Source organism: Arabidopsis lyrata, assembly GCF_000004255.2.
Source record: "Arabidopsis lyrata subsp. lyrata unplaced genomic scaffold ARALYscaffold_7, whole genome shotgun sequence".
NCBI classification, from domain to species: domain Eukaryota; kingdom Viridiplantae; phylum Streptophyta; class Magnoliopsida; order Brassicales; family Brassicaceae; genus Arabidopsis; species Arabidopsis lyrata.
The window spans coordinates 4,293,472-4,423,860 of record NW_003302549.1 but is presented as its reverse complement, the minus strand read 5'-3'; the positions used below and the strand labels follow the sequence as shown (position 1 = coordinate 4,423,860).

The 130,389-nt window shown below is 35.6% G+C and overlaps 31 protein-coding genes, 1 non-coding gene and 1 pseudogene across 41 annotated transcripts in view; 19 read left to right on the top strand and 14 right to left on the bottom strand.

The window, feature by feature from the left end:
• Positions 1–55, top strand: part of TRNAR-ACG — a 73-nt gene extending 18 nt beyond the window's left edge. The window contains exon 1 of the tRNA in view: positions 1–55. This exon is cut by the window's left edge and continues 18 nt beyond it. This is a non-coding gene — a tRNA (tRNA-Arg).
• A 50-nt stretch (positions 56–105) lies between these two features.
• LOC9305410 (trihelix transcription factor ASR3) lies at positions 106–1,890 on the bottom strand. 2 transcript variants are annotated; one of them, XM_002867260.2, is made up of 3 exons: positions 1,782–1,890; positions 1,012–1,480; positions 106–672 (listed from the first exon to the last, which is right to left on the bottom strand). In XM_002867260.2, the coding sequence occupies exons 2-3, from the start codon at positions 1,463–1,465 to the stop codon at positions 233–235; spliced, it is 894 nt and encodes a 297-aa protein (XP_002867306.1). In that variant the 5' UTR covers positions 1,466–1,480; positions 1,782–1,890; the 3' UTR covers positions 106–232. The 2 variants fall into 2 exon arrangements, with proteins under 2 accessions (XP_002867306.1, XP_020873035.1); XM_021017376.1 differs by having other exon boundaries at positions 106–663.
• A 1,903-nt stretch (positions 1,891–3,793) lies between these two features.
• LOC110226144 lies at positions 3,794–4,582 on the bottom strand. The gene is made up of 3 exons (XM_021016801.1): positions 4,555–4,582; positions 3,958–4,114; positions 3,794–3,908 (listed from the first exon to the last, which is right to left on the bottom strand). The coding sequence occupies exons 1-3, from the start codon at positions 4,580–4,582 to the stop codon at positions 3,809–3,811; spliced, it is 285 nt and encodes a 94-aa protein (XP_020872460.1). The 3' UTR covers positions 3,794–3,808.
• On the top strand, positions 3,805–6,601 carry LOC9305409 (gamma-glutamylcyclotransferase 2-2). Its single transcript, XM_021018350.1, has 9 exons — positions 3,805–4,287; positions 4,812–4,936; positions 5,056–5,132; positions 5,255–5,311; positions 5,388–5,444; positions 5,536–5,576; positions 5,716–5,787; positions 5,884–5,963; positions 6,209–6,601. The coding sequence occupies exons 2-9, from the start codon at positions 4,828–4,830 to the stop codon at positions 6,397–6,399; spliced, it is 684 nt and encodes a 227-aa protein (XP_020874009.1). The 5' UTR covers positions 3,805–4,287; positions 4,812–4,827; the 3' UTR covers positions 6,400–6,601.
• Positions 6,602–6,856: 255 nt separating this feature from the next.
• On the top strand, positions 6,857–9,196 carry LOC9305408 (proteasome subunit beta type-6). Its single transcript, XM_021018349.1, has 8 exons — positions 6,857–7,129; positions 7,293–7,369; positions 7,572–7,627; positions 7,721–7,793; positions 8,291–8,402; positions 8,541–8,614; positions 8,722–8,796; positions 8,895–9,196. The coding sequence occupies exons 1-8, from the start codon at positions 7,027–7,029 to the stop codon at positions 9,024–9,026; spliced, it is 702 nt and encodes a 233-aa protein (XP_020874008.1). The 5' UTR covers positions 6,857–7,026; the 3' UTR covers positions 9,027–9,196.
• A 155-nt stretch (positions 9,197–9,351) lies between these two features.
• On the top strand, positions 9,352–10,658 carry LOC9303378 (AIG2-like protein C). The gene is made up of 5 exons (XM_021018351.1): positions 9,352–9,503; positions 9,596–9,668; positions 9,869–9,961; positions 10,063–10,146; positions 10,220–10,658. The coding sequence occupies exons 1-5, from the start codon at positions 9,385–9,387 to the stop codon at positions 10,367–10,369; spliced, it is 519 nt and encodes a 172-aa protein (XP_020874010.1). The 5' UTR covers positions 9,352–9,384; the 3' UTR covers positions 10,370–10,658.
• Positions 10,659–11,942: 1,284 nt separating this feature from the next.
• Positions 11,943–13,003, bottom strand: LOC9305407 (auxin-responsive protein SAUR63). The gene has a single exon (XM_002867259.2). The coding sequence runs from the start codon at positions 12,685–12,687 to the stop codon at positions 12,118–12,120; it is 570 nt and encodes a 189-aa protein (XP_002867305.1). The 5' UTR covers positions 12,688–13,003; the 3' UTR covers positions 11,943–12,117.
• Positions 13,004–22,239: 9,236 nt separating this feature from the next.
• LOC9305406 lies at positions 22,240–23,377 on the top strand. The gene is made up of 2 exons (XM_021019983.1): positions 22,240–22,486; positions 22,561–23,377. Exons 1-2 carry the CDS (start codon positions 22,319–22,321, stop codon positions 23,110–23,112), a joined length of 720 nt encoding a protein of 239 aa, XP_020875642.1. The 5' UTR covers positions 22,240–22,318; the 3' UTR covers positions 23,113–23,377.
• A 2,554-nt stretch (positions 23,378–25,931) lies between these two features.
• LOC9305405 lies at positions 25,932–30,084 on the top strand. The gene is made up of 15 exons (XM_021018813.1): positions 25,932–26,325; positions 26,699–26,826; positions 26,933–27,004; positions 27,099–27,212; positions 27,667–27,735; positions 27,819–27,875; positions 28,014–28,067; positions 28,152–28,214; positions 28,311–28,373; positions 28,501–28,656; positions 28,758–28,913; positions 29,032–29,112; positions 29,206–29,267; positions 29,350–29,461; positions 29,772–30,084. The coding sequence occupies exons 1-14, from the start codon at positions 26,166–26,168 to the stop codon at positions 29,426–29,428; spliced, it is 1,314 nt and encodes a 437-aa protein (XP_020874472.1). The 5' UTR covers positions 25,932–26,165; the 3' UTR covers positions 29,429–29,461; positions 29,772–30,084.
• A 2,342-nt stretch (positions 30,085–32,426) lies between these two features.
• LOC9305403 lies at positions 32,427–35,982 on the top strand. The gene is made up of 11 exons (XM_002869286.2): positions 32,427–32,710; positions 33,067–33,481; positions 33,605–33,703; positions 33,801–33,901; positions 34,002–34,073; positions 34,192–34,282; positions 34,546–34,626; positions 35,028–35,087; positions 35,179–35,301; positions 35,387–35,425; positions 35,504–35,982. Exons 2-11 carry the CDS (start codon positions 33,149–33,151, stop codon positions 35,633–35,635), a joined length of 1,131 nt encoding a protein of 376 aa, XP_002869332.1. The 5' UTR covers positions 32,427–32,710; positions 33,067–33,148; the 3' UTR covers positions 35,636–35,982.
• A 1,178-nt stretch (positions 35,983–37,160) lies between these two features.
• On the top strand, positions 37,161–38,580 carry LOC110226704 (annotated as a pseudogene). Its single transcript, XR_002330637.1, has one exon. The product of XR_002330637.1 is annotated as an uncharacterized LOC110226704 (transcript).
• Positions 38,581–38,654: 74 nt separating this feature from the next.
• On the top strand, positions 38,655–39,479 carry LOC110226705. The gene is given in 2 exon segments (XM_021019201.1): positions 38,655–39,137; positions 39,139–39,479. Coding segments are annotated over 2 exon segments (141 nt in total). The 5' UTR covers positions 38,655–39,087; the 3' UTR covers positions 39,230–39,479.
• A 3,552-nt stretch (positions 39,480–43,031) lies between these two features.
• On the top strand, positions 43,032–44,997 carry LOC9303377 (selenoprotein H). Its single transcript, XM_002869285.2, has 4 exons — positions 43,032–43,482; positions 43,964–44,060; positions 44,211–44,270; positions 44,654–44,997. Exons 1-4 carry the CDS (start codon positions 43,181–43,183, stop codon positions 44,732–44,734), a joined length of 540 nt encoding a protein of 179 aa, XP_002869331.1. The 5' UTR covers positions 43,032–43,180; the 3' UTR covers positions 44,735–44,997.
• A 63-nt stretch (positions 44,998–45,060) lies between these two features.
• On the bottom strand, positions 45,061–46,582 carry LOC9305402 (fasciclin-like arabinogalactan protein 5). The gene has a single exon (XM_021019100.1). It carries the CDS (start codon positions 46,176–46,178, stop codon positions 45,309–45,311), a length of 870 nt encoding a protein of 289 aa, XP_020874759.1. The 5' UTR covers positions 46,179–46,582; the 3' UTR covers positions 45,061–45,308.
• Positions 46,583–58,834: 12,252 nt separating this feature from the next.
• LOC9305401 (flowering-promoting factor 1-like protein 1) lies at positions 58,835–59,564 on the top strand. Its single transcript, XM_021016581.1, has one exon. It carries the CDS (start codon positions 58,921–58,923, stop codon positions 59,293–59,295), a length of 375 nt encoding a protein of 124 aa, XP_020872240.1. The 5' UTR covers positions 58,835–58,920; the 3' UTR covers positions 59,296–59,564.
• A 4,290-nt stretch (positions 59,565–63,854) lies between these two features.
• Positions 63,855–67,879, top strand: LOC9305400 (uncharacterized aarF domain-containing protein kinase At4g31390, chloroplastic). The gene is made up of 14 exons (XM_021017495.1): positions 63,855–64,285; positions 64,488–64,694; positions 64,784–64,873; positions 64,974–65,120; positions 65,229–65,393; positions 65,500–65,640; positions 65,743–65,922; positions 66,060–66,255; positions 66,350–66,477; positions 66,618–66,689; positions 66,785–66,897; positions 67,001–67,124; positions 67,222–67,291; positions 67,548–67,879. Exons 1-14 carry the CDS (start codon positions 63,935–63,937, stop codon positions 67,610–67,612), a joined length of 2,049 nt encoding a protein of 682 aa, XP_020873154.1. The 5' UTR covers positions 63,855–63,934; the 3' UTR covers positions 67,613–67,879.
• A 74-nt stretch (positions 67,880–67,953) lies between these two features.
• Positions 67,954–70,183, top strand: LOC9305399 (protein CHROMOSOME TRANSMISSION FIDELITY 7). Its single transcript, XM_002869282.2, has 6 exons — positions 67,954–68,335; positions 68,533–68,767; positions 68,863–68,958; positions 69,048–69,116; positions 69,474–69,802; positions 69,889–70,183. The coding sequence occupies exons 1-6, from the start codon at positions 68,184–68,186 to the stop codon at positions 70,040–70,042; spliced, it is 1,035 nt and encodes a 344-aa protein (XP_002869328.1). The 5' UTR covers positions 67,954–68,183; the 3' UTR covers positions 70,043–70,183.
• A 2,946-nt stretch (positions 70,184–73,129) lies between these two features.
• Positions 73,130–74,831, top strand: LOC110226325. Its single transcript, XM_021017496.1, is given in 1 exon segment — positions 73,130–74,831. A coding segment is annotated over 1 exon segment (162 nt). The 5' UTR covers positions 73,130–73,597; the 3' UTR covers positions 73,760–74,831.
• A 1,275-nt stretch (positions 74,832–76,106) lies between these two features.
• Positions 76,107–78,196, top strand: LOC9303376. 3 transcript variants are annotated; one of them, XM_002869281.2, is made up of 4 exons: positions 76,107–76,225; positions 76,531–77,531; positions 77,800–77,836; positions 77,910–78,196. In XM_002869281.2, exons 2-3 carry the CDS (start codon positions 76,645–76,647, stop codon positions 77,834–77,836), a joined length of 924 nt encoding a protein of 307 aa, XP_002869327.1. In that variant the 5' UTR covers positions 76,107–76,225; positions 76,531–76,644; the 3' UTR covers positions 77,910–78,196. The 3 variants fall into 3 exon arrangements, with proteins under 3 accessions (XP_002869327.1, XP_020873144.1, XP_020873143.1); XM_021017485.1 differs by having other exon boundaries at positions 76,322–77,531; XM_021017484.1 differs by lacking the exon at positions 76,107–76,225 and having other exon boundaries at positions 76,232–77,531.
• On the bottom strand, positions 78,183–80,233 carry LOC9305398 (cytoplasmic 60S subunit biogenesis factor REI1 homolog 1). The gene is made up of 5 exons (XM_021017483.1): positions 79,951–80,233; positions 79,159–79,725; positions 78,898–79,067; positions 78,579–78,794; positions 78,183–78,482 (listed from the first exon to the last, which is right to left on the bottom strand). Exons 1-5 carry the CDS (start codon positions 80,053–80,055, stop codon positions 78,326–78,328), a joined length of 1,215 nt encoding a protein of 404 aa, XP_020873142.1. The 5' UTR covers positions 80,056–80,233; the 3' UTR covers positions 78,183–78,325.
• Positions 80,234–80,660: 427 nt separating this feature from the next.
• LOC9305397 (protein KAKU4) lies at positions 80,661–85,156 on the top strand. Of its 3 annotated transcripts, none has more exons than XM_002869280.2 (13): positions 80,661–81,060; positions 81,459–81,511; positions 81,828–81,916; positions 82,090–82,196; positions 82,273–82,364; positions 82,810–82,968; positions 83,225–83,414; positions 83,533–83,597; positions 83,702–83,756; positions 83,847–83,925; positions 84,036–84,115; positions 84,200–84,341; positions 84,498–85,156. In XM_002869280.2, the coding sequence occupies exons 1-13, from the start codon at positions 80,790–80,792 to the stop codon at positions 84,829–84,831; spliced, it is 1,716 nt and encodes a 571-aa protein (XP_002869326.1). In that variant the 5' UTR covers positions 80,661–80,789; the 3' UTR covers positions 84,832–85,156. The 3 variants fall into 3 exon arrangements, with proteins under 3 accessions (XP_002869326.1, XP_020872387.1, XP_020872386.1); XM_021016728.1 differs by having other exon boundaries at positions 80,726–81,060; positions 84,506–84,569; XM_021016727.1 differs by having other exon boundaries at positions 80,730–81,060; positions 84,036–84,124.
• Positions 85,157–85,221: 65 nt separating this feature from the next.
• Positions 85,222–88,174, top strand: LOC9303375. The gene has a single exon (XM_002869279.2). It carries the CDS (start codon positions 86,485–86,487, stop codon positions 87,667–87,669), a length of 1,185 nt encoding a protein of 394 aa, XP_002869325.1. The 5' UTR covers positions 85,222–86,484; the 3' UTR covers positions 87,670–88,174.
• Positions 88,175–88,538: 364 nt separating this feature from the next.
• Positions 88,539–91,800, bottom strand: LOC9303374. 2 transcript variants are annotated; one of them, XM_002867256.2, is made up of 6 exons: positions 91,646–91,800; positions 89,846–90,910; positions 89,672–89,722; positions 89,490–89,588; positions 89,232–89,402; positions 88,539–88,959 (listed from the first exon to the last, which is right to left on the bottom strand). In XM_002867256.2, the coding sequence occupies exons 2-6, from the start codon at positions 90,884–90,886 to the stop codon at positions 88,822–88,824; spliced, it is 1,500 nt and encodes a 499-aa protein (XP_002867302.1). In that variant the 5' UTR covers positions 90,887–90,910; positions 91,646–91,800; the 3' UTR covers positions 88,539–88,821. The 2 variants fall into 2 exon arrangements, with proteins under 2 accessions (XP_002867302.1, XP_020872388.1); XM_021016729.1 differs by lacking the exon at positions 91,646–91,800 and adding an exon at positions 91,455–91,622.
• A 701-nt stretch (positions 91,801–92,501) lies between these two features.
• LOC9303373 lies at positions 92,502–94,310 on the bottom strand. Of its 2 annotated transcripts, XM_002867255.2 has the most exons (3): positions 94,063–94,310; positions 93,608–93,875; positions 92,502–93,149 (listed from the first exon to the last, which is right to left on the bottom strand). In XM_002867255.2, exons 2-3 carry the CDS (start codon positions 93,802–93,804, stop codon positions 92,708–92,710), a joined length of 639 nt encoding a protein of 212 aa, XP_002867301.1. In that variant the 5' UTR covers positions 93,805–93,875; positions 94,063–94,310; the 3' UTR covers positions 92,502–92,707. The 2 variants fall into 2 exon arrangements, with proteins under 2 accessions (XP_002867301.1, XP_020875290.1); XM_021019631.1 differs by lacking the exon at positions 94,063–94,310 and having other exon boundaries at positions 93,608–94,038.
• A 331-nt stretch (positions 94,311–94,641) lies between these two features.
• LOC9305396 (pathogenesis-related protein PRB1-3) lies at positions 94,642–95,484 on the bottom strand. Its single transcript, XM_002867254.2, has one exon. The coding sequence runs from the start codon at positions 95,283–95,285 to the stop codon at positions 94,725–94,727; it is 561 nt and encodes a 186-aa protein (XP_002867300.1). The 5' UTR covers positions 95,286–95,484; the 3' UTR covers positions 94,642–94,724.
• A 1,895-nt stretch (positions 95,485–97,379) lies between these two features.
• LOC9303372 (coatomer subunit beta-1) lies at positions 97,380–102,026 on the top strand. Its single transcript, XM_021019147.1, is given in 7 exon segments — positions 97,380–97,515; positions 98,317–99,912; positions 99,915–100,378; positions 100,611–101,120; positions 101,215–101,300; positions 101,375–101,580; positions 101,693–102,026. Coding segments are annotated over 5 exon segments (2,844 nt in total). The 5' UTR covers positions 97,380–97,515; positions 98,317–98,333; the 3' UTR covers position 101,580; positions 101,693–102,026.
• Positions 102,027–102,455: 429 nt separating this feature from the next.
• LOC9303371 (cytochrome P450 83B1) lies at positions 102,456–104,380 on the bottom strand. The gene is made up of 2 exons (XM_002867253.2): positions 103,363–104,380; positions 102,456–103,268 (listed from the first exon to the last, which is right to left on the bottom strand). Exons 1-2 carry the CDS (start codon positions 104,242–104,244, stop codon positions 102,651–102,653), a joined length of 1,500 nt encoding a protein of 499 aa, XP_002867299.1. The 5' UTR covers positions 104,245–104,380; the 3' UTR covers positions 102,456–102,650.
• A 718-nt stretch (positions 104,381–105,098) lies between these two features.
• Positions 105,099–106,367, bottom strand: LOC9305395. Its single transcript, XM_002867252.2, has 2 exons — positions 105,916–106,367; positions 105,099–105,630 (listed from the first exon to the last, which is right to left on the bottom strand). The coding sequence occupies exons 1-2, from the start codon at positions 106,158–106,160 to the stop codon at positions 105,267–105,269; spliced, it is 609 nt and encodes a 202-aa protein (XP_002867298.1). The 5' UTR covers positions 106,161–106,367; the 3' UTR covers positions 105,099–105,266.
• Positions 106,368–109,187: 2,820 nt separating this feature from the next.
• Positions 109,188–110,539, bottom strand: LOC9303369 (MATH domain and coiled-coil domain-containing protein At3g58200). The gene is made up of 2 exons (XM_002867251.2): positions 110,190–110,539; positions 109,188–110,114 (listed from the first exon to the last, which is right to left on the bottom strand). Exons 1-2 carry the CDS (start codon positions 110,294–110,296, stop codon positions 109,364–109,366), a joined length of 858 nt encoding a protein of 285 aa, XP_002867297.1. The 5' UTR covers positions 110,297–110,539; the 3' UTR covers positions 109,188–109,363.
• A 135-nt stretch (positions 110,540–110,674) lies between these two features.
• Positions 110,675–115,003, bottom strand: LOC9305394 (protein SDA1 homolog). The gene is made up of 15 exons (XM_021018220.1): positions 114,512–115,003; positions 114,235–114,402; positions 114,012–114,145; positions 113,793–113,931; positions 113,491–113,637; positions 113,208–113,405; positions 113,033–113,128; positions 112,898–112,957; positions 112,744–112,818; positions 112,592–112,645; positions 112,339–112,455; positions 111,479–112,255; positions 111,296–111,394; positions 111,103–111,210; positions 110,675–111,003 (listed from the first exon to the last, which is right to left on the bottom strand). The coding sequence occupies exons 1-15, from the start codon at positions 114,905–114,907 to the stop codon at positions 110,854–110,856; spliced, it is 2,718 nt and encodes a 905-aa protein (XP_020873879.1). The 5' UTR covers positions 114,908–115,003; the 3' UTR covers positions 110,675–110,853.
• A 3,237-nt stretch (positions 115,004–118,240) lies between these two features.
• Positions 118,241–120,266, top strand: LOC9303368 (uncharacterized protein At5g02240). The gene is made up of 9 exons (XM_002869276.2): positions 118,241–118,542; positions 118,667–118,779; positions 118,858–118,911; positions 118,988–119,072; positions 119,195–119,300; positions 119,388–119,474; positions 119,577–119,674; positions 119,756–119,865; positions 120,032–120,266. The coding sequence occupies exons 1-9, from the start codon at positions 118,287–118,289 to the stop codon at positions 120,095–120,097; spliced, it is 975 nt and encodes a 324-aa protein (XP_002869322.1). The 5' UTR covers positions 118,241–118,286; the 3' UTR covers positions 120,098–120,266.
• A 181-nt stretch (positions 120,267–120,447) lies between these two features.
• On the bottom strand, positions 120,448–123,547 carry LOC9303367 (exocyst complex component EXO70A1). Its single transcript, XM_021018233.1, has one exon. The coding sequence runs from the start codon at positions 122,872–122,874 to the stop codon at positions 120,814–120,816; it is 2,061 nt and encodes a 686-aa protein (XP_020873892.1). The 5' UTR covers positions 122,875–123,547; the 3' UTR covers positions 120,448–120,813.
• A 2,745-nt stretch (positions 123,548–126,292) lies between these two features.
• On the bottom strand, positions 126,293–128,081 carry LOC9305393 (probable WRKY transcription factor 11). Of its 2 annotated transcripts, none has more exons than XM_002867248.2 (3): positions 127,268–128,081; positions 126,839–126,967; positions 126,293–126,745 (listed from the first exon to the last, which is right to left on the bottom strand). In XM_002867248.2, exons 1-3 carry the CDS (start codon positions 127,963–127,965, stop codon positions 126,565–126,567), a joined length of 1,008 nt encoding a protein of 335 aa, XP_002867294.1. In that variant the 5' UTR covers positions 127,966–128,081; the 3' UTR covers positions 126,293–126,564. The 2 variants fall into 2 exon arrangements, with proteins under 2 accessions (XP_002867294.1, XP_020874689.1); XM_021019030.1 differs by having other exon boundaries at positions 126,839–126,964; positions 127,268–127,970.
• Between the last annotated feature and the right edge of the window lie 2,308 nt (positions 128,082–130,389).

Here is a 130,389-nt window from a genome sequence, read left to right as displayed (position 1 = left end):
ATAAGGCGCTGGTCTACGAAACCAGAGATTCTGGGTTCGATCCCCAGTGAAGTCGATATTTTACTACTATTTACCATTTTTGAATGTATACTACACAGAGTACAGTTTTTATATTTAAACATCTAATTAGCGCCAGCTTATTGAAACACTACAAGTCTATTATTACGATTCCAAAGAAGCAAATGGCTAAACATTTACAGCTGAAAGTTATTCACCTTGTAAATCACTCGATTTATTGTGGAACTTCACGAAGCCTATTAAGGGTACTAACAATTTCACTCAGACAACCGATGAGCTCGTCTCCTTGCTGTCTCACGAACTTCAACTTGTCGTCCGTATTAATACCATCCCTTGTTTCATTATCTTTTGCTAGATTTCTCCCAACTATCGCATGTATCAAGTCAATTTTATAACTTAGCTTCGCTTCCATCACTTCTACCTCCTCTTCTATGTTCATTGTTTCCTCTTCTTCTTCTTCATCCGTAGAGATTTCTTCCATCGGCCTCTTCTCTTCCATGGTTTTTTTCTGATGGGTTGCTTTTGCAGTTATAGGTTTCTCTCGAGTGTTTACTTGAACTCGACTTATCTGTGGTTCTTCTTTCTTTGTCTTCTGTGGGGGGTTCTCCTTCATGACAATTGTTCGCTGTCTTGATCTTTTTGATCCTACAAAAGCTGAATTTAAGACCAAAGTGATTCGAGTGGTTAGCACCAAATGGAGTGTCAGTGATTCTGGACTGATCCAAGTAACTCCAAATGGAGCAGTTCACATTTATGCACCTCTATTTAGTATTTACCTAAAGATGGTAACTACGAAAAGAGCAATATAAGCATATGCTAGCTCACGATAGAGCCTCACGGGAAACCCCAAAGGAAAGTGTTCTACATAAATTTCAACTATACCGACAAATTCATCATTCTGTATCTTGAAGTACTGAATAAGTCTGTCTGTGCGGCTATGCACTATTTGTTCTTAAGATTCCTAAGGGGCAAGAAAAGGATAGTGTAGTGTACCTAATTCAGCAGTGATATCAACAACGTCTTGCGCTTCCGGGTCACTATCAGATTCAGTCCCAGCTTTTTCATCTTGGATCATCACAACAGCACTGATGGCTTCAAAAAGCTCGATATCGATATTCCCCGGGAGATTCAGTAACTTCCTCTTGTCACTACTCAGGGACCAATAGGAACGACCAGTGCCTCGGTACTGGGATTCCCACTGCTTGATCTGATTGTAATCAGACATCAACGAATCCCATTTCCTCCTGCATTGGTTTAGATTTCTGCGTACATCCAAAGCGTTACAGTTCTCTAAGATCATTGTCCATTTCTGGAAGCTAGATAAAGCATTCGAACAGTCCGCTTCGACAGCAGCGATCTCATTCACAAGTATCAGACAGTCTTTGACTGCCCACTCCGGAGCAACTTGAGACCGTGTTCTCCGTGAACCCGAAGTTCCTTCCTCCATCCAAAAAAGCTCAAACTGCAATTTGGTTCATTAACCTCGTTAATATCATCATCATCATCATCAGCAACACATTACAACATAACTGTGATTTGAAACTCTAAAGCCTATTGTCAATGAACAATAACCAAGAGGTGCATCTGCATGTTTTTATCCAGAATTTTGAGTAAATCTGAGAATGGGAAACGATTTTCAAATTCAGGAACTAAACACGGATAAAATCCACAAAAATGCAGCTAGATTTTTCAAAATTGAAGAATAACTTGGAACCACAAAAGTTCCAGCTAGATTCAGGAACTAAACACGGATCAAAAATTACCAGATCGTCGGAAACTGCTTCTGGATAACGACGACACGTCGATGTCAGCAAGTCACTCTGAAGTTTGATCCAAGACGATGAGGAACCGAGTGAAGCCGAAGCAAATATTATTGTTTAACAGGCCCAAACGTTTTTATTGAATTCGGCCCAAACTTTTCTTTTTGTTTAAATGGCCCTAACAATTTTGATAGATTGATTTATTTTATTTTCCATCTTTTGATAGATTGATTTTGAAGAGAAAAATAACTAAAACAATTTGTTTTTTTTTTCTTTGTCAAAATTAAATGTATACATTTGTAGACTAAAATCTTCACTATGATTCAAGCGAACCACTTAAGGTTATAAACAACTAATCATCTTTAACATGTATTTTACTGAACATATCCCCAATTACAAGACCTCATTATCCAATATAGGAAACACTCGCCGATGAGTGGTCCAATCCTCAAAAAGCCTAACAATTATATAAGAATACATTTATTCCAATTTAATATTTGGAAAAACAAAGATAATTTTGTGGAGATCTAGTTTTTGCTTTCTAGAAATATTTTATGGTATAATTCGAGAAGAAGCAATAGTCGTGGGAAACATTTTTTAGTTTAGTCTTATTTACGTTAACCTAAGCCCAAAAAGATGTTATTATTTCTTTTATGTATCAGTGACGTCGGTAATGGCAATGTATGTATATGGCTTTGTGTAACACATACATTCTGACGCTTGTGTTTTGTGACTGTGTTTTTGTTTGCCTCAAAGATCAAGTTTTAACACTTTTTAAATTAGCCAATTATCATTTATTAGGGAAATTAAATAAGTGTAGATTTTGGATATATGAGTTTCCATAAAAAAAAAAAATCATTTCACTTTATGAATTAGATTTTTTGTTGAGAATTCTAACAAATGTGCCATATGATGTAGTAAAACTTAAAAATAAAAGTAAAAAGTAAAATATATGTATAATATTTTTTCCAACTCGTTTGTAGACAATGAAGCCGAAGATGAAGAATGAGGCCAGAATTCGATGCGGGAGAATCGGATGCATCTAAAGAGGATTCAAATGTTCTTTAAATTAAGACTATTTTTTTTTTTTTTTTGGTTTTATGGTTCTTTGGATTTGTGGTTTTAAGATTTTAGGATGCTTTTCTATTTTAATATCTAGATTTTTTAATTTATTATTTAAAAACTTTTGTTGGTTTACAATTTTATGTTATTTTTTTGGATTTTTATTATTTATATATTTTATTATACATATATATGGGTACCCATATAACCCATTAAGCCAATGAATTTCTACAATAATGGGTTTGGGTATGTAAATTCAACCCATATAAATATATGGGTCGGGTCAAACTCGTCCATTAAACATTCGAACCCATATGGGTTTGGATCGGGTCGGGTCGGGTTACCCATTTTGACACTCCTAGAGAACAACAATATTTGTCTACCAAAATTCTTCAAGTCTGTTATTTCAAAATCTTGTCCGCCAAATATCTTTGAACTCTATTGTTTCAAATGTAGACAAGTTTTTTCGTCTACCAAAAATCTTTCCAGTCTGTTGTTTCGAACGTGGATAACAATACTTGTCTACCAAAATTCTTCAAGTCTGTTAATTCAAAATCTTGTCCGCCAAATATCTTCGAAATTGTTGTTTCAAATATGGACAAGGATTTTAGATTTTGTCCACGAATATTAGATGTGGACAATAATAGTAGTTGTTCACGATAAATGACATCTTTATTGCATCTGCATAAATTATTTAAATACCAAATATCTGACATTTAAATAAATATAAATTAATTAAAACCACAAATAAAAACAAAAAGGTACGTGGGTATTGTGTACTCAACACATTCTCATCTCTTTCCCACTTGTTTAGTCAAGGGGCATTTTCGCCTTCTTTATTATTTCATAAAGTTCATTTGTGGCATATTTGAAAAAGTTTATGTTTTGTGGCATTTTTGATAAGTTTTGCTATAGTGAATGACACTTCCAACCAAATTCCTTTTTTTTTTCTTTTCTTCTTCTTAACATTAGATTCCTTGTTTTGAGAACCAGAGATTTTTTTTAGAAAGGCCAGAAACAAGCGTCTTCACCGGCCAGTCACGTGACGAACGGAACAGACAAAAAAATCTGCAGAACACAAAAAAAAAAAAAAAAAAAACATGCGTGGCATGATCACACGGTTCGGTCTCCATCTCTCTCTCTATAAATGCACTGCTTCCCACACATCGCCTCCTCCTCATTAAAAAATACATCTCGAGAAGCAGAGCAGAGAGAAAGAGATTTCGATTGAGAGAGAGAGAGAGAGGGAGGGAGGGAGAAAGGAGCTAAGTGGTCTCATTATCATTCCCAGCTCCATACGAACCGAGACGACGTCGTTCCCTCAACCCTTTCTCTGCAATCTCTCCTCCCACGAGTTTCTCAGCTTTTCTCGGATTATCTAATTTAAAGAGGAGATCTTGTCTCACGGTGGGATTGTTTCTTCTCTTCGAAAAGATCGTGTTCCAGGGTAAAGTTTTGATTTTTATTCTTCTTCCGCATTTTGGTTAAAGTAGCTTCTGTTGCATCTTCTTAGTGATTTTCTCTGTCTGTTTATTGTCATCCAGGAAATGTTCTAACTGTTCTGTTTGATTATTGATTATTGCACCAAATCTGGATAGAAAAAGTCTATACCTTTTTTTTTCCCTTCTTTCTAGATTTTGGGAACACTGTTTACTAGTAGATTTTTTTGTCTTTGTTCCAAAAGTTTGATCATTCATGTCCTTTATGGTTATACCTGCACCACCACTGCCCTGGAAACGCATAAGCTACCTAGAAAATCTTCCTTGCTTTTCAAATTGAAAAAAAGAGAGAAGATTTGTGTCTTTTATGAATTGAATTCTGAGCTGTCCTGAAGAGAACCCAAAATTTGTCTTACTTGTTAGGCTCTTGTCTTGTCTTTACTACATGGTGCCTTTTTTTTGGCATTTACCATCCACAGAATCATGATTTGTGTCTAAATCTTAGATTTTGTTTTTTTGTGTGTATCTACAGCAAATAACTGCAGAAAATGGTGATGTGGGTCTTTGGCTATGGCTCTCTTGTGTGGAACCCAGGATTTCACTACGATGAGAAAGTGTTAGGTTTCATCAAGGGATATAAACGTGTCTTTGATCTTGGTAACACGTTTTTTTTTTTGTGAAGATAACAATTTGGTTCCTTTGCTTATTTGATTGATGCATCTTTTCTTCCAAACTATTGGTGATTGATTGTTTTGTGTTTTCATTTGACTTGGTAGCTTGCATTGATCATAGAGGTACACCAGAACACCCTGCAAGAACTTGCACCCTCGAGAAAGCTGAAGAAGCCATATGCGTAAGTAGCTATTCTTAATATGTGTATATGATTTTAAGGATCTTAGAGTCTGTTCATGTGGTCTACTTAGTTTACTCACACATTATTCTTTTCTTACTAACATTCCAATACTTTCTTGACAGTGGGGTACTGCATTCTGTGTCCGTGGAGGACCAGAAAAAGAACGTCTGGCTATGGAGGTATGTCCTTGCATCTGAAACCTAAATCGATGTCTCATGTTCAAGCCTTTGTTTTGATCATTCTATTTGTGCACAGTACTTGGAACGTCGAGAGTGTGAATATGATCTCAAGACATGTGTAGATTTTTACAAGGTGAGTCACAACTCGCCCGATATTATTGATTAATCCTGTTATTCTCTTATGCTACTAAAAATTGACCTCAAAAGTTTCTTCTCTTACACAGGAAGATGATCCTCTGAAGCCAGCTGTAACTGGAGTGATAGTGTAAGTTGTTTTATATGACACGGGTCCTTTAGAAGCTGTTCTCACATCGATTATTCGAATAATTGCTGTATCTTTTGCTTTTCTTCTACAATTCTTTGTGTTGTGATTTGTGATGGATGCATTTCTTTACAATCTTCAGATTCACTTCTACTCCAGACAAGGTCTCCAACAAGTATTACCTTGGACCTGCGCCATTAGAAGACATGGCAAGGTAAACACTTAGCGTCCAGACCAAATTCTTCTGTTCCTATAATTTATATGCCAGATTATTGTCCTCACACTAGCTTGTTGTTTTGTGTATTCAAAGACAAATTGCGACAGCCAATGGACCATGTGGTAACAACAGAGATTATCTCTTCTTGCTCGAGAAGGCAATGCACGACATCGGTTAGTCCAAGCTCCCTTTTTCTATAACATGATTAGGAATTACTGGTTTGGGGTTTTAATTTGCAAAAAAATTGAAGTCTTTATGCGAATAGCACACATTGACTTCAAATTTTTGCAAATTAAAACCCCAAACCAAATCACTCTTGAAAAACATCTGCTCAGGCTTTGTAGTCAAAAGGTTCTGAGCTTGATGGTTAAAAGATAGACATTGTTTTTGATGTGTTAAGCCATTTTGTTTCACACAGGGCATGAGGAGGACTATGTTATAGAGCTGGCAAACGAGGTGAGGAAGGTTCTCGCAGAGTCCACGACAAAGAAGGTGACACCGGTGAAGGAATCAAGAGCAAGCCGTGTAGCTAACAAGTCGAAGAACAATGTCCCCACGGCTCATCAGATACTTCCTCATCATCCAGAAGCTGTTGCCACTACAATATAGCTCTTGTAGTTTTCTTCTTAATTGGCTTTAGAGACGAGTGCAATCAAGTCTATTTTTTTTTTTTTTTTAATAATAACAAAGTTTGATTTCTTAATAGAGAAGTGTAATCTTTGTGTGTTTGGAACTCTCGTCTTGTGTGTTGTCCTAACGAGTGCCTAGTTTTGTGCACCTTTTGAAGAAAATTAAATATGTTAAAACAAAATTTAGATCATATTATTAAAAGATAAAACAACATCAAAATTTAGATCATATTATTAAAAGACCAAACAATTCATCAGTCACATTTCAACAAGAAGCAAAACCTTGATAAGATCACGTCCTTTAGAGCACCATTATTGGTTGGAAGATCCATGAGGACAAATAGATATTGGGCTTGTATTTGGAAGGTCCATGAGGACAAATAGACATGGGGCTTTTACGTTTCTATCTTTGCTTAATATAATGTACTTAATAAAAATAATGTAAAACCAAAAAGAAAAAAAGGAAAGAGGCCGACTTGGGGTATAAGCCAGAGTTGTTCTTATATTTCAAGCTTCCTTCTTCTCATCAGTCATCACCGGAATCTAATTTTTACTCGCAAAACTGAGCGTTTCTTTTCGTTTCTCAGAAGTTTCCAATTCTACAGCGATGGATCTCAATCTCGATGCGCCTCACTCCATGGGAACGACCATCATCGGCGTCACTTACAATGGAGGTGTCGTCCTCGGAGCCGACTCGCGTACCAGCACCGGTGAGATTTCCCCCCTTCTCTACTCTTCTAGGGTTTCGTTGGGTTTGTCTTTGAGCTTTGTTTCGTTTCAATCGGAACGGAGAATAAGCCTAATCGATTGTTCTCTTTGGGAAATTTTGAGAAAGCTGATGAATTTGGGATCTGTTGTGAATTACTCGCGCAGGGATGTACGTAGCGAATCGAGCTTCTGATAAGATCACACAACTCACAGACAATGTCTACGTCTGCCGCTCTGGATCGGTAATAATCTCCCTTAGGGATTTCATTATTGTTTTTGTTTGACCTGTTCTGTGGAAACTATATACCTTGCTAGACTTCGTTTTGAATCTCTTTTGCTTACTGGGTTTCTTACTCGGATGTTTGCTGTTCTTATTTTACTTGCAATTCGGTTTCTCGGATGTATTTTACTGATTACAATAAGCTCTTCTTGTTTCTTTTGCAGGCTGCTGATTCTCAGGTTGTCTCTGACTACGTCCGTTACTTCCTTCACCAGCATACGTGAGTGTCTTGATTCGACGAAAGTACATGACTTGATACTTATGCTATCTTATATATCCGATTAATAATAATTTGTTTTATTATGATTTGCAGAATTCAGCTCGGACAACCTGCAACTGTAAAGGTTTCTGCCAACCTTATTAGGATGCTCGCATATAATAACAAGGTACAGGTTTGCTATTAAGCTTGCTCTTTGGTTTGGTTGTTTTACCAGCAACTTAAACTAATAGTGGGGAATGTGGATGTTGTTCCATTATCCACCAGGGTCCTTTCTTGTATATGAGAACATGCTCTACTCAATCACTGATAACTGTTGTTTTGGAGTTTTGACAATTTGCTTGTGTTTTTTATTGCTTTATTATGACTAAAGCTGAAAATTTTGGGGGCATAGAGATTGATGTTACATGTCAAACCTAGCATGCTAGTATTTATGATTCTCTTTTTATTCGTGGTGTTGTTGTAATGGTTGTTCTCTAGTCTGAAGAACGGCCATTATTAGTGGAAAATGTAGAAAGTGTCTGTTCTATAGCTACTGTATGCAGTGCTCAAGAAGTATCTCAGTTTTCTATACTCCGAATCATATCCAGTGTGTTATTGTATGGTCATTCCTTATTTTGATTACATGGATTGTTGACTGAAGCATTGTCTGTCTTTGTTGAGCAGAACATGCTCCAAACTGGTCTCATCGTTGGAGGATGGGATAAGTATGAGGGTGGGAAGATCTACGGGATCCCACTTGGTGGAACTGTAGTCGAGCAACCGTTTGCCATTGGAGGTAAAAAACCATATTGTTATGAGTCTTATGATCTTTAGGTTTTAACATAGCTTTATTTGATTAAGTGATCTTTGCTATTTACTTGCATGATACCTTAGCTTCGGTTAAGAACTAATGGATTTGTGTGTGCTTGTGTAGGCTCTGGTTCGAGCTATCTTTACGGGTTCTTCGATCAGGCCTGGAAAGAAAACATGACCAAAGAAGAAGCCGAGGTAAGGCAGTTCAGATCTTTGTATCTGCATATGCATAAATCTCACAAAACCCATTTACTATAACTGGTCTTTGCTGTTGTATTTATGCTTTTGTATGTATATTGCAGCAACTTGTTGTGAAGGCGGTTTCACTAGCCATCGCCCGTGATGGAGCCAGTGGTGGTGTCGTACGGACTGTCATAGTAAGATATCTCTCTGACCAATAGCTCACTAAAACGAGACTTATGTAACCTCCTTAATGGAACTTAATTGACAAACTGCTTTTGATGCTTTTGAACAGATCAACTCAGAGGGAGTCACGAGAAACTTTTACCCTGGCGATAAGTTGCAGCTTTGGCACGAGGAATTGGAGCCCCAAAACTCACTCTTAGACATCCTAAACGCCGCTGGTCCTGAACCAATGGCCATGTGATCGGCAAACAACAATCAATTATCTTACTCTGTTGGGCAAACATTTTAGATATTTCATTACATTTTGCAGTGTCTTCAAGACTTTAAACTCTGTTTGTAATGACCCGATCTATCTTTTTAAAATGGATATCGTGTTTGTTATGGCTATGGTTATAATTCCTCTGTTCTCGAGTTGATTTGCCATCTTGTTTAAGTTTATTGAACCACAAAACATTTCCAAGAAATGTATGTTGAATAAAAAACATGAACCAGTAGTAATCACAACCGTCAATGTGCTTTACACGTGGCCGGACAATGGACACTCGAACTTCTTCTATGTGTAGTACAGTAGTAGTAGGCGAGAGACAGAGTGAGAGAGTATGTTGTCAAGGAAAGCTGGTCATGATCTCTTTGTCTATGGCAGTCTCCAGGAGCCCGAAGTCGTTTACGTGCTTCTTAATCGCGTCCCTGACCGTGTCTCCGCCGTCCTCTCCGGCTTGTGCGTTTCTCTCTCACTCAATCTGTCTTGTTTTCATTCGATTTTTTTGATCCAATTGATGATATGATTAATGGAGATTCTGGGATTTTCAGTCACAGGTTTAAACTCAAAGGTCGTGTTTATCCAACAATTCTACCAGACGGTACCGGAGAAGTCACCGGAAAGGTTCTTTAATTATCCCTGATTCCCTTTTTTTGTCACAAATGGAAAACTAGGACAATTATTTTGATCCATAGAGAAACGTTAAGGCCATTGTTCTTTGTGTAGTGTTGTTATTGTGTAGAGATCATTTTGCTTCCCAACTTGTTTTGTGTACTTGATTTTTGAGGTTTCTCAGAGTTTTGAAAACTTTGTTGTTCTTGAAGGTGCTTAAGGGAATAACAGATAATGAACTGAAAATGTTAGATGAGTTTGAGGATGTTGAATATGACAGAAAGGCTGTTGAAGTGGTGCTGACGGTAATTACTTTTTGATCGGAACAGTTAATTCCTACATCTTGGATTAGGTTTTTGTTAGATCAGATTTTGATATAAACCTCTTGATGCTTTGTCATCTGCAGGATACTTCAGAGAAGCTGCAAGTCGAAACATATGTATGGAAGAACAAAGATGATCCGGATCTTTATGGAGAATGGGATTTCGAGGTTTGAAATCTTCTATTATATTCTTGCTTATTGTTTTTAGGTTCAAATCTTTATACATGTTAAACTATGTTAGGAATGGAAACGACATGACAAGGAAGATTTCGTAACAGCGACCAAGAAATTTCTGGAAGATAGGAGATTACCAGAAGCTAAGACGAGGATCGACACATTCAAAACATTCTTTAAGCAGGATCTTGAGAATGGAAAACCTCTGGATTCTTGATGATTCACTCTCTGATATACTTGATTGCTGTGACTTTTGGGTACTTGCACAGTTGCACTTATTTAAAATGATTGCCATTGCTTCCCCTTTTTTTTTTCATAATAAAAGACATTGCTTCACTTGAAATAAGACTTGTGGAACAATGCTTCTTGGGAAATTATAAAGAAACAGAATGATCATGCTTTTGTGAAACTAATAGCGAGACATGAATTGGGCTTTGCATGATCATGTAATCAGACGACCTCTTATGCTTTGTAATTTCACTGAAGAGTTACTGTTTATTTTTTTACTTGAAAGGGCTTGCAAATGATGAGTGTCTTAGAAAATAGGCATTTCCCCTGTTTCTCTATTCTTTGAATACCAATCTTCTTAAAAGCAGGAAAATATATGAGTCATAGGAATGATATGTCCTCTCTCACCCTGGTTGTTCATGTTAGATCTCTTGCTGGATCTTGCTGTCGTTGATATATAATGCACTTCTTTCAAGTTGCTCATATCACTACTATCCTCGAGATCAGGTTCAGGAGATGTTACACTTACACATGCATTATTGAGTGATTGCTTTAGATGGTTGCACGTCTCAGGGTGCGGATGTCATGTGGCCTTTCCGTTTTATCAGATCTCATTGCTTAAGCTTTGACTTTGACCACCTCTTAAACCAGGTGAGAGAGGACATATCATTCCATGAATACCTCCTCTCTCTCTCTCTCTCTCTCTCTCTCTCTTGAATCTTGATTGATTTTGGGAGGATACCAAGATCATTCCTTCTCGATTTTGCCGTACGCTAATTAGGGATTAATGGTTAAGTGCATGTTACTTCAATAATGAGGGGTACTTAGTTTAGAGAAAATGTGACTTTGATGATGTGACTAGTTATTATATTCATTGTACTTATTGTAGCATTAGTTTCGGTTGTAAAAGCATAGGATACTGTACGTTGTTTATCAAAATTGATTAACAACCAGAGTCTCCACTTGATGATTTACAAGTACGTTTCCGTAGGTACTCATCTTTTTACACTATTTTAAATTGATGTTAATTACTCTATTACTTTATGTTAGCTCTCTGATTACTTGGCATAACTGCAACATCATGGCTAGTTCCCGGAAAAAGTGTAGGATGCATAACATGAACCTTTTGCTTTAGTTTTTGTAACAAAGTCCCCTAAGCCTAACCCTGGAACATAAAACTGCCATATGAATAGCACATTGGTCAAGTGTAAGTTCAGCGGGTATCGAACTTTTGAGATGCCCGAGTTTACGCTCTAGCCACTAGAGTATAGTACCTGCTTATCATTGCACCACCACCTCTTGGTTCAGTCTTTTCAATTAACATGGAAATTTGGGATGTTGTGGGTCTGATTTCTACTAAGAGTTAAAAGGACAAATGAAGATGTTGGAAAAAGGAAACTGTAACCTGTTACACTAGCTATGTAATACATTCACTTCCAGAGTTGTTTCATGATGGATTGACTTTTATGATATTTGAAAACAATAGAGATCTAGGTATTGTGGTTTTCATTTACTTCCTTGATTCAGGGCAGAGAAAAAAAGCAGTGGTATTCATTGTTTGGTTTGTTTCAAATGATCCGTTTGTACATTCCATTATTCAAAAATCTCTCTATCTCTCTCTTTTTCTCATTGAAGTTGCGTAGTACACAAAGTCCAAATCCCCAAGGGAAAAAGTGGGAACGTGGGGAAGAGGAAGAAGAATGGTTCAAAGCAACAAGCAAATCAAAACAAAAAAAGCTATCTGCACATTGGGCTGTGAGGTTGATGAGATGGTGTCCTCGGGCAATCCGAAGGATGGCGATAACTCATCACTTCCTCACTCGTGGCATTGAATCTGCACTCCTGAGTGCTCAGGTACGCATCACTCTTGTTGTCCTCCATTATCTTCAAAATGCTCTCGAACACGGCAACTTCACAAGGAATCCTCAAGATACCAGCTTGTTCAAACCCAAACTCTTCTTCTGCTTCACGCAACAGCACGTGGAAAGCTTGGTGGCTAAGGTACTCTGTTGGTATCTTGTATCTTTTCTCCTCCTTCCCCACCGAGACAGCTAAGTAGCCTTTAGGAACAGCTGTTGTGTCTGTGAAGGATAGTGTCCTCTTCAGAAACTTGATGCTCTTGCTTCCACTTCCACTTCCACTTCCACTTCCATTGTTGTTCATGTTGATGTTGTTGTTGTTGTCATCTACGCTGTCGATCTTGTTGTTGTTGGCTTGTTTTGATGCGTGTGCAACTTTTCGCCATTTCTTGAGGATCTGTTGAAGCTTAACGATCTCTCTGATTTTGTTTGACTTCTTGGCTTCCATGGCGGAAACTAAATAAGAAGAAATGGCTCTGTTCTTGGTGTTTGTCTATCTATCTCTGTTAGTTGTGTTATGGAGACATGGTGGCTTTTGGAGATTAGGGAGATATATAGAGGTGTTGATGACATTTTGGAATCTTGTTTTAATTAATTTATAGATTAGTTTTGAAATTAAATGTCTAAAATATTCGGCTAATCATATGCTTTTGATTTTCTTATTAACCAACTTGGAAACCTCTAGTTAATGGTATCACATCTTGTTTGACCTTCTCTTAACTTAAGTCGTTATTAAGGCCATGTTTGTTTATGCTTTTGGGATTGCGTTTCAAATTCGCAATTAGTAAACACTTTTGTTATTGATAACAGTACACCACAATTATTTTATAAAATTTAGATTTAGTTTACTCTTTCAGCCATTTATCTTCATAAGAAATTGTAAAATAAATATTGAATGCAAAATATGATTTTAAATTTTCCATTAATAAATTGATATTACGGTAGATGTCTTCATATTTTTATTGATTTCCGTTCATTCATTTCGTTCATTCATTTCGAACAAGTTCCTACTTTGGACTGTAATAATTTATTAGTAGCTTTTAACTTAGACTTAATTGGTAGTGAGTGATTAGTATATTTCTTTTACATATTAATTAATGTTGGTACATACCTAATACTTTTCATACTATTATACGTACGTACACTTGAATTATTACATCCGTGTTTCAAAATACAGATCGTATCGACATTTTCCACATGAATAAAAAAAGGTTAAAGTTTCTATTTATACATATATCTTTGAAACAAACAACCTATGTAGACTTATAGGTTCTTTCTTTACAATATTTAATTTCAAATAGAGATAAACTACATATGGTCTACCTAAAATGTACATTGAATCTTGAAACGATAATTGTTTACTTATACTCCCTCCGTTTCGTTTTAGTTGTCGTTTAAGATTTTTTTACACAAGTTAAGAAAAACATTAAATTTTTTGTTTTACCTTTTACTAATATATTTTATAAAAAAATTCATTTGCCAAAATATTAAAACAGTAGGAATAAAATTGGAATTTTCACCAAACATTTGCATTGAAAACCTAAAACGGAAACAAAATTTAAATCATAAAACGATAACTAAACTGAAACGGATGGAGTAGTATAATAGAAAGAATAATTTTAAAATATTCTTACTGTCATACGAACTGTATGAATAGAAGCTAAAAGAAATACTAACTTCGAATGTAAGGAAGAAAGAAAGTGAAGTGGTAGTGTTGTGGTCAGAAAAAACAAAAAGGAACACGAAACATGGGGAAGGCTTCAGTTTCCAAAGCAAACAAACGGCTTCACACAGTTTCAGTTCACATGAATCTAAGCATTTGGATCTCCCTCACTCTTTTCCTTTTCCAAAAATATATACTACCCTTTTCCTAATTTTAGTATTAACGACAAAAAGGAGAATTTAATACTAGTATTATTGGTAATTTACTACTTTTAACGACTCATCTCAATTCGAACATGGAGGACCGTGCCGGTAATAGAGCTTCAGTTTACACGTCACTGTTAGTGCGGTTTCGGGTTTTAATTGAACCACCCCATGTGAACTTTTTTTACTTCTCAGATTTTAATTTTTTATATAGAGTGACCTTTATTTCTCCAGATCCGATCATTTTATTTTCAAATTAAGAACAGCTTTGCTTTAATCGATCGGTATTAATGAATCAGTGATTATAAGACGACATGATAAAACTAGAGGTTTAAGAAAGATAGTTTTCTAAGTAAATCAACAAAGAAAATTAGATAATACTCGGACTAAATCATGATCGGTTACAACGACTAAATCATATGTTTTGATTTATATTCGAATTGGTTTAATTTTCTTATGATATCAACAATTAAGTCGGCTTATTATTACATAAAATGCATAATAATAAAAAGTTGACGCCGATTTTATAAACTGAGAAAACTTATTTTTAATGCATGCCTATTCAATATTATAGGAGCATTGACGTTTTCAGACTGGCGATCGTTGCATGTGCTGTTGATGAACTAGCGGGGAAGCAATGAATATATCAGCAAAGATTACGCATAAAGCATATATTATTTTATACACGTAAATAATAATATTAGTTATATATTTAGTAACGAGTTTAATTTGGGCTATATTATATAACTGGAACTGTAAATAAAGAATCATTAAACTCCAACTCTAAATTTGTGATTCGGCGACTAACGTTATAATGCACCAGAAATAACATTATTGAAATATCTTACTATTTATCAGTAGTTTGGTTATTGTCAATCTGGTCTTATGTTGTTGTTAATTATTTGATTATCATTAGAAAACAATACAAGTCGTAGGCACATAAGACTACGTTTAGTGCTGTAAAAGATGTAGTTGAATATGATGGGTGTAGCAACCACTATTTTAAAAGTAAACATATTCGAGTTTTCGGTATTCAAAAATAAAATTAAAACATACTCCCGAGTTTTAACTTGGATTAAAAGTACGTACTAGACACATTTTGTTCAAAGAAAACAACAACACATTTTGACAATAACACATAGTAATATATTTCATATTACGAGATTTAAATTTTTTTAAATGAATGAATAAGTTTAATAATAATAAAAAAAAAAAAAAAAGAATAAGTTTAATCATCAATACCGGTGGGTCAACTGCCAGAGAAAGCATCGTCCACCGATTTTTGTCTACCCTCGTCGTCGTAACTGCTATCCACGAGACCATTAGGCCACCAATCCACCATATACTTTTAACATTAAACAATTCAATCTCCAAATGATTCATACGTAGTAGTGGCCCGTACAACATGGCCTATATCACAATACACGTTCTTCCTTTTTTTGTACGCATTAGTAAATTAGTTTTTAATTACATATGCTACGAGTTTAGTTGCTCCAAATTCAAATGATTAGTTACTTACTTCGTCACTCGAGAAAAACAATCACTGTTATATATCTTGAGGGGGTTAGTAGGTTTATATTCCGTACTTATTTCATGATATTAAAAATGTGAATATATATAATTCAATGAAAATTTGAGTTTATGTTGTAAAGTGGTACTAACCACCATGAAGAAACAAAAATAAATGATTGAGCACCTATGAATAATTGAGAAAATGTACCTTAATTAAAATCGGAAAAACTAGCTGGCTTTTATTCCCTGATCTTTCTACGTGCCATAAATCAATAATGATTTTCATGATTGTTATTGGTTTAAGATGATTGATTATTTGTAAATAGTAGTATATAAAATCTCTTTATTATATGATACACATTCCAATTTGCCGATTTATTTTAACATGATCCTGTATGCATTTGCCTTTGCTTATCTGATTTCCAATGTCTTCGAGATTTGATTTGCTGCTTTACAAAATGGATCAATATAATAACATATCATCGGCATATATAGACCGTTATTGCATATGCTTTTTTTGGATATTCTGTAAATGAATAGAATGGCCTTTTAAAACGTTGCATTATTTTTTCTTCCAATACTATTCGCAGATACTTTTTGAAAATATCAAACGTTGCATTATAACAAAACAAGTTTTTTTTTAGACGATGATAATAATTTAGTTTTTCGTACTAACTTAATTCGATTAATTCTGTTACCGGAGTTTTTACCCACAAAAATAGATAAATTAAATAAGACATTGAGTTTTGCCCAAAAAAAAAAAAAAAAAAGAAGAAGACATTGAGTATACCTCAGGTCCTCAACAAAGACATTGTTGCCCAACAATTTTAGCTTTTATCATATTCTTTAGCTACCTCAACAAAGACATTGTTGATCAAAGAAATAAAGCTACCTCAATCAAAAAGGAAAACAAGCAAATCCTTTTTTCTTCATAAATTTTGAAAACCCGAATTTGACAACTCCAAGCCCAAATCATTTTGTAATTTATATTGGGCTGTGTAATATACGGATATCATCAACACACGTTTCTCAAATAATTTCTTGAAAGTGGTACCCAATGATCTGCAGCTAAAATTGTCACCAAAAGAAATGATTAAATACGTTACTATAAGCTGTCCATTTGGACTTTGATAGCCCAATTGACATCTCTATCTATATATGATGACACCAAAAGTATGGACTGAGCCGTATAAAATAGATGACCTTAGAGCATAAACAGTGGAAGTCTCTCACCAATTCTCTCACCAATATTAAAAAATAAAATAGAAAAGAAGAGTGAGAAAAGAGAATCGATTCTCACATGAGAACGTATGAAAACTCTCTAGAGCCTCCTTTGACACATGTAAGATTTGATTGGCTTTACTTTTTCTTTTTAATTATTAATTTAAAATAACAAATAAATTATATTAAAAACATTAAAATAATATTTTTTGGGAGACTATATAAGTCTTTACCACAGCTCATGCTCTTAAAACCATAACCGAATTACCTTTTATTAGAAAACTGTCCTATATCATCAGTGAGGTTTATCTTCAGTTTCCATCTCTTTCATCTTTCTTAAATACGGTGACGTTTTTTTGTCTTTGCATATGACCAAAGTTTTTTTTTTTTCTTTTGTTAAAAGCATATCACAAAATTTTCTAACTACACAATCCTACTATTACTACTGCATGATCTTCTATAGTTTGGTGTCTTGTGATTCAAAATATGAAGAAGTTTTATGTAGAACTATTTGTTTTCTTTTTCTTTTATACCAAATTATTCTATGATATTGCGCTGATACTTGACTCGATTTGAGGTTTTTTTCTTTTCTTTTTGGCCATACATTTTTCAAAAACAAAAAATGGTCCACAGAGTTTCAGAATTTAAGGTAAAATTATTTCACCTAATGATAAAAAAAATTCCCGTTTCCTTTCACTTGTAAGAAATTAAGTTGCCCAATACAGTGTATTATTACTGAATCAACAGCATTACTTTTTAAATTGGGTTCCACAAATGAGAGCATATCCCTTATGTGGGAAACAGGATTCGAACATCAACGCCTAATATACATGATGTCGGATCTGTGGCGAATGACTAAGCCAAAAACAATGACATGGACACATTATCATTTAGTCGATCTCAAAGCTAGCTAGTAACGATGCATACCGTCTATGCAAGAATGTTTATGTAATTTGTCAGATGAGCAATCGACGCTAAAACAAGTTTTTGAATCAACTTGTTTTAATTTGTCTTTTTTTTTTTTTTTCTGCTGGAATGTATAGTATTTGATGATCTTTAAGATAAGCACTCTCCAATGCGCAAACCAATCACTTCGTTGGTATATAGAGATACTTAAGAGCACATTGCTTATGGGGCGAGGCAGCAAAGGAATTTGTCTAGTGAGGGACAAGTATCTAAAAAAAAGTATACAACGACACATATTTTAGCTTAGTAAGCAAATCTTCAGATTTATAATTCTTCATTCACGATTTTATGCTGCATATCTTTAAATCTGACACGCATTAAAGAATTATAGACATGTGCTATAATTAATCCTTGTGTTCTAAATATTTGTCTCTTTAACAAAAAAAAAACTTACTTGTATATATCACATAAGCGGTGAAATTGTCTATAATACGTTTATATTTGCTAGAATATTTTTACTTTTACTTTTTTTTTTTTGTATTGTTTTTTACAATTCCGGTATTGTTTATCACTTTTTATATCCGTTAAAAAAATTATATCGTTCTGTGTCATCAATCATATCATATATATGTCATGATAATAGTTTTTATTGTTCATTGTGTGATGCATAAAATTCACGTCACGTAGAATTTGACAAGATGAAACAGTTCTAGTGAAAAACACCCATTAACCTTTTCTAATAATTATGTCAAACATCCTAAACGTGTTCAATCACGCAAACATCGATATGAACAAACTACGTCCAATTAATAACTACAGAACAAGAACAACGCAGCCAACTTGCCTCTTCAAGAAACTATAATGCTCTATATTTAATACATTTTGAAATTATTAAAGAACCTAATATATTACTCGATGATTGATCTAGCTTTTTAAGTTTCCTTTAGTTCTAACTAATGAGGATATAAAGAAGGAGCACTATCAAGTTTGAATTACAAAGGACTCAAATTACGAACCAAGCCGCATTTCCCGTCCAAGAACGTCACAACCAAATTAAGCTTGATACTCTTAAACAATTATTGCATCTCTATTTTTACTTTATTCTCATTTTGATTCGTCAAATATAGCAATGACAGATTCAAAAAATCAGTCCATCTTCTATATATACAGCAAAAATACTACAAGCATGGGTAAAACAGAACCAAAGTAAAACAGAATAATCAAATCGACTAAACTGGCCTCTTTTTCATTGAAACCGGAACAATTTTTTTTTTTTTTTTAAACTAACCGGAACAATTTTTGTTATTCATTTAGGAGTTAATTCGTAGTTTTGTAAGAAAATGTAATTTATTAGATGAATATTGTCATTCGTTTTAATAGGAGTTTTCATTGCAATGCTATCAGAAATGAAATAAATATTCCTATTCATTTTTCTGCGTTTGGAAAGTGGAATAATTTTTCAAGAGGATCGGTTATTCATGTAATGGAATAAGAATAACCAAACATTCGATCGAAATACTTAAATACCTAAACGCTGCTTGTCTTAAAATATATCTAAGATATAGGATCCAAGATATTCGAATATCATATATGAAAAATTCAACATACAGTGAATATTCGAATTTTTAATAAAGAGACGGACTCTGCATAATATAAACTTTGGAAAAGTATTTTGGGATAGTCCGATTGGTAAAGTACCATAATCAGAGTAAGTTTTTAAAATTTTGCTAATGTATGAGTTTTGGCTTATAACCTTTTAGTTACAATAGAAAAGATGTTATTAGGTACTGAATTTTTCATCTGATATCGGTGATTTGCTATACATCTGATCTAGATAGTAAAAAAAAAGTTATACTTTGAGATGAATCCAAAACCCTATGCTATTAGTCTATAAATGTTATTAGTTACCGTCTCTTTGTAGCTCTTCCTCCATAAAGAATTTTATTATTAAAAAATAAAAAAAATAGAGAGATAATTAGTTAGGGGAAAAATGTCGTTAAAATCCCCAACTTATTCAAAACGTTGATTTAAATCCTCAACTCATGACGAAACAAAATAAATATCAAACTTATGTTGACTTTCCAAATAAATATTAAACTTTTGTTGACTTTCCAAATAAACACCAAACTTTCATTGACTTTCCAAATAAATATCAAACTTCCGTTGACCTGATCATATTAGGTACGACGTTAAGTGGGTTACTAAATTCTCAACTCATGACAAAACGAAATAAATATCAAACTTATGTTGACTTTCCAAATAAATATCAAACTTATGTTGACTTTCCAAATAAATATCAAACTTCCGTTGACCTGACCATATTAGGTACGACGTTAAGTGAGTTAATAGATCTCATAAACGGAGGTAATTTTCTGTTAACATATATGTTAATTGATAACGACATTGTTTCATATAACAACAAAACGACGTCGTTTTGTCGTAACGATTGAATTAAATCCCTAAAGTCAATCTTAGATCCCCAAATCGAGCAAAATCCCTAACCCTAAATATAGTATGATTTGAAACTCGGGATTTTATTGAACAGTTAATACAAAACAACGTCGTTTTATGTTTAGAAGGAATACTTGTTAGTGTTTTGATCAACAAACGAACTCTGTTTTAACAGAGTATGAAGAACAAAACCAAAATGAAAAATAGAATATGAAGAAACTTGATTTTTATTGATAAGAGAAAATGTATTACAAACAATGATGTTATTGAGTTTGACTCGATCTACTTATACAACACGAAACAGCGTATACGTACATGTGTTAATCGAAAAGACACAACTTTACGAACAGACACAACTATACGTACGTACATTCGTGACTCTTACGTAAATAACTAACTTATAGGAATACGATTTTAGGTTATATGACTTAGATGAGATTTGATTATAGTTCAACAATATTGTCATTTTTAATTAGCGGATCTGTTAATAGAAAATTAATCCCGTTAACATTGTCTGTTAACTCACTTAACGTCATGCCTAATATGGCCAAGTCAATGAAAGTTTGGTGTTTATTTGGAAAGTCAACATAAGTTTAATATTTATTTGGAAAGTCAACATAAGTTTGATATTTATTTCGTTTCGTCGTGAGTTGAGGATTTAAATCAACGTTTTGAATAAGTTGGGGATTTTAATGACATTTTTCCCAATTAGTTAGTGTGAATTGTGGATGTAATTAACAGCTAGAATTCCAACGTGTAGGAAGATAGTGAATGAAACACACAAAAACCAATTAAACTTAGTCATGATGAGAGGGAAGCATGAAACTAATCGGCGATGGATAAAGGTCGGCCTCATCTCGTGCCTATGTCTTATCTTGCTCATATACTAATCACCCACAATATCTGTATATGGTCCTCGTCAGATTTCACTCATTTTGTATCATCGAGACATTATGCAGTACTAGTTATTGGCAGGTTTTTTATTGCTCCATTTCCATAGTCTATTATAATTTAATAATTTAATTTGTAAGATATATTTGTCAGATTCACCAGGTATGAGGAAAGCAATCCGACTATTGGTTTCGAAACTTTATTGTATGTAACATACGTGTCAACGTGATGCATGTATTAATGTATAGATACATATATACATCAAATCATATCGATATCCTTTCAAGAATATATAGATCAGAAATTAAAATAATGTTTTTACAACTAATGCAACGTGTATTTGGAAAATAAATAACCATCTGATAAAATATAAACACACACATCTATTTTAATAAGTTGTATACTTTGTAAACATCCTTTTTTTCATCACTTTGTAAGTATCCATCTACTAAAACATAAACACACAACATCTATTTTGTGGAATAACATAAACTTTACTTGACGGCTACATATACACGAAACATGCATGATTAACATAGCTCCTTTAAAAAAAAGAAGTATATATGACTAGAAGAAGAAAGAAAAAGAAATGATAGAAGATAGAAATCAAATTAAAAGCGTGCAAGAATTATACTCCCTCTGTTTTACAAAGAGTGTCATTTTAGAGTTTTGCACACAGATTAAGAAAACATTAAATTTTTTGTTTTTTCTAAACAAAAACATCATTAACTATATACCTAAACATAATCTGCCCAATAGTAAAACAATATGCAGAATACTAATAGTCATAAAACATAAAAAAATCATTAAATTTTGCATTGAAAACCTAAAACGACACTCTTTGTGAAACAAAAATAAAACCTTAAAACGACATTCTTTATGAAACGGAGAGAGTATATACTATGATATGGGCTCCAACTAGAGATCACTTGTTGAAAAAGAAGGAAGAAAAAAAGAGAGAGAGATCACTTTGGAAACAACAATGGCGAACAAAAGGACAAATATATGCCACGTCATCCCCTCCATCCACCCCACGTACCTTTATGTCATTTCTCAAAGAAAAAATCAGGTTCATTATGAATTTTCCTTTTTGTTAATTAATTATCAATTATTTGGTTATCGTTTCATTATCATTTTTCTTATAAATAGGGTCTTTAAACCTTCCAATAAGTCACATATAAAACGGCGTCACAAAAAAGAAGATAGAAACTTCGATAAGTTTTGAAGAAGAAATGGAATGGAGAGAATGTTATTTAGATGTGATCTTGGTGCCGCTAGGGCTTATGGTGTATGCATCTTACCATGTTTACTTGTGGCATAAGTTACGTACACAGCCTCTCACCACTATCATCGGCACTAACGCTAGAGCTCGCCGTTTCTGGGTCGCTTCCATCATCAAGGTAACTTCAATTTTCTTATATAAACATCTTCGCACACATAAATATATGATCCTATATGTATTTGATTAAATTAGGACAACGAGAAGAAGAACATCTTGGCCGTTCAAACGCTGAGAAACTGCATAATGGGGTCGACTTTGATGGCAACAACATCGATCCTCCTCTGCGCTGGTCTAGCTGCGGTTTTAAGCAGCACATACGCAGTGAAGAAGCCTCTAAACGACGCCGTTTTTGGAGCTCGCGGAGAGTTCATGGTGGCTCTCAAGTACGTCACGATCCTCACCATCTTCCTCTTCTCCTTCTTCTCCCACTCTCTCTCAATTCGTTTCATCAACCAAGTCAACATCCTCATCAACACTCCTTTTTCTCCTGAGGAATTGGAGGATGAGATGATGATGACGGCAGAGGAGTACGTGGCGGAATTGCTAGAGAGAGGGTTTGTTTTGAATACTGTGGGGAATCGGTTGTTCTATGCGGCGTTGCCTTTGATGCTTTGGATATTTGGACCGGTGCTTGTGTTTTTGTGCTCGGTCGTGATGGTTCCTCTTCTTTATAACCTCGATTTCTTCTTCTTCGGTAAAGAAAGAAAAAAACTCGATCAAAAGTCTAGTTTTGGATCTGTGTAGAATCGAGTTTTCGTCAGTAGAACAAGTGCTTGTAATTAAGTGATATTATCGTCCTATTGGTTACGGCCAGGACAACTGAACGCATGAAGAATTTACATGGAAGTTGAAAAGTTTCGAAGATTATAGTTTAGCTTTCAATTTTAGATCTTTCGATTAAGAAAAGAAAAAAAATCTTATTAAATTATGCGTTATAATTATCATAGATTAGGGTTTTTCGGCCGTATGTATTTTGTGTGTGTAATATAATATGTCACGTTTTGGTTTATTGAGCGTTATTATTGGCATTTCCATGTGGGTGACTTTATAACGTATCAGCATATCGCACAGCTCTCTTGGTATGTACGTTTTTTTTTTTTTTTTTTTTTTTCTGTTAGCTGGTGTTTATAGTGCATGTGGCTTACGTTGGGCAAGAAACGGGACAAAAAATGTGATGTTCACATTTATTCCGTGCATTAGTATCTGTCTTAGTTAGTTTTTTTTTTTTTTTAGTTAGTTAAGTTGTTATGTTATGTGTTAGGAACCAGTCGTCACGAGCCTATGTATATAACTCCTCCCTAAGACAATGTAGAAATATACCTACACGATTATTTTCTCTGCGTAGTATGAAATCAAAATGTTTAGAACTCGTTTAGAGATGTCAATTCATATATGATGCTATATAGCTAATTATATCCGAATCTAGTTCAGAAGACTATGTTCGCCTAAATTAAAATTATTTGTTAACTAACTCTTATTTTCATAGATATTTTCAATTTTTGTTAGATTAGGTATAGAAAAAGCTACTTCACGCTACAAATAATTACAATTTTACAGATGGAAATTTTCGTATTTAAAAATTTATGGATCCGTTGCAAACTAGCTTTGGATTGGTAATAGACAAATTTCATGGATAATATATAATAGCCACTAATTTGTAGTTACTGACCATTTAACCACGAGATAGCCAATTATTAATGCTCGCAAAAATACTATATATGGGCTGTCCTTAAATGGGCCTAAATTATTGAAATATACACTGTGGCCTATTAGGCATGTAATGTTTTTCTCTTTTTCTTCATTTTTATTGAAAGCCTTTCATCAAAAAAAAAAAAAATGTCAAGAGAATATGACGAAAGGCATTTGAAGAATTAAAGTAGAAGCTCAAAGCCAAGGATAAGATGATTTTTTTTTTTTATAAACCCTATCGGCTATCCGGTCGGCCCTGGTAGGAACGCACCGAGGTGCTACATAGTGGATTGGTCCACCGTGTTAACGGTTAGGCCCTTACGGGCTACCACTCTGCCTATCCCGAGTTTGGAATGCCTTCCGACTAAGTGCCAGGGGGTAGTCAGGCCGTCTGCATTTCTAGCTACCAGGTAAACCAATTGGGCCAAAGTCCAACTGACAGACTTCCCAAACAAATGTGTTTTTGTTTCCAGGGAGAATCGAACTCAGGTTTGGGAGTTTCACCCTTTTCCAAAGCTTCTTCTGCCACTAGACCACAGATGCTTGGGCTAAGATGATATATTACCTCGAAAGCAACTAAGGAAGCAGACTGTCTCTGTAATGATTTAACAAAACGCAACCACAACATAAAGTTTGGAAGGTCACTGCACTGTTTTGTGTTTGATCAGCATCATACCTTACTCACTTGGATATTTGTTTTACTAATTAATAAGTTAAAAGAAATCATAAAACTATAGTTTTTTTTGTTTTAATGTGAATCATATATAGACTATAATCTTCTTCCCAGTTTTATTTTTTGGGAAACTTAGAGAAGAACAAAGAATTGTGAGGCTGATGAGTGATGATTCGATATGAGACCGCAACTTTGGAATATATTACCAATAATTCGATTCATTTCAATTAGGCTTTGCTTCATATACGGGAGATTATAACTAGTTATTAATGAAAGGATAAATTACGTTAATGTCATTGCTTCTGGTCTGAGTTGGCGTACTCCACGTACCACGTATATATTATTGAGTAGTTGCTAATTAATTTATTCTTTGTTTTGTTAAAACTATTATAATTTGGTTAATGTCATAAAGCAAATGATAGACCAGACACATCTCTGATAATCCAGCGGTACTTATTGTCATGACTAAGGGATCCTAATCAATCGTATAGATTTAGCTATCGCGAATCGTGATTCCAACCTTTACATAAATTCTTTTAAAATTAGGGTAAACTGTGTTGGATCAAGCAAAATAATAAGATATACTTATAAAAAGGCCGCTGTTGCTTGGAGAGAAAAACAAAGATTCTTAAGCTCTCAGGCAATGTTATACATTGCAAATTTCGTTGAATAAATAAACAAACGAGTATCGAAAAATTCAGAATAGAAGTTTGCTTAATTTAACGAGAAATTAAATGGCACACGCACTGCTGGACCATACATATCCCACAAAGTATGGTGTGCATTGATGATAGATGATAAATACACATTTCCTACATACATATATACTTGTATACATATATATATATAAATATATATAAGAAAATCTTGAAAATATAGAGCACATCTTCGTTTTTCATACAGTATAAGAATATGTATTGAAAGTTTGTAACACATTCGGATTAATTTTTTGTTTGTTTTTCTGAAGTTAAGCCGGACGTAGTAAAATTATTACTACACTCATTAGCAATTTAGCAGGCAAGTAGATGAATATCATAAATTGGAGATCTGATTGAATTGCTTCCGAAAAAGGACAATAATATCGACTGGTAAATGGTTACCGAAAAATAAATAAAAAGGATCAACCATTGGATTTACGCCACGTCATTAATGTGAAATCCGATGGATGCCGCGTGTCATCGTCGGTCACGACAAACCCACGAAGCCATTAACCTCACGTTGTCAACACATAAGTACTTTTCTCTCGTCTTTGCACGCTTTTTTTCTCTGTCTAAAACACAACAAAACAAAGTTAAGAAATTTCTACGGTCCATGGTCAAAAAAACACCTTCATAAAAATATATATAGAGAGATCGTGAGTGCAGAGAAGGAAACGTTTCTCTTGTTTGTTGGAATCTCCGTCCCTTTTCGTTGATCGACGGTGGTGAATCTAGACATGGCGGCTGCGAAGCTCGTCGCTTTGTTACTTCTTGCCTTGCTTTTCACCACCAGCGTCTTCGCCGATGCTGATGAGCCGGAGATTTCTGAGGCTGCCGGATCCGATGGCTCTTCCAAGATCCAACTGGATCAGCTTACTGCCAAGATCCGTGCCCTAGGTTAGTTAGCGACTTGCATTGTTCAGACTCTTCCCTCTGATCGATTGATTGCAAAGTTTTGATTTTTATTTTACTTTAATTCGTATTGAGATCGGAATCTGCATAGTTCGCATGTTTTTAGTTGGACGCTGATAGAATTACTGTTTCAGCTACTTGATGTGTTTCTTTTCTTATAGCATTGACTTAAATTAGTATCTTTTGGATCGATTTCAGATGTGAATCGTGTTTACTTGTCCCCAATCTCGAATTGCTTGCTATGGTTTTGTGGCATTTGCATAATCCGTCCTGTTTCGAGCTTGTTATAGCCTTTTTATTTGGTGAATGCAAATTTTGGTTTTTGAGCTTTATGTTTTCTTTTTGTTTCGTTTTGAAGAATCCCAAATCGATGAGAAAACCCGGGAAGTTCAGGGCAAAGATGAGGTAGTAGCAGAGAAGGAGAAACTTCTCAAAGAAAAGGAAGACAAGATTTCTTCCTTGCAGACTGAAGTCTCATCACTACAAGTATGGATCTTATATGGTTTCAGTTTCATCTACTTGTTTGAAACGTGTCGTAAATTGTTTTCATCTTTGGCTTACACCTGATCTGTGTGCTTTCACTCCTCTCCAGAAAAAGGGATCATCAGATTCTGCAAAACATTTGGGAAAGGCTCAAGCGCGAGCTGCTGAATTGGAGAAGCAGGTGAGACTTTATGTTCAAGAACCCAATCTGTTTATATTGCTAGAATTTGCAAACGGATATCTGATTTTTTTATGATGCTACTTCTGCCATTCAGGTAGAGGTACTCAAAAACTTCTTGGAGCAAAAAAACAAGGAGAAAGATTCCACTGAAGCTCGGACTAATGAAGCTGAGAAAAAACTAAGTGAACTAAACTCAAGCCTTGACAAAGTATGTTTCTTTACATCTCTCGTTTCATTTTTCCATTACACTGTTCCATTTGTTTTTTCTCTAAGGGACATGGTAAATGCTTAGTTACTTTTTTAATCTCAGCTTTAGCTAGTCTTTGTTTAAGGTTGATGTCAAAATATCTTCATGTTCTAAGCCTCGTCATTTATGCTATGTTATTACCATTGCAGTTTCCATTCTCAGCTATATTAGATCTCATTAGGACAGCTCCTTGCATGATTTGATACTCGTGTTTGATCTAAATTCGGGCTTGAGTTGTATGGGAATTCTTTTGAACAGGTTTCATTATGCAATCTGATTAGACCATCAGAACTTTTTTACTTCCCTCCTTTGAACTATACCGTCGACAATGCTTCTTTGGATATGTACTTTTGGTTGAGCCAATTCTTATAGTAATGTCCTGAAGATTTTAATTATGGTATCTGATGTCTTGCAGCTTCAGAAGACAAATGAAGAGCAGAAGAACAAAATAGGAAAACTTGAACGTGCTATTAAGATAGCTGAGGTACAGTAACCTCTTATTAAATTAGATTTCTATGCCTTTGGTTTCTGCCTCACATAGCTTTTTTTCCAAATTTTAAATTTCAGGAAGAAATGTTGAGGACAAAGCTTGAGGCAACCACAAAGGCTAAGGAACTGCTGGAGGTATTGGTTTGACACAGTTTTACATTTGGCTGTCTCTGAAGCTATTATAGCAGTAGATATTTCACTGTGTGGGAAATTAGCAGAGCCTGGAATCTGGAATTCAGCAGAAAGCTAATATCAATTGTTTTATTTACTCAGGCTCATGGTTCGTGGCTTCCCCCTTGGCTTGCTCTTCACTGGTTTAAATTTCAGGCAAGTTTTATGCTGGCCTTTTTACAGTTTTGTAATATAGCAGTTTTTCCCCCAATTAACATAGGGAATTTCATGTACCCGTAGACTTATACCGAGACACATTGGGAGGCCCATGGGAAACCTGCTGTGGAGACAGTAATTCTAAAGGTACTGTTTAAATTTTGTCCTATACTCCTATTGAGATTTATGCCTCTAAACAGTATGAGAGCGTCTGGCTAATGAAGTTTACTTTTTATTGAGTAGGTGACGGAAGCAAAAGCTCAAGTTGAAAAGTGGGCTGAACCACATGTTGAAAACGTTAAAACTGTAAGCATCTTATTGGCAATTTTTTTTTTGTTGTAAATTTCTTTGACATTAATCGAATGCCTGCATTTTTGATGAGTCACCAATTTCTAGAGTTATAATTCGCTATGTTTTATGACACTACTTGCAGAAATATATTCCAGCCATCAAGGAAACCGTTACTACACATGTTGAGCCACACGTCCGAACACTATCCATCAAAGCTAAAGAGGCTTACCATGCATCAAAGAGTGCTGTTTCCCCTCACATTGCCACGGTTCAAGAATTTGTAGACCCCTATTATCAGGTATAGTGTCTTTATCAGTTTATTCTTTCACTGATAGGTTTGGTACACAATAATCAGCTAATATTTACGGATGTAAACTTAATGCTTGTTACAATTTCCAGGAGGCCAAAAAGTTCAGCAAGCCATATGTCGACCAAGTGGCCACGACCACGAAACCACATGTTGATAAAATGAAGGTTGCGATGAAACCTTACACAACCAAGGTGATCATCGTCTATACAGAGTTCCTTGAATCCGCCACAACTTATCACCATCAGGTCTGAAACCAAAACCATTCTTATGTATACTAAAAATAAATCTGAGTTATTCCACTTCTTGGACTCATCAAAAAAAATGCTCGACTTTTAAAGCTAAAATCTGTGTTCATCTGTGAAGGTCCAAGCCCATATCGAACGAAAACTGAAAGACCATGAGCTGACAGAGCCTTTTGCTACCAATGAGTTTGTTTGGTTTGCGGTATTTGCCTAACTTTCTTATAGAATGTATTCTGAGACTGCATCCTTTATGTGTTTCCTCTCTAACATCAAATCTAAAATCTATCCACTGTAGGCCTCTGCATTGTTGGTATTTCCCATCTTCGTTGCTTACAAAGTGCTCTGTTCTCTCTTCTGGCAAGTCTTTTAATTAATCCATTTAGTCATTTTATGTAATATTCTTAATCATAGAAATATCTCATATGATTTTTTATCGCAGCACAAAGACAAAGAAACCTGTTAAACACCCTCATCACCATGGTCGTCGTAAGGCCAAAAGGGGTCACACTGACAAGTGATATTCATTGTTCCACGCTCTCAAAATAGTCGAGGTACACTCTCACGTTTAACTTTGCTTGACATTAGCGACATTGAGTAGGTTATCTGAGGAACATCTTCTCTCTTAAAAGTATTCTAGTTATGAGTTTTCTAGCTTCCATCCTCAGAGGAAATCATGTAGTCTAGTTAGTGTGAAATTAAACAAATATGTAGTGTTAGTAACAGCCAAACTCAGATTATCGATTGTCGCTTATCTGGCTGGAATGTGGTTTTGAGTATCTGATGCCACATAACAGTAGGTGATTATGTGTCGCTTCCATGCTCATCGTTGTATCTTATTCCGTTGCTTCTTAATCGCTCCAGGTCACGAGGTTAAAACGCCATTGTCGTTGGACTGTTCTAAGGTCAGGTCACCGGACAGATTGCTTGTTGAATGAAGGGAAAGTCTCGAGTTGGTGTCTGATGGGTGTTTAGAGGCTCTTTGTGCACAAGTATTGACTTCTTTCCTTTACTATATTGTATTGTTTTGGACAATTTATTTCAGTATTTTTACACAGAAGGTTAGACATTACTAGAGAAATTCTAGCAACTTGGTTGTATTTTAGTGTATTTTTCTATTTCACGTGGATATATATTGCGATATCTTTAATTTCATTCGTAGTCTTTTCTTTCTCAACTTAACTTTATGCTTATTTCATTCATATTCCATTAAACTCTAGCATGGTTCTTTCTCTTCCTCAAATTATTTTCTTACAAAATGAACTCTTGGTCCCTTCATAAATTCATCAAAAAGTTTTAGCCAACCTTGAAAAACGCAAAACGTGGAAGAGATAATGAAGAGAGATATTATTCATCATAACTATAGTAGTCGAGAGGCCAACAACAAGTCTTGGGACTCGATTTGAGTCAAGAAAGAAGCATGTATCTATCTTAAAGGCACTTTACCGTTTCCACTTACACTCGATTTCTTGTTTATAAACATCGCCACTTCCACTTCCTCTAACACCCCAAAGTCACAGACTCACAGTAACTTGGTACAAAAAAAATGTCGAATACCAACGAGCAAGAAAACGCCACCAGGACAAATGTGAAAAGGAAGAGATTCACTGAGATGGAAGTAGATATGATTATGCCTGATCCATCTCCAAAAGGTAACAACTATTACTCAGCCTTCGAGATGAATCTTGAGTGTGCAAAGAAAGTGCCCTCCACCAATAGAGACCAAAGGGCGGCAACCTTTGACCTCGGAGGGATCTGTTGCTTATTTCCGGGAAACGCAGAAGAGCTTCAAGCCGCTGTTCGTTCGATGGGTAGGAGATTGACAATCATAAAGATTCCTTCAGATGCCGCAAGAAATGGTTTTACTGTCCCACCAAAGATTATGGATGTCCCAAAGGCAAGAGCTATCTTTGGTTACTTAGTGATCATGCTTTACAAGAATGTCAACGAATCAAACTTTAGAGAATTTTCTAACAAGCGTTTCAAAGCACTTCGTGCTGTTGCTAGCTGTATTGAAGAAGGATATATCTCAGTGTTCAATGATGTGGAAGATGCTATCTGCTGTCGAAACTCGTATGGTCAGAACCATCAGATCCGTAAAGCTGTTCTGAGTGCTGTCCTTGATACCATCAATGACCACAGACCACTGTCGTCATTTCTCTAGTGTTTGTCTTTATGTTAAAAATTTCCTCTCTTTGACAGACATGGCAGGATATTGTGTTGTCGAAGAATGTCTTGTTTATCCCGATTCCCCTGTTCTCAAAGCTCCTGAGTTAGCAACTGAAGTAAGCAATTGGAAAAAAGCAGATCAAGCAATAAAGGAAACTGACTCACCTGAGTATTACAGGATCTTGCATGAGGACCCTGCGAGCTGCTCTATACTTAGAAGAGCAAACTTTCCGACGCTCATTGAAGAATAGAGTGCTTGGTGGCAGCAACAAGGTAGTGAATGACTACTATTTTGATATTCATGTCAAGTACTACGCTTCTGGCGGAGTGTGTGAAGCCACCAAGCGTATTATCGACTACTTTGATGCAAATTCTGAGTCAATAGCGAAGCATCTGTTTGTTTGGGGATGATAATGTTTCATAAATTGTTTCTACGTACTCCTTGTCCCACATTCCATAGTTTTCTATCTCTTTCCTTTTGGCTTTTAGGGTCTGATTTCATTCTACATGTCGTCCTGTTTAATTAGTATGTTGCTTCTTTTGAGTTTCCTCTTTTAGATTTATAATGCTGGGACAATTCTTGTTAAGAGCATGTGTTACTTCTGGGATGTCCCTGAGATTGAAGACAATTGGGGATATTCAGATTCTTCAAGAACCGATTTAGGATCGAAAATACTAAGCAGCAGATCCCTCCAAGGTAATAGGTCGCTCTCTGGTCCCTATGGGTCAGATATTCATTCTTTGCGCACTCAAGACTCAGCTGAAACGCCGCATAATTACGATTGGCATCTATTGTAGCAGATGCATCACCAAGAATCATATCTACTTCCATGCTCATGCTTTTGAATGAGAAATTTGAAATCGAAACAGAACTACTTCTGTTTGTTGGCTTTAGAAGATCTCTATAATTTTAGGGTTACAGCGGAGACGTTTTATAAATTACGGAGTAGAAGATGGAACGTCGATTCTTGATTGAGAGACGCGGCTCTTCGTTACTTGTATTGGGGTAGGTACGTGCATCGGGTCCCATTATTGCTGACTTGTCTTTCCAGTTTCCTTCTACTGCAAACGTCTTGCCGTTTATCTATTCGGCGGAGTGGTGTGTGTGTGGTTCTCACAATACGACATCGTTCTGTCACTAGTTTTAAAACTTTTGCATGATACTAAATTGGAAATAAATCTCCAGAACAATCTAATTTATTTCTTTAGATTTTCTGATTTTACAAATCTACTAACTCACCAAAGTAAATTCTTATTGAAAAAAATATGAGTTGTTCAAAGGTTTTTTCCACCAAATAATATAGTGGGATTAATTACCAAAAGAAACAAAAATTAATAATAGGGATTATGAGTTAAAAAATACTTTGTTGAAAATTGAAAAAGAGAAGTCCGTTCGTTCCTCATTTGGAGCTACAGTGACCGTTTCTAGTGCTCAGGAAAAGAGAAAAAAAAAAAGGAGAGAGGCGCTTTGGATTTGTGGGACATCAGAGGATTCTTCGATCTCCAGATTCTTACTCGAGGGATTCTTATTCGCTTTCACCTGCTTTTGTTCTTATCCTCCGCTTATTCCGCCGAGTGCCGTGGCGGCGGCTCTGCGCCACTGGTTATTTTGATGGTTCGATCGATCTTTTGATGTTCGTCTTCTTCCTTACGCTCTGAATCCATTTTCTGTGTTCTTTTATTTATATACCTGTTTCATTGAGCTCGATTATGATTATCTCAACGCTTTACCAGTTTCTATCTTGTCTACGGTAATTTTTACGATGACGACACTGATGATCTTTGCCACGCGCATCGAAATTTTGAATTACATTTTCCGATTATAGGAATTGAGTCTTTTGGATGTGGTTCAAATGATATTTGGTGGTTTTGTTCTTCAATCTCATATTTTCATTGCTTGATGTTCTGTTTTTGACAAATTGAATCTGGATTCAATTTTCAATTTGCACATTGCAAGCTCTCAGTGATTAATGGCTCTCTTTATGTTCAGGGATTCTGAAGAGTGAGACTGTTAAAGAAGACTATAAGATGGATTTGATACTTCAAACAGTAGCTTAAGAGATATTGCGGTTATGTCAGAGTCTCGTCAAAGGCCTCCTTTTAAGGGCCCCAGATGGATTATCACTTTGGTTGTTCTGGTTACGGTTGTTGTCATCACCGCATTCATATATCCTCCGCGGAATTCTGTGGCTTGCTATATGTTTTCTCGTCCTGGATGTCCTTTATACCAACAGTTTTTGTTTGTACCGTCGAGGGAATTGACTGACTCTGAAGCTGCAGCTCAAGTTGTCATGAATGAAATCATGAACCTACCTCAATCTAAGACAGCAAATCCCAAGATAGCCTTTATGTTCTTAACACCAGGGACGCTACCTTTTGAGCCTCTGTGGGAAATGTTCTTCCGTGTAAGAATTTCTCATTACAGTGTCCTTTAATCAGTTGGAGTTTCTTAGAGATGTGACTTCTTTGTCAAACGTATTTCTTATCCTACTTGACAAAATGGTGGTGGTTCCTTTTTGTTGATTCAGGGTCATGAGAACAAATTTTCAGTTTATGTGCACGCGTCAAAGAAAAGTCCTGTACATACAAGCAGCTATTTTGTTGGTCGAGATATTCACAGTCACAAGGTAAATGAGTTTGGTTACATCATTCAGCCGGTTTTATGCATAAAATTTGATTAGTAGTGACTCCTATAGGTAGCTTTAGTATGATAATCTTGTGCAGGTTGCTTGGGGTCAGATATCCATGGTTGACGCAGAAAGAAGGCTATTAGCTCATGCTCTCGTTGATCCTGATAATCAACACTTTGTGTTACTTTCAGATAGGTGATTGAATTATTGTTTCTTTCATATCAAATGTCCTAAGGTCTTGATGTTATGCTTTACTAATCCTACCCTTACCATCTTCTTCCTTGTTATTTGGCAGTTGTGTACCGCTATTCGACTTTAACTATATCTATAATCACTTGATCTTCGCGAATCTCAGCTTCATTGATTGGTAAGTTGTATGATTGTGCCTACAGTTTACTCATGCGGTTGAACCTCTTTTAAGTTTTATGTCTCGCTGTCATCCTGTCTTCTCTGGTATTAAGTATCTTCATCTTGCATTTTTCCAGTTTTGAGGATCCTGGACCACATGGATCTGGTCGGTATTCACAACATATGCTGCCTGAGGTTGAAAAGAAGGATTTTCGGAAGGGCTCACAGGTATACGTTAATGTGTTATGTGATAAGATATCATATTTTCCCCTTTCTTCTTCCTGCAAAATGTTTGTTGGAGGGATTTTTACAGTTCAGACAAAAACAATAGTCATGTTTTTATTGTAGTCATGGATGTTACCTTTCTTCTCTCCATGCTTTTATCATCCCTCCCTTGGTTCTCATTCCTGATAATGATGGTTGCATTTCTTATCCAGTTAGTTCTATTTAAGCTTGACATTTTCCTGTGTCTTTATAATCATCTTTTCCAGTGGTTTTCAATGAAGAGGAGACATGCTATAGTCGTCATGGCGGACAGCCTTTACTACACAAAATTCAAGCTTTATTGTAGGGTAAGCAAGCCTTCAATTTCATGCGTTTTCACATTCACATGATAGTTGATAATAACCAGCCATACCATATCTTGTAGTATGTCCTTAAATTCTATCTGGTGACACGTATTTCTCCAAATCTCCCTTAATATGGTGTTCTGCATATTTGGTGATCAGCTAAGTCATCTAGTCAAGTTAGACAGTGATCCGCCCATTGAGATTGTAGCTTATTACATAGTGGTCATGCTGTGTGATGTTCAAACAAAACTCATGTGTTTTCCTTTCTTTATAGCATAGAGGCGATATGTTGGAATACTGAGACATGTTTTGATGTCATGGAATTTCACTATTAATGTCTTATCGTAAGCATTTGTATAATCAAGCGGAATTTTCCTTAACGGCCTATACATATTTTGTCACAGCCGAATATGGAAGGACGCAACTGCTATGCGGACGAGCATTATTTCCCAACTCTTTTCAATGTCAGTGTACTGCTTGCTTGCGTCTTCCTCTTATTACTCATTTTCCTCTAACTTCATCATAATCTCTCCGCTCATGATCTCTTTCTTTCAGATGATTGATCCAGATGGAATAGCAAACTGGTCAGTGACACATGTTGATTGGTCAGAAGGCAAATGGCATCCGAAACTATACAATGCAAGAGACATCACTCCTTACCTCATCAGGAAAATCAAGGTTCCTCTTGTTCTTCTCTTTCTCAAAGCTCAGTTAGATTTTTCTTTTCTGCTATCTTAGTTTGTGGTTTTTATCTGATATGCAGTCCATCCAACTTGCTTACCATGTCACAAGCGATTTAAAGGTAAAACACCGGAGCCTTCTTCTTATTACCATGATTCTTGGAATTCCTGTTACTGATCCATAACCATCCTCTATGCAGAAAGTGACGACAGTAAAGCCGTGTCTATGGAAAGGAGAGCAACGTCCATGTTACCTATTTGCTCGGAAGTTTAATCCTGAAACTCTGGACCGATTGATGTATCTCTTCCCTAACTACACCTCGCTGGTTTGAAAGGCTTATCAGATTCTGGATTGTCTGGTTTGGTCTGTGTTAAGCTCTTACCAAAGCATACACCTTGTGTGATAAATATTAGGACCATTCATATTGCTTTGATTCAAAGTTGGGTTTGAGCCTGGCACAGACAAGAACAAGAACTGCCCTGGTGTTTTTTTTGGTTTATGCTTAACAAACATTAGCGTGCTAGCATGCGAGGTCCATGACAATTGTTTTAGGTGGTTTTCTATAGTCCTTTACCTAGTGGTATCAAATAACCACGTGGCTATGCCTTTTCTTCTGTTAGAAGGTGAGACCCAAGTCGCTCTAATCCCACAAACATCTGGTTTAGCTTCTTCTTCACATATAATTGCTTTGTTATCTAATCTATCATCTGATGCTCGACATCTTTTCAATACTTCTCTTTGTAACACTGTCTCCAAACTGAATGGAAGTTGAAGGCGAGGAGGAGCTCTCTTTTTTTAACTGTCTTTCATCAGCAGGAGAAGCTATGAGCTTAAATGCTTCCTTAATTGGTTCTGCAACTAGACATCCTGAGATTCTTTGAGAGGATATGAATAGATAAACCTACATATAACAAGGTAGTTCTTGAAACAACTGAGGATAGTAATTTGTAAATTTATTGAACGAGGTCATCTAAATAAATCAAAGAAACTCTTCTAGCGTCTCTCAATCTCCATAATCATTTTTACCTTTTCAATACATAATAACATAACAAATCATGAGAGCTATTTTAATATCCTAAATAATGATAATAAGGTTTCTTTCATTAATCTAAAATATTTTGTGATGACTTTTTTTACTTTCAAGTAATAAAATAACATAATGAAATATAGTAGTACTACAGGTTAGTATTTCAAAAGTAGTAAGTTTTCAAATTATTGTACATATAAATTTGAATATTTGATTTGCAGTTGATTACTGGAAAACATTTTATTAAAAAAAATGTCCTTACATTTGATTTATAAACTTTTATTTGTGGTTTATTTTATTGCATTTTATTTTATAGGGTTTGTTAGAATTATATGAGATACAATTTTTAATTATGATTGTACTTTATATTTGTTGACTCTGAGTAACACCTATTTTAACTAGTATTTACAATCTTTTAAGAGAATAACAAACTTTAGGAAATAAATCAACAAATTTTTCTTGCAAAATACATGAAACTTTGACTAGTTTTTCTTGTTTTTATGGGGTTTACTTGGAAAATATCACACCGTCGAAATTAAGCAAAACTCTTTTTATTTCTTGACAATTCGATTAGAACTGTAGTGGAACTTTTGTTTTATCTAGAATTAACAATTCTAAGTTTTGTATTTGACTTTTTCTAATGGATTGATAAAAAACAAACAAAGGCTGAATAAAAACGATCGCCAAACTATGGCCTGGATAACAAACCCATTAATTTAGGGCTAACATAAGGCCCACGTTTAATAAATGGAAACTAGAAAAAAGTAAAGTTATATTAACTAAGAAATTAGGCGTTACAAAAAAGGAAATCAGCCAGCTGGCACCGCCGTGAGTAGTGTCTATAAAGAGGGGGAAGCTTATGAGAGAGCGTCAGATACTCAGAATTTTGTTTTGCCTTCTTCTTTCTCTGTTTGGCGTATTTCTCTCGATCGCTATTTCATGACGAACGACGATTTGTTTATCACTGTAAGAATTCTTCTAATTCTCTTGATTTCTAGGGTTTATTAATTTAACTATTATCAGTTCTTTCTCTGTTTCTCATGTTTCTCTCGATCGAATCATCCATGCCCGGAGAAGTTTTGTAGCGATAACCACTGTAAGAATTCTTCCAATTCTCTTGATTTCTAGGGTTTCTAAATTTCACTATTATCATGTTTTTTGTTTTGTTCTTTTGGTTTTCTTTTCGTGGCTTTGATATTTGCAAAACCAAACGAATCGCGACTCTGCGTTTCAAAGTTTCAGTGAATTAAAGGTTGTTTCTTTGTTTCTGTTTGGTTTGGTTATCGTTTTGTTTTGTTTTGTTTTGTTTTTGTAGCGCTTTGTATAATTTAGCGATCGGTTGTGGTTTTATTGCTATTGTTTTGCTGTTTTGTTTTGTTAGATTTCTTCCATTGTATTGTTTTTCTTTCTAACCCAAGAGAGATCATAGGCAGACACTCAACTATTAGTGTTCTGTCAGATTCTTTCTTGGGGACATTGTCCCGTCGAGTTGGCTTATGAGGGATTTTGACCTGAGACTGAAAACCGATCCTTTACCCACGGCTTATTATTTAGACAAATATACTTTGGATTGGGTTCAGTTTTCTGGTCAAAGATCAAGTTACCCACGGCTTTAAACTTTAGTCTTTAGACTGAGACTTGAGACTGAACATTGATCATTCTTGGTACCCACGGCTTTAAAATCTCTAGACATATGGATCATGTTCGGTTTCTTGTTTGAGTCTTTAGACAAAGAAACCCACGGCTTAAAAAATGCCAAGTCTTTAGACAGAGACTTGAGATTCAAAAACACCAATCCTTTAGACAAAACATTGGATTGGGTTATGTTTGGTGCAAGGAAAATGGTACCCACGGCTTAAGACTTTAGACAGAGACTGAGACTGAATATTGATCCTTCTTGGTACCCACGGCTTGAAAATCACTAGACATATGGATCATGTTTGGTTTCTTGTTTCAGTCTTTAGCCAACACGGCTTCAAAAATGACAGGTCTTCAGACAGAGACTTGAGGGACAAAACACTGGAATGGGTTATGTTTGGTGCAAGGAAAATGGTACCATACGGCTTAAAACTTTAGTCTTTAGACTGAGACTTGAGACTGAACATAGATCTTTCTTGGTACCCACGGCTTGAAAATCTCTAGACATATGGATCATGTTCGATTTCTTGTTTCAGTCTTTAGACAACAGTTACACACGGCTTAAAAAATGACAAGTCTTTAGACAGAGACTTGAGATTCAAATACACCAATCCTTTAGACAAAACATTGGATTGGGTTATGTTTGGTGCAAGGAAAATGGTACCCACGGCTTCAGACATTAGTCTTTAGACTGAGACTGAGACTGAACATTGATCCTTCTTGGTACCCACGGCTTGAAAATCACTAGACATATGGATCATGTTTGGTTTCTTGTTTCAGTCTTTAGATGAACAAACTCCCACGGCTTAAAACATTATAAGTCTTTAGACAGAGACTTATAATTTTAAACAATGGAAACTTGGATAATAAATATACAAGACGATGTTAATCTAACCGGATTTTGGATCCCGTCATTGATTGTTAGCGATTCCACAAATTCTACTTGTTTTCGCATCGTTATGTAGATTTAGCATAGAAGTTTCCGTTGAAAAAAAATAAATACAAGATTCTTATGTTGGTTGATGGAAAATGCTACCCACAGCTTCAAACTTTAGACTGAGACTTGAGATTGAACATTGATCCTTCTTGGTACCGACGGCTTGAAAATTTATAGACATATGGATCATGTTTGGTTTCTTGTTTCAGTCTTTAGAGAAAGAAACAGTTACCCACGGATTAAAAAAGTCTTTAGACAGAGACTTGAGGTTCGAAATAACCAATCCTTTAGACAAAAGATTGGATTTGGTTATGTTTGGTTGAAGGGAAATGGTACCCACGGCTTCAAACTTTAGTCTTTAGTCTGAGGCTTGAGATTCGAACATTGATCCTTCTTGGTACCCACGGCTTGAAATCATTAGACATATGGATCATGTTCGGTTTCTTGTTTTAGTCTTTAGACAAAGAAACACCCACGGCTTAAAACATTATAAGTCTTTAGACAGAGACTTATAATTTTAAATAGGCATGTCAATCGGGCTAGCCCGGCCCGGCCCGGCCCGAAGCCCGCAAAACCCGTACATATCTGAGCCTAGGCCTGGGCGTTCGGATATTCGGGTCGGGTTCGGGTCGGGTTTTTTGGGTTCGGTTTTTTCGGGTTTAGAAAACTAAGACCCGTTCGGGTATTTTAAAATTTCGGGTTCGGGTCGGGTTCGGATCTGGTATTTCGGGTTCGGATTCGGGTTTACCCAAAGTATCCAAATATTAGAAATTTTGTATCCGATTCTATGCGAAGTATTGAAAAATACTCAAAAAATCTATAAAACCCAAGTATTTTAACTCGAATCTAACTCAAAGTAGCTAAAACACCCGAAAATATCTTAACATCCGAATAATTTAGGCAATTACGTTATTACAAGTATAAATATTACTAATATATTATAACTATGTACTTATGTTTTGGGTATGTTCGGGTACTTGTTCGGGTTCGAGTTCGGGTCGGGTTCGGGTTCGGGTTTTCGGGTTGTGAAGTTTAGAACCCGTTCGGGTATTTTAAAACTTCGGGTCAGATTTTTCGGGTCGGGTTCGGTTCGGTTCTTCGGGTTCGGGTATTATGCCCAGACCTATATGAGCCCAGCCCGGCCCGGCCCATAAAAATTCCGAGCCTATATTTTAAAGCCCGGCCCGGCCCTAACAGGACTACAGGGTTTTTCCGGGCTTTTTTGGGCTTTTCTTCCGATAAAAAAAAAAAAAAAATTATAATTTCTAATATCTTAAAAAAAAAATCTATATATGAAACGAGTCAATCAAAATTTAAATAACCACTAACGCTAATTTAGTTTTTAAAAAAGAGAGTTAAAATCAAATAAATAATCCAAATAAATTATTTAAATTTATACTAAATAAAATATAAAATCAAAATAATTCAAATTAGGTAGTAGAGCTAATATTTGCTTTTTCGATTTATAGTAATACACAACAAAAAAAAACTAAGTTTAGGGTTTTCAACTCTGTCAAAAAAATTTTTTACAACAAATCTTGCAATTAAACGAAAATATTAAAAAAAAGGTCAAAATATTTTTTAAAGGGCTTTTCGGGCTAGTCCGAGCCCGGCCGGGCTAAGTCCAAAAAACCCTTTAGCCCGAACGGGCTTAGTCCGAAAGGCCGGTTTTTTTCTGGACATATATTTTGAAGCCCGAACCCGCTGTTTTTCAGGGTTGGGCCGGGCTAGCCCGCGGGCTTTGGCCCTAATTGACATGTCTAATTTTAAACAATGGAATTTTGGATAATAAAATTACAAGACGATGTTGAACTAACCGGATTTTGGATCCCGTCATTGATCGTTAGCGATTCCACAAATTCAAGTTGTTTTCGCATCGTTATGTAGATTTAGAATACAAGTTTCTGTTGAAAAAAAATATATATACAAGTTTCTTATGTTTTTAGAAAAGATTCCCAAATTTTTTCCATAGGTTTATGCTTCGAAGGATTTTTTTTAATTTGATACTAATTGTAAAACCTTACGAACATAGAAACAAGACAAAAACCCTAGTCTTTGTTTCTCTCTCGAGACAGCCGCCAGTGGAAAAAAAAAAAAAGTTCTAGAATCTGAGGCTGGATTGCGGTGGCTCTCCTAGCACCGGATCCGGCCTCCTCGCCCCTGTTATAGTTTTGCTTTTGTTTCTCGTTTTATGTTTGGTGAGGCTGTGATTGAAGATCCGAGAAGGCGAGATGGGTTTCTAGGTTGCGGTGGTTCATTTTTGATGAAGCTTCTGGCTTAAGGTTGGGTTGAGTGGTGCTATGAATTGGCGGTTCCTCTCCTCGTCACGACATGGCCTTCGATTTTAGTCTCTTCTCATATCTGATTTTCTCGAGAACAAAATCTGTTTTGTGGAGGAGCTACCGGTGCTTATCGAGGTGGTGTTTTTGGAGAGGCATGTTTCTCGTTTCTGGAAGTGGTGGCGGATGGATCTGCTTTAAGAGTTGGTGTGGTGGTCTCTTGCGGATGTTAGGTTGTGGCTTTGTCTGTTGTTGGCCGCCGCCGGTGGTTGCGAGGTGACAGAGACTTTTCGTTTCTGTTCCTTGTCGGGTTGAAACTCATATTGCCTTTCTCTTATCGGATGGTTTTAGCTGTTTGTTTGTGTTAGCTTCTGGTAGTTGTTGGTTTAGTCTTTGGAATTGCTGGGTCATGGTTTTGCTCTTTGTTATATCTAGAAAGCTCCGGGGATTGGTCGTGTTGGCTAGTTGTGGATAGCTTTCGCATTATCTCTTCTTTGTTCTTTGTTCGTTGAATCTTTTAAGTGTGTCTCCTTCCACCGCCTCTAGTTTAGATTAATAAGTAGGTTTTCTCTCGTGGTCTGTTCCTTTTCTGTTCTTGTAAGGCTAACCTCTTGTGGGGATGCAAAGTTCTAGATTTAGACTTGTTCGTTAGAAGACTAGGTGGTTAGGTATTAGATTCGCGGCGTTTTCATATGTTTGGGATAATCGTTTTTAGTTGGGATATGTCTTCGCGGTTTCCACTATCCCTGGTCCTTCTCCATTTGCGGTGGTAGGTCCTCTAGCTTGCGACCTTTGAGCTCTTATTTCCGCGGTTTCTGTTCTCCTCCGACTTTTTCGATGATTTCGAGAGCTTCACTTCTTGACTTTAGTATATTTTCTTATGTTTCCCGTGTATCGGGCTTTAGCTTCTGGGGATTTCTTTGTTTTCCGCCGGTATTGTATTTCGAAAACGCATCCCAAAAACGTATTCCACCCATGTATTCCACTCTTGTATTATATAATGAAAATCTTTCAGTGAAAAAAAAAAAGGTTTATGCTTCGAAGCTGTAAGAGGGTTCGTCGTTGTGTGGATTAGTGTAATTTGTATGAATAGACTTTAAAAAAGTAAAACTACATGGTTCAATTAGTTAGAAGATAAAGGGGATAATGGAAGATTGAAAGCAGAAAAAGATAGGTCAATAGAAATAAAAGATTATGTGTTGCTCTTTTTGTTTGTTATGGGATCAGGATCAGCCAATCAAAATTTCGCCAACTTGCCAATATGTAAAAGACAGACAAATAGAGTAACAGTGAAGATGATTGTTGTGATGTGATGAAATGTATGCTGTTTAAGAAAAGTGAGTATCAATTAGCTGAGATTTGTAAACTAAGAATGAACAAGTTCCAAAAGATCTTCCAATGGAGCTTGGTTGTGAAAATGCTAACTGAGATTTCTCCAACATGCACCCATTGTTGCAAAAGCTTTCCCTGCATTTTTATCAAACAAACAAACAAATGTCACCATAATGTATGAATGTTTGTTCACCATGATGAGTATGCGACTTATTAACATATTACATTTTAGCACTAGTACATTCTTATACTTTCAACTATCATCATATATTGGAAATTTGGATTGATGGCTAAAGTCATAATAAACTAGAAAAGGATAGGACTATTAGTAAAATCTCTTAAAAGTTCTCAGTGACCAAAAAGCTAAAAAGCTAGAAGGATATACAGACTTTTATCTTACTTTGTGAATCAGAAAATTAATATTTCTTAACAAATATGATATCAATTTATTTTGAGTTAAGAAAAAGCCAAATGAACTGGAATCAAAATATTGTAGGTCAAAAAAAAGAAGAAGTGGAATGAAAAGAAAATCGTTCTATCCCATCAAAACGGTAAGTAGCTGTGCGTTTTAGAGGCAAAATGTAAGAAACAGCGGTAAGACAGACAGAGAAGCTCGAACGGAGAAAAAGATTGTTTAGACGAAACTCTGTTGCTGTCCGTATAATGGCGCCGAGGAAGAGTAAGGGAGATGGTGAAGAAAAGGCGAAACCTTTAACGACGACGGCGTCGTCTACAGTGACTCAGAGCATGGGCAGTCGAACTCGAAGTCAGACTCAACAAAACGGTGCTAAAGCGGCTGGATCCGCCACTAAGCCGGTGAAGCTAGCGTCCCCGAAGAAGGCGAAGAGGAAGAATTCAGCGATTGAGACTGGGAGAGCCAAGAAGGGAAAGAAGGAAGTTGAAAAGGAAGAGGAAGAGCCAGAAGTTGAGGATCCTACGAGGACGAAGATTGTTATAGAACACTGGTAATTTTTGCATAAATGTTTTCGATTTCTGTAGAGATAATTGATGGAATCGTAAGAGCAAAACTTTGGGTTTTTTTCTTTGAAATTGAACTTAAAAGCCTAAAACTTTGGGGTAGTTGAACAATGTGTTGAGACCTGTGTGTCCCTGTGTAGCAGCTAGGTTTCTATTTTATATTTGTTAGGGTTTCGTCTTTATTCTGCATAAGTTTTCGGTTTCAGTGATTAGTGGTTTCGTAAAGTATGCTGAGGGAAATGAAGTTGGGCCACTCATTTATCCTTTTATGTTTAGCTCGCATTCATAGTTTCACCATTTGTGAAGAGGACTTGACTATCTGCTTTCTGTGTGTGTTCTTGTCTTGCTTAAGCTGAATTAGTATGTATAATGGACATGTTCCTTCTACAAATGGGAGAGAAATGGAATTTGCTTCTATACTTATGTCTCAGCCTCACAAGAGTTTTTGTTTATGTTATGTTTTGGAAGTAAACAATGCAATGCTTTCAAGACAAGGGCTATTCAGGTGAAGGAAGGTTTGGAGGGAGCTGTTCCTGGCGTCAATGTGACTCTGAATCCTGAAAAGGTAATGCTTTTTACTCCAAATGAATATATATATATATATATATTCATGAATGCTTGGTTTTGATTAATGCGGTAGAGCATACTTTTCACATTATACTTGATAAGATCTTCTTCTCCATTGCTAATTCTTTCTTGTGATATGCTTGAACAGCCAAGGCGGGGTTGCTTCGAGATCCGGGAGGAAGGTGGCGAAACATTCATCAGTCTTTTGGTAAAACTTTCATTCTTATATAAACAAATCTCAATTTGTCTCACTTCTGCATATGATATGTTCGGTTTGAGTAAAGGTTTATTGTTAGTACTATTCTCATAACACCACTAATGCATAAGAAAATGAGAACGATAATCAACTTGATCCTTATTCATTACAAGATTGATACTGCTCTGCTTATAATGAAAACAAGTCACCAGGAATGACACTTGTGAACATCATAAGTTGGCTTTCCATCGCATGTTGAATGCTAATTTTAAATAAGAAAATATACCCAAGCAGTTTACTATGCTAAGTGTGAGTATACATTGTGAATATGTTTTTGCCTTTCGATATTAACTTAGACAAGAAAAATTGAAGATTATGTTTATCTCATTATGCAGGAGATGAAACGTCCATTTGCACCAATGAAGGCACTTGATATGGAAGAAGTCATCGAGGACATCATAAAGAAAATCAAATGAGGGACAGCTACAGACTGCAAATAGGCTTTTCTTGTGCCGGTTCTGTTCTATGTTTCTGCCTCAGTCTCAGTTAAATCAATTAGGTTTCTGTAGAAAACTTTCTAGAGCAATGTCAGGTTCGTTAGGTTCACTTTTATTGTTTCGGTATGAGCACTGTAAGTGCAGTCCCGTCGTTTGGCAATGCATGATTGGCTTAGTTGATAGAGAATGAACTCTGTAGTTTTTGGGATTAACTCGTATTTGTAAGGTTAGTTTTTGATTTATCTCGTTGCTTGAAGCAACCCGATGCAGAAGTGTGTTTTTGTTGTTGTTGGGAATGTGCATGGTTTTACTTTTAACATCCTTTGCATTAGTAAAAGCATGGTTCTAACACTTAGAATTGTGTTACAAAATCAATAGGACAAACATCACATTTGCAAAATGGCTGATAAATACAATGCATGATGAGAAGAAAGCTCATCACATTTAGGTTTTCACTTCCAATGGTCGTGTCTCTCTTCTTAGTTAAAAAAGCTACAGAAAAATTGTTTTGAATCTCACCTACCATTATTGTCTTTAACCCACATCACCCATCTTAGAACCCAGCAAAGCTAGCCAAAAATGCTAGCAAGAGAATGACATCAAAGCTCGAACCAGCCTTAGAAGCAGAAGAAGATGGTTTAGCCTTATCAGCAGCTTCAATCTTCTCATTATCGGCGCTTGGAGCAGGAGCTGGAGAATCAGCCTCCGGTGTGTCTGTTGCTGTTGCAGTTGCAGGTGGGGTTTTTGGGACAGCAGAATCTGAGGAATTGTCATCAGCAGCTGGTCCTGGAGCTGTTGCAGCATTCATGGGAGATGGACCTGGAACCACTGAAGCATCCATGGGAGTTGGAGATGGAGATACAGGAACGGGTGGTGGTGGAGGTGGGAAAATTGCAAGGCTGAGTCCAGGAGCCACTATTGGCATGGTGATCTGGATTATAGAGAGGTTAAAAGGATTGTGGTACACCGTCGAGACATACTCAGCGTTTAAAGGTGAGTTCTTCACTTCCGATCCAAAGTAAACTCTTCCTTCAGATTTGGAAACGTTCAAGAAACCATTCATCTGTTCACCCAAACCGGTGGTCTGGTATAAGGTAGTAAGCATTATACTCTTCTCCCTCATCCCCTGAAGCTTAAGCTCATCGTAGTAGTCAAGAATAACATGAGTCATGAGGATGTTCCTGAGCTCAACTTCGGATCTGTTAGTGATGGAGCTTATAGCGTCATTGCTAACAGCAAGCACGGTTATCGTCTGGTATTTGCTGATAGGTACAATGAGCTTGGTCTTGATGAAAAGGTTGCTCATGATGCTGAATTTGGAGTATTTCTGAAAGGCCAGCGTGATGTTATTCGCTGTAACGACCTTAGAGAAGACGAGTAAGATGGTGAGGGAGAGGAGATAAAGGGAGGCATTGAGACCCATCTTGTGTGTTCTCTTTGCTAAACCTCGAGGGCTTCACTCGTTTGGTATTTATGCAGAAGAGTTAAGTGAGGAAGTTGTAGAAAAGTGGTTTAAAAGGAGAGATTTTCTCTGGTTTTGGTACTAAATCTGAACTAGTCTTTTTGGTGAGCTAAGTCTACTCTTCTATTTTTAGAGTATAGTAGTAAGACTTGGCCATTGAGTATTTAATTATTTGACGGCTAAATTACGTTTTGACAAGTTTTTTATGTTAATTCTAAAATTTTGAAGAAAAGTTTTATTGTGTGTGAAAGGAACTAAAATTATAATGATGGAACTTGCATGTTTATTAGATGAATTTATCATTGTAATAAATAAATAGATCTTTCGTTTACAATTTGATGGAAAAGATAACCAAACGACTTTTGACACAAATAATTAAACACAATTTTTTATTTTTTGCTAAGAAATTACAACTCATGCATCCACTTATTAATATCATCAATCTTTTTGTATGATACTTTGGACATCGATATTTATTAGGATAGTAAATAATTTTTGGAAGCCAAAGTAAAATATAAATAAGAAATGATAAATTATGAATTATGAATTATAAATTATAGAGTTTTCACACTAGAAATACATTTAATGTTTAGTTATAAATACATTATTTAGTCATACCAAACCATTTTTCATACCTATCAACCAATAGTAATTCATCAAATTTTAAAATTCTCAATTAATGATTCTTGAAATTCACAATTTATTAACATTAATTGATAAAAATTTACAGAAAATCAATCTTTTTTATACAAAAATGAAACCTCAAAAATCAATCTTTATGATAGGGATAGGCATGACCAAAAGCTAACCGTAACCGTATTTCGGACCGTAACCGGACCGTTTTTCAACCGTAACCGGACCGTTTTTCAACCGTAACCGGACCGTAACCGTATAAAACGGTTGAAAACCGTAACCGTTAACCGTAAAAATAGATTAGTTACGGTTAAAAATATACTAACCGTAACCGTTAATTAACCGTAAACGTATCAAAACCGTTAGTTAACCGTACGGTTAACCACACGGTTAACCGCATAATTAACCATGCAGTTAAAACTTTAAATACATTATTATTCCACTATTACATTTAATGAACTCCACTACTCCCTTTTTATAAATCAAATCATAAAATAATTTACATAGTTATTATTTATACTCAGATACTCGTTTCTTAATTCTCACAACTTTCTTTCTATAGTATTGTTTGGAATAAGACAATAAGACAATAACTCAATCATTATAATTATGAACATTTATTTAGTTATTCGTTGGTTTACTTAACTAAACAAAATAGCTAATTAACTATAAATATTATAAGCATATAATCACATATATTACATACTATAAAATAAATATTATTTGATATATTATCGTTAAATATTTTATTCTAAAGGTTAAAAAAAATTCCAAGCTTTTGTCTTTGATATTAACCATATCGTAATAATTAAATAATTGTAACCGTATTTAACCGTAACCATTGTAACCGTAACCGTATTTAACCGTAACCGTTTTAACCGTAACCGTTTTAACCGTATATATAGTGGTTAAGGTTACGGTTAGAGAAAATTTATAACCGTAACCGGTAGTTAATAAACCGTAACGACAATAACCGTAACCGCAATAACCGTAGATAGGGAGGGAGTGCTACTTTTGAATAAACGAAGTAACAAAGAAATTTAGAAACTATCTAAAACCCCGTGAAAATGACAAGTAATATATAAACGTCTATTGCTATGTTCACATTATATTTCGTTTTCGAAAATTTAGTTAATGAATTACATAAAAGAGGTTTTCACAGTTAATGCCGCATGTTTATCCTATACTAATATTTGGGAAGTACATCCTAAGGATCGTAACGTTGATTTTGTAAAAAATTACAATATATGCCATTAGAGAATTCTAATAATAATTATTTTATTCCATGTCACTAATATATATTAACGGGTCAACGGGTTAAATAGGTTTAAAGATATTAAAGAGATTTTGTTTATATATAATTCGAATTTATAAAAAAAAATTATATAATTCGAATTTATAAAAAATGTTATTTTGAATTATAGTAATCATATATTAACGTTCTAAGTTATCAGTAAATTATTCGAAAATATTATTCAAAATGTTATATACTAATCCATTATTCGAAAATGTTATTGAAAATGATATATCATTGATTTTTTTTATATAATTTGAATTTATAAAGAAAATGTTATTTTGAATTATAGTAATCATATATTTCCAAAGTATTATTGAAAATGTTATATACTAATCCATTATTCGAAAATGTTAGCGAAAATGTTATTGAAAATTGAAAATGTTATTGAAAATTGAAAATGATATATCATGTACATCCTATAAGTTGTAACGTTGATTTTATAAGAAATTACAATATATGCCATTAGAAATTTTTAATCATAATCATTTTAATTTCATGTCACTAATATTAACTAATTCATTAAAAAACGGGTCAATGGGTCATACGGGTTTAAAGATATTAAAAGATTATCTAATATATAGGAGGCCAATCAAAAATATAACAAACATGAATTTTGTTTAGGTACAAATAATTTGTAATCATACAACGAAATTTAGTTTAGATTTTAAAATATTTTCTTAACTAAACTATACTAATTAATTATGATTAGTGTATATGGAAGAAAAAAGCGAAATTGTATATATGTAAACTAATTAAATTTGATAATATATTAACGTTCTAAGTTATCAGTAAATTATTCGAAAATATTATTCAAAATGTTATATACTAATCCATTATTAGAAAATGTTATTGAAAATGATATATCATTGATTTTTTTATATAATTTGAATTTATAAAGAAAATGTTATTTTGAATTATAGTAATCATATATTTCCAAAGTATTATTGAAAATGTTATATACTAATCCATTATTCGAAAATGTTAGCGAAAATGTTATTGAAAATTGAAAATGTTATTGAAAATTGAAAATGATATATCATGTACATCCTATAAGTTGTAACGTTGATTTTATAAGAAATTACAATATATGCCATTAGAAATTTTTAATCATAATCATTTTAATTTCATGTCACTAATATTAACTAATTCATTAAAAAACGGGTCAATGGGTCATACGGGTTTAAAGATATTAAAAGATTATCTAATATATAGGAGGCCAATCAAAAATATAACAAACATGAATTTTGTTTAGGTACAAATAATTTGTAATCATACAACGAAATTTAGTTTAGATTTTAAAATATTTTCTTAACTAAACTATACTAATTAATTATGATTAGTGTATATGGAAGAAAAAAGCGAAATTGTATATATGTAAACTAATTAAATTTGATAATATATTAATAGATATTTCCAAAATCTCTGAATCAGGATTGTCTCAAAATTTTTTGTCTACGTGTACTTCGCAGATTGGCAAAGATAAATACAAATAGAATGATATTTTTAATTTACTAAATCAGAAATATATATAGCATCCAAAATCTTAGTACTTGCCATAACAATTGTATATTTATTCGAATATATTCAAAACGCAAATTCAAATCTCCTGTATTAAGCAACTACAACAAACACCAATAAAAAAGTGAACAAAATATTCGAATTTTCCTAAAATATAGTTATTATTAACTATAAAATCTAAAATCTTTCAAAAATTGTTAACCACGTAAATATTTTGTAGTTAAGGAAACAAAAATTTATTTTTGAACATAATTTTGATTTTTAAAAATTCAAATCGTAATGAATCTTCAAACTTATAATTCCGTATATTATGGGAATCAAATATTTTTCTTTTTCAATCATAAATTTAGTTATATATAAGGATAGCTTTTAATCATAAATTTTGTTAAGATCTTTGTAGTTAAATATATTTAGATTAGTCGGCTAAACCTAAATTATGTACAAGCTTTCTGTCTATAAATAAAGGTATTTAGGTATTTCAAACTAACTCGGTTTGACTTAAGATTTTGTGTGCCAAAATAAAGTTAATAATATTATTTTTTTCTTTTGTCACTGCAGATAAAAACTCCACGTATCTACACTTATGGCATCGATGTGATACGTAAAACATCTAAGAGGGAGATTGTGGTGGTTCATGAAGACGCAAGGGCTGATATATAACACAGAGGAACATGGGAAGCTGTTTGGGAAACGATTGAAAACTGTTTTATGATCCGTTTAAAGGTAAAACCAAAAGTATGTATTTTTTATGAGACTAAAAATCTATGAAACGTAATTGTGAATGATTCAGTGCGTTTCTTTTACAGTGCAACAAATGCAATATGGTCTATGTGTGACGTATTGTATACACATACGTAATAGTATTGTTCTAATCCTCTTAATTAAATATTTCATTTTTCAGATGCAAAGATCTGATCTTCAACCCGATGTAAAAGCACATGAAAAAGCTTGACGAGATAAAAAAGCCTTAATTCGAAATGGTAGATTATTGTTTATTTACCAATTCTTTCTTCATAATTGTAGGAACCATAACTATTATGAAAACAATTTCTACATCTAAATACACATTTTAATGAAGAGAGATTTTTTCTAGATACTTAAAACGTTTGTAGATTTTTTATTTTTGTATAAATATTGCTTCTATTGACAAGTCGATTTCTCTAATTTATTTATTTAGCTGAATTATAATACCTTTTATTTTGTTTATTTTCATATGTTTTGACTTCATGGTTTGTTTCAGATATTCATCTAAAGAGCCTCATCTAAAGAGTCTGATTCAATCAGCCTGTGTATTGAGAATCTGGAACAAAAATAAAATTTAAGGTGAAACAATTTAAAAGGTATGTTTGTTTCAAATATTTTTTATTTACATAAAAACGTTACAAATATTTTTTATTTACATAAAAACGTTACTAATATCAATTTTTTTACTTGAATAAGCAGATATATAAGATTGACTATGAAACATGATTATGTCACCTACTGGGAATTGAAGATTAAGATGGAAAGTTATGCTAATTTCATGCTCATATATATATGAGTATTATCGTTTCTCTAATACATTATAAACAACACCTAAATTTATAAAGTTGTTTTCTTTTACAAGTCAACAGATCACTATAAACACGAGGAAACAAAGATACATCTATGATTCATGGATCAAGTAATATTGAAGAACTCATTGACAGCGTAAGTCTTAACTTTTGATTTATTTTTGGTGAAGTAAAAAAACACCAAAAATTTAAATCATATAATTTTAATTCTAAATTAAAAACTGTAAAAGCTAACATTAGCATATATAAAAATAAAATTTTGGAAACAGAAACTTTCGGAAACTCCAAGAAACGTCACGTTTGGAAACACGATGGAAACTCACGTTTCTGTCTTGGAAACATGACAAATCTTTTTTTTTACTTTGGAAACTTAATAGTTTGTGTTGGATCGAGAGGATCAATTAACACATGTGTGTTGAATGCGTGACATGGGAGTGTTCCCTAACCGTCTGGGAGTCTCTTGGGAGTTAGCATGGAAATATTAAGATTTATAATACATATAAATAATTATGGGAGACTCGAGTTTTAAGATCTTTTTTTCGACGAACAAGATTTGGAGATAGTTTTATATAATCTTTGATTAACTAATGAAAATGTTTGTCTAAATATTTGAACTTGAGCCTTTTAATCTTAATTTTTTGGAATTTATTAAATAATTTATGTTTTGGATTTGTGTTGTTTAAAACATATTTTCATTTATATTTGGTGTTATATATATATATATATATATGTGTGTGTGTATATACGTTTCGAAAACGTTTCCATTCTTTAATTTTAGAAAAAACCCGTTTCCCGTTTCTGAAACGTTTCGTTTTCGTGTTTCCGTTTCCATGCAACATAGTATACAATTTTATTACATACAAAAAAATTTACACGTGCTGTAGCATAAAATATACTTTTTTTTTCAAACCATGAAACTAGGCCAAACAAACCCAAATATAGCCCACTAAAAAACTTAGACCCAATACAACAATTTTTTTTTTATTCTATAATTATCAATACCTACTTAAACCAAATAAATTGTGCGGGATCATAAAAAAAAAATACAAATCTAATGTAGCTAAATATATTAAATTCTAAAATACTATATTCTCTCCTTATTTATTACCAAGTCATGTTTTCAACCAAATTAAGATTCAATAAAATTATAAAATTGCGGGATCATTTTTCCCGCCAAAAAATATTTTGTATTTTGTGGACCTAATTTTGTTATATTTTCTTATATATTTGTTATATCTTTTATTAAAAGAAGGGTAATTTAGTCATTTTGTACATAAAAATAGGTATTTTAAAAAATGGACAGCCAAATGGGGCATTTTTGAAAAGGGGTATTGAAAAAGGGCATTTTTGTGAGTCTCCCTTTATGATTTAGTAGAAAATAGTAAAATATGATTTAGTAGATCCTCATTCCTTAAAACAATATTGATTTTAGTTACAGTTTTTGGAAACACGTTTCCTATATGATTAGCTTCTCTTTTTTTTTATCAACGTTAGCATTAATTATTATTTTTAAATAGCAATTAGCAAATGAATGAATATAGGTATGGAAAGATAAATTTTAAGAGATAATTTAGGATCTAAATAGTTGTGTTAGTATCTTTTATTAAATTTTTCAAATTTTTAGAATTAAAGCTAATGGCATTCTTTGTAGATACTTCTTAACTGTAGGATTTATTTCATAAATGTAGTTCAAAAATGTATATATAGAGATTTCACCCCCGCGTGTTAAATTCTAAAATACATAAAATACAATTTTGCCCCGTGGTGTACCACAATTTTTCCCGCCAAAACACGTGTTAAATACTATAATTCCTATAATAAAATTAACCAAATATGATAAAGAACAAAATCTAATATTAATTACATAGTATTATTTACTTCTACAAACAAAATATACAATTATCGTTAAATAAATAATACACAACATAATATCCAAATAGTAATAACTATAAAATAATATGATATATTCTATTTTATACTATACTATTACACTATATTATTTCTTACATAATTCAAATAAAATGAACAATTTAATTCATAAAATAATTAAAATCCCGTGCTGTATAGCACGGGTACTTATCTAGTTTCTAAAATAAATACTATCAGCATTCGATGGAAAAGATAGCCGAACGACTTTCAGTGTGGATGGTAAAACATTTGTTTTTCTGCTAGAATTTAAAAGCATCAATTTATTATGATTTTTTTTTTTGATGACATGTTAAGTTTATTGATCAATATAAAAAGTGATTATGTACAAATTTATTATGACATCTGGACGTCGATATTCATGTTTGTACTTTGTAGAGTAAACTATTAGAGTAAAATATAAATTAGTTGGAGTTTGCAAATAAAATAAAGTGTTCTTAAAAAGGTAATTAAATTAAAAGTAAAGAGTAAAATTAGAATTTCAAAACGAGTTAAAAACCGTGAAATCACAAACAAAAAAACAAAAACAAAAACAGTAGATGAACGTCAATTTGTATAATTAGAATATATTTCATTTATAAAATCATGTAAACGACGGATTACATCAAAGAGGTTGTCACAGTTAATATCGCACTTATAATAAGCTGCTAATTATCATCCAAAAAAGAATGCATAATTTATTATATTCTTGCTATTCTATCTAACATTGTATAACACGTTTTCATTTGTCGGTTATATGTTCTTATTAGTGGTCTTTTAACCACACATATATGTATATAATATGTAGAAGCACACGAATATTTTAAAGTTTCAGCTTTGTACCAATTATTCGAATTGGCAACTCGGAGTTCATATTCTCTTTGTTAACCTACGAGTACAACACCTAATAATCTTTCTTACACCGTTTTCATTTCTAATAATAATTAAGAAATTCGGGCACATTTGACCTTTATCTCTATTTTTAAACAATTAAATCGTAATATTATAGTCTTAAGATACTTTTTAGAACAAAGTGACGAAAATGCATGATGTTCACACAAACGAGATTGAACCCAAAAAAATGGTTACATGCCTACGTTAATTATGGTTTTTAATTAACAAAACAAACACGAAATTATACTTTATGAACTATGAATAAAAAGGAAACAAGATCATGATATATATAGTGGTTCTGAATCAAATTCGTTATAAAATCTAATAAAAATAATAAAATATAAATTACCAATACTAGTATTGTTAGGGATCTAAAATTAGAACGAGATGTCGTTTTCTTGACAGAATTGTTCTAAGTTGTAGAAGATAAGGGTGACCTGGCACCAATGGATCCTTCATTGGCTACTCGAGCATATCTTTCGCAATAAGAATACCACGAAACTTATATATCCATAATTACGTATTGTGTAGAAAATTTTAAGTTTCTAAAATGAAATAGTATGCAATAAAAAAAAATATATGCAAAGAAATACAATCGGCTTTGAGTTTGATTATAAATCATCCAATTATAGCGAAAGTCAAGTTAAATATTCACATCATTACAACTTAATTAGGGAAATTTTTTGGATCGTAGCTACTTGTGCTTCTCCAATCTTGATATATGTACGTTTTAGTTTTTCCTTCGATAATTTTGAAATACGAATACTTAAGGTTATTAAATATCGATTATACGTATGAAGATAAATTTAACAATCTATTTTCCCTCCCTTATTCTTGTGAAGTTTTCTCGAAAAAACGTTTTTTGCATAACATGTTTGATCTATAGCACAATTCTAATTAATATATATATGACTCGTAAAGTAATCTAATTAATATATGTTCTTTTTTTTCATCAATCTAATTAATATATATATATATATATATATATATATATATATATATATATATGTACAGTGTGAAGAAAAAGCATAGAAAATTATGTGGTCGTATACGAAATCAATCAACAAATTTTTCGAGAAAAAGTTGATCAAATGTTACCTTATTGCTGTGACGCAACCATTGGATTGCAAAAGTATAATTAGTTAACCCCAGAGACTAAGCGATTCGTCCTGACGTCGAGCGAAGTTAAAAATTATGGAACACACATATATAAATAAATAAATAAAACTCTATGGCTGAATCAAGTTGGGTTAGCTAAAGTGAACACATGAATGGATCGATGAGAATAATCTTTGGAAAGTGTATCTCGGAAGCCTCTAGAAACAATACATTAATTATTTCTATTTTGGTTTTGTGGATCTTTATGATGTTGACGCTACTATATACAAGACCAAATGATGCTGACATAAGATGCATGAGAACAATTAACATCTATATAATTGTGGGTGCCATATTTGTATTGATGAATGTGAGTTTTTTTTTTTTTTTTTTTTTTTTTTTTTTTTTTTTTTTTTTTTTTGTGGAATTGGGTTATGGATAATTGGATATGGGTTTCGAGATTTATCCATACCGAAATACACTTTAACTTCTTGTGGTTTAAGCTATGATGTGATGTGAAATACACTATAAAATGCACAAGTAAATCATGTAAAATAAATTTATGTATATATTTATATAAATGTCAACTTATAGGGTGGACCTAAAACGCTAAGCAAAAAGAGGAACAAAACGAAACCTTGTGGTTTGTGTTGTGCGTTGAGTGTTACGTTAAAGAGAATGAGTGTGGCTTGGCATCATCTCCCACGAGGGCCTTCGCTCCCACTTCCCTTAATTCTTCATGATGTCTCTCTTTTCCAATTCATTTGTGCTTTGTGTGCCACTTTTTGTCCATATATATCTTTCCACAATTTTTTTTAAAAAAATAAATAAAATAGCATATTGCTAGAAGCAGAATCTGATGATGTTGAAGCTAGTCATTATCACATTGCATATGTAAACGAGGACCAAAGAATTTATAAAGATATAGAAGGAATTAAATACAGACAATGACATAGAGGGGAAACAAATTACTTTAGAGAAGTGATCAAATCTCTGATGGTTAAAGAGTTATAAAAATACTATAGTTCCATACTTCCAAAATTGACCGAGGATTTCCTGCTAAAATTGAAATTAATCTCCTACTTTTCTCTTTTTTTTTTTTTTTTGTTAAACCCTAATTTTTAGTTTGGGTGTGAGTTTTAGAGTTGAAAAAGGCATCCAAAGTTGTAGACTGTAAAATATTATAGAATATAATATATTATTGAGTTGTCTCAAATATGAAAATACAAGATACATATATATATATATAGAGTGTCAACATTAACATAATGGTAACATCCATATAATGTAAATTTTCCTAAACACATAAGTAAATAGCTTGTACAAGAGGTAATATAGAGATCTAGAATATTCTTCGGTTTGAGCTTCACTTCATAATAGACTTTAACGGTCCATATTACTTAATCCGCAAGATACACATTTTGCGTATCTCCAATATAGACCTACCTATTATGCAGTGTATTCTTAAAACTAACCTACCACAAAATCAATTCTACCATACATATATATATATATATATATATATATTTATAGGGATTAATGTGTAATATATAACTGTTGAAAATGTATTACAGTAAAACCTCTATAAATTAATAATGTTGGGACCAGAAAATTTTATTAATTTAGAGAGGCATTAATTTATCGATAAATTAATAATTATTAATTTATAGAGAGATTTTCCTAATTTGGTAATTTCTTAAAAATTTCCATCTAAAAATAAAAAATTTCTTTATAAGCAATATCTTTTTAAAACCAATTGTAAGTAGAGAAGCAATTATTAAGTTTAAGAAACAACACAAACTTTTTGGAATAATAGAGTCATATTTCATTAAACTTTTTACATATAATATTTTAAATATATATCGTAGTAATTCATATATGAAATATATAAATTTATATCATATATATATTAAGTTAAATATACATACATATATATATATAGATATGTTTATATAATTATTAATTTATGATATAGATGGGACCATATATTTACATTAGATTTTCAAAAAAATTATTATCTTATTAATTTATCGAGTTATGTCATATTTTACACTAGTCCCAACTCGGGACCGGAAGAATTTATTATAGAGAGATTATTAATTTATAGAGTATTAATTTATAGAGTTTTTACTGTACAAATTTTACATGAAAATAAAAAAGGGAAATAGATCAAGTATATTACAAAGTTCATATTGATTTTTTCTATATAAGTAAATTAAAAGAGAGAAAAAAGACAGATCGAGAAGCAATGTAAAAAAGGCCTCCTTAATTAATTGTCTCGACTGAAGGAGAGCGAGGACCAGTAAAGTATTAATATTCACATGACACCACGTGACCGTAACGCCTTCTGTTGACATGTCTAAATTCTAATACACAATACAAACATAAAAAGTGAAGAATAATCAAAACGTAAAATATATATATCACTGAAATTAACAATTTTATAGGCAGCTTTTTAAATTGTCAATATTAATAAGTATAACAATTTTATAGGCAGCTTTTTTATCGAGTTCATTTCATAATTTTGCCTAAAGCTTCACCACTTAAAGATTTATTGATGATTTGATTCTCGAATGTTTATGCTTCCATGTTTTTTAGCTTTTTTTGCCATGAGACCATGTATCTAGGATTTACAGATATAATTCCTAAATTTTTCATTTCTTGAAATGATATTTACATTCTTATCAAATATTTTTTTTCTTCCAGAAACTGTAGTCTCTTTACGATTTTTTTTTTTCATTTCGTAACTACTAACAGAAAAAAAAAACTTTTCATTTCGCTTATTTATAATCTTCAAATTTTGTTATATAACTCCTAATAATAAAGACTGATGAAACTAAAATGGTGATACTTGTAATTATCCGATCATTCCCTTCCATAGACATCTAGTAGTAAAAAAAAAAAAAGACACTGATCGTGATCGACATTCATCGCATAACAACCGATGTAAGTATACATATCACATATGTTACGTCAGGTTTAGCTCATGCAAACTAGGAAGTCTTGCCGTATTTGAGTTCCATATATCTCGATATGCATATCAAGTTTATGCAAGAATAAAAAAAAAAAAGAAAAAGAAAAAAGGAAAGTTTATGCAAGAATCTTAATTTGTGAATTCTTACCAAAGATTCTTCGATATATAGAAAAGAAAGAAATTAACCACACAAACATAATAAAATGGAAAAGAAGAAGAGATTCCAGAATGAAACTTATCACTCATCCTTAGCTAGTATGTGGACACATGATTTTTAATATTCTAACACTCAAACTAAATCATTTCCTACGCTAATTTTGATTTATTTATCTCCTTGCATATCGGAATAAGTATAACATTCTTTAAAGACCAAAGAAAAAGTATAACCTTCTTTCAACCAATTTCCATAGAAAAGATATGGCATTTCTTACGTCCCAAATATGACGATCGAAATAATGTTATATAATAAGTATTTAACAATAGCTATATAGTTTCGAATCAGAACAATAGCTTTGGTTTTACGGATTTTGAGTTATGCTCTTGTGTCCAAATATGATAAATAAATTGGTGGAAGATTGATAGATAAGATTCTTCCTTTTCGAAAATTCTGGAATTCTGCATTTAATATATATATATATATTCATAATATACTTGTCAGTCTCTACACACCCCTTTACTAACATATATATATATATATATATATATATATATATATATATATATAGCCCTCGACATCACCAAAAATTAACAAACTCATTTTTGAACACCCAAAAAAAAAAAACCCTATAGCTAGCTAGCTCGTAAAATCATAAATAGATAACAACATCAACAATGTCTGGTGTGTGGGTGTTCAACAAAAACGGAGTCATGAGGCTGGTGGAGAATCCTTACAACCAATCCGCCGGAGATTCGTCGGAATCATCCTCTTCCGGTGGTAACCAGCAGCAGAGGATGAGGAGGAAAATTCTCGTCCATCTTCCGACCAGCGAGGTTGTCTCTTCGTACGGATCACTTGAGAAGATCTTGAAGAATCTTGGGTGGGAGAGGTACTACAGTGGAGACAACACCGATCATCTGCTCCAGTTCCACAAGAGAACTTCGATCGATCTCATCTCTCTCCCTCGTGACTTCTCCAAGTTTAACTCTATTCATATGTATGATATCGTCGTCAAGAACCCTAACGTCTTCCATGTCCGAGACATGTAGTAGTCGATCATCCAAAAACTGGTTCATTATGGTTTCCCGATCATCGCCGCAGATGATATATCTATCATGTATATATATGCAGGTTTTTACTTTGTCGTTGAGTGTTTTTGTTCTTGGTTTATTTTACTTCACATGCATTTAATGTACGTGTTTTGTCTTGGTCGATTGGGGTGGGTTCAAGCTATAGCAATTTTAATAACTTGTATTATTTTGTGATTTTAATGAAATTGTATCATGTTGTCAACTTCTCTTGAGATATGGAATCGATCGGAAAAGAATATATATCATAATTTGGTCAGCCAAATAATATAAATGATGCCTGGAATATAAGTAAATAATTAAATCAAATATACTCATGAAATGCAGATATACATAATATGTGAACAAATTTGTTCTATCCAAATTTTTTTGACATACTATTCGTATACAGCTCGATTAGTATTTTTTAACCAAAACTATTATGAATATAATTAAGGGATTAAACCATTTTCCATGGAAAAATACTAATGTTTTGTTGTTTTTTAAAACCAGTAATGAGTATCACAAAGAAAAACTACAGTTAAGTTTTTGCAATCAATTTTAGAACAAAAAATTTCAAACAACAGTCTACTAGCTGTAAATTTTTTGATAATCAATTGATTGATCATCACATATTTGAGTATCGAACAAGTAACATGGGAAATTAATAAATTTTAGAAAATTTAAAATCATAGTCATATTATCTAATTTTTTAAGTTTTTTTTTTCTTAGATCGTTTGATTAAAAAAAAAATGTATACAAATTAAAACAATATATATATATATGATATAATTTTTTTTTTTTTTTTACACGTATATATGATATAAATATAATTTTCAAGTACGACCAAAATCTAAAGAAGGAAAGTCAAAAGGTATACAATTAGAGAAGGGCCCCCAAAGGTTTGGGAAAAACGGATAAAATGATGGGCGCACGTGACATTCCCAACTTCTCTACCCAACTTTCATACGTGTCGATTCCCCATTGCTCATTTCCCCACTTTGTCATAGATTCATATGATGGGCGCACGTGACACCTAAAAAACTTTTTTTACACGGAATGTGTGGGCACGTGTCGATTCCCCATTGCCCATTACCCCCACGTCGTCACTTCTTCTTTTTCCCAAATAAATTCGCACCATATCCTTTCTTTTCTTCGTCTCTCACACGGTCTTTATATTCGGGACCTCTTTTTATTCATCTTCTTTTTAATGACATTATGGGAGTTATTGATTTCTCAAGGGATATGTAGCTTTCTGCCAAAGAATTTTAGCAAATCCCATCGTCCAGAATCGTTATTTGTCTATTGGTTTACTTACAGTTTTTTTTTTTTTTTTTTTTGAACTATGTACTCAGCTAAATTAACCCAATTCATCCGACACACTTTTTTCTTACAAATGAGATTTTAATTTCAGTAATATGGTTATCAAACATATTAAGAAAACGCCCCATTGGATTTTTATTTTTGTTTTAAGAAATTAAACTTATGTGTGACACATTTTACGTGGAAAATAATTACTTTTGTTTGTTTATCCTTGCTAGCTATCTTAGTTTTTTTTTTTCTTTTTCTTTTTCCTTGTTATCCTAATTGCTAAGGAAAATTGGTTGAAAAGCTAATTTATCACACTATTCACCATTTTAATGGCACCACTTATTCTACACTTAACGCACAATAATCGTTATTTCAGATTTAGAATCCACATAATGGAAATTACATGTTTTATGTTTAGTTCTTGGAATATCGTTTTATATTTGTGTGAATCAATGTTTACGGTGACCTATAAATAAATCATGGAGAATGACATTAAATTTTTAATAAGTAGATGATATCAAAACGAAGCTTATCAGATATTCAATATAGTACACGTTAGCATTTTACTAATGTGTATGTTAGCATCAGAGTATAGTCATATATAAATACTAAACCTTGTAATACATTGTGATTAATGAGAAAATTAGCAATTTTAATTTCTGTTATTCATCTTCATCTTCTTCTTCTCCTTTAGTTTGTTACGGAGAAGATCTTGATATGGTATCAAAGCGTCTTCGATCATGAGCGCTTCTTCGATTGCTTCTCCGATCATTCATCTTCTCTTTTCTTCTTTCGATTTCTGTTGCATCATCGTCTTTGCGATTCTTCAATTCGTGTTCGTAGATGATTTCTGAGTTCTTTCTTCGTTTTTTCTTGACCTTATTGCTTTCGATTCTTCCTCTTTCAATCATTCTTTGGAGTAATTTCTTTCATCGTTTGATTCACACAAAATGGGATTAACACCAATTCGTCCATCGTTTCTTGATGCAATTTCTGGAAATCATCCTCCGTCTCAAGCTCACTGTGATTTAAATCGACAGAATCTTGATCAATATGATAATCCGTTCTTTCTACATACCTCAGATCATGCTGGATTGCAACTTGTAGTAGATCGTCTCACAACTGGAGCTGATTTTCACTCATGGCGCATAATGCAGATCTGTGAGGATGGCGTTAAATGTTCACAACAAATTAGGGTTTATCGACGGTACAATCCCTAAATGCTAACGTGAACATATCTGATAAAGCTTAGATTAATTTGTAGAGCATGCATGTAAAACAGGCGGTTTCTATAAGAGTGGTTCTTATTGTTCGTTGGTGTATTAACCTATATAGACTGTGTTTGTCGACGCTCGCAAGCGTTAGAGAAATGCTCTACTCTTCTAGATAAAAACATAACATTTTCTTACACAAGACACTATTATAATGTTTGTGATTCAAACTTCGAATGACTAAGCATCTTATTTAAGTTTGATAACAGAGACATTTTTTCAAGCAAGGTGATGATAATGTTTGGAAAATCTGAATCAAGATGACATTAGTGAACCTAGGAAAATGTATATGAGAAAAACATAGAACAATCTAAGACGGAGGCAGAACAATGAACAAACTACAAATACATAGAGAAAACAGGTGCAGAATCCTGATTTACGATAAGAAATTGAACTAATTTTCATGATCATACATGAATGAAAGCAAAAGAAGTCCTTCTAAGTAATCGTTGACTTTTTTGAGGACAAGAGATTCCTCTGGGACCGTACGTTTAGAGTATTAGAGGAAATGGCGCCACCCACACTTTGTAATTGTAGTGGGATATATCAATGGTATAAGAATACGAACCTGAAGTCATTTTAATTTACAAAATATTTTCATTACTTATATCATTGTTATAAAACCTAAAAAAAGATTCGAGTAAGTTTTAATTATCAAGAGATACGGCCCAATCGTTGCCTCGATAGCTGTGCATTTCTCTCTCTCTTGAAGACGATTTCCGGCAACCAGATCTAGGGTTCTTTCGTTCCGTTCTGCTCTTCAATCTTCGGTTCGAGGCTTCTCCAAGGCGGTCCAGGAGTGAGTCGGAGCGTATCTCCGTCAACGGCGGTGTGGTGTTTCCTCTCTGATGTGGTTGTGGCCCTGGTTCTGACGGATGAGGAGTTTTGCAGCGGTGGTCTCGCGGTTGAGGACGCCGGGAGATGCTGCAATGCGCCTCAGGCTCACCCGTCGATCTAGTTGCTGCGTCCACGGCGGAAGTTGGAGGGGATAAGGGGGGTTCGTTGTCCGACGCGGTGGTTAGCTGTGGATCTGTTTGGATCTTAGAGGGCTGATGCGGGGTTCGGGTTTAGAGGTTCACGGCGAGCCAACGTTCTCTAGATCCGCCGCTTCTGGTCTCCACCGGTCCGGATCGATGCGTGAAGATTCAGGTTTTTTGGTGTTACCGGTTTTGGGAGAAAAGGGTTACCTCCCAGTGGGTCGGGTTGCTAGGTCGGGATCCGACTCCGTCGATGCGCTGCGTTGGAGTGACTAGCTTTCTGGGAGGCTTGTGGCGGGTTGGTGCGTCGGAGGAGAGACTCTTCTGACGGAAACCAGATTCTTCCGTCGGTGGTAGTCGATTTTCTGACGCGGCCACGAAGCGGTGGGTCTTGAATCTGCCAGATTTAAGGCTCCGGTTGCTCTACGAGCGTCTATCAACAAGGGGCGAGCTTTTCTTCTTTTTCCGGCGAGATGCCGATTTACCTTTTTGTAACTGGATTGGTTTGTGTGTAGGCTTCGGCCCAAGCCCGTTAGGGTGGTTTTAATAAAATATTTAAAAAAAAAAAAAAAAAAAAAAAAAAAGTTTTAATTATCAAATTAATAATGGTAATTTTGTTGTTAAATATTAGTATCCGTTGGTATAATATCATTCATTCAATTGTAAGTAGTCAATTACCATACGAACATGTATTGTTTAGTTGCCAAAACGTTGCACCTTTCTTGGCCACACAAGACTTTCCTCGATCGCAGCTTCTTCTCTGCTTGACGCCAAATACTATCACGTATCGTATACAAACCAACAAAAAAAAAAGTGGGATGTAGAAAGAAACAACAAAAAGTTTTGGGGTCGATTTGCTACAGATTACATCTATTGTGGCTTTTTGAAGATAAGGTTCTTTTACTTTCCAGGAAATAAAAGATAAAAACAAAAAATAATTATTATCTTATGTGGTTGGTAGTCGATTTATTCCATTTTCGGTAATTAATAGTTTGTCGTCCAACGGAAACGTATCCACTGTTCGCTTCTCCGTAGCTCATCATCCTCCGTAGCTCATCATCCATGGAGTCAATCCACTGCAATAGTTTAGTAAACCCTAATTTCTCCTTAAATCAGCGTCATCGGAGAATAAATCGCGCTCTTCTTGATCGGAGAGATGCTCTTTTGCGATCTCTCAACGCCGTGGAGTTGCGGCGGAGCAGGACGTTCTCGGCTGTACGGACTTCTAATTTTTCAGTTACTGCGGCGGCGACGGATGTTGGTGGTCGAAATTCGACGGATGCTTCGGTAATGACAACGGCGATGAGCGGGGTGGAGAGAGGTATTCGAGTAGGGAAATCGAACTCCGCGCTTGAGCAGCTGGATATCGAGCGAGGCGTTTGCGTTCCATTCCGAAAGTATTCTCCGGAGACTGTATGATTTGCTTCTTTAACCTGTTTCTGTTTCTAGCTCGATTTATGCGTTAGTTTCAGTCAATTTCAATTTCTTTTAGCTCTGTTGCAATTTGTTGATTCACTTATTGAGCTGGTTCTTCTTGGCATTTACTTGAGTCTTGTGTCTTAGGTGGAATCTATGTTGTTGTTGATTGTTTGAATTGGAATTTACTGGTGATCAGGTGAGGAGTAAAGTGCTGGAATCAAGAGGAGCAGTCGTCTCTCTAGTTTCAAGGGGTGTGGAGATTGTTTGGACTCTTGGGTTGTATTGGTCTACCTTAATGTATGATTTTTTGGTTGGAAGGGACGAGGAAGTTGTCCCCTTTCGTGCTCGCCAGCTTAGGAACCTTTTGTGCAACTTGGGGCCTTCATTTATCAAAGCTGGACAAGTATGTGGATCCATCTTATTTGTTAGAAAATGGCATTAACCGGGTTCTCAAAGTTATCTTCTCTAATATCTGTTACATGGGGGGGGCAGGTTCTGGCAAATAGGCCTGATATCATCCGTGAAGACTACATGAACGAGCTCTGCATTCTCCAAGATGATGTTCCTCCATTCCCCAACGAGGTAAAATGTCTTATCTTTTTGGGGAATTTGTAGAGCAAGATATTTTTCTTATTATCATTTGCCATTGTCGTGTGAAGCTAAGTGGTGAAGGACTTTGTAGGTTGCTTTCAATATCATCGAGGAAGAGTTAGGCCAACCTCTTGAGGCCATATTTAGCAAGATTTCTTCAGAAACAATAGCAGCTGCAAGCTTGGGACAAGTTTATCGAGCTACTCTACGTGCCACTGGAGAGGATGTTGCTATCAAGGTTCTTCTAAATGGAAACTTATACTGTGGCTACAGAGTTCATACAGGCTTATCAAACTGAAACTGTTTTAAAGGTTGGATTTGACATTTTTTTTTTATGCATATGCAGGTGCAGAGACCACAAATAGAGCCCATAATTTACCGGGATCTCTTTCTTTTCCGAACCCTCGCCTCATTCTTAAATGGCTTTAGTCTACAGAAACTGGGTTGCAACGCAGAGCTAATAGTTGATGAATTTGGAGAAAAGCTTCTGGAGGAGCTTGACTACACCTTGGTATCTCATATACTTCTCAATTTCACTCTATGCGTTCTTCTGTGTTGATGATCTGAAATGATGAGTCTTTATATAATCCTGGTTAACCTTAAGTTCTTGCCTACAGGAAGCCAGAAACATTGAAGACTTTCTGGAGAACTTCAAAGATGACCCCACAGTCAAAATTCCTGGAGTATACAAGAATCTTTGTGGTCCTCGGGTTCTGGTAATGGAGTGGATTGATGGTATTCGGTGCACTGACCCACAGGTTGACTTTCAAAAAGGGGGCCAACATAAATTTCCTCTATACCCTCCTAAAAAGTCAAAATTAAAGTCCACTCTGATACTGACTCTTACTAAATGTACTCAGGCCATCAAGGATGCGGGGATTGATTTAAATGGATTCTTGACTGTTGGCGTAAGTGCTGCTTTAAGGCAGCTGTTAGAATTTGGATTGTTCCATGGAGATCCACATCCTGGAAATATCTTTGCAATGCAAGATGGGCGTATTGCTTATGTGGACTTCGGTAATGTTGCTGTACTGAGTCAGGTAACTTGAGTTTAATGGTTCCACGGTATCTAGTAACCTTTAGTAGCTAGGTTATGTCCCTTCCTATAGTGATTATCACATCTGTATATAGAGACTTGTTATTCATAGTCCAAAGTAAATCTTTTTTTTTTTCTCAGCAAAACAAGCAAATTTTGATTGATGCTGTTGTCCATGCGGTTAATGAGGACTATGGGGAGATGGCAAATGATTTCACTAGGCTTGGGTTCTTGGCCAAGGATACTGATGTTTCTCCTATCGTTCCAGCTTTAGAAGCCATATGGCAGAACTCTGCAGGGAAAGGACTTGCAGATTTCAATTTCCGTAGTGTTACAGGTACTTGATAGATTGCTTTCCTTAAGCAAGTTTCTTTTGTTTACTGAGCACCCCTTGCACATATGAAGAAATGGTGTCACGTTTTTCATTGCAGGCCAATTTAACAAGCTTGTGTACGACTTTCCCATCCGTATCCCGGAGCGGTTCTCTCTTGTTATTCGTTCTCTGCTTACTCAGGAGGGTATATGTTTCACGCTGAAGCCTGATTTTAAATTTCTAGAGGTGAAGTCACGTTTAATATTTTGATTTTTTTCTTTTCAAATTTAGGATTTAGCTGACATGTAAATCCTGAAGTGAGCAGACACTAGCTATATGTTCACCCATATTTCCCTTTCCACACTAAAAGCTAACTTTTTATCTAGGTTGCTTATCCATATGTAGCAAAACGGCTCCTAACGGATCCAAATCCTGCACTTCGGGAACGCTTGATACAGGTTGATTGATAATTCTGATTTAGTTTCATATATGCTATGGTGAACTGTTATCCGCATCAGCTGAAATCAGAGCTCTTGTTGCCACCGCATTTCAGGTTCTATTCAAAGATGGTGTTTTCCAATGGAAAAGGCTGGAAAACCTTTTATCACTTGCAAAGGAAAACGTTGCCAAAATGAGTAGCAATCCTAATCTACGAGTAAAGCGTGTGTAAGTAACCGAGTTCTATATAAGCATTGCTCCCAAAATCTCTCACTCGTTCACCCTGGGAAGCTTGAATTCTAAATCCGTATTTTACTCATGAAACTTTCAGGGAGAGTAAGCTTGACTTGACAGATACCATTAAGGACGGAGCTCGTCTTTTCCTCCTTGACGAAGGCATCCGCAGGAAACTTATTCTTGCGCTCACAGAGGACTCGAAGCTTCACGTAGAAGAGGTTTGTTCATACATCTCACGTCAACCAGATTTATATCTGTAGCACTTATCATCCCCATTGACACTCTAAAGCACTAACTTTACATTTGTTCTTTCAGCTTGTGGACGTATACAGATTGGTTGAAGACGAAGTAGATATTCCCACACTGGCCATGGAAGTCGTGCGAGGTAATAGAAAGGGAAAACCCCATTTTGCTTTCTTTCTTTTAATTTTGTCTTCATCTATCATTCAAATAATAAAAGCTTTTGCACCAAATAAAGCCTTGTGGAGAGAAAAGACTATCACAGATATGCATTCTTAACATAACAAGACATGAAAGCACCGATGGGCAAAAATTTCACCTTGGGCCATTGATTTAGCTAGCAGTTAGCAAGTAGTTTTGTATGATTCTGAAGAATTTGGTTCCTTGTGTTTTGAATGCAGATTTACCGAATGTTTTCCGAGATTTTGTGTTGTCATGGAGCAACTCGGTGTTATCAGACAGATGATGAATCGGCTTCTCACTTACTTTTTTTGGCTCTTTTTGAAGAGGAAAGAGGTAAATATAGTACAGGGAGTAGATGGAGAAGAAAAGCGTAGATTAATATCGATGCACACATTGTTGTTATACACCAATCCATACATGTAATTATATAAAAAACACACACAAACTATACTTCACTTGCTGCTCTTTTTTATTTTGGACGTTGTCTAATGTAGTTGGATATCCAAACATCAATCGACGTCATCAAATCAAAGCTGTAATGTTCTCACAACACAACACTGATTCACAATCTGGACTCGAATGAATTGTCTCCTGGCCTCACATGCCGTATTTTTCCACTTATGGCGTTGGAACTAAATTGGAATGATCTTGAGTTATGCAATTACACAAAATGGCCCATCAATTATCCAATGTCATTTTCTGGTTTCTTTGGTTTACATAAGTTTAGGTAGGAATCGGCAAAAAACAAAAAAATTTCATTAGCGCCAAAAAATTCAATCCATAGGCGCCAAAATCAGAGAAGTAAAGGGGAAAACAAACACAGACCTAAGAAGGATTCGAGCTCTCTCTGTACGATGCAAGCAAAAATCAATTCTTTCTTCAAGCCCTCTTCTTCTTCTATCGCTGCCTCAGTAACAACAGACGCAGACGATGGTTTAGCTGTCTGGGAGAACAATCGGAACGCCATCGTCAACACCTACCAGCGTCGATCTGCGATTCCCGATAGGTAAATCGATCATCTTTGGCGGTTTTTCTTCTCTTTAGGTTCTTCGAGAATTTCTACATTATTTGTTTTCTTCAGATGAATCGAAAATAAGCGACCCTGATTTTCTGGGTTTTCTTAAAGCAAATCCCTTTGATTTAATCTTGCAGCCATTATTAATTGGGTTTCTGTTTGTGTGTCACTTATTTTTGGGTATTCAGAAGTCAAGTGCTTAAAGGATGCATCGGGAAGCCACTGAAGAAAGGATCTTCCTCTGTACCTAAAAATCTCAAAAAGAAGCGCAATTATACGCAATTCCACTTAGAGTTGGGCCAATCTGATTTTCTTCTCAGACATTGCCCACAATGTGGAGCTAAGTATGCTCCTGGAGATGAATTAGACGAGAAGAACCATCAAAGTTTTCACAAGGACTATATGTATGGACTCCCTTTTAAGGTTAGGATCCCATTTTAAGCTCAAGAAGATAGCTGTTTCTTTGATTATTGTAGAGGTTATTAGATTGATTGTTGTTTTTTTTGAATTGGTCTCAGGGTTGGCAGAACGAGAAAGCGTTCACATCGCCTTCGTTCAACAAGAACCGCATCATTATGGTTTCAGAAAATGATTCCCCTGCACATAGAAACAAGGTCCATTCTTTTCACAATTCAACTTGCCCTGTTTATGGTACCGGTTCTTCGTTTAGAGGACCTAAACGATGGATCTTTTGTAATTGCAGGTGCAAGAGGTTGTGAAAATGATGGAAGTCGAGTTAGGTGAGGATTGGATTCTTCACCAACATTGTAAGGTATGAGCCTGTTTCCACGTCTTAACAGTCATTTGCGGATATATTCCATAGCTCATGAGTGTTTTTTAGTATGTTGATGTCTACTATATTGAGCCAATTGGCATTTGATACAACTTGTTGGGAAGCATGGTGAATACTTGCTCTACTATGGTCAACTTAAAAGAGGAAAACTTCGACTTAGTCTGATTCCTTCCATGTCTATGACTAGCATTGAAATCAAACAAGAAATCTGATTCCCTGAAAAGAGGAGTTTCTTTAATTTCTTTATATGGCATCATTCAACAAATTCACAAGAAAGATGATATAACCTGTAATTACTTTCCTCAGTTATTTCAAGAACTACCTTGTTATGTGTAGGTTTATCTATTCATATCCTCTCAGAGGATCTCTGGATGTCTAGTTGCAGAACCAATTAAGGAAGCATTTAAGCTCATACCTTCTCCTGATGATGAAAGACAGTTACAAAAAGAGAGCACCTCCTCGCCTTCAACCTCCATTCAGTTTGGAAACATTGTGTTACAAAGAGAAGTATCTAAAAGATGTCGAGCATCAGATGATAGATTAGACTGCGGAGCAATAGTATGCGAGGAAGAAGCTAAACCGGCTGTTTGTGGGATTAGAGCGATTTGGGTCTCACCTTCTAACAGAAGAAAAGGCATAGCCACATGGTTACTCGATACCACGAGGTAAAGAACCTAAAACCATTGTCGTGGTGAACAAACATTCATACATTATGGTGACATTTTGTTTGTATGTTTGTATAAAATCGCAGGGAAAGCTTTTGCAACAATGGGTGCATGTTGGAGAAATCTCAGTTAGCATTTTCACAACCAAGCTCCATTGGAAGATCTTTTGGATCTAATTATTTTGGAACTTGTTCATTCTTAGTTTACAAAGCTCAGCTAATTGATACTCTCTTTTCTTAAACGGCATAGATTTCATTACATCACAACCATCATCTTCACTGTTACTCTTTTTGTCTGTCTTTTACATATTAGCAAGTGGGTGAAATATTGATTGGCTGATCCCATAACAAACAAAAAGAGCAACATATATTCTTTTATTTTGATTGACCTCTCCTTTTCTGCTTTCAATCTTGAATCTTCCATTATCCCCTTTAATCTTCCTTTGATCCTAACTGATCTTTCTAATCTTAAAAATTGAACCATGTATTCATACAAATTGTACACTAATCCACACATCTACGAACCCTTTTACAAGCTTCGTAACTAAACGTATGGAAACAAATTGGAACTCTTTTCTTAAAATATAAGAAACTTGTATGTTTTTTGTTTTCAATGGATTCTTGTATGCTAAATCTACGTAACGATGCAAAAACAAGTTGAATTTGTGGAATCGCTAACGATCAATGACAGGATCCAAAATCCGGTTAGTTTAACATCATCTTGTAGATCAAGCCGTGGGTATCATTTTCATTCCACTAAACACAACTCAATCCAATCTTTTGTCTAAAGGTTGCTTTTTTCGAACCTCAAGTCTCTGTCTAAAGACTTTTTTAAGCCATGGGTCACTTGATGTTTGTCTAAAGACTGAAACAAGAAACCGAACATGATCCATATGTCTAAAAAATTTCAAGCCGTGGGTACCAAGAAGGGATCAATGTTCAGAATAAGTCTCAGTCTAAAGACAAAAGTTTGAAGCCGTGGGTACCATTTTCCAAGTTTGAAGCCGTGGGTACCATTTTCCTTCCACCAAACATAACCCAATCCAATCTTGTGTCTAAAGGATTGGTTTTTAGAACCTTAAGTCTCTGCCTAAAGACTTTTTTAAGTCGTGGGTAACTATTTCTTTGTCTAAAGACTGAAAAAATAAACCGAAGATGATCCATATGTCTACAGATTTTCAAGCCGTGGGTACCAAGAAGGATCAATGTTCGAATCTCAAGCCTCAGAGTAAAGACTAAAGTTTGAAGCCGTGGGTACCATTTCCCTTCAACCAAACATAACCCAATCCAATCTTTTGTCTAAAGGATTGGTTATTTCGAACCTCAAGTCTTTGTCTAAAGACTTTTTTAATCCGTAGGTAACTGTTTCTTTCTCTAAGACCATACACAACGATCTATTTTTTGTGTGGGTGTGACTATTAAAATATACACAAATAAGAGAACAGTAAGTTTGGAGTTGGTATTCGAGTGTTAGTTTACACTCGGTTGTGAGGGACATGTGTCTTTGTTTTGTTGGTTCCGATTTTTTGACATAGAAAAATCACCACTCACACCCATACTCCCACATTATTTTATTAATAAATCAGCACTCAATCTTCACACCCTTACATTATTTTATTAATAAATCACCACTCACACCCATACTCCCACATGCACCATTGTGGATGCTCTAAACTCTAAAGACTGAAAAAAGAAACCAAACATGTTCCATATGTCTATAAATTTTCAAGCCGTGGGTACCAAGAAGGATCAATGTTCAGTCTCAAGTCTCAGTCCAAAGTTTGAAGCTGTGGGTACCATTTTCCATCAACCAACATAAGAATCTTGTATTTATTTTTTTCAACAGAAACTTGTATGCTAAATCTACATAAGGATGTGAAAACAAGTTGAATTTGTGGAATCGCTAACGATCAATGACGGGATCCAAAATCCGGTTAGATTAACATCGTCTTGTATATTTATTATACAAGTTTCCATTGTTTAAAATTATAAGTCTCTGTCTAAAGACTTATAATGTTTTAAGCCGTGGGTGTTTCTTTATCTAAAGACTGAAACAAGAAACCAAACATGATCCATATGTCTAGTGATTTTCAAGCCGTGGGTACGAAGAAGGATCAATGTTCAGTCTCAAGTCTCAGTCTAAAGACTTAAAGTTTTAAGCCGTATGGTACCATTTTCCTAGCACCAAACATAACCCAATCCAGTGTTTTGTCCCTCAAGTCTCTGTCTAAAGACGTCATTTTTAAAGCCGTGTGTAACTGTTGTCTAAAGACTGAAACAAGAAACCGAACATGATCCATATGTCTAGTGATTTTAAAGCCGTGGGTACCAAGGAGGATCAATGTTCAGTCTCAGTCTCAGTCTAAAGATTAAAGTTTGAAGCCGTGGGTACCATTTTCCTTTAACCAAACATGATCCAATCCAATCTTTTGTCTAAAGGATTGGTTTTTAGAACCTCAAGTCTCTGTCTAAAGACTTTTTTAAGCCATGGGTAACTTGATGTTTGTCTAAAGACTGAAACAAGAAACCGAACATGATCCATATGTCTAAAACATTTCAAGCCGTGGGTACCAAGAAGGGATCAATGTTCAGAATAAGTCTCAGTCTAAAGACAAAAGTTTGAAGCCGTGGGTACCATTTTCCTTCCACCAAACATATCCCAATCCAATCTTGTGTCTAAAGGACTGGTTTTTAGAACCTTAAGTCTCTGTCTAAAGACTTTTTTAAGCCGTGGGTAACTGTTTCTTTGTCTAAAGACTGAAAAAAGAAACCGAACATGATCCATATGTCTAGAGATTTTCAAGCCGTGGGTACCAAGAAGGATCAATGTTCAGAATCAGTCTCAGTCTAAAGACTTATGTTTGAAGCCGTGGGTACCATTTTCCTTCCACCAAACATAACCCAATCCAATCTTTTGGCTAAAGGATTGGTTTTTAGAACCTTAAGTCTCTGTCTAAAGACTTTTTTAAGCCGTGGGTAACTGTTCTTTGTCTAAAGACTGAAACAAGAAACCAAACATGATCCATATGTCTAAAGATTTTCAAGCCGTGGGTACCAAGAAGGGATCAAAGTTCAGAATCAGTCTCAGTCTAAAGACAAAAGTTTGAAGCCGTGGGTACCATTTTCCTTCCACCAAACATAACCCAATCCAATCTTGTGTCTAAAGGATTGGTTTTTAGAACCTCAAGTCTCTGTCTAAAGACAATTTTTAAGCCGTGGGTAACTATTTTTTTGTCTAAAGACTGAAAAAAGAAACCGAACATGATCCATATTGTCTAGAGATTTTCAAGCCGTGGGTACCAAGAAGGATCAGTGTTCAGAATCAGTCTCAGTCTAAAGACTAAATTTTGAAGCCGTGGGTACCATTTTCATCCCACCAAACATAACCCAATCCAATCTTTTGGCTAAAGGATTGGTTTTTAGAACCTCAAGTCTCTGTCTAAAGACTTTTTAAGCCGTGGGTAACTGTTCTTTGTCTAAAGACTGAAACAAGAAACCAAACATGATCCATATGTCTAAAGATTTTAAAGCCGTGGGTACCAAGAAGGGATCAAAGTTCAGAATCAGTCTCAGTCTAAAGACTAAAGTTTGAAGCCGTGGGTACCATTTTCATTCCACCAAACATAACCCAATCCAATCTTGTGTCGAAAGGATTGGTTTTTAGAACCTCAAGTCTCTGTCTAAAGACTTTTTTTAAGCCGTGGGTAACTATTTCTTTGTCTATAGACTGAAACAAGAAACCGAACATGATCCATATGTCTAGAGATTTTCAAGCCGTGGGTACCAAGAAGGATCAATGTTCAGTCTCAAGTCTCAGTCTAAAGGCTAAAGTTTTAAGCCGTATGGTACCATTTTCCTTGCACCAAACATAACCCAATCCAGTGTTTTGTCTAAAGGATTGGTTTTTTGGAAACTCAAGTCTCTGTCTAAAGACTTTTTTAAGCCGTGGGTAACTTGATCTTTGACCAGTAACCTGAAACCAATCCCAAGTATATTTGTCAAAATAATAAGCCGTGGGTAAAGGATCGGTTTTCAGTCTCAGGTCAAAAATCCCTCATAAGCCAACTCGACGGGACAATGTCCCCAAGAAAGAATCTGACAGAACACTAATAGTTGAGTGTCTGCATATGATCTCTCTTGGATTTTGAAAAAAAAACAAAACAAGGAAGAAATCTAACAAAAACAAAACAGAAAAACGCAGAGCAATAAACCACAACCGATCGCAACAATTTCACGCTTTATCAAAGTATCGAAAGCGCTACAAAAGCAAAACAAAAAACGGAAACCAAACCCTCTTAAACAGAATCAAGTAACACAAAAAAAGAAGAAGAACGAACTTGTAATAATTCTCAGAAAACTTTGAAACGCAGAGTCGCGATTCGTTTGGTTTTCAAATTATCCAAGCCGCTTCAAAACGAACAGAAAACCAAAAGAACAGAACAAAAAAAAAAAACTGATAATAATGAAGTTTAGTAACCCTAGAAATCAAGAGAGAAGAATTCTTACAGTGATTATCGCTACAAAACTTCTTCGATCATGAATGATCCGATAGAGAGAAACATGCGAAACAGAGAAAGAACTGATTAATAGTTAAAATATAAAACAACCCTAGAAATCAAGAGAATCGGAAGAATTCTTACATTCTACAAATCGTCTTCCGTTATGATGTTATGATATAGCGATCGAGAGAAATATGACAAACAGAGAAAGAAGAAGGCAAAACAAATTCTGACTCTCTCTGATAAGCTTTCCCCTTTTTATAAAACACTACTCACGGCGGTGCCAGCTGGCTGATTTCCTTTTTTTTTTTTGTAACGCCTAGTTTCCTTTTTTTAGTTAACATAACTTTCCTTTTTTCTAGTTTCCATTTATTTCACGTGGGCCTTAAGTTAAGCCCAATTTGAATTAATGGGCTGGTTACCCGGACCCTATTTTAGCGATCGTTTTTACCCTTTATCTTTTGTTTGTTTTTGGGAATTATTACTCCACTAAGAAATAACTGTCAAATACAACAAACTTAGAATTTTTAATTCCAATCTTCTTTTGTTTGTCAAAAATTTATTATTATTTTTATTTTAACGAGTTTAATAAGAAAGTGGAAAAAAAGAAGTTTTGCTTAATTTCGATAATTTGATATTCAAGCAAACCAATTAAAAAAAAAAGCATAAGAAAAACAATAAAAACTAGTCAAAGCTTGCAAGATGAATTTGTTGATTTATTTCCTAAATCAAAATATTTGTTACTCAGACAATAGTTAACAAATATAAAGTAAAATCATTTTTACTCGATATAGAATTGAAAATTATAGCTCAAATAATTCTAACAAACCCTATTAAATAAACCACAAACAAAAGTTTATAAATCAGATGTAGGAAATTTTCTTCTCATAAATCACAATAAAATATTTTCCAGTCATCAGCTGCAAATCAAATATTCAAATTTAGGGGGTGAATGGAGACGGCGGATTTCAGAACTGCGGGACGTTTTTCATGGGACCCATTGATATGTTACCAATCAACAAAATATTACAAGTGCGGGACGTTTCTTTTTATTTTTTGGGTTGTGAGTGCGGTTCAATTTTGTTTGTAAATATTGTAGTTGGCCCGCTACAGTAAATTCACATCCTATTTGATGTGTTTGCGTTATGTGGTATCTACAGTCTATAGAGATATGTGTAATTTAAAAAATAGAACTTGTATTAACCATTTATTTAATTATACATGTTATTTTTGGTTTGTTTTATTTCTTTGTCATATTGGTTTTTTCAAATATATGATATATAATTGTATCACCATATTTATTTAAATTATGTTTAAATACTTAAAATATTTATAAAAAACCACATGTATTTAAATAATTAGTTAAAAAATATTCGAAAAATATTTTTCTGTTGTATCATATTGTTTATTATGAAATTTTTTATTTAATATATATATATATATATATATACATATTTGAATGTTTAATTAAAATTATTTAACTACAATGTATATCCCGCACCGCTTTTTGTTTTTTACCAATCAAACATTATTTCGTACCGCTTATTTACAAAAACCGCATTTGTTCCGCATACCGCACGTACCGCAGTTGAACCGTACCGCACTGTCATACCGCTTTCTCCGCACAACAAAAACCGCGGTTACCATTCGGACCTTATATGTACTTTTTTTGAAAGACTAACCTGTAGCATATTTTATTACTTGAAACTCGAAAGTAAAAAGTCGTCACATAATATTTTAGATAATAATATTAATGATATTAAAAATAGCTCTAATAATGTATTGAAAAGGTAAAAATGGATATGGGGATTGAGAGAGAGTAGGAGAGAGAGAGAAAAAGGAGGCTACCAACTGCGATACACTATCCCCACAAGCAAACCCCATCATCGCCCTTCTTCCACTTCCTTTGTAACTTTCAATCTCAGGTCAGCTTCTTCGATTTCGTTCTCTTTTTCTTCGATTTCGTTTGCTTACTGCTTACCAATTCGGTGATTTGGATCTGTCGTTTCTAATTTGGCTAGGGTTCTTCTGCTCTTGATTATGCGATCGGTTTTCTAAAAATTGTTTGATTTTGAATCCGATTCTCACTCTCTTTTGGGTTCTTCGTGTTTCACCAGCGACTGAATCGTATTGGTTTTGGGGTTTTATCATTTATCGAATTGTCTTTTTACATTCATATTTTTGCAGCAGATTTAAGATTGTGGATACTTATTTACATGCATATATGCAGCTACTATCAAGTAACAGATTCCGGGGAAATGATTTCTTCCATCAAGGGTTGCTGATTATAGATACTTAGTTCCTTCCCGATAAGTTGGAATAATCTGTTTCCTTTGCGGATCTTATGGCTCTGGAACTACATGTTTGTGAAAAGCGGCTTCAAGCTAAGACCTTTTGTAGCCAAGAGTTTCAGTTGACTCTCAATTGGGATGATTTAACTTGTCCCATTTGTTTGGATTTCCCTCACAATGGTGTGCTTCTCCAGTGTTCTTCTTACGAAAACGGCTGCCGTGCTTTTGTCTGCAATACTGATCACCTTCACTCTAACTGTTTGGATCGTTTCATTAGCGCCTGTGGTACTGATTCACCTCCAGCCCCTGATGAACCTCGCTCTAAGGTTCTAGAAGAGAGTTGCAAACCCGTTTGTCCACTGTGTAGAGGAGAAGTTACTGGCTGGCTTGTTGTAGAAGAAGCCCGTGTCCGTCTTGATGAGAAAAAACGTTGCTGTGAGGAAGAAAGATGCAGGTTTATGGGTACTTACTTGGAGCTTCGCAAACATGCTCAGTCAGAGCATCCGGATTCTCGTCCTTCAGAAATTGATCCAGCACGGAAGCTTGATTGGGAGAATTTCCAGCAGTCGTCTGAAATAATCGACGTGTTGAGCACAATTCACTCCGAAGTTCCAAGAGGAGTGGTTTTAGGGGACTATGTGATCGAATATGGAGATGATGACACTGGAGATGAATTTGAGGATGTTCCTAACAATGAAGGAAACTGGTGGACCTCTTGTATTCTGTACCAAATGTTTGACAATATAAGGAATGCCAGGAATCGAAGAAGATCAAGAATGAGCGAGAGCAGGAGAGGGAGTCGCCGCTCTAGCTATGAAAACTCCAACTCTGATGACAGCTCAGTAGCATCCATAGAGTTCCCGGAGTATAGAGTAGATGAGATCGATGATGAGTTCATCAGCACAAGTGGAGCTAACAGAAGTAGCTCTATGCACCAAAGGTCAGAACCATCTATTGCTTTACACCACTAATTTGTTACTGTTTCGTTCTGCAGAGATGTACATTCTTAGTTTCATAGTATATGATTATTCTGCATTGATATTAGAGGCTTACCGGTGAGCCAGGTTAAATGACGAAATCAGGTCCTATTGTGTGATATCTCTGGCATAGTGGCTCAGGGTGTTGACCTGGTTTAGTAGCTTTATTGTGCTATATATGATGGTTACTTAAGAAACATTGCTTGATGCCATATTTTTTCTGGTTTGCAGTTCAAGAAGGCGTCGAACCCGCTTCTATGAAAATTAGGTAATTAACTTTCTGTTTCTATGCTTTTGGTACTATCTTCTTGTGGATCTCTTATGTTTCTTTTCTTTCTCAGTCAGCTGGAAAATGAAGCGAAGCGAATGAAGCAGACCAACCTATTCGTAGCCAGTGTTCTTGGTTTTGGACCTCTCTCTCTTCTTTTTCCTTCTACACATAAATTTATTTTAGGTTTGTCTTGTGACATTACTCGCAGCCACAGCCTTTGTACAAAAACAAAACTAAAAGCCTTTTTGGGATATTGTAGTACCCTTTGTCGTGGTCTCTTCTTTGTTTTACATGCATCTCTGAACAATGTAGATATTGAGAGTAAATCAGAAGTCAACGTTCGTGTAGCAATTTTAACATTTTCTATTTCAGTGAACATACTCTGTTTAAAGCTAACTCTTATTACCAAAGTACCAACACAACTTGGTCAAAGACTCAAAGTACATGAAATCATCATTCAATCCAACACTAGACAATAGACAGAAACTAATATGGGACATTATTGGGCAAGTTTCTGATGACATTACTCTTCACTCCGATCTTGGTACGCATTGTCTCACCTCTCTGACTCATCTCCTTGCGCACTTTCATCCTCAATGTCTCCTCTTTTGACGGTACCGTCTTCAGACCCAGACTCTTGTACCTGAGAATTTGCCATTTGTGAGAATAACCTTAAATTAACTTGCCGATTCGCTAGTTTAATAGGTTTGGATGACTAATGGGTTTGGAGAAAACAAACCTTGAAGATAAAGAGGACATTATCTGGCTGCTGTTTTGAGAAGTTGGGTGTGGCTTCTGTCTGTAGTAACGCATGAATTCACGGGACCCGAGAGTTTTAGACGTTTTTGTGTTCTCGGAATTCTCCGTGATCAGGAGCTCAGAACCCCCAACAAGTTCTACAGTGTTGTCTGTTTCACCAGCTACAACAATCTGCTTCCCAGCTTCATCAACATAGCTGCTCAATTCATAGATTCCAATGGAAGGTGCATTAAGATTTGGCATAGAAAGAGGAATAGAGGTGAGAACAAGAAAAATCAAAGATACAAGAGAGTTGAAACCTGCTGCTGTAGTCATAGAACTCTTCTAGTTCAGCATCTTCATCATCATCACCATCACCATAATGCAGTTTGCAATGACTCTTTGCTTCCATATGCTTTCTTACAGCTTCTAAGCTGCTGAATGGACGGCACAGCTCATTGCAGTATAGACACATGAAGTCTCTCTTGACCTGAGTGATGAGCCATGTATAAGTAAATAGGAGTAAGAAATTGAAAGCTTGACAACAACGAACAGTGAATGGTAAATTGATGAGTCCAAACCTTGAGACCGAGGTAAGTGAGAAGCCCTTCAGGATCCTTGAGATACTCGATATCGGGAATGAAGAAACCATGGTGCTTATGCATGTGAACCATACAGCTCTCTAAGGTCTTATGGGTTTTGTCACACATCAAACAGCAGGTTGGGTCCAGCTCATACTTGTCTGCATCACCATCATCATCCATATCTTCAGCAGATCCTGACTCAATCACATTCAACTTAGACAACGAATGTGAGGCTTCTTCAGCAGCCAATTCGTCGTCAGAATCAACCTCCACCCATTCATCTTCACTATCATCATCAATGGAACCCCTGTGTTGAACACGGCGAGGAAGTTGCCTGATAATCGCTATATCCTCCTCTCCGTTGATTGATGGGCCTTGTGAAACCCGCAAAACATGGCTCCGGGACTGAAGATGCTGCTCATGAGCCTTGGAACTCCTGTAACCTTTACCACAGATTCCACAAGTATAAAGCATAGGAGCTTCATTTGATTTATTCTTCTCCAGAGCAAGAGCAGATTGTCTAGCCTCAAACAAGGCTTCTGTAACTCCAGGAACTCCAGCCACCTAACAACAAAAATTCCATAAATACAAAAAGATTCAAATGCGTACAAGAAACCAAATCTATGATAAGCTTCAAATCAAGATTTCATATAAAATCTAGAGACTTTCTTCCCCTGCAAGAGAACGATTCTATAACCTTAAAACAAATCATTTCGACAGCAAAATGGAAAAAGTATACAAAAATAGTCTGAGGTCAAATTGGGTTAGAGAAAACAGCAGAAAATTGACCTTGCGCTTGAGATTGTAGCGGTGCCAATCGGATTTGTAATGAAGGTTACGCTCTTCTTCGTCCTTGAACTCCATGTTACACGCGTTACATGTTAAACCAGGCATCTTCTCTCCTTCAATCTCGATCGATCTAGAAATGGAAACTGGAGGATAAGGATTGTTGATATGTGTAAAGCGACGACGGCTCGTAAATGGATCGGCGATTGCGTTTGTCTCTAAAGAAGCGTCGATTGATTGATTGCCATCAAAATGAAAAAGAAGGCGCCCATTTTAGATCCGATCGGGTTGTTTCTGACCCGTCCTTGACCCGATATTAATATAGCCCATTGGGCCCATTATTTTAGCTTTTTTTAACACTGACATACAGTAGTTGACGAATTACAGTAAGTACCATTCGGTGCAAATAAAAATAAACTAAAAACCAAATTTTAATTTAAATTGTTTAAATATTATTTTTGAAATAACTTTTTACAACTTTATTAATTACTTCGTTCTATCATGACTTTTTTTTCCAAATTATAATCTCTCTCTTATTTTTTTCTTTTTTCTACGTCATGTACATTGTTCAAATTTCAAAATATGAAAACAAATGAATATATAATACATGATTATACACTACAGTTAATTTTTTTTTATAGTCGGAATGTTTTGTTTTTTTGCCTAATTTTATTGGTGGAAGCAAATTTTAACCGCAGGCCTGTAATTTAGGAAACTAACCTTTCACCCCCAATTAAAAAAAAAAACAAGAAGACGACAAATAACGAGAAATTACCAATTTTCCCCAACACTTCATTATTTCCTTCAACGAACTTCTCCCTCCTCCTCCTCTCACTTTCACCATGGATTCCGTCTCCGGTTACCCCGCCGGAGTAGGTCAGCCTCGTACCGGAGGAAAAATTGTTCGACCACGACGCACCGCCGCCGTCAGGACGCCGTATGACCGCCCCGTTCCGAGATCCCGAGATCCTCCTCAGCAAAACCCTAGTTGGATCTCCAGGCTCGTTTACAAACCCGCCAGCGTAATTGCCTCCGGCGCCGGAAAATTCATTTCTTCCGTCGTCTTCTCCGACTCTTCCTCGTCTTCGGAGGAGGACGAGGATTCATCTTCAGGTTTGTACAATTTATTTGGGTTTAGATATGATTCATTTGAATTTTTGGTTTATTATCTGTTCGAATCTGAAACCTACCGTTTCATTTGAAATGTGAATTTTGATTTAAAGCTTTCCCATTTTCTCTTTCCTTTGATATGTGGGACTTAATAGCAGTTAAGCAGTGGTGAATTACTACTCTACTCTATTTAGTTAGGTTACTTCTAAAGCTATAACCTTCATACTAATTCTAAAGCTCTAATTTTTATGCATATAATGTAGTTCTGGGATTAGGTCGACCCGTTCTCTTCCTTGGTTTGCATATGAAGTAGTTCTGGAATTAATAGAACCGACCCGACCAGCTTTGTGTCTTATTCTTTTAAAGTACGGATTTTTACATGTTAACCTCTTTGTGTGCAGATATTGATGGTGATGAGGATGTTGAGAAGACCATTACCGATTTTACTGAAGAGGTACTAACCACCTTGTTCGTTTTGGTGATTGCTCTGCCACTGTAGTTCTAGATATTTGTTTGAATTCATTATTCTTATGATTGATTCTGCTCTGTAGCCGCAGTGGATTATGGTGTTGCTAAAGATTGATTATTTTTCTGCTAGTTTTGTACTGAGTCACCTTTCGCCTTTTTAGTATGTGTATGAATTGTAATGTGATCCTGATTTTGTAGAAGTAAAGTTCTAACACGTTTTCAACTAAAAGTTTTTTGATGAAAGCATGATTTCAGTTTATGTGAACTTGTGGAGTGAATTTGATGTGTGCTTGTGTGAATAGGACCTTCTGACTGCCCAGCAACCAACCATCCAACGACTCAGTTCTAAGCGTGTAATTGAGCAGCTTCTCATGCAAGAAACATTTGCAAGGTATTTCTCTATGTCTGGCTTTCTGGACATCATAAGTTGCAGCCTCTTCCGCGAGTCTTATTATTTAATATTTACAGCTCTTAGCTTAAAAGAATCTTTGTGATATTTGTTTAGTTAACAAATCTAAGCTGATCTTGTATCCTGCTTATTCATTCATGTGTATGTTGTTCCAGGGAAGAGGGTGATAGATTAATAGATATCATCAAGGCTAGGGTTGTCGATCATCCTAGTGTCCCCTCTGCTGTTGAGGGGAGGCATAATGACAATGGATTGACAAGTGGTATGTAACTGATGGTAGACTGTGCAAGCAGACCGGATTAGTCAATGTGATAACGTCTTTTCTGTTCTATTTCTAGATGTGAATGTTGGTGAAATGTCCAATACAACTGTCATGGAAGCAAGAAAATGGTTGGAGGAAAAGAAATCAGGATCAAGTTCAAAGTATACAGTAAGTTCTAACTCTTCTTAACTGTTCCATATTGCTGCAGCCTGCAGGTTTGTACTTTTTTGTGATATCTGTCTCTGTGCTCTAAGCCATTGTTATTATAGAAGGAGACATCTTCTGTTTGTGTAAAATGATTTTATTGTTCTATGCCACTCCATGTGATCAGCAACGTAAAGCTCTCTTGCAAAAGTAGGTTGTTTAGAATTTTGAGTGTGGCCATCTGGTGACATTAATCCTGAAATGTCCTGATTGGAAACTACTTTTTTGTCCGCTTAAAATGCAAAAGATCCATATTGTTGCTCTTTTTTTTTTACTATGAAGACCATTTGCTCACATGATTTCGGTCAACTTCTGATAGCTTTGCTTCACATTATTCCGCCATATGTGTTTCTTTTCCATTGTGCTTTAAATGATGATCACCATCTCAGCCATTAGTTTAATTCTCTAGGCAACTGAAGATGGTGCTGGATCGCCTGTGGACGTGGCCAAGTCTTACATGCGAGCTCGTCTGCCATGGGGATCTCCAGCAGAGTTTCGATCACCATCATCAGCAGGAATGCAAGGGACACCCTTTCCTTATAGCGCTGGAAACTTTTCCTCATCTAAGGTTAGAATTTTAAGTTTTCCAGCAGTGCATACTTTTCTTATGGTCAAATGTTGTTTGAAAGTCTGAAGTTGTTTTACCTTGGTTTATAAGATAAAATTCTCTGCTTAACTTCTATTGTTTATGTTAGATAACCACGAGGAATTTGTGGGACACTATTTCCAGCTTTTCCTAAAGAAAAGTTGCATACCATTATGTATTTTGAATGGCTCTCTCAAATTTACCCTTATCCATTCTGACATTTAATACCAAAATGCAGCTGAAAAGGAAGTCCGGTTCTAATCAATCATGGAATATTCAAGATGAAATTCGCAAAGTCAGAGCTAAAGCAACAGAGGAAATGCTTAAAAGTCCTAGTAGTGTAGCCTCTTTGGAACCTAAATACAGCCCCTATGTTTTAGCGACTGATATGCTCAAAGGAAATGCTTCGTCTTTGAATGCTGATGGAGGTATTTTTTTCTTTCTTTATTTACATGTGGTCGAAGTTTTTCAGTAAGACATGAGATGAAACTGAAAGTATTTTCGGCTCTGGTCACATGAGTAACTCTTTTTTTTCTGTTCTTTCAGCTGTACGGTATGAACAAAGCAGAGCTCTACCAAATTCAGCCATACCTACCTCTGAACACAATCAGGTATCAAGCACTCTTTACACTATGTGTCTCTCTATACCAAGAAGAAACTTGCAGTTCCAATCTTTTCTTTTTTTGGTGTCCTTATGTGTTTTACTTGAGTGAAGACTACGGAAGCTAATCTAGCCGTCGGAGAAACAGGAGTTTTACATACTAGATCTTGTTAGTTTCTCCCTTAATCCTTAATTTGTATACACTCTCTAATATTCGATTTTTATACTCTGTCTCATGAATTTAATGTGTTCTGATTAGGTGGAGTTGGTTTGGACGAGACATTTATCTCCACACAAGGAGTCAAGCCGTCTGAAGATACAAATACCGCTCCTCAAAGGTTCTTTTTATTGTGCTTATCCTTCCAACACAGATTGTAACTTGTTTCTTTTCGACAGATCCATTTTTTAGTATATCAATCTTCTGAAGTTTCTCAACTGTATGTGACAGTGGAACCGCTGTAGATGACTTCAATGATCAAGATGGCGATTTTATCCAACCTAGCTCTACTATCGGAAACACCACAAATGGTATACATGGTATGTTGAATTCCTTTGGTGCTGGATGATGTTTAGTTGGGTTCTCTTAAATTACTTGCGTTCCTATTAATGCAGCTGTCTTGGCTCTTGGGGCAACTTTGGATCCAACTGGGAACTCTTCTTGCATCCCTAAAGATGTGTTTGAAACATCAAAAGAAGCTGATGAAATAGGCGCATCACGTGCTACTTTTAACGGTTTCCCATCTTCATCACCTAGGTGAAAAAACAACTCATTTGTCTGTCTAGTTTGACATGATGACATTATTTCATACTAAGCAAAGCCTTACTTTTTCAGTTCACCTTCCACCTCATTTGTCTGTCTAGTTTGACATGATGATATTATTTCATACTAAGCAAAGCCTTACTTTTTCAGTTCACCAGTGGTGGAAGGTCAACCAAAACCCACACCACCAGAAGAAACCGAGGCTTCTCAGCCTGTAGCTGAAATTCATGGTGATGATATGACAGTAGGGAATGGCTCAGATGGTGCAATTAATAACGAAAACAATGACAGCCACTCAAGTGGCTCGCATAACAGTTCAAGCACTCATGAAGAAGAGTGGCTCCCAGGAGACCAGTCTCTACCGAACTCAAACTCAGCAAGTAGCAGCCCGGGAACTACGAAGGTCTTGGCATACAGCAGAAGAGGAAGAGGGCGGGGGAGAGGAAGAGGCCGAGGAGGTCGAGGCAAAGGACGGGCCAAATAAACTCTGTAAGATGAGCTGTACACAACAAACACAATGCAGTAGGAGAGTATTATGAGGTAGGATTATGTGACATCTCTTTTAGATTGAATCCCACATCTGTTTGTGTTTGGTCTTTGTCACTTGGTAATCTTTGTAGGTTTTCTTGTAGTATTTGAGTTAGGAGGATATGTCTTGTCGAGTTATGTGGAATTGTGTCTCTGTTTTTTCTTTCATTTGTCTGAATCTCTAATGTTTAATGTTGTAAGTTTGAAGCTTGGTTTTGTTCCAGCTGACGAAGCTTTGTAGTTTGCAAATTCCATATTGAAACTCTTTTTCTTTTGTTCAACGCCAAATTTTAAAATCTTTTTACTTGACCAAAAAGCCAACACCTAATATTTGGGGGAAATCTCAAGTACTAACACTCATCTTTAATCTTGTAAATAAATTGTCACTTGTATCAAGTAAAGAAATTCTGACATGATCCGATATTAGATGAGATCACTCAGATCAGAACATTGCAAGATGAATAAATCAAATGGGTTTAATCTATTGTTGTTACAGAATTTCTTACATCAAACTCGATTTAGTCGAAAGTACAAAAGCAATAACGAGCGAAAAGAAGAAACCCAATAAACCAAATTTTATCAAGACAGAGAGTGAGAGAGAGAGAAACAAAAAAAAAAAAAAAAACAGACAGAAACAAAAGTGAAGAAAAACGAACAACAAAACCCAATAAGCAGCGATCGAAGCTAATAAACAAACACACAAGAGCGAAAGCGCTCGGACATTCAAATCTGAAAAGCAGCAATACGAAACAAGAAGCCAGCAAGATTCAATCGAAGCAGAAGTGTATTATTATTATTAAGGAGCCGAGAAATCATTGGGTTGGTGTCGGAACTCTGGGAAGTTACTTGTTATGTTCCGATTTTGTTTTCGTGTCTGAATTCTGGTCAAATCTTTCCTACTCTAAATCAATCTTCCAACACTTGTTTTTCTGCTTCCAAGCTTGGGTCCCGCTTCTCATTGCCCGCTTCCTCCTTCTTCAATTCGAATTTCATCTTTTTCTTTAGGCAATTCGAATCTGGTGCTCTGTTCTCAAAGCTCCAATCATTTGTCCAACTCCACTGATCTCGATTTTCTCCAACTCAAATTTCGGAAATTCTCAAGTTCTTAGCTTCCGAATTGGGCGTGAAGCAAAAAATGCTTGGGTTTTTCTGCTCTGATTCAGTTTCGTCTTCTTACTCGCTCGTGAACTTGGAGAAACGGTTAGTTGGTGGTTCTTCCTTCTTGATGGATTGATTTGCTGACTCCAAGCTAGGGTTTTTAATCCATTCTGATACTGAATCAGCCGAGGTTGAATTTTAAGGTTCTTGGTATAAGCTGGCTAGTAGATAATGATCTCTAGGGTTTTGGTTTTGGGAACATGAGATTTACGAATTCTGGGTCGTTTGGGAAAATGAAAGAGCTTTTGGATGCAATTGGAGTGGCCTGTACTAAAAGCTGCAGCTGAGTTCTTGAAATGCTCTTGGATTTGAGTTTGAGAAATAATACGTTGATGAGTTGGGTTTGTTTGTGTGAAGGATAACTAGAAGCTGAGAGGGTGCATTTTGTGCACTCCTCTGACTGTTTCATCTGGTTTCGGTTTTAGAAGAAGAAGAAGAAGAAGAAACAAGTATGCAACGTCTTCAAGATCCCAGGGTTGATCTAGCTGACCTGAAAGTGCATATAGTGAAGAAGATTGGGGTTGAAAGATCTAGAAGGTATTTTTACTATTTGGGCAGGTTTCTGAGTCAGAAGCTTACTAAGAGTGAGTTTGATAAGTCATGTTTCCGTCTTTTGGGGAGAGAGAATCTTTCTCTACACAACAAGTTGATTCGTTCCATCTTGAGAAATGCGTCTCTGGCTAAGTCCCCACCACCAGGTCACCAAACCGGTCACCCTGGCAAATCTTTGGTGCTTGGGAAAGAGGATGGACCTGAACAAAGCGGACCTCTAATTCCTGACCATAGTAGGAATGATCCTGTTTGCTCAAATGGGGTGTTACCCAACGTTCGGTTTGGAACGTGTGACAGTACAATCAGAGATAAGCCTTGTCCACTAGGGCCAAACGGAAAGGTTGACAGAACCGGTAATAGTAACACGGAGAACAGGGATTCGGGTCCTTTTGCTTATCAAAGATCAGGTCGCTATGCTGATGAAAGAGACAGTGCATTTCTTTGCCCTGCTGAACAAAAGAGGGATTCGGGTAAAGGTCAGGTTGCAGCTCCTCTTAGCAGGGATGATGAAGCCCAAGAAGAGCGAGGTAGTTTGATTCTTTCCATGCCTCCTGTAGTTGCACCTCTGGGGATCCCATTCTGCTCGGCTAGTGTCGGTGGGGATCGCAGAACAGTTCCAATTTCGACCAGCGCAGATGCTATCAGTTGCTATGACAGTGGTGGATTGTCAGACACAGAGATGCTGAGGAAGAGGATGGAGAATATTGCAGTAGCACAGGGTCTTGGAGGGGTTTCCGCGGAGTGTTCTACTGTTTTAAATAACATGTTGGACTTGTACCTGAAGAAACTAATGAAATCATGCGTTGATTTGGCTGGAGCTCGGTCCATGAATGGAACGCCTGGAAAACAAAGTTTAGACAAACAGCAGAGCCGAGACGAGCTTGTAAATGGGGTGCGGACGAGTAATAGTTTGCACATACAAACTAGCAACCAACCATCTGACATAACGCAAGAACAACATTCAGTGTCTTTGCTTGATTTTAGAGTTGCAATGGAGCTAAATCCGCATCAACTTGGTGAAGACTGGCCATTGCTACGGGAAAGAATTTCCATATGTTCATTCGAGGAACGAGAAGGGGTGTGAAAGAAAATGGTTAGGCATATTGGATGCTGCAAATTGTCTGAGTAAGCTCTCTGGTCCAAAAAGACTGGCCACTGATTTTGGTAGAAAACAATTCTTGAGCTCTGTATCCCATGATGGACCTGATGGCTGATTGACCCAACTATGTCCTGGAGCCGCAGACTCGGGGCAGGTTAGTAGATATGAATGAATACGTGTTGTTGTAAGATCAAAAGAAATCTGGCCATTCCAGCGAGTTTCAAGCTTTGAGTGTAAACGCAGGCCGATAAGGAAATCAAGAGAAAGTTTTGGCTGAGATACTGTGGGTTTTAGGCAAGAGCAAGGTACAAACAATCACGTAATAGTTGCAGTATTGCTCTGTATGTAACATAGTCTTAGAATTGTTTTAGAATTTATATCTTGAAGACACATTGACATCACTTTTACATTTACATTTACATTTTTGTTACCTCATTTCAGTGAAAAAGTTATTTTCAAAATCAGTGAATTGCCTCATTTTTACATTCTACTGGTTGGTTTTCTTACTTGTTTCTTTTACCCTACAAGGTATTGACATAAACTGTTTCAGATGATCCTATCAAGTAATACTTGAGCTGAATTACAAATGGGAAAATGTATTATACTCTCGCTATGGAGAATCATGAAATTCTCAGATTCTAAATCCCGTGATGATTCTGCTTTCGGCTTCTCAGTCTATCCAACAGTAATTGTTGCTCTCTTTTTTGGGAAACCTTTGGCTTTTACTTTGAAAATATGCAGAAGGCGACTCCATTTTCTTCTTTGAATGTCTTTTTAAGTTTTCCCACAAGTCCAGAGATCCAAAGAACCACGCACGCTCTTTGTTGTTTTTCAACAAATTGTCCAAGTTTAAGAATTCAAGATGACGTTTTCTTAATCTTCAAAGTTCAAATGACATATTTTCCGCCTTTCCCACTTTACATTACGGAAATCAACAGGAAACAGGTGAAAAGACGAAGAGAAACACAGGATAGCTTTGTCATTAGACAAAAGGAATATAGAAAGAGAGACAGAGCCGGTGTGAATTGGTATGTACACAAAGGAAATGGTGAGGCCCTTTCTAGGCAGGTTCCATTGTTGTTCACAGGCTTTAGATGAAATAAATAATACAACGAACGAGGAAGAAGAAGAAGACAGTTATTTAGAGGAAGTTTCGGCAGTGGCTTTGCAGATTGGGCACCAACTCTTCATCCGCAACCACTCTTGCACACACTTCACATGGTATGTGTGCTCACAGTGTAGCCTCCCAACTTCATCTCCTATTGTATACTCTTCCTGTAAACCACAAAGATCAGAGTGTGAAGAACTGTAGAGAAAAGGTAAAGAAAATTTCTGATTTTACATATACAAATACATATCAGTTCTATATTCACCATCATGCATCAATGAAACGCCTGTAATAATCAAAGATTTCCATTACACTTTGTGACAGCACCCGCAACAATAGACAAAGTTTGGTGTTGTTCACTTAGCTACATCAACTCATGGCAGGCTTTCCTTAAGATTTCATCAAAGCCAAAGGCTTGATTATGACTAACAAGACAAACCTGGCAGATGCTGCATTTGGCATCTTCCTTGTGATCACTAGGACTTTTGGTGATAGACCCATAAGTTACAGGTTTCATCTGATAGATGCTTGTTTTCAAGCACTTTGATATTGCTTCTTCTGTGAGAGCAGTGCTTACTGTACCAATCCTCTCTTCAAGAGCTAATAGTTCCTGTATTCATTCAAAAATAAAAAGACAAAACGGTAAAGATACTACATCCCAATACGGAACACGAGTTTGAAAGATGTAAGGACGAACCTCATATGACATGTTATCTATGTCTAGCCTCATGTCTCGGTGTTGGTCATGGAAGCTTAGTCCACCGAGAAGTAAACCTGTCTCCATGATAAGCAGCTCCTGATAAGGGAGAGGAAAATATGAGTAACAACACTATCACAACATCTGAAACTCAAAAGTCAAAACATGTGTCAAATTTTAACCTCATAATTAAGCTCGATATCTTGTTCAATCCTATCAAGTTCTGGCAAAATCTGCAAAAGCATCCGAGCAATACAAAACACCAAAAGTTAAACGGTGCTAAGGGCATTGTTGTAAGCACTAGTTGATGATGCTCAGACAAGATGTCAAGTTGTAGAGTAACAGGAAATAGTTACCTCCGAGATCCCATCTAAATTGTAACTGCGAAAACTGTCTTGACTCAATAAGGAACCAGAGAGGCCAAATTCTGGGAAACCAGAGAACAGCTCCAAAGAGACAGGAGAATTGAGATTGTTTGATGTCTCAGTCTGAGACATCTCTGTTGCCGTGACAGAGGATAAAGCTTCTCTACCACTCCCAGGGTTTGAGAATCTAATGCGACTATTACTTCTATCTGCCAATCTCTGACTCCCAAATGAAGCAACATCGTTGTCATCATTCAAAATGCAGTGTCTAGCCTGTCTAATATCTGAAACAGAACCTCTCGGATTAAAACTACGACGTCTCACTTCAGCTGGTGTTTCTGTTACATTCTTCCCCCTAGCTGAGGAGCTAGAACTGCTTTCTCCATAAACTTTCCTCTTATTGATAGTATCTGCCTTCCGACTTAATCTTTTCTCCAATCCAAAACCACTTGGAATGACACCGGATAACAACGGGCTGCATCCTCGGTTGGCAGATGTTGACTGGCCAGAGGGACCAGGGTGAAACTCTTGCTTGCTCAACCCAAACCTCTGCCTAAAACCTCTCTTGATTCTTGAGCTCGATGGCAAGTTTGAACATTCCGCTTCTGGTGTTATAACTTTTCCATAAATAAGTTTATTGTTAGCTTTTCTTTTATCTCTTCCAAGAGAAACTTGCAAGATTTCTGTCTCTACCTCATCTTCGCTACCTCTGCTGCTCTCTGATGAATCCATGGCTATCTGAGAAAACGGTTGCTTCTCACTTTTCACAGAAGAGGAGCTAGAGCCACAAATCTTAGAGGAAGTTCCAATTACTTCCTTCCCGTTTGGCGAAGAGCGGTATGTAGACAAGACTGACTTCTCTTTCTTATCTGAAGAGCCAACAAACCGAGTAAAGTTCATCGTTTTTTTCTCATCACTACAAATAGGAACCTTGCAACTATTGTTGTTAAATCTATCTCTGAAAACAACACCACCACCCTTCTTAGAGTCAGGTCGCGCCTCATGCGCTCTTTTACCCGACCACCTATCCATGAACTTTTTAAATGGATGCAATACCTGTAACAAAAAGACTCTTTATTTTACTTTATCAAAACGCAAATTCTTGAAGAAAAACTATTCATTTGAACTCCAAAGTTCCCCAAAGAATGAAAAAAAAGAACAGATCAAACACTGATAGAAAAAAAAAACGAGCAAAAGAGCAAATACAAGAGTCATACTCAGAGACTAAACTGCTAAAATCTGCGATTCAATACCTTTGCACCAGACATAAAATCATCATTAGAAGAAAACATTGTTCTGACTAAACTCTTGTAATAACGATCTTAAAAATCAACAGCCAAACATAAAGAGCTTCAACCACAAAAGTCTAGCAAAGGTCCTATCGAAACAAAAGCTTATCATCTGTGATGGTTCAAATAAAAATGAAACCTTTCATAAAATGATCCAAACGATGCCTACAATCACTTCTCAATAAAGATTTCATTTTGAAAAAGAACTAAAACAATCAAATTTCTTGAACATGAAGAGAAACAATTCTCAACTATTTTACACAAGTGATTCATTGGAGAGAAACAAAAACAGTAAATGTTTTCTTTGTTACCTGGTCTAAAACAAGAGAGAGTTACAACTTACAAAATCGATTCAGAATCAAGAACAGTAACATCATTTATCATTAGTTTCCAAACCATCATAAACACACAAAAAAGTCAATTTGTCCGAAAACATAAAAAGAATCCCGAGGTAAAGGAAGGATTTTTAGAAGCTAAGCTGTTTATTTTGTTCGATGATTACCTTTAGATTTCGTCCAATCTTGTTCCTGGAAATTGGAAGATGAAGAAAAAAAATAGAAGAGCGTTTTGTTCTTGTTGCCGATATTTTTTCTTCGGTTTTGCAAGTTATTTTAAGTAATTTATCTTTTTGGAATTAAGAATAAATCAAATGTTTGTTTTTATTCCATAATGACCTTCAAAGCAAATATTCATTAAATTTTATATCGCAAAAAAAAGAATCTGAGATGACGGAGACGCAGAGATCCTCGCCGTCTATAATGGGGTCGGAATATCTGACGGTTGGTAGAGATTGCGACGTCTCTAGGTAGCGGTAGAGAACTAAAGATATTAAACTAAAGTTATTATGTCCAATATCTTTGTTTGGTCAGAAGATGGAAAAAGAAAACAAAATCATGAGAATTCTGATAAGTATTTAGTGATGATGCCACGACTAAGGATAATGTAGTTTAATTATCTGTCCTCTATTATAGCAACAAACATCTTAGCCTTTATCCTTGATTTTTGTATTTTAAATCTCTCTATATTACTATTTGTTTTCTAAAATAAGAAAATTTGTGACTTTATGGTAGAGCAACCAAATTCTTTAAATTTATAACTTTTTGGTGGATCCAAAATCAAACTTTAGTTGATGTTTGTGAAATGAATGGTTAAATGATTGATAACAGAAATTAAATACATACTAGAACTGAAATAAATACAAAAATCAGAAATACCACTGACACACTTGTTTTAAAATTATATGAACGAAATTTCAGATAATATTAACTTGTGAAGAATACTTACGCAAATATATAATACTAAGATCACCTACTGTTCACCATTGGAGATGAGGTATCGAAAGAGAAGGACAAGCTAAGTATGTAAAAATGGTAAATAGAGATCCAATTCCAAAGAGGTGTAAACCATTTATTACAAGACTTTTCGACATTGATCAAAGTCAAAACCTGAGTTATGGGATTCGTAGGGAGGAATCGAACCTATAACCTACAACATCACATACCTCTCACATCTTCCAAAATCTAAAAACGTTGAAGAACCTCAGCAAAAAGAAAAGAGTGCAGCACTAAGCTTTAGCTTCTAACCACCCATGATCATCTTCTTGGTGTGACTTTGACCCTCCACCTTCAATAGAAGCTTCTTCATCAGCTTTCCCTTCTCCGCCTTTCTTTCCATACATCTTTCTTCTAGCTTCCCTACGAGCATCTTTCTTAGCTATATTCAAGTCTTTGAATCCTTGTTCGAACTTGGCTTCATCCTCTGGAGTGAAGAAGGCTACTTCCATTTGACCTAGCTCTGCATATCTTTGCTCTACTTTGGTTTTCCAGTAAAGACCCATCTCTGTGTCCATCTTTTGGTATGGTGTTTTTAGCAGGTACTCGTCTATTCCTCCTGCTTTGTCGATGCAGCGGAGAGCATGTGTTGTGACTTTGACTTTAATGTGACGGTCGAATATGTAGCTGAACAATCGCTTCTCCTGGACATTCGGTTTCCAACATCTTCTGGACCTGAACTCAAATCACAAACAAAAGTTACCAAACCATACAGAATAAATCAGATTAAGACACATAGGTTACATGGATCCTACATTTCTCTATAAAGGGGATAAATTTCATCACACCATGGCTCAAAATATTGAGAATCTTTAGAGTAGCATGATACAGAAACAAAACAACAATGCCATCTTCCGGAAACAAATGAGAGCGCTAAACAAAATGAGGCACTATACAATCTCTAACCAGCTAAAGATTTCAAAGGCTATTGAATACTTCCAAACGCAAGAATTTAGATTTCATTTCACCAAAATGAAACCTAAATCTAGAAAGCATTCCTAAAAAACATACAAATTAGCCCTTCAATGCGTGAATTTTAAGCAAAACCATCACAAGCTCTAAATTCAACAAATCTCAAGCGAATACACATACATCATAAACAGATAGGGAGGCATAGAGAGAAAGAGACAAACTTGTTTCCACCATCTTCACTGACGCGGTTGCCGTACTGGATATGGCGGCCGGCGTAGAGACCGCGTTTGGCTCTGCCCATGACGACTTTGGTATCAGGAACACAAGCCTTGAGCTTCTCCTTGAGCTCTGGCGTGATATTCTCCGCTCCCACTCTCTTCACCAGCTTCTTCATCATCTCCTTCCCTCTAAACGCCATTTTCGTTTCTCCTTCCGAAAATCACAGATCGCAAAACCTACCCAAATGCTTTTCTCTGTGCTTGGTATGACCTGAAGATGGAAACAAATCGGTTTAGCCAACGATTTTAGTCAAACCGGATAAAATTAGCCGGTAAAATCCGGTATGCTATTTCGCCTTCTTGCTTCGCCGTCGCTCGAATCAGACACCGATTGAATAAAAGATCAAATGAATCGTCGAATCAAGACAAACAGAATAGAGAATCGATGAGAAGCTGACCTGAAGTGAACCAAACCACATAAATGGTCTAGCCACGAGAGAGAGAAGAAGCAGAAATGAAACTGACGATAACCACGAGTCGAAGTTTCGGACCGGCGTCGATGTAGCGATCTAAGCCTCTTTAGGGTTCAGTTTCTGAGTTTTGAAGCATTGGGCTTTTTTATTTCGTTGGCTCTGAGGCCCAGATTAGTTCCCCTTAATTTATGGTTTGGTTTTATTCGGTTCAATTTGGCAGTCCGGATAAAAGTCAATATCAGCATCTAACATAGACCGAACCAAGTCAACATGAACTGAAAGTCTGAATTTAAGAACGTAGGTCCCCCATCTCAACCGAAACACAATCAAACCGGCCAAACAATAAAAAATAAAAATTTGTTTACGGCAACAAAAATATATCAAAACACAAATTGCATCACCAAAAAAACTCATGTTAAAAATCAGGTGTTTTATTGGTGGCTTAATATAATGAAACTGAAACCTTACCCGAAAAGTTTAGCATATACTGTACATATGATACGGATACAAGAGAAAACGTAATTCATTTTTGTTATCTTACATACAATATGACAAATATCCAAGAATCAAAACAAGATTTTACATAAATAAAGATAAAGTGTACGTAGTTGAGGAAAATAAAGGTAAAGATAAAGTGTAGACAATATTCAAAAGGGTGGCTGTCCAACAATATTACCAGGAGGATCATAGTTGCAAATAATAAATGTGGCACCGGTCTTGCAAAAACTGATTGCACACCCAATCCTCGAACTCTTCTTCCATACAAGTTGCGTGTAATGCAAACAATCCCCATTCACCTTGCAGTGGTAAGTCCTCCGGTCATAGTATTTCATCTCCGATGCCCATGCAGCCACCGCGTCCCGTGGAGTCCACCCTTTTCCGCTTCCCCAGAAGAGATTCTCCCCGTAAGGTCCCCCGGAGTGAATAAGTTTGCAATCTCCACCGCGGGTTTGGGCCCACCGGCTCGCGTAGAGGGCGAGACTATTGCTCCATTTCAGAGGAGGGAGACGAAGCTTGGCTCGTAAGATGTTGTGTGGTCGGAGAAACTGCTGCTGAATTGTGTTGCGGGCTAGGGTTTTGTATTGAGAAGAAATTAGTGTTGATGTTGTTGGTGTTTTGTTGGATGGGAATTGAAAAGAGAGAGAAGGAAGTGGAGTGCTGATGACTATGATAATGATGATGACGAATATCAAAGATTTTGGTTCCATTGGGAAGATGAGTTAGATTTGATTGTCAACCTCTCTGGATCTAGTACTACATATATATATATATATATATATATATATATATATACATACACCATTGTTTATACTTTCATATTTGTACGTATATATCATCTAAAGAATCTAAACACATGCTATGTTAATAATGTGCAATGACAAGTGCTAATCATTTCGGTGGAACATTGATTATTTGTAGGGAATGATTCTTTTCAAACAAAGCATGCATCTATATATACATTTTCAGAGACATTTATGAAATAAATCCTCGAGTTTCAACTTATTTACGATCAAATATCATGGACATTAATTATTTAGAATTACAAATTTAAATCAAAGATATTAACTACGATCAAATATCATGGACATTAATTATTTAGAATTACAAATTTAAATCAAAGATATTAACAAGTCTGGGCTTTCGGTTATCCGTTCGGTTTTATCGGTTGGGTCTATGCGGTTTCGGTTTTTTCGGTTCTAAAATTTAGTACCCATTCGGATATTTTGAAATTTCGGTTCGGTTCCGGTTCTTTCGGTTTTGAAATTTAGTATCCATTCGGTTATTTTGCTTAGGATATTTTCGGATATTTCGGTTATTTTTGAGTATTTTCAGATATTTTTGGATATATTTTGGTTATTTTCGAGTATTTGAACTATTTTTATATATTTTTCAAGTATTTTTTGATTATTTGGTCTATAAATAACTAATTATTTTGAAAATATAATTGTATTTCGGGTATTTTGGTTAACCAAAATATTTTGGTTCGGTACCGATTCGGTTATGGTTATTTCGGTTATTAAATTTATTATCCATTCGGTTATTTTCAAATTTTCGGTTCGGTTCGGTTCGGTTTTTTTGCTTCGGTTTCGGTTCGGTACATTTGGTTCGGTTTATTTGCCCAGACTTATTAACATAAAAAATTGTTTCCAAAAATCTTAACATAATATATTAACAATAAATAATCTTTATCACAATTAAATCCATATTTAATTCGATTTCCTTAAAAGATCTCAACAATCCCTATATTTAATCGTGACCATTCAAATCTTAATCTGGTTATTAATCTTCATTCTTACTGTTGGACATACGCAATTAATTCGGAAATCATTATATAGAATTAATTATTATTAACTAAAATTCAAAAATATATATAATATTAAACTTTTAAATTGACTCGAATTATATGTCTATTTGATAAAATATTATTAAAAATAACAAAATGATATTTAATTTCACGGAACGGGGTTATATGGTAGGACGGGTTTGGATCGATATTAATACGGGACGTATCACGGATAAAATCCTAAAATTAACAATCAAAATACAATTATACGATCTTAAAGACTTAACAAAATAAACAATATTAAAATAAATACAACTTAAAATTTAATTTTGTAGTTAAAAAAATCGATCTGTGGTGTACCACGAGATAAAATCTAGTAAGGTAATAGATCATTATATATGAGGGAAGTTTTACTAGAATGTTTTTTTTTTTTTTTTTGTAAGAAGAAACTTTATCATAGGCATAGCAACGAGCAAGCATCCCAAGCATAAAACATACTTATACAAACTCATTCATAAAACCTAATTAAGTTATATATATTTTGACCACTTTTAAAATAGTTGTTTAATTATAACATATTAACATGCTTACTATGCAGATTTATGAGGCGTATCAGATGGTGTGCTAGAGAACGTGATACAAATTTGGGATGCCTTGTTTTAAATATTGTGAGGCTTCTAGTTGTTGAGCTTACCGTTGGTTAACTAAATTTATATTATGTAGAACATCAAATAGACCAAAAGAATATCAATTTAGTTGACTACCGTTTGTTGGTTAGGTAATAAACTCTGACCAAAGTGTCCTAAGATTCCTCAATCCTAATGAAGCTCACTTTATGAAGTTTGGGGTCATTTTGGAAACAATTAAAAACATAAGGGGCTATGTTTTCTCAACATCTATTGGGCTGGGCTTGCCATCAATCAATTATTTGGGCCTTTGAGGCTGACTCGCTTTTTTCCGTTCTTCGTTTTCCAAAAAAAAACGGATTTGGAGGAGTAAATTCAGAAGACGAATCCACGATAATAAGCTCATTTTTTATCTCTCACTTTGTGGGAGTGTTTTTGTTTTCCGAGATCCAAAATCTTCTCTTGGATCCAAAAGCTTCGTAACTCCGTGGATCTCCTCCTCTCTCTCTCTGGATCTCGTACCTTGAGGTTCGTCTCTCTCTCTGTTTAACTTGCGACTCAGATTTCATAGAGATCGATCCCCCTTTTACCTTTTTCCTTTGTGAAAACTCTACAATGTTCGATATTCTCGGACGTTCTTTGTTCGATCTCCTTAAAGATTGATCCGATCCCGGTAGGAAACTGATTCTCATGTTTGTGCAGCTTAGTGAGACTGCGAACTATGTAGATTCCATTGTTTGTTCATCAAATCTGGGGATGTTTTTTGAATTTTAGTTGATCGGAAGCTGTTTTTATTATTCGATTTTATGTTAATGTTTTGGTAAAGTGATGTGTATCGCTGGATCTGATGATTTAGATTTGTCAATGTTTTGCATCTTTCGGTCCTTGATTGAACATTACCGAATATTCTTCTGCGATTATGATGCTTTCTCATAAACCATGGATTCGAGAGAAAAGAGATGCTTCATTCGTTGTATAGATATATAAGTAGAGAGGTGTAGATTATTGCTGAGGAGGATACTCATAAACTTCTTGTATAGAACTTACTCGAGCAGTGATGAGGACACTAGTAAGGTGCTTATACTCAGTAATTCAAACTTGAAATCGCAAGAAATATTAACATTTTGGATATCTTGTTTGTTACTTGTGATCTATATATACCTCATTTTGTCTTTAATCAATTGTATGGAGTTTGGGTTCCTATTCTCTATATTCACTTTCTATCTTTCTTATGCTACATTGGTACCACTTGTTCCTGCACTATTTTCCTTTTCATTTGGGCTCACAAGTTTTTTTTTTTTTTCGGTTTCTCTTTCACTTTTTTTGCAGCTGCAGCACCGGAAAAGATGGACAAATCTAGTACCTTGCTTGTGCACTATGACAAAGGGACTCCTGCAGTGGCCAATGAGATTAAAGAAGCTCTCGAAGGAAATGATGTTGAAGCTAAAATTGATGCCATGAAGAAGGCGGTTATGCTTTTGTTGAATGGTGAAACCATTCCTCAGCTTTTCATAACCATTATAAGATATGTGCTGCCTTCTGAGGACCACACAATCCAAAAGCTTCTGTTGCTATACCTGGAGCTGATTGAAAAAACCGATTCTAAGGGGAAGGTGTTACCTGAAATGATTTTGATATGCCAGAATCTTCGGAATAACCTTCAGCATTCGAATGAGTACATCCGTGGTGTGACACTGAGGTTTCTCTGCCGGTTGAAGGAGACTGAAATAGTAGAACCGTTGACTCCATCAGTGTTGCAAAATCTGGAGCATCGCCATCCGTTTGTACGTAGGAATGCAATCCTAGCTATCATGTCGATATATAAGCTTCCACAAGGAGACCAACTCTTTGTGGATGCACCTGAAATGATCGAGAAAGTTCTATCAACAGAACAAGATCCGTCTGCCAAGAGAAATGCATTTCTAATGCTCTTTACCTGTGCCGAAGAACGAGCAGTGAATTATCTTCTGAGCAATGTTGACAAGGTTTCAGACTGGAATGAATCACTTCAGATGGTGGTGCTGGAGTTGATTCGAAGTGTGTGTAAGACTAAACCAACAGAGAAGGGGAAATATATTAAGATTATTATTTCTCTGTTAAGTGCTACTTCTTCTGCAGTTATCTATGAATGTGCTGGGACACTTGTTTCTCTCTCTTCTGCCCCGACTGCTATTAGGGCTGCTGCCAACACCTACTGCCAACTTCTTCTTTCTCAGAGTGACAACAATGTGAAGCTAATATTGCTTGATCGGTTGTATGAGCTTAAGACATTGCACAGAGATATCATGGTTGAGTTGATAATAGATGTGCTCAGAGCACTCTCAAGCCCAAACCTTGATATCCGCAGGAAGACACTTGACATTGCCCTTGACTTGATTACCCATCATAATATTAATGAGGTCGTTCAAATGTTGAAGAAAGAAGTTGTGAAGACACAGAGTGGAGAACTTGAGAAGAATGGGGAGTACAGACAAATGCTTATTCAAGCAATCCATGCTTGTGCAGTGAAGTTCCCCGAAGTTGCAAGTACAGTAGTCCATCTTCTAATGGATTTCTTGGGAGATAGCAATGTGGCTTCAGCTCTTGACGTGGTTGTTTTTGTTAGAGAGATAATAGAAACAAATCCGAAGTTAAGAGTTTCAATCATAACCAGGTTGTTGGACACGTTCTATCAGATCCGCGCAGGAAAGGTCTGCCCTTGTGCACTTTGGATTATTGGGGAGTATTGCCTATCACTTTCAGAAGTTGAGAGTGGCATTTCAACCATTAAACAATGCCTTGGCGATTTACCATTTTACTCTGTTTCTGAGGAGTCTGAGCCAACTGAGACATCGAAGAAGATTCAGCCTACCTCTTCTGCCATGGTGTCCTCTAGAAAGCCAGTGATTCTTGCTGATGGAACTTATGCTACCCAAAGCGCAGCCTCTGAACCACATTCTCCTCACCTACAGTTGTTCAAGGATCACTGACTTCTGGAAATTTGAGAGCACTGCTTCTAACTGGTGATTTTTTCCTTGGAGCAGTGGTTGCTTGCACGTTGACTAAACTTGTTCTTAGGTTGGAAGAGGTTCAGTCTTCTAAAACTGAAGTAAACAAGACAGTCACACAGGCTTTGCTGATTATGGTTTCTATGTTGCAACTTGGGCAATCTCCTGTTTCTCCACACCCTATTGATAATGATTCGTATGAGAGGATTGTGTTGTGCATAAAATTGCTTTGCCATAGGAATGATGAGATGAAAAAGATATGGTTGGAATACTGTCGCCAGAGTTTTGTCAAGATGATTTCTGAAAAACAGCTTAGAGAGATGGAGGAACTAAAGGCAAAGACCCAAACAACTCATGCTCAACCTGATGATCTAATTGACTTCTTCCATCTAAAGAGTCGGAAGGTAATATTACTTTCTAAGCTTGCCCTTGCTTTATTGTGTTTTTTTTTCCTTACGAGTTTTCCTTGGCAATCTGTTTAGTTCTGATATCGTTGGTGTCTACTTTATCTTACAGTTCATATCCGATATTTTTTCATATTCTCAGTTTCAAAGAAAGACAATGGAAGTTGATAGTGGCATGCTATGTTTATTTATTTCGCTGTAGTTGAAAGTACTGATGATAAGTTTCTTTCAGGGAATGAGTCAACTTGAGTTGGAAGACCAGGTACAAGATGACCTAAAGCGTGCAACTGGAGAATTCACCAAGGACGAGAACGATGCTAACAAACTTAACCGCATTCTTCAGCTCACGGGATTCAGTGACCCAGTCTATGCTGAAGCATATGTGACGGTACACCATTATGATATTGCGCTCGAAGTTACAGTAATCAACCGTACCAAGGAAACCCTTCAGAATCTGTGCTTGGAGTTAGCAACCATGGGTGATCTCAAACTTGTTGAGCGTCCTCAGAACTATAGTCTGGCACCTGAAAGAAGCATGCAGATAAAAGCAAACATCAAGGTCTCGTCCACAGAGACGGGAGTCATATTTGGGAACATCGTCTATGAGACATCAAATGTAATGGAGCGAAACGTCGTGGTTCTTAACGACATACACATTGATATCATGGACTATATCTCCCCTGCTGTGTGCTCAGAGGTTGCTTTCAGAACTATGTGGGCAGAGTTTGAATGGGAAAACAAGGTAATTTACCGAAACCTTTTATAGTTGTAGCTTCTTTTTTTGTTTGTTTGTTCGAGTTTGGTATAACCATTCCCTGTTGTATTCTTCATGTCAGGTTGCTGTGAACACCACAATTCAAAACGAAAGAGAATTCCTCGACCACATTATCAAATCCACAAACATGAAATGTCTCACTGCCCCGTAAGTTCAAATTCTTCTTTCATCAGATAGAAACTAAAAACTCTTCTTACTAATCAATGCTTCCCTATTTGCAGATCCGCAATAGAAGGTGAATGTGGATTCCTTGCAGCAAACTTATATGCAAAAAGTGTGTTTGGTGAAGATGCTCTTGTGAATGTGAGTATTGAGAAGCAAACCGATGGAGCATTGAGTGGCTACATAAGGATAAGGAGCAAGACGCAAGGGATTGCTCTAAGTCTTGGGGACAAAATCACCCTCAAACAAAAGGGTAGTAGCTGAGGTTAGCTAATCTTCTCAAAACGTATTCTATTTCTCAATCCAATCCATAAATGTTTGAATCCTTAAACCTTAAATGGTCTAATTTCCGGTACCATACCGATGATTTCTCACAGGCATGGAATGGTGGCGTGCAAGGTAACAGGTTTAGACTACGTACGTTTCTCTCTTGAGCAATTTTTTGTTGGTTGAATCTGTTTACTACAAGGAGAGAGGAGGCGGTTGAGGATATGTAAAGAGTCATTTCAATTTGTTATCATTCTTCCTTAACCGGTATATTTTCCGGTATGGCACCGATGGATTCTTCCTCATACGGCTGTGCTTTATTTACACTACTAGACGATTTTGTTTTATTGGTAATGCTTTCTTCTTCTTCTATAAAGTCGTTTGTTGAGGAGATTAAGCCGTGATTTTCTTGAAATGCTTTATGATATAGTAGATTTCAAAGCATGGGTTTGCTCCAATTTAGAATCGCGTCATTTCAGATTGATCTCTACTCTTCTTTGCTTTTCTGGCCTTTCGTTGTTCTCTGTTTTTATAAGTCAAAAGCGTATTTCTCTTTTCTTTCATATGCTTTTTTGAGTTTTTTGATCGTCTGCAAAAATGAGAAAACAAGGAATAAAGTCATACAACTTGAATTCTAGGATTGCTTTTCAATTTTTCAGAATGATAAACTTAGTATTCTAAAGATAGTCCTAATCTTTTGGCAACATGTTGTCCAAAGTCAAATCTTCCACTACTTATCGTTGTCAACGAAACTTCCTTTCGATTTCATATTATTGTTTTTTAGCAGCATGTAATCTAATCATATGTTATCGACATCGTAGATAAGATATCAAGAAATATTTTAAACCAGTGGAAATACTTTGTTTTCTAGACTTAAAAAAAAAGAAGCACATCAATACATTATTGGTTAAAAAATGAGAACAGACCCAAAAAAACAGAGTACTCATATTTTTTTAAAAAAAATTTAACACCAACAGAGTACTCATTAAAACGAAAATATTGCAATGAAAAACAACCATTGATCACGCCATATCTACCAGCAGAAACGTCCTAATGATATATATAGCATCAGATGTGTTTCGTTGGTGCAAGGACGAGGTGTTCTTTCTTGTGCATAGCGAGTCCAGTCATGACGTCCATCTTTATATCCTCTGGTTTAATCCCTTTAGGTAGACTCCAGTCAAATTTGTAGAGAAGGTTAGCGAAAGGTATCTCTACCATTGCGATCCCAAGATGCATGGCCGGGCACATTCTCCGGCCCGACCCGAAAGGTAGGAGCTCAAAATCTTGGCCCTTGAAGTCCACTCCTTTGTGCTCCTTCATGAACCTCTCTGGAATGAACTCATTAGGGTTGTCTCCCCACGCGGCTGTGTCACGAGAAACCGCCCACGCGTTCACCTGAATGATGGTCTTGGCCGGGATATCATAGCCACCGATCTTTGCGTCTGCGATAGTTTCTCTGTGTAGAAGAATGGGGATGACTGGTTCGAGCCGAAGAGACTCCTTGATGACTGCCTTGAGGTAAGGGAGATTAGGTATGTCTTCTTCAGAGACATATCCTTTGTCGCCTATCACATTCCTCACTTCGTCTTGAGCTTTCTTCATCGCTTCAGGGTACTTTATAAGGTAAGTCATGGCCCATACCACCACCGCAGCCGCCGTGTCAGTTCCCGGCACAACAATATCCTGATAAAATTAGAAACAAACCGAGTTAATAATAATAATATTGAGATTTAACTAACTTAGAGAATTGCAATAAGGGTTAGATAGAGTTACGAACCAATATCATGGCCTTGACATTTTCGTGAGTAAATTTGATGGAGAAAGGTTGGTCTTTGTAGATCTGCATCAATAGATCAATGAAACTCTCTGTTTCTTGTTTAGGGCGGTTAGGGTCAAGAGTCTCGTCTAGAAGTTCTTGAAGGTAAGTGTCAAGCTCCTTAAAAGCTTTCTTGAGACGCGCACTAAGACCAGTGAGGTTGTCAAGGAATCCAAAATAAGGAAAGAGGTCGGAGAAAAACAGAGTGCCCAAAAGTGCTTGCGTCTCGTACAAGATGTCTATGAATCTCTTCATCTCTGTACCGTACTCATTGTACCGTTTCCCAAAAGCTTGTCTACATACGACACAGTTGGTGAAAGACAAGAGAAGCTCACTTAGATCAACGGTGCCTGATTGATCAGCGGCTTTGTAGATCTTGTCCATCATCCGTTGACACTCTTCTTCTCTAACCGGTCTGAAACTTGCGACACGGTTTGGGCTGAAGAGGTTCACCATACACATCTTCCTCATCTCACGGTAGTAGGCGGTGTACTGTCCGAAACCAAGCTCACGGCCTTGATACGACATCGTTTGTTGCCCTTTCAAGAGAGGACGAGCGGTGAAGTTGAGGTCTTGAGTCTTGAGTAGCTCCTTGGCTAGCTCGGCCGAGGAGATCACCGCTAGGCGACGGCCTCCGATTTTCATCGTGAAAATCGGGCCGTATAGCTTGGAGAGACGGAAAAGGAAGTGTTGTGGATTGAATTTCTCCATCTGGTGAAGGTTTCCTATAATAGGAAGACCTTTTGGTCCCGGAGGTAGCCGGAGAGATTTCTTGGTCGTGCTACGGAGGAAAAAGAAGGCTGCAGCCGCTACCAAAGCGGCTATAATCAAGAAGAGATCCATTTTTTTCTTTGTTTGACTTACTTAAGACTTGTTTTCGGATATTTTCTACTTTGCATAAGTGATGCTGTGGTTTATATAGCAAGACAAAAAGTTTTATTGGTTGGTTTGTTTTGTTTTTTTTGACAGGTGCAGAATTTTGCCTTGTTTTTAAAACGTGATGTTAGTAGGTGGACTACTGGTTTTGGAATTAAAAAATGTAAGTTGAGTATAAATAAGCATTGGGTTACACAATAATACTGAAAGCGAAATTGTTGAAGAGTTGAAAATGTGAAGATATTGGATAAGAATATAACCTCTTGGTTTTGTTTTCTAAAAATATACTATAGAACCATAAGTTTATTGTGAAGTATTAAAATATCATTTAGACATCATTGATCATTCTTAAATTTTTAAAAATTGATATGATCGATTTCATAGACACATTTCTGAAGTACCTACGAAATTTGAAAAGATCAGTTTCTCCTATGCTATTACGTAAATTGAAAGAAAAAAGTATACTTAACAAAAACAAAACTCTCAGTTTTATGTTTTCTAATTACTTTGTAGGCAATTTTTTTTTTTTAATGTGTACATATTATTGTATTTCGACAGTGGGTCGTCTCAGTGAGACACATATTCAACTTCTATCCAAATTCTATATCTAAGATGAATCGTACATAAATAAATTCAACTTGGTAGAGAAAAAATATGTACTTGGGAAAAACGACCCTAAACATGTTCCTAGTGACTACGCAGCCTCTATTGAACTTACGACTAGGCCGTCAAAATTCACGACTTAGTCATGTGGACTTAAGTTTTTTTATAGAACCAATTTCATGGGCTTAACGAATGTCAAGGTTGACAAGAAGTGTGATAAAAAAAAAAAAAAAAAGTCTACTTCGTTGAGAATTACCAAAATATACAAACAGTCAAATTAATTTATTACAATTAAACATAAATTGGTTTCTGTCAAATCTTCCTCCAACTTATTGTCAACGAAACTTTATCTACTCTTGACAAAAGAAGAAGAGAAACAAAAATGATCATCGATCATCATCTTGAAAACTAGTTAAGCTAAAACAGCTCTTAGTCTGAGGAACCATAAAATCTCTATGGTTCGTCATCTTCATCCTCTTCTCTTTCAGCTTACTAGTTTCATCATCATTGAGTTTGTGATCTTCTTGGTCAGATTCTTGCAATGCAAGTAAAGGCATGGAATTAGGGTTAATCTTGGTGTAGATGCTGAAAGAAGACAAGGATGATCTTCTTCTTAGCTTATTAGCAATAAGCAATCTCCTTCTCTTGTTCAATGGACTTTCCACTTTCACCAAATCCTTTGCGTTGCTCGCTTCCATTAAATTCCCAAACGATTTCGATTTCCCTATGTAATGGTTTGATAATCCTCTCCTGTAACAAAAAAAAAAACAAAACCTAACCACAATGACTAAACCAACACTCAACATGTAATAACATTTAAACTGAGAAACAATTTCAACATCTTACAGGTTCATCAAACAATAAAATCAAACACAAGAACATAGAGAATCTAGTGATTTACTTTATTCATGTAATAAAAAAAGGTTTAATAGTTTTTTTTTTTTTTTTTTTTTTGTTGAGGTTTAAATCGAATATATTCAGGTGTAAATAAAGAATAATTTGATTATTTAGAAGATAATTAATAAAGAAACGTACTTAATCGGAAGAGAATCTTCCAAAGATGAACTAAACGAATTAAGCCATCTTCCTTGTGATGATGAAACGGCGTCGTCTTCTTCTTCCTCGTTTTCGCTGCTTTCTCCAACAGACGACGAACTCTCCGGCGGAGATCTACCACATCTCCTTAAACCAATCCGGTTAGACAGAGCCGCCGGTACACCCTGATCCTGCGCCGTGACGCTGCTCCGATCCCTAAACGTAGAACCTACCAGAACCTCCATTTGTTCCGGTAGAATTCTTCTAGCCTTGGCCTCTTGGACCTCGATCTCTCTTGTTTATCCACCAAATCGAGTTCAGCTGTCATAAATCGGAGAATCCGCGTAGGTTAAGAGCTCCAATAAGCAAGCGCAGGTTAACAAGTAATATAAAGATAGAGAGACAAGACTCCACCGATCGGAGAAGAAGAAGATAAAAAAGAAAGATAGTTTTTTATTATTAAAAAAAGAAAAATAATCGTGATATACGAATACGTATATATATACGTATGACTGACAGTAATTTTAAGTCTCTCTCTCTTTGTGTACTAAAATTAGTATCCGAGGGAAGGACGGTAACGGCGACTTTTGACGGTTTAACACGTTATTTGATGACGTGGCGATAATGGATTGGACTTTAGCCGGACGTTTCGGGGTCCGCTAAATCCGATGCTGGCGATGTACCGAAAGTTGGGTGGACGTTATAACACCAGAAACCCCTTCAACCTTATCCAAAACTCATTACTGTTTTTTTCGTTTTTAATTTTAAAAAGGCAAAGTAATGAATTATAATAAAAATCAGTGAAACCAGATATGATTAACTAACTATTTTACTGGTAATCTTCACGGTTTTAACATTATTAGCTTTTTTTTCTTTCACAACTGATTTCACTTGGTATTGTCGTAAAAGATTATAACACAATTATTTTTTGAAGTGGGCCAAGTGGCGATCAAAATCCAATACTTAAAACTAATTTAATTCTGATATTATGTAAGAGCAAGTCCAATGGTAAAGTCTTTAAAAGGACTCTTAAACATTTTTTTATTATAAATTGTGATAATTTCAAAATTAAGAGTTTGTGTTGAATCTTTAAAATTTTCATTGTCCAATGGTAGAGTCCTTAAATACGTTTCTTAAAAAAAAAATTATTTTTAAAATGAAAATTATAAACTTTTTTATTTGATAAAACTTAATAATTATTACAATTTTCTTAAATTTTAAACATACAAAACAGAAAAGCATATTAAAAAATATAAATAAAAAACCGGAATAACGATTAGTCTTTAGCTTAATTCGTGCCAAATTTATGCCATATATGAATCTGAGTCTTAGTAAAACCCCATTCACAAAACAAGACTTTAGCATTTAAACAAAAAAAAAAAAAGATAAATTTTTGCAAGACAGAAAAATAAGTGTCGCAGAATAAAAAAAACAAGAGATAAATTTATTTTTGGCTTCTATATTTTTTCCTCACCCAATCACAAGGCATCACAACATGAGTCCTTAACAAATCCTAAAACAGAAACAATTCTTAAGCTAAGAAACTCTAATATCTTGTTTTCATTAATTTTAATGATTTTTTAAGCTAAGGATTTCTTAATAACTTCACTAAGAAACACCATTGGACTTGCTCTAAAGGGCTGGGTACTCTAATTAATCATTTAGATCATCAAACACTTCAACCATAACTAACACAAATTACTGACTAAAGAAAAAAAGGAATCGTTCAATCATTTAAGATCTAATCACAGGTTAAACAGACAAACATAATTTTTAACTGTTTTTAACATTTATTCAACTAATGTGTTAATTTGTTATGTTTGAAAGAAAAGAGTGGTCATATGTTGATGTAGATTTCAGATGATCAAAAAAAATGTTTGGAAAATTCTAATATAATTTCAGATGATCAAAAAAAAAATGTTGATGTAGATGCATATGCATATTTTAAGTTTTTAACCATAAATATGTTTTTATAAACATACTAATAGCCATCTTTTTGACAATTTAACATCAATGGAGACGCAATCAAATTTTTTTTATATATAGCGAAGATATTTATGTAAAATTCTTTAAAATAAAAATAAAATAAAATTATGATTTCAAGAGAATTTTTTCTTCTTATAGGAAAAAATAAACAAATTCAAACAGAAATAAAAATTTATCAAACTAGTTTTTGATGGAACTTATACACTCCAGAATTCTCCTCCTCGTACTCTTTATCTCCTCATTTATGCTACCACCACACAAACAAAGTCGGCGAAAATTTTAAGATGGATGAGTCTCTATTTCGTTTGGACACATTCCTATTGCTTCCTACTATATATTCAAACCGACCAAAATTGTAACTTTTGTCTCAGCCACTTGATTTACAAAGTTAACATCAACAACTTCTTTCACTTATCTTATATACAAGACTAAACTAATCTCATCTCTAAAAAAAAAAAAAGAGGAAGAGAAAAGAAAATGGCTTTCTTTCTCTGCGTTTTATGGGGTTTATTGCTTCTTACTTTTGTGTCATTAATCTTTTTCATGACAAAGGTAAGAGAAACCCTAAATGGAATCTTCCTCCGTGCCATCCAAGTCTCCCGATCATCGGAAACTTACACCAATTTCGCAGGATTACCTCACCGATGCTTTCATCATCTCTCCATCAAATACGGACCCGTGGTACTTCTTCATCGCGGGTTTGTTCCAATGGTTGTGATCTCCTCGAGTGAAGCAGCTGAAGAAGATCTCAAAACCCATGACCTTGGATGTTGCAGCCGACCAAGAACGGTCGGCACGGGTAAACTCTCCTACGGAAGACACAGTACCGGCCCGGTGAATTTGGGTGTCCTAAGCAAATCAAAGCCCATGAAAAAAATTATTTTAAATTAGATTTTTACCATTAAAAAGAATGTTTTAGTTGTCTCTAAAAGCGCACAATATTTTTAAAAGGCCCTACAAAAATTATTGTATATAAGAAAACTTAACAAATTTTTAGGTAAAAAAGCCTTCAAATTTTGAGGCTCTAATCGGTGGCTTCGGTGGCTTGCCCTCTGCGCCGGCCCTGGGAAGACATCAGTTTCTCGCAGTACGGCGAGCATTGGCGAGAAATGGGAAAGCTCGCTGTTATCGAGCTTTTTAGCCTTAAAAAGGTTCAATCTTATAGGAATATCAGAGAGGAAGAGGTGGAGTTCATGGTGAAAATAGTGTCGCAATCGGCTTCGAAATTCGAATAAATCTCCCGATCAACGACTGTTTACTTTTCCGTAAAGAAACACACTGTGCAATAGAGAAAACCTAGAGATAGTCATCAAACCAAAAGTGTCCGATTTTCAAAAGCAGAGTGTGTTTTGTAAATAAAGTAAAACCAAGCACATTCAAAATGAAACTAGAAAGAAAAAGAGAATAAGAGTTTGAAACGGAGAAGACAGAAGCATCAGTCTGGCTGCCAACAGTGTTGCCTTCAAATATCTCCTTGTCCTTGTTCCTCTTTGTCCATCTTCTCGGTCACCTCATCCAGCTTCTTCTCCACCCAATCCAACAGAAGTCCAGCGCTTCTGAGGAACACCAGTCTATCACGTGCATCAACCAAATAAGACCTTGAGATTTCTTGAAGTGGCTTGTTCAGAGTCTCAATCACGCAGATTAGGGAATACATGTGTGCTCTCTTCGTATATGGGCTCATGTCCTTTCTTAACCCTGATGCAACGTCCGGGTGATTTTCAAAAATGCGGCTCACTAATTCCACCTCTGGAGAAACAACTGGAAACCCGTAGACAATAGTGGGTTCTTCCACTACTGGTGGAGTGTCGCTGAGGAAATCATAATACTCAATCTTGATCTTTTTCAGAGGTTTGTCTGCCTCATCAGACTTGCCAATAGCTACAAGAACTTTCACCTCTGCAACAATCTTGACTTGTTCATTCAGTATAAATCCACCATATTTGGCATCCAGTTTTGCAAGGGGAAAACTGGATGCACAACCACAGGCAAGAGTCCTGTGATCAAACCACTCTTGTGTTTCTGTAAAATCACGAAAGATATCTTGCACTTGGGAGAATTCTTCAGAAATTTGATTCACTATAGTAAAAGAAAATTCTGCGTGTCTTTTCCATCCAAAAGGCAAATACTCAGCATCAGCCACCGCCAGTGACAGAGACAGAGACAGAGAATCATTAAATATATTTCTCTTGAAATATGTCGCCACAAGACGCCTGCAAGCAAAAATCAATGATAACGTTACCTAAAATTGTAGGGGAAACAAAAAAAAAAACTTGTCTTCTTCTTACCAACTACAGCCACCGATCACGAATGAATCAGAATATATCTTCTCAGACGGCAAAGAGGAGACATTCTTAATCACCCATGTGAACTTGTTGTCAACTTGATCCCCCATTCCGCAATCAGATTACCAGTATATGATGAAACCCTAGATTCATTTTCTTTATACGTGTTCTTGTTAATGGTCTTCGGAGCTGGACTTTGGCCCAATGTACCATTTCGAGCCTAATATACTATGTCGGCCAAATTTATTGATTGCCTCAAATCGAAAATTACGCAACCATCTCCATGTTTACTTGATGAAATGTGAAATTTGGATTAATCTATCTCAATCAGAAACGTTCCAGAGGTCATTGTTAGAAGAAGTGAGGAGAGAGAGTTTTAAGTGAATCGTTCGTGGCTTCTTCTTCATCTGGTTGTTTGTTTATTATGTATTTGATATTTGGAATCCAATAAAACAAGTTTCTATGATCCATATTCCACAACAACACTATATGAGAAAGTGAACTGTGATGATAATAATATCATGGACAAGTAAAGTTCATCAAACAGCATATCATCAAGTCCAATATGAGAAATCAGGAAGTTTTGTAATAATGATTTAATTTTCCAGTATGTTAAATAATTTAATAAAGGGAGATATAAAAAGAAGGATATGAGTTTGGCTCAATTTCACTTCCAAGCTTTCCTTCCTCTGAACTGGCTTCCGCTGAGGCTATTCTTCTTTTTCTTGACTCGCTTTGATTTCCCAGCCTTTGATCTTACTGCAGCGAGAGGCATATTCTTCTTGTGCTCCTTCTGTCTATTGCTCGATCCTCCAGTCTGCGTTTTCATTTCACACAATTATTGGATCATCAAACAACACACAGCCTATGCTTGTAAATAACCATTTCTCGTAACAACGGAAACAAAAACGGATACCTTCTTCTGCTTGATGGCAGTCTTGGATTTGTATTTCCCTCGGTCCTCCCTACCCGCTTTAACTAACTCCAGCCTTTCTTCTTTTGTTAGTTTATGCCTTATGTGAGCCTGTGGAAAGAGTAAGAAAATTCAGTTAACATCGCCAAAACATTTTGCGACTCAAATGGAGCTTCTCATAGTAGTAACAGCTTACTTCAAGTTTGGCTGGATTGACCAGCTTCTTACTTAGCTTATCAGAATCCGGAACTTTGAATCCTTTTCGAGCCAATGCAATTTTCGCATCCTTCTTTGCCTGCATGTGACACAAGACATCATCAACAAAGTTGGACTTCTTTACCAAACAGAGGAAGTCTCTTTCGCATATATGTATGTATACCTTAAGTTCTTTGATTTTTTGGAAGTCCTCATTGGAAAGTATGCCATCTCTTTCTGCAAAAGATGGCTGTTCCCTCTTTGCTTCTGCGCATCTCTTTAGTGCTCGTAGGCTTGTATCAGCAGCGAGGAAACTCGCATCAAAATCTACTAACTTCCTTTTCTTCCCCTCTGCTTTCTCTCTGTTTCCACTACCCTCCACAGAAGCTTCTCCATCATCTTCTTCGTTTTCCCAATCAGTCTCGGCTTCATCACTGTCATTCTCTTCATCCCCACTGACCAAAGTATCAATTTCAGTGCTATGCATATCATCACCATCATTAGAATCTTCTTCAGCCTCGTCATTAGTTCCACCAGGTATCAGCTCCTGTTCGATGTCATCACTGCCAGGCAACGCCACGTCATCAATATCACTATCATCTTCAGTGTTATTCATATCATCACCATCATTAGAATCTTCTTCAGCCTCGTCCTCAGTTATCAGCTCCTGTTCGATATCATCACTGCCAGGCAATGCCACGTCATCAATATCACTATCATCTTCAGTGTTGTTATTCATATCATCACCATCATTAGAATCTTCTTCAGCCTCGTCCTCAGTTATCAGCTCCTGTCCGATATCATCAGTCCCAGGCAACGCCACTTCATCATCATCACTTTCTTGCAATAACTCAACATTGGGAACATTACTGAAGACATTGATTTCTCCATACTTTTTAGGTCTGGCAATGTGACCTCCAGGACGGCCACGGTCTTTTTTCACTAGTAGCAAAGGGTTGATCTGAAATTACAATAATGTAATTACTGGTTAACCACATACACTGATTATTTTGTTCCAATTAACAAATCAAATACTTCTGCTACCTCTCTGAACAATGCTATGAGGGAAGCAGATGCTGCTGAGATGGCTTTTCTATGGGTACGGTACTTTTTATCCGTTTTATACTGAGCAAGATCATGCAGCAAGTCTTCTGTCATCAACTGAAGTATAGCAGACAAAAAAAAAATAGAAGAAGCAAAAAGACAACTCAGAAAAAGAAAAAAAAAAGAAAAAAGGATTGGTGCTGTAAAACTACATTTATATGAGAATATTAAACCAGAGTTAAGAACTAGTTACCTCGGGAATCCTAAGGCACATTTCTCGTACCACATTGAGTGCGACAGGAATAGCCTGGTTACATATATGAAAACAATGAATTAAAAAGGAAAAATATAAATGATAGAATAAGCTTTCTAGTTAAGTCCCTCCCTTGGTGTTTGAAATCACACCTCCGGATTTGAGCGATCGTGTAAAAACTCATTCACTATTTTCTTGAACAGTGGCTCCACGGCATCCGAAGGTACCTGCCCGATATAAAAATGATTGGAAGGATTGCAGAATGAGAAAAGGGATGATGCTTTAAAGTGTAAGATGTTTGTATACCCCATCATGGCAAGCCTGAACTGCTGCTGCAAGTATTTGTGTAATGTCCTTTACACCATCCTGCATTTAAGAGCATCCCTGTTTCAATAAATTTTCAGCAAAGAAATTGTAAAAAGGGCAGTTAGCAAATCTTACCTTAGCATAGCCTTGAAGATAAGTATAAAATTTGAATAAAAGCAACTTGTGAAGACTAATAGTTCGTGCAATAACTTTTATAATCATCAACCTGGTCTGCAAAATTTATTGAATACATGGCTAGTTAGCTCATATGTTTCTATAGAATGGATGAAGCGAGTTAAAATACAATTACCTCAGGCCGTTCATTAGTTTCCCCACTGCTCTTGTCATTAGTTTCCCCACTGCTCTTGTCATTAGTTTCCCCACTGCTCTTGTCATTAGTTTCCCCACTGCTCTTGTCATTAGTTTCCCCACTGCTCTTGTCATTAGTTTTCCCACTGCTCTTGTCAAACTTAGGCCTAATACGGCGAAGCAACCTCTTTGCAAAGTTCTGTAAAAAAAGAAAAACATTCAAGTACATAGCCACATAGAAAAAGCTAGGAAATGACACACTACAAAAAAGCTAGGAAATGAACCTGTGCATCATTTAGATGATTAAGAGGTGAATAAGTTGAAGTAGTGTTCTCAGACGACGCACGCTGCTTTCGTTTAATACTTCGCATGGCGCGTTGCAGTTTTGCTTGCTTTTTCTTCTTGCTAGAAGATGTACCTTTGTTGTTGGCCTAAACATCGGAAACAGGACCTAGTATTATACTTAATTCATAATGATAAAAATGATAGTGACAACTATTTGAAGGTGGAAAATTCTTTTCACAACCAGTAGTAAGCGTTTTCGTCATAGTCTCTAACAAAATTCATGTATAAATATGTTGTTTACCTTGTAAACAGCCTCTCTGTTAAACACAACCTGAGATACTTTCTTTGAATCCTCGTCATCGCTGCTTGAAGCATCACTATCATCCTCATCGTTAATGTTGTCGTAGTCAAGAAGAAACCGAAGGGAAGATATCCTGATCCTGAACATGTAAAAAAAAAAAGAGAAGTTAATTCGACCAACCAAATCATATCAAAATATTGCACAGTTAGGAAGATATACCTAGGTGAAGTATGAAAGCAGGCTTCACAAATGGCAATTGCTACTCTGTCATGTTTATCACCAAACCAGACTTTTCTCTTGTGAAGCTCACAAAGGGTAACAAGTGCTCTCTTAGCCTTGGTTTCATCTTCTTGCTACAACCGAAGTTAAAAATCATCTACTTGATTATACACTGATCAGTTACACAAAAAACCCATGAAAAGGGAAAAGAAAAAAGAAATACCTCCAACATAGAGAAAACAATCTTCTGAAGAGATTTGTGCCTTGGATCAGTGATACTCATTTTACGAATGGTTTGAACAATGTGAGAGAAAGCAAGCTTTCGCAAGTTTTTATCACCAAGAGTCTGAATATCTAGAAACAGAGCTAACAAATCCTCGATGACAAGACTCTTTAACACACACCAAAGCAAACATATTAAAAAAAACATTACTTTCGATTACAATCATCTCAGAATTCGTATCAATCACGTAATAAAAAAACAAAAAAAAAAAACATACCTTTCGATACATAAGAAGAATCAGAGATTGCGCAACTTGATACCGAAGCCCCGACGGCATTGCCAGGCATGAGGTACGGAGTAAATCAGTCAATTGAGCTGGAAAAGCGGCGAGCTGGTTCGGATAAAACGGAGTGACATGAGCGAGAAACATGGCTCGGTCGCCGAGTTCCTTAGCAACGGAAGGGCCGGGGCCGACGGAGGAGAAAGTGAGAGCCGCCTGTTGCTGCAAGAGATCGACGGAGGCTCTGAACTGTTTGTAAATCAAATGGACCTCCGTTTCGTAACCCTCTGGTTCACGCTTGATTTGGCTCTGAAGGATAGGAAGGCTGAGCTTCTCGGAGATCCGGCCAGAAGCCTTCAAGGACTCCGGCGTAAGACCTAGAGATCCGGCCATAATCGGAGTTTTTTTTGGGAGAGGGAAAGGAACCAACCAAACCCTTTAGGTTTTATATCTTATATCCTCCTTTAGGTTTAGGTCTTCGCTGTACCAGATCGGTTTAGGATTTGATAGTTTTAGGGGGGTTTATTGGATCATTGATTTGAATGGAATTGAAAATCCAAGTAAAATTATGTGTTATTCAATCATTGATTTTAAAATTCTTATAAAAATCATGTGTTATTGGTTCAATGATTTACAAATACTAGTTAAAATCACCCCTTATTCAATATTGAAGATTTGAGTATGGATTTGATTTCATATTGGATTTGAATGGATTTGAAAATCTGTTTTAGTTATAAATAGAGAGATTGAAATCCTTGGGTTCCACCTAGTTATTTGGGTGGATTTGAAAAAAAAAATATTAGTAGTTTTTATTTTCCATAATGCAAGTATGATGTAGAGCAATGTTTTGAATATTAAAAAGAAAAAAAAAAAACTGCTAATACAAAAATCACGAAAAATCTTCGTATAATACTTTCAAGCATATCAATCACAAAAAAAAAACTGCTAATACCAAAGATCATGAAACACCTTCATATAAAAGTATATTTTATCATATAATAAAAATAAAAAATACTAGAAAACAAAGGGTAGTTTTCGAAACCAAACAAGGCTAGAAGAAAAATTCTAGAAAACTAACAATACTAGAAAACAAAAAAATAATTAATCTAGCATTCCATAATGTTACGCTTAATCCAATCATGACGCTCATTAGTGGACATACTAACAAAGACTTCTTTCATTCCTAATTGGTGAATCACTTTAACCGCATCGTAACGAACGTTTTTTTTTCCAAATTATGGACTTCTTTGATATCTTCCCATATGTGTGGAGAGAACAATCAGTGGAGAGAAACAAGAGCATCAAACATGTAGAGTGATTCAATTCAGAGTTCATAGATGAGAACATGATAGGTTATTTTGTTTATCATAAAAAATTTCATGTTTTAAAATTTTATAATTTCTTTTCTATGATTTTCAAATCCATTTTACTAGTTTGTTAATTTGTAAATCCATATAGAATTTGAAAATTTCTATTAATTATGAAATCAAGATATATGGATTTTGAAATAACATGTGTTTACCCATGGATTTGAATCCTTCTATTTTTCTCTTTCAATTCCATTCAATTCCATTTAAAACATAATTTGGATTCTCAAATCCAAAAACAAATGACTAAACGAATAACATAAGATTTTAACTAGTATTTATAAATCATAGAACCAATAACACATGAATTTAATTAGGATTTTAAAATCAATGATTGAATAACAAATGATTTTTGTTTGGATTTCTAATTCCATATAAATCTATGAACCAATAACCCCTCCTAAAATCAACTTTATTTGATTTTCAAATCCACATTATTTGATTTTAAAATCAGTGAATTATGTGTGAATTTCCAAATGTTATAAGGATTTCTAATTCTATTCAAATCAATAATCCAATAACCCCTACTTATACTATCTATAGTGACTGGTTTTTCCGGTTCCGGTTCCGGTTCCGGTACCGGTGAACACTTTAAATGAGGCCAGATGAAAAAAGTACGCATCATATTGTATAGGCCTGCATCTCATATTATTGCATTATAATTGAGCCTAACGGACATGTTGACTAAGGCCCATAAATGGAAGAGATTAATTTTTAAAGAGAATTGACTACAAAGAGATTTTATTTATTACTAAATTTTCACTTAAAATTAAGAGATTGCTAAACTCACCAATTTTAATTTAAAAATTAAGAGATTACTAAACTCCCCAATTTTATTTTAAGATAGTAATAATTCTTAGCTCACCTTTTTTTTGTGAAATTTAATAAAAAATAATAATAATCAATAGTTATATTATTCATGAGTAATACAATAAAATATATAAAATTGATATGTAAGCCGGTTAAGAAAAAAAAATCATCCATAATTTGAAACAAAAACGTTGGAGATTCAATCAAATGCTTTTAACAGAAAAAATCAGCAAAAAAAAAAAACATATTTAAAGTACACTAATAAGTTCATTTTTTAGAAGAGCGGAGTTTACATCACAAAATTAACATAGCAAAGTAATAAAAAGAGAAATATAAAGAGTAAACACTATTGTAGATGAAGATGAAATCACATTGTTTAATGTTTGATATGTAAGTGTTGTGAAAAACAAATACTATAATATGTATTTTTTCAGTTTTAGTTAGACATTAGACTATGCAATTAATTTCTTACACAGGTTAAACCACAATCTGAAAAATCTCCTACAACATAGTCCTTCCGTGTATCAATGACGTCACAGTCGACAACTCATTTAGAGATTTTATAAGTCTATCGAATATATTACTTTAATGCATATAATTTAATTGAGTTGTTGATTTAAGTTTTAAATAAAATAAAACCGAACCGATAACCAAAAATATCCAGAAACTTAAAAAATATCCATTAACTATAATTATAAACTCAAAATATTAATTATTTTTAGAAAAACAATCAAATACTTTAAATTATAAAAATATCCAAATATTGTTAGTTATTTTTGTCAAAATTAAATACTCTTTTACAAAATAAAACCAAATTTTGATTTTCTTTCTAATATTTTGTTCTTTGTATTTTTTTTGTTAATTTCGGTTAAATTTGGTCAATTTTAGTTATTTTGAAGAAAAAAAACGAACTAGAACGAATCTGATAAAATTTTGGTTAGTTACAGTTATCGATTCAAAAATTTAATTTTTTATTTTATTTAAACTTACGGTTATCATTTAATTAAGTTTTAGTGTTTACCCATTGCACATTGCACCTTAAATAAACGACTCATAAACCTCTATCCATTGCACATGCTCTAAAATGAGTTATCGACTGTCACATCATCGATACACAGAAGGGTTATGTTGCAGGAGATTTTTCAGATTGTAGTTTGACCTGTATTTATTTGACATGAAGGTTTATCTTACAAAAAATAATTATATTGAGGGTTTTTTTGCACAAAATCCTCATGTTTTCAAACGGAGTTATCGAGTGCCACATCATCGATACACGAGAGGGTTGTATTGCAGGTGACTTTAGAGATGGTGAGGTTGACTTGCATAATTCGGATTTCGAGGATAAATTTGCAAACGAGATTGACTTGGAGGGTTTTTTTTTTGCAGAAAACCATTTTATTCATTTGTTTTATACTTTGATTTTGAATGAACACGTTTTTTTTATTTAAAACCATTACAGGGCCAAAGCCCACAAGGCCATAGGCCCAATACAAGGAAAAAAACGCACCAATTGAATGAACAAAATTATTTGATTTTGAATGAACAAATTAAATAATGGCTTCTCCTTAAAATTATCTAAGCTCGCTTGACCATTCATGGCTACCACCACCAATCTCAGCTTCGCTCCTCCCTCTTACTCCCGTTTTGCCGCTACAAGATCCCAAATCAGAAACCCTCTGTTTACGTCCCCCCTGACACTCCCATCTTCTTTCTTCCTGGTTAGAAATGAAGCATCTTTATCTTCGTCAATCACGCCAGTCCAAGCTTTTACAGAAGAAGCCGTCGATACTTCGGATTTAGCTTCTTCTTCTTCAAAGCTTGTACTTGTCGTTGGCGGCACTGGTGGTGTAGGTACTTAAATGTTCAATTTTGAAATTAGGACTAATAATTTCTCACTATTGGGTCTGCTGAATGATGGTCAATTCTGCGTAGCCTCTATCCAATTGTTTTAAAGTCTTATCCTTTTTGGTATCAGGTCAACTTTTGGTAGCTTCATTGCTCAAGAGGAATATAAGATCAAGGTTATTACTGCGTGATCTTGACAAAGCTACCAAGTTATTTGGCAAACAAGATGAATATTCCTTGCAGGTTCGGACTTTATCTCACTTTATTTCAGATTCACTACTTGTTCTTTTTATTCAACAAGTTTAAACCAGGTTGTTATAGGTAGTTAAAGGGGATACTAGGAATGCAGAGGATCTTGATCCATCCATGTTTGAGGTTCGTCTTCTTGCTCCTGTTTTGTTTGGCACGAGTTTCACTTGTTCTTCATTTGATTTTTAACTGATTTGTCTAGGGTGTCACACATGTGATTTGTACCACTGGAACTACAGCTTTTCCTTCTAAGAGGTGGAATGAAGAAAACACTCCTGAGAAAGTAGGTGAGAACACATTTCTTTCCAATTAAGAACGTTAGATGTCTTGTTTTGTAATCAATTCTTTCTTACATGTCATGATCGATTTTCCTTTTTGGGACTATGTGTTTTTTTTTGTGTTCAAAAAGATTGGGAAGGTGTGAAGAATCTCATTTCAGCATTGCCATCATCGGTGAAGAGAGTTGTTTTGGTTTCATCAGTAGGTGTGACCAAGTCTAATGAGCTACCCTGGAGGTGAGACTAGAGTATCTCCGCTAATTTACTTTAGTCCGATTGTCTCTACGTGTAGTTTATATGCTGAATGTATGTTTTGTTTGACAGCATCATGAACCTTTTTGGAGTTCTTAAATACAAGAAGATGGGGGAAGATTTTCTTCGTGACTCTGGTCTTCCATTCACCATTATCAGGTTTGGAACAAAAGAGTTACCCACTTTTTTTGCTCTTAATACTCCAAAACGCAGGCATCATATGGTTTACTGATTTACTGTAATGTGATGTTTTCATACCAGACCTGGTAGATTGACTGATGGACCATACACATCTTATGATCTGAATACTTTGCTCAAAGCTACAGCTGGTGAAAGGCGTGCAGTTGTTATTGGTCAAGGTAAATTTGAGATTCTTTGATGGTCTTGCAGCACTAACATTTTTGAGATTGCTTGATTTACATAATGGCTCCTTTTAACAGGGGACAAACTTGTTGGAGAGGTAAGTAGACTTGTAGTGGCTGAAGCTTGCATACAGGCACTTGATATAGAATTCACACAAGGCAAAGCTTACGAGATCAATTCAGTTAAGGTATCGCAAACAGTTTCCTTGAAATTTGAACAAAGTGGAAATGTAGTCTGATGAAGAAACAATGTCTTAAGGGGTGTCCTGGAGATTCAAAGCTTTAGTTGATCATTGAAAATGTTTCAAAGATTTGATTGCCATTTTTTTATATGTTTGAGAAATGTGGTTTCAGGGGGATGGTCCAGGAAGTGATCCACAGCAATGGCGAGAGTTGTTTAAAGCTGCAGAATCCAAATGACAAAAGAGGACATTTGAGAGATGTGTACAGAATTGTTAGCGAGACATTACATATATGGTCGAATTGTGTATACATATGTTTTCTTTTGGTCTTTGTCTCTTTGACTTCATCATTACTGTAATTACTTTATCTATAAGACTATAACTAGAAGCTCTTTCTTGCAAATCTATTTTTACAGCCAACGAGCAAAACAACTTCATATCAAGTGCTAAGAAGTCCAAAAGAGTAAGTAGGTTGCAGATTGGATTCTTCCTAGCCACTTATCCGAAATTCAGATTCCGGTTAGATTTTCGGCTTCTCTTGAATTGTAAACCAAATAGCGACTTGAGCAATAAAAAATAAAGAAAGAACAGAGAAAATGGTTTTGCTGAATTTTCCTTTATTGTCTTAAAATTAATAAAAGTTACAAATGTAGCACAACACTGAGAACAAGAAGATTTATAGGGACAATTTTTCTTTCAATATTATAGGATTCCCACATTTTATAATCCTGTTTTTCAGATTAACACATTAAATAGAATAATCTAAACCCGCTTGGTCCCTAACATGAAGTCTTATGAAACTAATGAACTAAAGGGACTTGACCAATGACTAAAAGCTATACCTGATTGACAGTATTTATATACGTGTAACAATACCTCTTCTTCCAGGAGATGGAGATCATACCAATGTGGACACATTTTAATACAACATTCGAGAACAGAACATGGCTTCAATCAGACAACCGCGGAAGTAGTACGCCTAAGGTCAACATCATTCTTGAATTTCTCACTCGGCGGTGTTGCTTTGAAGCTTCCATATCTCATGGGCTTAGGCATGTAAAGAGAACTGAGTATCTTCTCCAAAGCTACCACTGTGTATCTCACATACTTGCTTGAACTCGCGTCTTTCTCAACCAATGGCCCATAGTTTTGCATATAGCTTCTGTAAACCGGCACAATAGCCTGAACTATCTGCTGGCAAACTCTATCCCTTAAATCTTTCTCTGGTAAGACCCATGATGCTTGCTTCTTATACATCTCATCAAACGCATCATTGAATGCTTTCAATCTCTTCTTCACAAGATCACGAGCCGTGGCATGTCCACCCGAGAAAAGTATCAGCCCTTCTCGGCTCAAGTGGCTTGGAAGCTTACCCCAACTGTCTCTAAGGAAGACAGTGGCGTAATACTCTTTGTACTGATCATGTTCTTTCAGCCACGAATCTCCTAAATGATCCCCAATATTTGTACCCTTTAAGTTCTTGTATAAATGCCAGTGATTATTCATACCGAAGAAATGCGCAAGCGTTTGATCCGGATACGCTTTCATCCATACATCCAGATTCTGCTCAATGGCTTTGATTATTCTTAAAACCTCAACCATAAGCTGATTATCTTGGAACCTTTCTGATCTCCAGCTCTTATGTATGAGCAGAACCTGAGTTAGTGTTGACTTGTACTTATCTCCAATAAGTTTATTGCAGTAATCAGTTACAAAACTGACTAATCTAGGAACACCACCATCGCTAGGAGGCGGGGTTTGTTTCTGAATCTCTACCTGAACCAGAAGCTCCCAGAAGATTTCCGCTGCACCATCGATTATCCTTTTGATGAGATCCCTTGTGAAGTTTTGGATCTCAATACAGGCTGCTCCGCCAAAGAGACGGTTGAAATCTGCTCTCAGTTTGTTCAACGAAGTAAAAATATCTAACAGCTTCAGAAGCTTGATTGGATCTTTCTTGCTATCAGTCACAGTTTTCCCAAACTGAAGGAACGCGAGCATACCGGCCTGAGCAGCAATCTTAGAAAAGCAATCCATCCAAACATTCAAACCGAGTCTCTCAAAGACATCGTTGCAAAGCTTGAACTCTGCTTCGAACAGATGCTTAACCGCAAACTCTAAATGATTCCCCCACTGAGCTATATACCCTTCTATGCTCTGCACATCGTTGAACTCAGAAACCGAGATATCTAGATAATCTAAGTCAAGTGCTTGAAGACTAGCTCTAACATTCAAGCTCCTCACTTCAACGTATATTGAAATGCACTTGTCGAGTCTATTATTAGCTCTGAGTCTCCCAAGAATGGCTTGCAGTTTATGAATTACAGTTACAGGCAGCTGAGACGGTGCAATGCAAGCCTGATCACCGAGTGATGATGGAGACGCCATAGGAAGTGGTACACTGTTATCCTTCAAGAGCCTCCTGAACTCGTTTTCCAGCTTATCTAAAGCAGCATTCCTAAGCCCACCATCAAGACGCAATTGAGATCTCTCTTTCTCTTCTACTCCTCCACCGTCATTATGAAATTCACTAAGCCCTCTCAAAGATTTCTTCAAATTCGAAAGATACTTCTCATCAGCAACATGGTGATCATCAAGATACTCAACTATATCTTCCAACCACTGGATAGCTAACCCACAATTCTCCCCTAGAAACTTCAAAGCTTCCTCTAACCGCTTCAATACCGATAAATAACTCGAAAGATCGTTCTTGGGATCTGATAACAAAGACTTCTCAAGTCCATGAACAGCATCAAACACCTTAAGCACCGCGGCTGCAGGACCAACAGCTCGGTTAATGTTACCACCAACATCCTTAAGAGCTTCTCCATCAGCTCGTATCGGCCTCACCGCAGCTTCAAGCAACGGCAATCTCTGCTCAATCTCCTCAAACCTAGGCCCAGTTTTACCCAAAGCTAACCCAATGGCTTTTGATTTCTCAAGACTCAATTTTAAAGACTTTCTTGCAGCTATCAAGCTCTGAATCCCACGATCCACCCCAGTAGACTCCGCCATTACTAAATTCAATCAAAATAAACCCTAGAAAACCCAGAAAATCTCACTCCAAGGAAAGTTACTAATCTTCCAAACTTTACTCCTAATAAAAATGATGACTTCGATTCAGAATCAGATGCAAAACATCAAACACTTTCCTCTTTTTTTTTATTCGTCTCCTTTATTCCCAACTTTCAATAAATCAAACCAAACCCAAAAACCTAGTTAGCAACAAAAACTCACAAACAGAAACAAACAAACCCAGACACAGAAATTTCCACAGCTACCAAACAACCACCGAAAAATTGCAAGAACCGAAACCAGATAATTCCCAGACAGGAAGTCACTTTTTAACTAAGACACTCAAACTAAAGAAATCGAGTATAGATAAGCTCTTCCACTTTAATGGGTCGCCGGCAAAAAATTTACCCGACGGCGAGAGTTTGGCGGAAGAATCGAAACGGTGTGATAGTTTCTCTAGAGAGAGAGATACCCAGGAATCCAAACGAAGAACAAGAGAATAGTAAATCGGAAAGAGAAAACTGAAAAAGAGAAACTTTTTTTTTGTTTTTCGACAGTTTTTTTTTTTTTCTCGCGATGCCCGACGGAAACTGACAAAGTGCATGACAGTGAAGCACAAGGTTTCACAGCGTCACTTGCGACTTCGGTTAAAAAAAAAAAGTTGCTAATATAGTACAGATGTTAATTACACAACTTTTTTGCTTAATCACTGAATTTTTGCTTTTTCTGTCGACCAAAATTATGCTTATTATTTGTTTGACTTTAAGAATTTTTTTAGAAAAATGTGTTCAGGTTTCGGAATCTTTTCTTCTTCCTTTTTCTGGCTAAGATTCTTTGGATTAGTTTCATACTATAAGACTTGTGAATTGTGATCATCTAATATTAATGTTCGTTTCCATTTACCATATTCAACTTTTTGGTAACGTATGAGTTAGGCCTGAATTAAATCACTTGGACTTCAGAACATAAATGGAATATTTAATCTTTTATTTGCAAAAATGGCAATAACTTCTAACATATATATCGCAGAAGTTCCAAAATTTATGTATTTCCATGAGGAAGTGAAAAAGTTATAAGATTATTTCAAAAATATAGAAAAATTTATATGATAGTTTTGTAATCTATATTTTCATATGTATTTTGTGTGTGAATATGGATGATTGGATGTTATGATTGGTATACTTGATACTAAAATAGTAAATAGTAAGCTAATTTTGTTTTTATCCTAAAATAATGTGATTGGCCCTCCGCTCTAAGACTTCAGATTAAAAATTAGGAAAAAGCACATAATTATATTCTTGTGTCAGATATTCACAATGAGATTATATTTAGTTGACTCATTTGTTATGCATGACTAGGATATTTTGTCGAGTCATTTGTTATGTATGACTTCGTCTTGGGTTTCAATTATGGTATATCTTTCTTGCTGCATGGAGTATTCCTCACCTCTTTAATTTGTTTTGCGGAAATAACGAAAGTGGTAATCATATTGATTTATGCGAGAGTTATAAAATGAACCTAAATCTAAATGAATTACGTGTGTTATGTCTATTGCCTTACATTTCATGGTAAATGATATTTTTAGGGATGATCGGCGAACAGAATCCGCTAAAAACATGTAAAAATAGAGGTCCTGCATATTCTAACGTATAACTTAACCAATTTGTAGATAAAATCAATTGACATATAGTAGATTGATCAATGCCAACTGAATAGTACGGGGTGGAAGCACAAGACTCTCTATTCACGCACTTCTTTGTTGTCTCTATCAATTTTCGAATTACAATCTAATCTTTGATCAACTTCATCCTCTGAGCTGTAATGAGCTTCTCTCCAACCAGGTTCGGTCCAACGTTTGGGGATGCAGGATGCTATATCCAATCCAAAGTACAGAAACATTTATTGTGTCATTTTTAATTGTTATTTTGTTAATGAGAAAAAATTCCTAAGATTGCTTCTTCTTTTTCCAAATTTTGACCATATATATGAGGTCCAAGTCTTCTTCCTCTGCTTATGTTCTGAACATGACTTATCTCCGTAGTTTCAGCAGCTTGTAGTCATCGACGTCCACGTGTAGAGAGATGGGTCGTTGAACTCGTTGTCGTATGGAGCTGATGCCGGTACGAAGACGTATGCCATGTATGGGTTGACTTTTAATTTGTCGCTTCTCTTCAACGTATGGCTAAGACAGTGCAGTGTTACATGTTGTAAGGAAGAAGGAGACATGTTAAGACTTGCCCATTTCTAAAAACTTTTGTGTATGTGTTTGGTGATATGTGTGTGTTTATACTTTATAGACTCAGATTTTTTCTTGGACTTTTTAAAACATTTATACTCTTGATTGAATGTAGCTGAAATGACGTTGCGTTTTCTTACTATGAAACGTTAAGAGTGTTTGTGAACAAATGCAATTTTTGTTCCCCTCATAAAAAGGATCGGAGTATAAACATATTAATTTCACTTCTTTGAATTTTGATTATCCAAACGAATAACACGGATCCAAAAATTTGTTAAAAGTACCAAATAGAAATAAAACCAATTTCTGTTGGTTGACCAAATGAAAGTACATAACATTTTCATTTATCTCATGCTGAAGAGCTTTCCGATAAAGATAGTTAAGGTTTTCACAAAAGGTTATACTTCATAAGATCAGACAACAAATGAGAATGTCGTTTTAATCCAAAGATAAATCTTAATCTCAACCAAATATCAAATTAATTCTCAAAGAGCGCTGGTAAATATGTAGCTCTTGGTATTACTTTTAATCATGTTCTTCTTTACTATTAAAGGTGTTCGAAGTCTTTGGTTTTGAAAGATTTTGGGAGAAAGACAGAAAAAAAGTTCATGGCGACCAAAAAGGCATAAGAAGCACTTTGAAAATTTCAAGCGAAGAGTTTTGTACTACATGATTAAGTGTGGTCGTCTTGTATACATGTTATTGATTGTGTATCCTATATTTTGTTGGTGGGACAAGTAGTAATGGTCTTGGAACTTTCCTTCCTAACTAGAAACTGAAACTTTGTCCCAGTAAATATATATGAGTGTTTCGTTCCCTTTAACATAGCGAGAACTTGTCCATCTCTAATTTTGTATACATCGTGCCAAAGTGTTCGTCTTACTAATCGATGTTAATATATAAACATAGGAAATGGTCAAACACTTTGGTATTTCATCCTTAAGAATAGGTCGGTATTAAGAAATGATAATTTAACACAAAAAATAGATAACATTAATTGTCAATGTACTAATTTTCGTCCAAGTTCAGACGGCATAAATTAACTTGTCTTTTGGATTTCACATTTATTTAGAAAATTCAAATTCATTATTCATCACCAAAACCCAACTAACTCATTAAGTACTCATTGACTTTGTAATCACTCATCCATTTAGTCAACTTTGCTTTCGAGAACAATCCAACGGCCACCAAAGTCATTTATATTAAAAAAAAAACAACGAGTAATTAAAAGTAAATGACGAACATAAGTCTATATCATTTGGTGCGCAATTAATTTCAAAACCTCTACGGTTCTACCTAATACCCATATCTGCTGATCATCAACAAATATACTTTATGAAACATTGCACCACGAATAATTTTTCTCTAATTAAAATTATTTCTTAATAAAAAAAATTTACAAATTTCAATCCATCTAAAGTACTCAAAAAAATCAAAAAACAATTACAAAAAAGTTAAGCCGAGGCAAACACTAAATCATTAACGCCTGAAGAAGAAATATTCTCCTGCATCGCGGATTGGTTATGACGGTGCTCTCCTTCGTATGTCACGATAAGCATCGCTGGATCATCTAATGCTCGTTCCACGTGTTTCCTCGCTGGACATCCTCTGAATGTACTGCACTTGTAGTAACCACTGGATCATAACAAATAAACACCGTTAGATCTTTATAGATCGCGATTAAATTAAATATCAGCGGTGGATAATAGACGGTTGTAAAATAGTTACCGTGGGTGTGGTGAGCCTTTGATCGGTTTTTGTCCGTACTTCCTCCAAGAATATTCGTCCGGTGGAATATCGGCGATCTTTGCACTTATCGCCGGTACTCTCACAGTTCTCTTCATCCGATTTTTCCTGCTTCATTAAAAATAAAATAAAAATATTAATTAACGAAAAAAACATTGGGGTTATAAAAGTCAACGGTCAAAACTTTGGTCATTTACCAAAATATGACCGAGATTTAAAAGCAACCCAGACCGATAACCGGGAGAGTACACTAAACCGGGTTTACCTAATTGAATTATTATACAATTAATTAATTATTGATATAGCGAGGGTAATAGTCAACTAAAGGTTGAAACTTTTGAAATTAAATAACGGAAGTCACTGAGTAGTTGTTTAAACGACAGGTGGGTGACGTAAGTCACGTAACAATACCTTTTCTTGCAATGGCACTTTCCGTAGCCGGAGCCGGAGACTTTGCCGGAAAAACTCTCGGAGTGCTCATGCTCGAGGCATCTCTTTCTGTAAGGATGACCAGCGGCCAACGGTGGCTTTCCGGAGGAGTTCACAGGCTGCGACGGAGCAGACGCGAGAAAGATTTTTCCATTGGAAACGCTGCCGTCTCCGGTAATTCCCGACGACATGAAGGAAGAGTTTAAGGAAACGCTGAAGTTTTCCTTTGAGAATTCCAGGTCGGAGCTCTTAGCTTTGGTGCCGAAGACGCTTGGTTTGGAGAAATCGAGTGTTACGCTAGGCTGATTAGAGTGAACAAAGCTCGACGGTGGTGGAACTATTTGCGGGAGATTCGTCGTTGTTCTCGCCGGCTGAGTAACAACCGGAGCCTTCGGTTGAATCGTTTTTACGATCTGACTCTGTTGTTTCGGAGATGAAGTGGAGTGAACCGGTCCGCGTCTGAAGCGAGCGTGACCGGTACGGTTAAGGAGAGAAATGACGGTTTTGAATTTAGAAACGGTGAAATCAGTGATCTCAGAGCAGTCAACGTTGTGTTGTTGTTCGGGACGGTTAGAGAGGACACGGATCAGATGTTCCATACTCTGTAAACCTTGAGATGCAGCCTCCTGAATAGCCGTTTGATCATCCATCTTAGGAAAACGCATTAGATCGACGGCCATGATGATCTCTTCTTCTACTTTGTTTATTTATTTGTGTTGTTGGTCTGAGAAATTTGGAGAAGAAGAAGACGAGAGAGAAATGGTTGCGAGTTGTGTGTGATGGAGAAGAGAGAAGAAGAAGGATGGCGTGATATATGGGGAAAGGAGGAGGTGACCGGGTCAGATTTTTGAGTCAAACCGGGAAAGAGGTTTTGATCTAACGGCTGTTATTGAGTTGAGGATTTCCACGGAATAAAGCAATCAAAGTTTGGTCTCCTCAAAGTTCGAGGTTACTGGGTCCCACTCCTGGCATCCGAATTTTATCGTTTCTTCATATTCAAGATATTTTTCAACCCAAAAAATAACAACACCCTGAATTAAAATCATTCAAATTAATCACAATTATGTGAAATTGTTATCTTCATCAAAGGTGTAGAAAGAAGTTTCCATGACCAAAGTAAGTAAAAAAATGTCAATGATTCATTCACACACAATGGAATGGAGAAAGAGGGCCAGCTGGATTTTGGTTGAGGCAAGACAAGGAAGAGTTGTCAACGAGACAGAGTTGATTGATTAATCCCAAAATAATAATGGATACATTTGACTTTTTTGAGTTTTAGTTATATTTTACAGTATGTTTGTACCAATTTGAATCTTCTCTATTCTTTCAAATTCTACCGACTTCAATATTTGTCAACTAGATTCACGATTAACTAATCATGACCAAGTTAAGGGGTTTCCATAACAATATTTGGTGTTGAACTTTTTTACTTCTTTTTTTTTTCTTTCTTTTTATAAAATTTGACTTTTACTTGTTAACAACAACAAGAATGTTTCATAGCATTCTAGAAACAGTCTTCACTTGAACCCTTTATTAACTTCAAATTCACCTGATTGTTCTACATATATTGTGAAACAACTAGTAATTGTCATTCTAATTAAAATGGCAATAATGGTTTTGACTAAATATTTTTAAAGTCCACTAGAACAGCGATTTATGAATACGACAAAGTAGGCCTGGGCATAAAACCCGAAATCCGAAAACCGATCCGAAACCGATCCGAAAAATCCGGAACCGAACCCAAACCGAATAGTCACAAAATCCGAACGGATAATGAATTCTCCTATCCGAATTATCCGAACCGAAAACCGAAAGGATATCCGAAAACCGGAAATAAAAATTATATATCCAAAAATATTAGTTATATTTAGTTGTAATTTTATAGCAAATAACAAAAATATCCTAAATATCCTAGATTTGGGAAAAAATTTAGTTATATTTGTTAAAATTATACATATTTTTGCAAAATTTAATCAAATTTTAGTAAGATTAAACCAATTTTTATTAAGATTGAACTATTTTTAAGTTTTTTTTCCCAAACACCGATCCGAATCCGATACCTATCCGAACCGAAACCGAACCGATGACTCATAAAATCCGAACGGATAATAAATTCTCCTATCCAAATTATCCGAATCCGAATATATCCGAACCGAAACCGAACCGAAAAATTATAAAATTTGAACGGATAATAAATTCTCATACCCGAATTATCCGAATCCGATTTGAAATCCGAATGTCCAGGCCTACGACAAAGGAAGGGGAAAAGCTGACTATTTTAAAATGTTAAAGTAGTATAGAAAAAAAAAATTACTAGTATTTCTTTCTTTAAACACAAAGCTATTTGAGTATTTGACCCACCTCGGTAACTGGGTGGTCCCCTTAACTCTTATAGGATGACCATGGATTTTCGAAAGGTTTGATCCAACGGCGGATCTGTGGACACTAGTGTTGACTATGTTTTGATTGATTTTATGAGCCTATTAAAATCTCCAGCCAGCTTATTATCGTCAGAAACTATACAAATTTCTCAAATATGATAGTTTAATATTTTTTTAATAAATAAATTATTTATTTAAATTTTAATTAATTAAAAAAATTTAACCAATTAAATGATGTTAACTGTTAGACAGAGTGTCTCACAGTTTCTCAAATAAGATACTGTGTCTCATTCTCTCTTTTACTTTTAATTATTATTTTTTTAATTTTTTAGACGCTCTTTGAGACACTCCGTTGGAAGTGCTTTTAGGTTCTTGTCATGTGTCAACTTTTGTTATTATGTCTCATATATTGATATTGTTACAAAAATGAATGGAACAGAAATTAGGCAAAGTATAAAATTGACAGAAAAGGGAAATTTTGCTTAATGTTTTGATGAATTATTTAGGGAGACTCACAAAAATACCCCTTTTTCAATACCCCTTTTCAAAAATGCCCCCTATGGATGTCTATTTTTAAAAATACCCCTTTTATGTACAAAATGACTAAATTACCCTTCTTTTAATAAAAGATATCATAAATATATAAGGAAATATAACAAAATTAGGTCTACAAAATACAAAATATTTTTTGGCGGGAAAAGTGATCCCCCAATTTTTCCCGCC

Excerpts from the sequence above, each read along its gene's own strand:
- LOC9305410 (XM_002867260.2), bottom strand. The coding sequence starts at position 1,465 with ATGGAGGAAGGAACTTCGGGTTCACGGAGAACACGGTCTCAAGTTGCT. Across the intron at positions 673-1,011 it reads TGATATCACTGCTGAATTAG|CTTTTGTAGGATCAAAAAGA; the intron begins GTACACTACACT and ends TCTTAAATTCAG.
- LOC110226144 (XM_021016801.1), bottom strand. The coding sequence starts at position 4,582 with ATGCGTTTCCAGGGCAGTGGTGGTGCAG. Across the intron at positions 4,115-4,554 it reads CCAGGGCAGTGGTGGTGCAG|ACCACTTAGCTCCTTTCTCC; the intron begins GTATAACCATAA and ends AATGATAATGAG. Across the intron at positions 3,909-3,957 it reads AGAGATGGAGACCGAACCGT|ATTTTTTTGTCTGTTCCGTT; the intron begins GTGATCATGCCA and ends TGTGTTCTGCAG.
- LOC9305409 (XM_021018350.1), top strand. The coding sequence starts at position 4,828 with ATGGTGATGTGGGTCTTTGGCTATGGCTCTCTTGTGTGGAACCCAGGA. Across the intron at positions 4,937-5,055 it reads TAAACGTGTCTTTGATCTTG|CTTGCATTGATCATAGAGGT; the intron begins GTAACACGTTTT and ends TTGACTTGGTAG. Across the intron at positions 5,445-5,535 it reads CATGTGTAGATTTTTACAAG|GAAGATGATCCTCTGAAGCC; the intron begins GTGAGTCACAAC and ends TCTCTTACACAG.
- LOC9305408 (XM_021018349.1), top strand. The coding sequence starts at position 7,027 with ATGGATCTCAATCTCGATGCGCCTCACTCCATGGGAACGACCATCATC. Across the intron at positions 7,628-7,720 it reads TACTTCCTTCACCAGCATAC|AATTCAGCTCGGACAACCTG; the intron begins GTGAGTGTCTTG and ends TATGATTTGCAG. Across the intron at positions 7,794-8,290 it reads TGCTCGCATATAATAACAAG|AACATGCTCCAAACTGGTCT; the intron begins GTACAGGTTTGC and ends TTTGTTGAGCAG.
- LOC9303378 (XM_021018351.1), top strand. The coding sequence starts at position 9,385 with ATGTTGTCAAGGAAAGCTGGTCATGATCTCTTTGTCTATGGCAGTCTC. Across the intron at positions 9,962-10,062 it reads CTGTTGAAGTGGTGCTGACG|GATACTTCAGAGAAGCTGCA; the intron begins GTAATTACTTTT and ends TGTCATCTGCAG. Across the intron at positions 10,147-10,219 it reads ATGGAGAATGGGATTTCGAG|GAATGGAAACGACATGACAA; the intron begins GTTTGAAATCTT and ends AAACTATGTTAG.
- LOC9305407 (XM_002867259.2), bottom strand. The coding sequence starts at position 12,687 with ATGGAAGCCAAGAAGTCAAACAAAATCAGAGAGATCGTTAAGCTTCAA.
- LOC9305406 (XM_021019983.1), top strand. The coding sequence starts at position 22,319 with ATGGAATGGAGAGAATGTTATTTAGATGTGATCTTGGTGCCGCTAGGG. Across the intron at positions 22,487-22,560 it reads GGGTCGCTTCCATCATCAAG|GACAACGAGAAGAAGAACAT; the intron begins GTAACTTCAATT and ends TGATTAAATTAG.
- LOC9305405 (XM_021018813.1), top strand. The coding sequence starts at position 26,166 with ATGGCGGCTGCGAAGCTCGTCGCTTTGTTACTTCTTGCCTTGCTTTTC. Across the intron at positions 28,914-29,031 it reads CCACAACTTATCACCATCAG|GTCCAAGCCCATATCGAACG; the intron begins GTCTGAAACCAA and ends TCATCTGTGAAG. Across the intron at positions 29,113-29,205 it reads ATGAGTTTGTTTGGTTTGCG|GCCTCTGCATTGTTGGTATT; the intron begins GTATTTGCCTAA and ends TATCCACTGTAG.
- LOC9305403 (XM_002869286.2), top strand. The coding sequence starts at position 33,149 with ATGTCAGAGTCTCGTCAAAGGCCTCCTTTTAAGGGCCCCAGATGGATT. Across the intron at positions 34,283-34,545 it reads ATTTTCGGAAGGGCTCACAG|TGGTTTTCAATGAAGAGGAG; the intron begins GTATACGTTAAT and ends CATCTTTTCCAG. Across the intron at positions 35,426-35,503 it reads ATGTCACAAGCGATTTAAAG|AAAGTGACGACAGTAAAGCC; the intron begins GTAAAACACCGG and ends TCCTCTATGCAG.
- LOC9303377 (XM_002869285.2), top strand. The coding sequence starts at position 43,181 with ATGGCGCCGAGGAAGAGTAAGGGAGATGGTGAAGAAAAGGCGAAACCT. Across the intron at positions 44,061-44,210 it reads TGACTCTGAATCCTGAAAAG|CCAAGGCGGGGTTGCTTCGA; the intron begins GTAATGCTTTTT and ends ATGCTTGAACAG. Across the intron at positions 44,271-44,653 it reads AAACATTCATCAGTCTTTTG|GAGATGAAACGTCCATTTGC; the intron begins GTAAAACTTTCA and ends CTCATTATGCAG.
- LOC9305402 (XM_021019100.1), bottom strand. The coding sequence starts at position 46,178 with ATGGGTCTCAATGCCTCCCTTTATCTCCTCTCCCTCACCATCTTACTC.
- LOC9305401 (XM_021016581.1), top strand. The coding sequence starts at position 58,921 with ATGTCTGGTGTGTGGGTGTTCAACAAAAACGGAGTCATGAGGCTGGTG.
- LOC9305400 (XM_021017495.1), top strand. The coding sequence starts at position 63,935 with ATGGAGTCAATCCACTGCAATAGTTTAGTAAACCCTAATTTCTCCTTA. Across the intron at positions 64,286-64,487 it reads GAAAGTATTCTCCGGAGACT|GTGAGGAGTAAAGTGCTGGA; the intron begins GTATGATTTGCT and ends ACTGGTGATCAG. Across the intron at positions 66,898-67,000 it reads AATCTACGAGTAAAGCGTGT|GGAGAGTAAGCTTGACTTGA; the intron begins GTAAGTAACCGA and ends TGAAACTTTCAG.
- LOC9305399 (XM_002869282.2), top strand. The coding sequence starts at position 68,184 with ATGCAAGCAAAAATCAATTCTTTCTTCAAGCCCTCTTCTTCTTCTATC. Across the intron at positions 68,768-68,862 it reads TGTATGGACTCCCTTTTAAG|GGTTGGCAGAACGAGAAAGC; the intron begins GTTAGGATCCCA and ends AATTGGTCTCAG. Across the intron at positions 69,803-69,888 it reads TGGTTACTCGATACCACGAG|GGAAAGCTTTTGCAACAATG; the intron begins GTAAAGAACCTA and ends ATAAAATCGCAG.
- LOC9303376 (XM_002869281.2), top strand. The coding sequence starts at position 76,645 with ATGGCTCTGGAACTACATGTTTGTGAAAAGCGGCTTCAAGCTAAGACC. Across the intron at positions 77,532-77,799 it reads AGTAGCTCTATGCACCAAAG|TTCAAGAAGGCGTCGAACCC; the intron begins GTCAGAACCATC and ends TCTGGTTTGCAG.
- LOC9305398 (XM_021017483.1), bottom strand. The coding sequence starts at position 80,055 with ATGCCTGGTTTAACATGTAACGCGTGTAACATGGAGTTCAAGGACGAA. Across the intron at positions 79,068-79,158 it reads TCACTTACCTCGGTCTCAAG|GTCAAGAGAGACTTCATGTG; the intron begins GTTTGGACTCAT and ends CTCATCACTCAG. Across the intron at positions 78,483-78,578 it reads ATGTCCTCTTTATCTTCAAG|GTACAAGAGTCTGGGTCTGA; the intron begins GTTTGTTTTCTC and ends GCAAATTCTCAG.
- LOC9305397 (XM_021016727.1), top strand. The coding sequence starts at position 80,790 with ATGGATTCCGTCTCCGGTTACCCCGCCGGAGTAGGTCAGCCTCGTACC. Across the intron at positions 81,512-81,827 it reads TTACCGATTTTACTGAAGAG|GACCTTCTGACTGCCCAGCA; the intron begins GTACTAACCACC and ends TTGTGTGAATAG. Across the intron at positions 84,125-84,199 it reads CACCACAAATGGTATACATG|CTGTCTTGGCTCTTGGGGCA; the intron begins GTATGTTGAATT and ends CTATTAATGCAG.
- LOC9303375 (XM_002869279.2), top strand. The coding sequence starts at position 86,485 with ATGCAACGTCTTCAAGATCCCAGGGTTGATCTAGCTGACCTGAAAGTG.
- LOC9303374 (XM_002867256.2), bottom strand. The coding sequence starts at position 90,886 with ATGGATAGGTGGTCGGGTAAAAGAGCGCATGAGGCGCGACCTGACTCT. Across the intron at positions 89,403-89,489 it reads TAGATAACATGTCATATGAG|GAACTATTAGCTCTTGAAGA; the intron begins GTTCGTCCTTAC and ends GAATGAATACAG. Across the intron at positions 88,960-89,231 it reads CCAAATGCAGCATCTGCCAG|GAAGAGTATACAATAGGAGA; the intron begins GTTTGTCTTGTT and ends TGTGGTTTACAG.
- LOC9303373 (XM_002867255.2), bottom strand. The coding sequence starts at position 93,804 with ATGGCGTTTAGAGGGAAGGAGATGATGAAGAAGCTGGTGAAGAGAGTG. Across the intron at positions 93,150-93,607 it reads AGTGAAGATGGTGGAAACAA|GTCCAGAAGATGTTGGAAAC; the intron begins GTTTGTCTCTTT and ends ATTTGAGTTCAG.
- LOC9305396 (XM_002867254.2), bottom strand. The coding sequence starts at position 95,285 with ATGGAACCAAAATCTTTGATATTCGTCATCATCATTATCATAGTCATC.
- LOC9303371 (XM_002867253.2), bottom strand. The coding sequence starts at position 104,244 with ATGGATCTCTTCTTGATTATAGCCGCTTTGGTAGCGGCTGCAGCCTTC. Across the intron at positions 103,269-103,362 it reads ATGTCAAGGCCATGATATTG|GATATTGTTGTGCCGGGAAC; the intron begins GTTCGTAACTCT and ends TAATTTTATCAG.
- LOC9305395 (XM_002867252.2), bottom strand. The coding sequence starts at position 106,160 with ATGGAGGTTCTGGTAGGTTCTACGTTTAGGGATCGGAGCAGCGTCACG. Across the intron at positions 105,631-105,915 it reads GAAGATTCTCTTCCGATTAA|GAGAGGATTATCAAACCATT; the intron begins GTACGTTTCTTT and ends TTTTTGTTACAG.
- LOC9303369 (XM_002867251.2), bottom strand. The coding sequence starts at position 110,296 with ATGGGGGATCAAGTTGACAACAAGTTCACATGGGTGATTAAGAATGTC. Across the intron at positions 110,115-110,189 it reads GTGATCGGTGGCTGTAGTTG|GCGTCTTGTGGCGACATATT; the intron begins GTAAGAAGAAGA and ends TTTTGCTTGCAG.
- LOC9305394 (XM_021018220.1), bottom strand. The coding sequence starts at position 114,907 with ATGGCCGGATCTCTAGGTCTTACGCCGGAGTCCTTGAAGGCTTCTGGC. Across the intron at positions 112,646-112,743 it reads ACGATCGCTCAAATCCGGAG|GCTATTCCTGTCGCACTCAA; the intron begins GTGTGATTTCAA and ends ATATGTAACCAG. Across the intron at positions 111,004-111,102 it reads CTGCCATCAAGCAGAAGAAG|ACTGGAGGATCGAGCAATAG; the intron begins GTATCCGTTTTT and ends ATGAAAACGCAG.
- LOC9303368 (XM_002869276.2), top strand. The coding sequence starts at position 118,287 with ATGGCTACCACCACCAATCTCAGCTTCGCTCCTCCCTCTTACTCCCGT. Across the intron at positions 119,073-119,194 it reads AAACACTCCTGAGAAAGTAG|ATTGGGAAGGTGTGAAGAAT; the intron begins GTGAGAACACAT and ends GTGTTCAAAAAG. Across the intron at positions 119,475-119,576 it reads CTTCCATTCACCATTATCAG|ACCTGGTAGATTGACTGATG; the intron begins GTTTGGAACAAA and ends TTTTCATACCAG.
- LOC9303367 (XM_021018233.1), bottom strand. The coding sequence starts at position 122,874 with ATGGCGGAGTCTACTGGGGTGGATCGTGGGATTCAGAGCTTGATAGCT.
- LOC9305393 (XM_002867248.2), bottom strand. The coding sequence starts at position 127,965 with ATGGCCGTCGATCTAATGCGTTTTCCTAAGATGGATGATCAAACGGCT. Across the intron at positions 126,968-127,267 it reads AAGTGCCATTGCAAGAAAAG|CAGGAAAAATCGGATGAAGA; the intron begins GTATTGTTACGT and ends TTTTTAATGAAG. Across the intron at positions 126,746-126,838 it reads AAAGGCTCACCACACCCACG|TGGTTACTACAAGTGCAGTA; the intron begins GTAACTATTTTA and ends GTTATGATCCAG.